Source organism: Vipera berus, assembly GCF_964194415.1.
Source record: "Vipera berus genome assembly, chromosome: 1".
Lineage (NCBI taxonomy): Eukaryota > Metazoa > Chordata > Lepidosauria > Squamata > Viperidae > Vipera > Vipera berus.
This window is the reverse complement of record NC_138202.1, coordinates 179,285,771-179,429,949: the sequence shown is the minus strand read 5'-3', so window position 1 is coordinate 179,429,949 and position 144,179 is coordinate 179,285,771. Positions and strand designations below refer to the sequence as shown.

Genomic DNA, 144,179 nt, shown 5'->3' with positions numbered 1-144,179 from the left:
TTGTGAAGCCACATTTGGAATACTGCATCTAGTTGTGTTCACCATGATACAAATAAAGATGCTGAAGACCTAGAAAGAGTTAAGAAAAGAGCAACAAAATGATTAGGAGTCTGGACGCTGAAAGGCTAAGGGAACTAGGTATGTTTAGCCCAACAAAGAGAAGGCTCAGGGATGACATGATAGCATCTTCCAATACTTGGAGGGCTATCACAGGGAAGAAGGGATTGATTTATTCTGCAAAGCACCCTAAGGCAGGACAAGATGTAAGGGGTAGAAGATCCAACTTAGGACTAATGAGAAATTTCTTGACAGTGAGAACAATTAATCAGTGAGAACAAGTAATCAGGCTTACCTTTGGAAGTTGTTGGTGCTCTGTCACTGAAGGTCTTCAAGAAGAGACTGGATAGCCATTTGCCTGGGATTGGACTAAGGACTCCTGCACTGGGTGAGAAAACCTCCACATTCTCTTCCAGTCCTGTGATTCTATGAATTCAGCATCTTGTTTCCAGGATAGGAAAGAATTGTTCTACTTGTATTTCCTGTAAGCTGTATTACTCCTTTGCAGTAGCTCCTTCAAATTCTTTCCACTCCAAACTGTTGCTGCTTATTGGATTTCTAAGTTCAAGGTGAGAGAGCTTTGTTTTGTCTTAATAGCCTAAACATGAAAGGAGATAGGCAAAGGAAAACACAGACAAAAGAATCAACCTAGCAGCTACAGTAGATGCTAAGCTGTTCTGGTGCTTGATTAAGGTCCCATCCCAGGATCCCTCATGGATCCTTTACCGCTTATGCCACAAGTGTGATATATTTCTTCCCCAATATAGATCAACCCAATGGACCAAATACCTTCCAAAATATTGTTACAAATATATTGTTGTTGTTGTTGTTAGCTGCGAAGTCGTGTCCGACCCATCGCGACCCTACGGACAACATTCCTCCAGGCCTTCCTGTCTTCTACCATCTTCTGGAGTCCATTTAAGCTCACGCCTACTGCTTCAGTGACTCCATCCAGCCACCTCATTCTCTGTCGTCCCCTTCTTCTATTGCCCTCAATCTTTCCCAGCATTAGGCTCTTCTCCAGTGAGTCCTTCCTTCTCATTAGGTGGCCAAAGTATTTGAGTTTTAGCTTCAGGATCTGGCCTTCTAAAGAGCAGTCAGGGTTGATCTCCTCTAGGACTGACCGGTTTGATCGCCTTGCAGTCCAAGGAACTCGCAGGAGTCTTCTCCAGCACCATAGTTCAAAGGCCTCAATTCTTTGGCGCTCAGCCTTTCTTACGGTCCAACTTTCACAGCCATACATTGCAACTGGGAAGACCACAGCCTTGACTATACGCACTTTTGTTGACAGGGTGATGTCTCTGCTTTTTAGTGTGCTGTCTAGATTTGCCATGGCTTTCCTCCCGAGGAGCAAGCGTCTTTTAATTTCTTGGCTACAGTCCCCATCTGCAGTGATCTTGGAGCCCAGGAAAACAAAATCTGTCACTACCTCCATTTCTTCCCCATCTATTTGCCAAGAATTGAGAGGGCCAGATGCCATGATCTTGGTTTTCTTAATGTTAAGTTTCAACCCAAGTTTTGCACTCTCCTTCTTCACCCGCAACAAGAGGCTCTTTAGTTCTTCTTCACTTTCTGCCATTAGAGTGGTATCATCTGCGTATCTTAGGTTGTTGATATTTCTTCCGGCAATCTTAATTCCAACTTTTGATTCATCTAGCCCTGCCTTTCTCATGATGTGCTCTGCATATAAGTTAAATAGGCAGGGCGACAGTATACAGCCTTTCCCAATTTTGAACCAATCAGTGGTTCCGTGTCCAGTTCTCACTGTTGCTTCTTGACCCGCATATAGGTTTCTCAAGAGACAAATAAGATGGTCTGGTACTCCCATCTCTTTAAGAACTTGCCACAGTTTGTTATGATCCACACAATCAAAGGCTTTAGCATAGTCAATGAAGCAGAAGTAGATGTTTTTCTGGAACTCCCTAGCTTTCTCCATGATCCAGCGTATGTTGGCAATTTGATCTCTAGTTCCTCTGCCTCTTCGAAATCCTGCCTGTACTTCTGGTAGTTCTCGATCCACATACTGCTGAAGTCTAGCTTGTAGGATTTTAAGCATGACTTTACTAGCATGAGAAATGAGTGCAATGGTGCGATAGTTTGAACATTCTTTGGCACTGCCTTTCTTTGGAATTGGAATGTAAACTGATCTTTTCCAATCCTGTGGCCACTGTTGAGTTTTCCAAATTTGCTGGCAAATTGAGTGTAGCACTTTTACTGCACTGTCTTTTAAGATTTTGAATAGCTCAGCTGGAATACTGTCACCTCCACTAGCTTTGTTGTTGCTCAGCTTTTCCAAGGCCCACTTCACCTCACATTCTAGGATGTCTGGCTCGAGGTCAGTGACCACCTCATTGTGATTATCTGGGACGTTAAGTTCATTCTTGTATAGTTCTTCTGTGTAATTTTGCCACCTCTTCTTAATCTCTTCTGCCTCTGTTAGGTCCCTGCCATTTTGGTCCTTTATCATGCCCATTTTTGCATTAAACGTTCCCTTCATCTCTCCAATTTTCTTGAAAAGATCTCTGGTCCTCCCTATTCTATTGTTTTCTTCTATTTCTTTGCACTGTTCATTTAAGAAGGCATTCTTATCTCTTCTAGCTATTCTCTGGAATTCTGCATTCAATTGGGCATATCTATGTTTTTCTCCCTTGCCTTTCGCTTCCCTCCTTTCCTCAGCTATTTGCAAAGCTTCCTCAGACAGCCATTTTGCTTTCTTGCATTTCTTTTTCTTTGGGATGGTTTTGGTTGCTACCTGTTGTACAATGGCGCGAACCTCTGTCCATAGTTCTTCAGGCACTCTGTCTATCAGATCTAATTCCTTAAATCTATTTGTCACCTCTACTGTATATTCAACAGGGATATGATTTAATTCATACCTGAGTGGCCTAGTGCTTTTCCCTACTTTCTTCAGTTTAAGCCTAAACTTTGCAAGGAGAAGCTCATGGTCTGAGCCACAGTCAGCTCCTGGTCTTGTTTTTACCGACTGTATAGAGCTTCTCCATCTTTGGCTGCAGAGCATATAGTCAATCTGATTTCTGTGTTGACCGTCTGGTGATGTCCATGTGTAGAGCCGTCTCTTGGGTTGTCGGAAAAGAGTGTTTGCTATGACCATCGTATTCTCTTGACAAAATTCTATCAGCCTGTGCCCTGCTTCATTTTGTACTCCAAGGCCAAACTTGCCTGTTATTCCAGTTATCTTTTGGCTTCCTACTTTAGCATTCCAATCCCCCATGATGATAAGGACATCATTTTTTGGTGTTACTTCTATAAGGTGCTGTAGGGCTTCATAGAACCGGTCAATTTCATCCTCTTCAGCACTGGTGGTTGGGGCATAGACTTGGACTACTGTGATATTGAATGGTTTGCCTTGGATTCGAACTGAGATCATTCTGTCATTTTGAGGATTGTATCCCAGTATTGATTTTCCTACTCTTTTATTGACTATGAAGGCTACTCTATTTCTTCTGAGGGATTCTTGCCCACAGTAGTATACCTGATGGTCATCTGAATTAAATTCACCCATTCCTGTCCATTTTAGCTCGCTGATACCTAAGATGTCGATGTTCAGTCTTGTCATCTCTTGTTTGACCACGTCCAGCTTTCCTTGATTCATGGATCTTACATTCCAGGTTCCTATGGAGAAAAAATCTTTACAGCATCGGACTTTCCTTTCACCACCAGACATATCCACAGCTGAGCGTCCTTTCGGCTTTGGCCCAGTCGCTTCATTCTTTCTGGCGCTACTAGTACTAGCCCTCTGCTCTTCCCCAGTAGCATATTGGACGCCTTCCGACCTGAGGGGCTCATCTTCCAGCGTCATATCGTTTTGCTTTTTGGTACTGTCCATAGGGTTTTCATGGCAAAGATACTGGAGTGGGTTGCCATTTCCTTCTCCAGTGGATCACGTTTTGTCAGAACTCTCAGCTATGACCTGTCCGTCTTGGGTGGCCCTGCACGGCATAGCTCATAGCTTCATTGAATTACGCAAGCCCCTTCGCCACGACAAGGCAGTAATCCATGAAGGGGTACAAATATATACTCATCACTAAAAATGCACATTAACAACTACTAGTAAGAGAAGAATCAAGGTGGGGATGTAATAATTTCATCACCTCTGATTGAAAGCACTCCACTCAGTGATCTTGTGTAGGAAATGGGCAAAACCCCATTCACTCCAGAATGTGTTGCATGTAGGCAAGGCGGGAGGGATGCTAGACTCACCAGTGCCCATTATACAAATATGCCTGGAATTAACACTTTGTGTTTGAAGTAAAATATGCCTGATAACACACTCCTAGGTGCTCCCTTTTGATTTGAAACCAAACATTTGGGTGCATGAGACCTTAATCTCAAGAAGGGAGGGGGGCAAGGAGAGAGATTTGCCTGAACAAAAGGAGTTTCCTCAGTGCCTTCTTTTCTGTTTAAAATGCTTTGTCATGGGATATGTGGGAGAGACTGACAGGAACTGAGAGAGCAAGCATTGACAGATGTAGCTTGAAAAAAGAGAGAAGAATGAAGTTGAGGGAGAGATTTTGGATGAAGACCCCAAAGGCTCCAGAAAGGTGGAGAACAGCCCAGGTCTGCAGAGCAGAGAGTGGGACTGCAGATCAATGGAGAGGTAGATAGTGGAGTTTTCTGGAGTATGGAGATGAAAGAGGGAGTGGTGGATTGAGACTCGGAAGCTTCCAGGGAAAAGGTTAAATTGCCTCTAAGCTAGAGGCTAGAAAGCTGGTTGATTACCTTTAAAATAAAGTAAGTCTTTACTTCTTTAAGTGGTTTTGCCTTATTATCATCGCAACAACACAAAATTTGTCTACTGCATGAGTGGTGGCTGGATTTGAGTCCCAAAGAAGATAGTTCACACAGAAAGTATCCAATCTTTCTAGAACTCTCTCTAATAGATGGAGAATGTATGTTTATCTGATGTCCCTATAGAACTTGCAGTCCAAGAAGACATGTGAGATGTCTCCCCCCCACACACATGATAACAGTAAAAACTTAGTGAAAACTTGGGGAAGCTTTGACATTGGAGGATTTGGAAACATATTCCTATAGTTGGATTAACTTTGTCCTATTCATCAAAGAAGCCAATCCCCATTGAATTTAAGCCAACCATTAAACCAAGATTATGCAGATCCCAGATTGCCTTCTAATATCCCCAGTGGCACCGTGCTAGCCGGACTCCTTGATGTTGCTCATTTCTTTTTTGTTTATTATACCTGCACATTTCACATGGACTCATTTCTGTTAAAATAAAAAAAAACCAAATTGATCATAATACAAAACAGAATAATATAGAAATGATAGTCCTTAAAATTGCCCAAACTTTTCATAAATTATTATTACCAGGAACTAATTGCCAAAACAGCAATGATGGATTGTAAATGAATGCTTTTCTTTTTTTTCTTTTCCCCCCTTTTTTATTGAAAAGTTTTACAGTACATTTTAAGTATACTCCATCCCTCCCACTCCCCCCCACATCCCCCCTCCCCCCTCCCCCCCCGACTTCCCAGAGCTAAAAGCAGGGTATTGCCTCTAACAAGCTTAAACTAAAATATGCTAACCAACTATGAATACACTTTAAATCCTATTGCACTTTAACTCCCCTTATACATAGATAAATAATAGTACATCTTATAATTCTAATATTCATTCATATGCTAGGTGAAATTTTTAGTCCCATATTTATTCTGAATATATTCAATCCATCTTCTCCATTCCGAATATATCTCTGTTGCGATTGTTCTTTCAGGTATGCTGAAATTTTTGCCATTTCTGCCAAGTTTGAAACTTTTAAAGTCCACTCTTCTATAGTAGGCAGTTCCTCCTTCTTCCAATATTGCGAAACCAAAAGTCTTGCTGCCGTAATTAAATTCAACATCAATTTCGTTTCTATAACCGTAGAATCAGTAATAATACCCAATAAAAATAACTGTGGGGTAAACCTTATCTTTTTCTTAAATACCTTCTGCATATTCCACCAAATTTTAATCCAAAAAACTTTAACTTTTTTACAAGTCCACCACATATGATAATAGGTTGCATCCTCACAACCACACCTCCAGCATTTAGGCTGATAATTTGGATACATACATGCTAATTTTTTAGGATCTAAGTGCCACCTATAAAACATTTTATAAAAATTCTCTCTTAAATTTTGAGCCTGAGTAAATTTTACATTTCTGACCCAATTTTTCCCCCAAACATCCATCGTTATTGGGTCTTGAATATTCTGGGCCCATTTTATCATACAATCTTTGACAAGTTCCATTTCTGAATCTATTTCTATCAATGCATTATATATCCTTCTTATATGTGCTTGACTTTGATCTCTAATTTGTTTTACCAAATTTTCATCTATTGTTGTAATACCAATTTTCTGATCTTCTTTCCATCTAGGTTGTATCTGACCATGCTTTTCTGAATAGTTCAGTTTTTAAGGCAATCCTGAAAGTCAGGAGTAATTTTCTTACCCTTCCTTCCTTCCTTCCTTCCTTCCTTCCTTCCTTCCTTCCTTCCTTCCTTCCTTCCTTCCTTCCTTCCTTCCTTCCTTATCTCTTAGTGTCCTGCTTAGGAAGGGAAGGGCAGGTTGAGAGGATTCAACCATTATATGATTGGTTTTATTCAAGTGTTGTGCTATTAATCCAACCTTTGGGCTTTTTCACAAATATGATGAAAATGAATATGGCTTTCCATGATGTCTGAATCCAGTCGTTTATTTTGAGATTTCCTAGTGAGCACTCAAACACTTTTTAAGAGGGCTTTTCCTACAATTATTTACAAACATTTTATTTCCTTTTAAAAAGTATTACTGTCCCCAGTTATGCATTCCTAATTAGCAGCATGCGGGAGGGGGGGGAAAGCAATTTTTATCCCCTGGGAGTATTCAATTATACTATCACCATTCTGAAATTGCTTTCCTGTGTTTATTTAGGGAAAATGTTTGCAATTTCCAAAGCCATGTTTTGGAGATCTCAGATGCAGGATGGAAAGTGATCCCTGGCATTCGAGTGTCCAATGGGGCTATTTTTAAAGGGCAGAACCTACATTATTCCTTCAAATCAATACCTAACAGCTGCTATGGGGATGGCTGTTGCTATGGGTTACGGAAAAGCACATGGCAACAATGGCCTTTAACGTCACATCGTCCCTTGAGATGGCGAATCTCTGGAGAACTTACCTTTTCTCTCTTCCCCTGCCCCAATTATTCACATGGACTATGCCTGCTACCCTTCAGAATCACAAGTAGATGTTGTTGGGTTCTGCCATTACCTGAACAATGCCACTTTGCTCCTTGGCATGAAAAGGAGCACAATGGTCATAAGCACTTCTAACTTAACAGAATATTTTAATGTGGATATTATGAAGGACACCAAGGGACACCCAGTGCCCTGGCCTTGCTTCCTATTTTCAAAAGATAAACTCCAGATTCTTTCAAAATTGTCTGCCATGAATATATCAGATGGACTCTGCCTTTCTTGAGGAGCTTAGAACAACAAATAGATTACCTGATCTGACCTCTACAACAGCCCTGAAAAGTAGATACATCTACAAGAAGATAATTGGTGAAGCAGAAGATGAATATCTGCTCCAGATTCCATTAATACATCTTGATTCCCATAATGAAACTGAATATGTCACAACATGAATTATGTGCGATGTATGGAAGCTGTGAGAGTCATGTCAATTGTCCTCCTGAAATGATAAGTGACGAACAGCTGTTTCTGAGCAGGAGGGGGCAAAGGGAGGGCAAATAATTCCTGAAGCTCCACTGGGAACAAAAATGCCTGAGCTGTGAGTTTTTATTGAAAAAATAAAGACAAAAACAGATGAGAAAGTATATATTGGAAACTGTATATTTAATGTGCCAGCCATCACCATCAAACGTTTAATTTATCCCATAGTAATAGTACATTGGTAGATTCCTTTCACCAAGAGTCCTATGAATTCTCTTCTGCTTCCTCCAAGACTTTATTTATTGATACGATCAATAATTTAGAGAAATCCTATTTTAAAATGCTGACAGCAGAATTTTGCCCAGAGGTTTTCCCATTAGGAATCTCATGTTGTTTTGAAACTCCTCCCCCCAGTGCTCACAGATATGAATGAATATTAAAGTATCTAAATAGAACGTCTTTTAAGGGAATAAATATTTTAGGTGGCAATCATATTGATCTACCTGGAAGTAAACCCCACTAATCTTAATGGAGCTTACTTCTGACTAGACATGTAGGACTGCATTGTTAAAAATACTAGTGCAGTGGTTATTCTTGAGGCAATGAATGACTGCAAGGCAATCTTGAATTTAATGTTAAAATCATTGAACCACCATTCTAGATTGGTGCAGGTGTTTCACTCTTTAAACACATTCTCTTTGAAGCCCATTCACATCCCACATCAGCCAATTTCAGCCAACAATGCCACTGTAGATCAATGATATTTGTTCACCAAGCTACATCCAAAAACAAGCAAGCTGCCTTTCACAATTAAAATTCCTTTCCTCCTGGCGTTTCCCATATATATTCATCCCCTTGCTTTCGGCTATAGAAAACAAATGTGCAAACAATATGGCAGCTGCACATAAAAAAAGGTGCATTTAGAAAAAGTGAGATGCTTTCTGAGATGACTCCTGGCCTTTATTGTGTAATTTATTAAAAACGTGTAGTGTGAAATATATGTGTCTCAGATGTACTTGCTCTTTACGCTTGGTGGAGGATAAAGGCAGGATTCAGTAAGACCCCCTAAGGGAGTAGAATATGGAATAAAATAGCAGCATGTAATAATGAAGCAAATTAATCATTTTATTCTATTTGATTTAGACTTTTTTTTGCTCCCACCCCCCACCCCATCAATAATACAGCATCCTGCCTTCAGACAGGATTTTCTTTGCAAGGGCAGCCATTGCAACAGATTGCAATCTCTCTTGGCAAATCAAAACACAAAGAAATGAATGAATACCAATTGAAAGCTATGGAAACTGTTCCATAAATGAAAGTAATAGGTCAATCAGACATAATCCCAAATCCTTTTTCCTCCTTCTGTACTAACATTGCCAGGCCTTAATGTTTTTGTTTGGGAACCAGCCTCATCAATATCCCAAGTCAAAATAACTACTGACTTCTTGTGCATATGCTGCAGCAACTTCCAAAATTTCACACGTGTCTTTATTGATGTTTCCCAAAAGGTAAGAAGTTCAGTCATTTTTTTTTGCTATTCTAGTATGTCAAAGAAGCAATATATTTAACCAATTATGTATTGGTATTTGATACTAAATAGTAATAAATAATATGCATTCCATGCTAATAATACCAAACAATAATAAATCATATTATGAAGATAATTAAATTGATGACTTTCACATTTGATTCATAAAAGCACCTCTAATGAAGAGCCATCTAAAACTTCCTGGGGGATACAGCTCTTCCAGTGCAAGGTGCCTCAGGGTATGAACCTCTCATCTCTTTTAACATTTACATCAAGCTGCTGAGAGAAGACATTCAGGGGTTTGGAGCATGGTATCATTAGTATGAAGACAACACTCAGCTATGCATCTCTGCTCCAGATCGTCTCTTGGAAGATGAGGTACAATTCTTATCCCACGATTTGGAAGCTGTAAGCGTCTGGTGGGAAAGGAACCAGCTGAAGTTTAACCCTAGAAGATGGAGGCACATCTGGTACTGAAGCCAATTACATTTTGGACAACTGTGTTGTGTTTCCTAGGAAAGAGCCAGTATGCAATTTGAGAGTTAGCCTAGATTCCCAGGTACTGCCAAAATAGCAGGTGAAAGGCATAATTGTGATTATTGGTATAACTGTTTCTGGAACAGAAAGCTCTGGTAAGAGTAATTTATGGCCTCATAATTTCACAATGGAAGTGCTACAATGTACTGTGTAGTAGTACATCTTGATACTGCAGCTAATATAGAATGCTCCTGAGCTCCATTGGCTACCAGTTTATTTACAGACACAGTTCAAGATGCTGATGATCACTTTTAAGTCTTATACAGTTTGGAGTCCAATTACTGCAAGACCACCTACTCCAAATAGAATTTGCCCACCCAAGGCGTACCTATAGAGAGTACTTCCTAGGAACCCTTTATCCTTCATGAGGTATGTTGAGAGAGGATTTAGAGATGAGCATTTTTTTCAGAAGCTCCATTCTTGTAGAGAATTTCCTCATCAGTTGTAAGATCATTTAGGAAGTTGGTTAAAAATGTGTCTGCCCAAAGAGCATTCCAGATGGTAAAATGAGATTGTGCTTGAAATAAATGAAAGAGAGCATGAAAGAGAGCACCATTAATATGGATTATGGCATTGATTTTAGATTCTGTGGATGTTATTTTCCTGATTTTTTTCTAGTAGTACATTTATTGTAGTATGATGTTGCAATATACCACTTAGAATTTCATGGTCGAAGTTTCATGAAAGCACTTGATAAGAATAAATATGTCTTCATATTATAGATGGGTAGATGTGATTGAAACTGAGTTGAAGATGGTTTCCTTAGGACAACACACTCTGGTTTCTATTAGATTTCCCAGCACTAAGTTATTGAGTTGTATCAAACCATACAATAGCATTCAGAAAAGTAAAAATCACTAAAACTCATCAAAATGACTCAAAACATGCTGCTGTTAAGGTGGGGAGAAAAAAAGCATTACAGGATAATTGGGGGTTGTATGGCTGCTCCTTCTTTCATGCCTGACATTAAGAACAACAGGTGAATACCTCCCATGGAGTCCCATTTCATATCACATACACTCATATTTGCCTGTAAAAATTTGTGTAGAGAATCCAAAAATCCAAAAATAGTATTTCCCCCATCCTCATATGTATAGTGGGCCTTACTGCCATGTGTTCTTTTGTATTACCACCTTGATCAACAAACCAAAATCAAACTGTTTTAAAATCCCTTCAATATATTGTGAATGGTTTAAGCATATGTGTAATGTATTGGGTTTTGTCTTACTAAAGAGTATCACGTGGGGTTAATTGCTGGAAGGTTGTTTAAGCAGGGAAGCTGGCTAATGCTCCCAGCTCCTCAGACAACCCGTCTCCAGTGCCGCCCTTGGCTGCTTCTAGGGCGGCAATAGGTTGCTTTAAACCTATTGGCCGTCACCTGTAGGCCAGGGTATAAATAGCTGTATTCGCAGCCCTGTTTCTCAGTTCGGTTCCTGTAAGCCAGAGGTGTCAAACTCAATTTCATTGAGGGCCACATCAGCATTGCGGTTGCCATTGGGGGGCAGGGTGGGTGTGGCCAAGGTGGGCGTGGCCTACTGGGTGGGCGTAGCTGGAGTGCATGTGGCCTACTGGGTGGGCATGGCCAGCTCTACATCATTCGCATCAAGGGTAGCTGTGGGGACCTGGGCAGGAGTGGGACAGATCTGAGGGTCTCTGGCAGAAGGAGAAGGGACCGGGCAAGTGCCAAGGCATGGTCCACTGGAGGAGCCTCACTGTTCCTCTCAGGCCATGTGGGGGGGGGGGCTGGATGGTGGCGCGGAGGTCAAATGCCCTCAAGCACCCACGGCACTAAGCCCAGCCCCACTTCCCCAAGGGGGTGCCCAGCTGCACTTACCTCCTCAAGGCTGCTGCTGCTGTGCTTGCTCTCCTTAGCCAGGTTGCTCATGATGTGTATAAGGGCAAAGTCAAGAGGGAGGCCCACTCCCTGTCCATGTGAGGAGACCTGGCTTTGTATCCAAAGCTTCCTTAGCAATAGGATGGGAGACCCCCAGGATAAGACAGGAGGAGGGGGCAAGGGGATGGTGAAAAGGCAGCAGGGAAGGACTAAGGCAGGACTTCCTTCAGACCCTCCCTCTCCTTCCTTCCTTCCTTCCTTCCTTCCTTCCTTCCTTCCTTCCTTCCTTCCTTCCTTCCTTCCTTCCTTCCTTCAAGTCGTAGGAAAATATTTGAGATGAGGGAGGGAGAAAAACAGGCAAGAAACGCAGCTGGGGAAGTGTCATCCTTCGCGAGGATTGAAGAAATGCACCATCACCTGGAAGTGGCCAGCACATGGCCCTCGCCTACTTCACATATCCGGCTTGGTGGGGGAGGGGATGCCATGAGCAGCATGAGAGTTGATGTTACCTGCACAATGCTGCCCAGCCCCCAGCCTGCCCGGTTTTGGCAGGCAGCGGGGTGCTCTCCTCACAGTGCCAAGAGGCTGAGCTGGGTGGCATGAATGTGTAGAGAAGCGCAACGCTTCCTAGCCCCTAGCCTGCCCAAAGTAGGCAGGGCCATGGGCTGGCCACTTCCAGGCAATGTTGCATTTCTTCATTCCTTACAAAGGGTGACACCTCCCCAGCGCGTGCCCAGGGGGCAGGGCCAATGAGGCAGGGGCTGGTCCCTCACTGTTTCCAGACAGCCTTGTGGAGCTAAGACTGCATTTCAGCATTGATGGCCACCACAAAATTGTACATTGGCTCCCAGCCAGCCTGGGCTGGGGCCAAGGAAGCAGGGGCCGTTCCCTCACTGTTTCCAGGATGGGTTCGCGGGCCACATGAAACCACTTTGCGGGCCGCATCCAACCCCTGGGCCTTGTGTTTTACATGTCTGCTGTAAACAAATAAAGAATGATTCTTGCTGAACTCACTCGCCTTGTCTCGTCAATCAAGCAACAAACCCAGTATATAACACTGGTGACGAAGGTGGGATCCTGCTTCTCCAACAGAGCTGAGAGTCACTAGGGGAGAGGCCAAACGCGCCTGGTGGAAAAAGCAATCCCCCCCCTATGGTCGGCCTAGCACAGCCATGCTAGCGATCACACACCCAGAGGACCACTCCCTGGGCATACGGAGGAGCAGGATAAGAAGACATCGAGCCCCAGCTGCGAAGACCAGCAGAAATGGCAAAGGTCGGAAAGCTGGAAGAATTTGATATAGCTCACCCGGAAAGATGGTCTTCGTATCTATCCAGGGTTGAGAACTATCTCTGCGCAAATCAAGTCGCTGGCTAACGGCTCCCAGCTCCTCAGACAACCTGTCTCCAGCTCCGCCATTGGCTGCTTCTAGGGCGGCAATAGGTTGCTTTAAACCTATTGGCTGCCACCTATAGGCCAGGGTATAAATAGCTACATTCATAGCCCTGTTTCTCAGTTCGGTTCCTGTAAGCAAATAAAGAATGATTCTTGCTGAACTCACTCGCCTTGTCTCGTCAGTCAAGCAACGAACCCAGTATATAACAATATGCTTAACCTATTATCTGAATTAAATGATATTGTTTCAATAATGTCAAAGGATTGGGTTTCACAGCTTCTTTGCATGCTTCTACTCAATAACTCTGCTGTTCAAAAACTACTATGGACCTCTGTGATCCCACATGCCAGCTCACACAATTTATTCCTCACTAGAGTATTGCCCAAATTGCTGAACAAAAGTGGTCTTGCTATCTGCAGTACTGATGCTCTGCAGGCTTTGTGGGGAGGGGGAAAGAGGCTCAGTTCCCCACTGGAAGCAGCCCTGCCTCTTGTGATTCCAGTTTTTTAGCTTCAGAAATCTACCAGGCACTTCAGAAAGAATGCTGGCTTAATTTAGCAATGGTGAAGCTGACAAGTGCCATGCAGTATACTAGCCTGGGTAACTTTAAAGGTCCTTTTCTCTCCCTTTTGAGTGGAGGGAGGGAACGGTTAAGGAATGTTGGCTATTCCAACTGGATGGAAATGGTGATGATACAGACATTCTTAGTAGTATTTGTGAAGAAGGGAAGAATGGCAAAAGCAGCATTATTGTGACGTAACCCCGTCCTTTTTGTATATATGTCATGGCATTATATTCACACATGAAAAGGGTCCAGCTTGTAGTGTGACACTGGATTTTTCATTTGGCAAAATCAGCAAGATCCTGCAGACATTTCCTTACAAGGTACAATATTTCATATAGAAGTTGTATGTTTAATGATATTTATATATTGCCCCAGTTGGAAAGACTCTGAGCACTGTTCCTCTTCTCTGCTTCTCTCTCTTCTGCACTTCAGACACTGCTGGAGCTAACTGTGGGGTAAGAGATATTGGGGAAAGCACCTGGTGACAAAATTGCTGGCATTGTATAACGTGTGGGGTCCTTAGTACTCTCTGAGCTTGTTTTTTTTTAACAGACATTACAGGCTATTTGATTGTTTGTCTGAGTAGGTAGTTTCTATGACCTAATCAAGGAACCACCAAGGACACTCTCACCAACACTGACAGGGCAAGCCCCTTGCATATAAACAGAGAGCAAACCCTGCTCCTTTCTAGCATTGATAATGTTACCAAGTTGGGTAATGAAACGTCTGCAAGAAAACAACCAAGCTCAGAGAGCACCAAGGATCCCATATAGTCCAACCCCGAGATACAAATTATTGTGTGACACCTTCACAACTCTGAATGGGATTTCTAATTTCAGACAAACCATGGTTCAATCAGCAGTAGCTTCATTCTAGTGAAAATATCCATTATGTATTTGCTTTACAAACAATTGGACCATTATTGTATTAATTGGACCATTAATATACTGAAAATATGAAAATAGCCACCAGCCATTTTTCTTTTTTTGCAGAGCAGAGGTGAAACTTCCTTGGGTAAGGTCTTGTTTTAATAATATTCTTAATGCCCTCCTACTGGTTAGCTGCAGAAAGAACACTGATTGGCGCTAAAGGGGTAGATCTCAGCATATTGAAAGAAAGACTACTGAAATAAGTAGCGAGATATTGTTGTTTGATTATTGCAATGTTTAAAGGTTGTCTTTGTTTAGCAACTGCTTCATTTAAGCAACTGTTTGCAATTACGATAGTGATGGAAAAATAACTTTATGACCATATTTATAACTTTTGCAAGTCTGTAAACCAAAGGATCATAAGTACAGTTGCAGTTTCACTTAGCAACCACTTTGCTTAATGACTGAGTTGTAGCTGGTCCCAATTGTGGTTGCTAAAGGACTACTGATTCTAAGGCATCAAGCCAATCATACTAGGTGCTCTACATTTATATACTCTTTAATATTTTTAATGCTTACTAATTCATTTTTTCCCTGAAAGATATTAGCATTCAGTTACAATGAAAAATGTAAAATTTAGGCAATTTGTAAAATATTATGGCAAAGTGTCATATCCATTGCATTTGCCTGTAGGATTTCATTGCAAATCACCATGCAGTTTTCTAAACTGTTCCGTGGCAAATTAAATTGTTTTATGTTTTGAGTAGCATTTAATAATGCACTCTGTGAATGCTCTAAAGTTAATATTTTGTATTCAGAGTGATAAATGGCACCATATTGTATTTCAATTACTATAAGATAAAGGTAAAGGTAAAGGTTCCCCCGCACATGCGTGCTAGTCGTTTCCGACTCTAGGGGCCGGTGCTCATCTCCGTTTCAAAGCCGAAGAGCCAGCGTTTGTCCGAGGACGTCTCCGTGGTCATGTGGCCGGCATGACTAGACGCCAAAGGCGCATGGAACGCTGTTACCTTCCCACCGTAGTGGTCCCTATTTTTCTACTCGCATTTTTACGTGCTTTCGAACTGCTAGGTTGGCAGAAGCTGGGACGAGTAACAGGCGCTCACTCTGTTACGCGGCACTCGGGATTTGACCCGCCAAACTGCCGATCCTTCTGATCAACAAGCTCAGCGTCCTAGCTTGGTAATAAACTGTGGCAATAATATTCACATTAAGCCAATAAAAAGCATCTGCAATCTCTAACATATAAGAGCTGCTATCACAACACAATGTGATGACATACAATGAATCATCAGGATGCTTATAGGAAAAATTCAGCATCAAGTGGAAAATTTTGGTCTTCATTATGGAATCGGTCATTTTTTTCCACTTCACTAATTATATTCATGCACAGCAAAGAGATTATATATTGTAGCCTACTTTAGATATAGATAAAATAATCATTATTTCCTATTCTGAAATCAACCATGTTTTTCCATTTAAAGATCTACTGGCATAGAAATTTGCTAAACTTTTTCATATCCATATCCATATACATACATACATACATACATACATACATATATATATATATATATATATATATATAATGCTTGTTAACTATTTAGATTACCTTGCTAGGCCCCAAACATGGGACAAATCTTTATTTCCTGTTTCAGCCTAACCGAAGGCCATCGACAGGCAGTAGTCACAACAGTGACAGCTCATATTTGTGTAAATTTTTTTAGATTGCTAACAAAGATTGCTAACAAAGTCTCTCTTTAATTCTTTGTTAGCAATCTAAAAAAAATTACACACACACACACACATATATATATATATAAAATTAAAGAAGTTCAGAAAAGGACTATAATAATAAAATATAAAGTAAAAGCAAAAGACGAACATGAAAGAAATCAAAGAGAAAGCTAAAAGTGCAGAAAGAAAAAAGTAGAAGAAAAATAGCAAAAGGAAAAAGATGCAAATGATTAGTTTCAAATCTTCTTTAAAGCAGTTATAAGTAGTATTATAAATTTATCTCTTACTTTGCAACATAAGTCTCTTCTGTCTAACATCTATTCTGTCTAATCATCAAAATCATAAATCATAAGTTCATTTTTTTTCTGTGGCATGCAAAATGTTTATAAGAGGTTATCTAGCTACTGCATTTTTTCGAACCAAAGTAGTCAATTTAACCATTCCATCATCTTCACCAACTATTTCTCCATTGTACCTAGTGGTGAATCTTTCTATCTTTGTGGATGCAATAAACTCACTGCAGTTATCATGCATAAAAACAAAGTTCCATGACTTTATTTTTCAATTGTTTGTCCATCAATTCCAAAAGAAAAACCTTGATTTCAGCTATATATTAATTTTTAAAATTCTTTGAATCAGTGAAGGTATTTGAATCCAGAATTTTCTAACTTTTTACATATCCACCAAACACAATAAAATATCCCTTCTTGTTGTTTACTTTTCCAACCAAAAATCAAAATGCCTTTTTAAGATTCTAAACAATTTCAGTGATGACATACATCTATGGTACTTAATATTATAAAAAGTATCTTTTTAAGATTACAGCATATTGTAATATAAATGGCAAACCTCTCGGCCGTTTAGTTTTCTCACCGTTCCACCTGTATAACCAAAAATTGTAGCCCACTTTATCATACATTTTTTCACGTTCTTCTATTTCAAATTTCCACAAAAGTTTATACATTTTAACAATTACATGTTTATCATTTGTAGATAATTTTATTTCAAACTCAATCTTGCAAATTTCAAAGTCATATTTTGGGGCTATTTTAGATCTTTCTAATATTGTAAATAAGAGAATCACTCGGCACCAGTTAGTCTCTTGATTTTATTTTATATTACCCTTGACAAAATTCTAGTGTTTTGTGATAAGTTAGCTATTTGTCTTCATCTATCATGTTTTTTGTCCATAAAATGCTTCTTGTGCTCTGCTCCAGAAAGGTGTTTTTGGGTACAATCTGTGTTTGTATGTATTCCATATTCTCAATATAGCATGTCTAATTTAATGTCTCCTCTTGTTTATTTTAATTCTTGAAATACTGAGTATAGATATAAGACAAGATGAGGGAGTAAAGATTTAAAAGAGAAATGTTTAACTTAAGGGCTTTTGCAATGACTTGGTGTTAGTTCTGGAAAATCCTTTAAAGAAAATTGAAATATTAATGGGCAAAAGAATTGGTGCATTAGCAGGTTTCAAGATTAATAAATAGAAGATGAAGATATTAACAAAAAAGTGTAATAATAGCAGATCGAACAGAATTGACGAAAACAGGTTTTAAGATTGAGAAGATAAAATACCTGAATATATGGATATGACAAATACGAATTGTATATTATTTAAAAAAACTATATTAAGACATGGAATGAAGTTACAATGATATGTTAAGATGGAAGAAATTACAACTATCATTGCTGGAGAAAATTTCTGCGATAAAAAATGTCTTGTCTAGAATGATATTTTGGTTTCAGACAATACCTGTTTTGACAACTGATGCACCATTTAAATAGTAGCAGAAGGATATATACAAATTTGTGTGGCAGGGGAAATAAACATGAGATAAATATAAAGTATTACTGTACAAGATGTAAATGAAAGAGGAGGACTGGGTTTACTAGACTTGAAATTGTACTTTGCAACTTTGGATGAATGAGTAGGTATTGCTGAAAAATAGAAGGTTTTGGAATTAAAAGGATCTGATCTGAGATTTCAGTGGCATGGACTTTTGTGATATTTAGACTTTAATAACATTTTGCACAAAGTAACATGCAAACAATAGCCTTTTGTAGGATTGTTTATGCACCTCTAGCAAACAACAAAGACCAAAAAAAAAGATTTACTCATGCACACCATCAATTCATGTATGTCATCCCTCAGAGGTAAAATACAAAAATGGTATTTTAAATTATGCTTAGTATTTTTCTATGAGAGCAGTTCATATATTTGGTTGCAGTTACTGAGCAAATCAGATTGTAAGCAGGTACAACCCCCCCAAAAACCATATTATCTCTCCTCTCTAAGATTACATTATTTCTTTCTTTCCTTATTCAACTCCTTTTAATCAGCAAATCCAGAAATCACCAATTCAGTTTTCCTCATTTTCTACAAAAAGTCATTTTCCAGTGTTCTACAAAAATATTTATTGCCACTTGTTTGATTAGAGATAAAGCAATAAATATGCATATTTGGGCATATAATTTAATTGCAGTTACCATATATAATATGTCTTTTCTAATTGGCTGTCCATAAGTTTCAATAAAAATAATTCTGGTTTCATCTGAATATTAATTTTTAAAATTCTTTACATCATCATGTGTGTTTGTATCCTTTTTTTTTTGCTTTTTCACAAAATCATCATGTATGATAAAGTGTCCCTTCAGGTTTTATACATTTCCAGCATTGATTAGAAATATCTTTATACAGCTAAAATTCTCTGGTGTCATATATCAACAATATAACATTTAATAAAAGTTATTTCTTAAAATTATAATGCAAAATGAATTTCAGACCTCTTAGCCACATTCTTTCCCATTAGTTCATTTGTATATTATTACCAAAAATCTTAGCCCATACAGTAGTCCTCGAGTTATGAACGTAATGGAGCCTGCCCATTCCATTCGTAACTCGAGAATTTGTGGGAGTGAATCTTGTATCTCGAACGAGATCACTCCCTGCTCTTACCCAACCATTCGCTAATCAAATGCGTGGGTGAATGTGCAGTTCGTTAAGTGCACATGAGGTATCTCAGGGTGGGGAAGGCCATGGGGGGCCCTAGGGATAGAACAGATCCCCAAGGCCTCCCCGACCCACTAAAATACCTCATGCTTCTCCCTCACTCCCTGCCATGCTGGACTCACCTACCTTGCAAAAATCCTCTCTGCTATTGTTTCTCCTCTCTGCTCCTTTGAGGGAGAGGAGAATCAATGGAAACTCCTGGGAGATGTAATATCATGCGAGTTCAGGCACCCATCCTCTTTTGCAGAAATGGAGCATTTCAAAGTGCTCCATAGGTGCTCAAACACTTTTTAGCCAGATGGAGACTTTGGAGATGCTGCAATGGTTGTAAGTGTGAAAAACGGTCATAAGTCACTTTTTTCAGTGCCGTTGTCAATGTTGTAAGTCAAGGACTACCTGTAAAATGCTTCTTGTGCTAAAGCCAATACAGGTATTTGGGGGTATAGCTTGGGATTATATTTATTCCATTTTAGTGCCCAATTGGGGATTTTGTCTGAATTTTTATTTTATCCATGGATTCTAACTAGATCTAGCCCATTTTTGACTAAATTTTTCTTTTGATGGCTTCTCCCATTTTATCACTTGAGTCCTGTTATGCTGTTTTCAAAGAATGATATTGTTAATGGATGTATAAAGAGAGTCATGAGCCCCTTCTATCGGGTGGAAAAAAATAAAAGTTCAGTTATTTATAACAAGTGTTTAATGCAGAGACCAGGTGCACCCAGATATTCCTTCCCATCATCCTTGGTTTTCTCCAATTCCTTGCCTCTCGGGGCAAACATGTAACATCTGTTGGGAACAGCATTATTCAGCAACATTTTTTTGCAGCTGCCCTCCACAACCGTCACATGTTGTAGACCTGTTTGGTTTATGGTATTTGTTTACAGGTGTTATGTGCTGCACTCCATTAATCATACTTCTCTTCAAATCAGATATCTGCACAGTCCTATCATATAATAGCAATGAACTTCATCTGCATTTTTTTTCTTTTTACAACCCTGTAGTTCCTTAATTCATGGTAGAATCGGAGTGACTGGATGAAGCTGAGCATTTACTGGCCAGATGCCCTTCCTGACGTCTATGTGGAGTTTGCAGCATATATTTTTTCTTTGTGCTCTAGGAAATAAACATCTGCCACTACCTACCATATTTCCCAAAAAGCCAGACCTACCCTGAAAATAAGCCCTAGCTGGATTTGGGGGGGCACTAATATAAGCCCTACTTCCCTTGTTTTGGGGTGAGGTGCATGCCTAAAAATCAAGCTAGGGCCGGGGTGGGGGGTTGGAGCTTACCATTGCAGCCAGGCCTCTCATGGATTGACATTTGCCTCGCCAGCCCACTTCTTTTGCAGCCGAAGGAGCAGCTTCATTCTGCTCCTGAGAATGGAGTTCTGGCCTGCATTTCGTAGTCAGGCCTTTCCAGAAGGCCTCTGACTGTGAAATGCAGGCTGGAGCTCCATTCTCAGGGGCAGAATGAAGTTGCTCCTTTGGCTGCAGAAGAAGTGGGCCAGCTGGGCAGGGCTGTCAGTGCCATTGCTGTGGGGTGAATGCAAAAGACCCCCCCTCCCCCAAAATAAGACCTGGTGCCTCTTTTGGAGGGGAAAAAAAAAGACCGGATCTTATTTTTTGGGAAAAAAGTAGGATTGAGCTCTCAACCTTCCACGTGGGAGATGAGTATCTTCACCACTAGGCCATCACACCACTCAAACGTCATCTACAAAAGCTAGTAGCATATTTTATCATCTATTTTAAGCAAGAGGTATATCTCCTCCAATCCTTTATTTTGGCATGGAACCTGGATTTCTAATTTTGAAAAAATATGTCTACAATTACTTCCCACAGTGGAAATATAAACCAGGAGCTTTCATTTCCAGTATGCAGGGCTTTTTTTGTCATAGAACGCTCAGAACGGAGTTCCGGCACCTTTTTTGGATGGAACCTTGTAGGGTAGGCAAGGTGGGTTCATGACATGTGTGAGTTCCGGCACCTTTTTCTTTTACAAAAAAGCACTGCCAGTATGTATGATTATTTAATTAGTTTGGTTGCTATTATGAATTAGTTTGGTGTTATTTTCCAAAGCACCAGAAGGCAAGACAAAAAACAATGAATGGAAACTAATCAAAGAGAGAAGCAACCAAGAACAAAGGAGAAATTTCCTAACAGTGAGAACAATTAACCAGCTTGCCTTCAGAATTTAGGGGTGCTACATCACTGGAGGCTTTTAAGAATAGTTTGGACAACCCATTGTGGTATAGGGTCTCCTGCTTGAACAGAGGGTTGGACTAGAAGACCTTCAAGGTCCCTTCCAACTCTATTATTCTGTATATTTAAGTTAGCTATGAATATGAAAAAGCAGGAATTAGGAGTATACAAAAAACTTTTCAGACTTGAAACATTTCAAGTTGAGACTATGTCAGTTATTTCAAGCCCAAATGATCCATGCCAGACATGGTGGGACAGTTTTGAGCTTGAATCAAGGTATTGCTAGGCCAACATTTTGCACTCCCCATCAGGAGAACCAGGGCTTTCTAACTGCCTCGCCTCTCAGATTCTGGAAGCTTTAGAATCTTATTGTTTTAACAAACAAAGCTGCAGATTTGGAATTATGATTACGGGGAAGCAGCTGGTCTCTTCTCTGAAAATATCCACTGATTGGAAAGAAGAGATCTGTGTACAGGTTGAATATTTCAGTATGGTATGTCTTCGTATCTACAATTGTTTCTTAAAGATTACATGGCTTTTCCTTTCTACAATATTTCCAGTGCTATCCTATACAGAAATCTGACTGAAATTAATCTTTGTTTCAGATTGCCACCTATATGAGTTTTTAATTTGTTTATTTTGGAAAACTGCCAGACATGAATTTTGCATGTAGATGTAATGTAAAAAATGTAGCTTTCATCCTACAGAATTCTACAGTAGGTGAGGAAGCGAAGAAATGTATAAAACATGGTCTTTCATTCCTCTAATTATTTGCATTTCTCCTAAGGAAAGCTTGTAGAGCAACAGCTGATGGAAAAAGAACTCTGTAAAAATAGTCTTGGTTACCTAGCAAAACGATGAGACAAAATTAGAGCATCTCATGATGAATTGTGCTAGTGTGGTTATTGGCAATGGATACTGAATTTTGTTTCCAGAGTACATTTGATCCAGAATCACAGATCAAAAATTTCATAGAGTACAATAAAGAAACAAATTAAAACTAAATATTAAAAGGTGAAATATGTGGCTAATTGCCTTATAACATGAAAATTAATCTATCAAATTTTATTTACATGCCAAGTTTATTTATAGCCATCATGGATGAGCAATATTTTCTTCTGTAAAACAGAGCAATTTGTTAAATGTAGCTAGTTCCACTTAAAATAATGTTGAATAAAGATGAATTTCTTTAATTTATATCTCATTTCCATAAAAATAGTGTTCATAATGGCTCAAATTAAATACAGATAAAATCACTATTATAACTCCAAATCCACATTGACAATAAGTAATAAAAAAACACCACCAGTAAGCATGCATTAGAGTTTCCATTACATTTAAAACATCAAAGCCTTTCAAATAAAAACACATAATTAGGAAAGAAATAACTGCATGCACCAGAATAATACATGCTTCAGCAACAAGTCATTTTTAAAGTCAAAAGCCTTCCTGAGTAGAAATAATTTGCCTGCTAATGAAAGAACCAGAGAGATGGCAGGAAATCCCAGCATCTCAGATCGGCCACTGAAAAGACTTGTTTTGTGTTTATGTCTCTCCCGAGAATCTGAAATCCCAGGCAACCCCATAAGGCTTCAATAATGCCCTTTGTTGCCTTTTGCTATGGCTAACTGAAGCAGAATAAATAATGCAAAATAGCACACAATTTAATTTATACATGCATAATGTATGCAAATTGTTCAGCCTGTGCAGAGTTTGGATTACTGCTGGTGCACCAAGTTTGATTGTTTGATATTGCAGGACACAGAGTTCACATATTAAAAAGTCCAGAAGGAATCAAAGGAATGAAGGGTAAGGGCGAAAAAACATTTGACCCAAGAGTCAAAATTTCAAGTTGCCATTTTTAAAACCAACCTTCTGTCGAAGGAAACATCTTCATCGTGGTTCAGTCCAAGCTGGGAATAAACATGGTGACTGCTTTAGGAAGAAGGTTGTAGTTTATTGAAGAGGAGAGCCAGACAGGAAGATGGCTCTGGCAGAAAAGAGGAGAAAAGGCTTCCTTCTTCTGCAGCTTTCACAGGCATCTGGGGGAATGGTAGGACTGGGAAGATCTATTCGATTCAGGTTGCATGGTGGCTTTTTGGTGGATGGCTGGATTCAAACCCCAATTCCATGGTTCACATACCCTCTTGAACCTTTTGTTTGGAGTTGTTTCCTGTTCCTGTTTTGAGGCTTTGTACTTCCTGTGTCATGTATTTTGACCTGTGTACCTTTGGCATCTGTGAGTTAATCCTATTACGTTCTGTGTTAGACTTTGGGTGGCATATGTAGATTTTAGGTGTCTTTGTCTTCTTAATCTTCTAGTTTCTACTTTCCCGAATGGCCTACATTTCTATAGAGCTGGTTTCTGCTTGGGGTAGGGAGTCTTGGGGCTATTAAGCTTGGGGCTATTAAGAAAACTGGGCATGCTTTCCTGCCTCTTTAAGAGCCTTTGAGGAAATACATTTTTCTGCCCTTTTAATGTTTCCTTCTCTCAAGGGCTGACTTCCCACAATCCCCCCTTTGTGCCATAATAGTGTGGGTGACACACTTTACTCACACAAGATTAAAATTGATCTGATCAGGGATCCTTGGTAAACAAGCTTTAAACTGTTAAGCAAAGAAGAAGACACTAATAGAGGCAAGTGTCGGGCCTGGCACGCCCGACATTCTGAGGGGCCACGGAGCGACTCGCCAGGCCCCGAAAACTACCGCCGGCACCCGCGGAGCGCCCCGCCAGGCCCCAAAACCAACCGCCGGTGCCCGCGGTTCCCTGGAGGGCCGGGACAATGCTCGGCCGTTGCCACACCCCAGCAACCGCCCGCCCAACTCCCGGGGAAGCCGCGAAGCGTCCTACCAGCCTCCATGAACTCCCGCCAGCCTCTTCTCCCTGACGAGCTGCCGCGCTCCGGAGGTGGTCGCTGGCGTCCTAGTGGGCCAGGGAAAGGAGCGACCGGGACGACAGCGCAGCGGCAGGCCGCCTGTCAGCTGGGGAGGCCGCGGACCCGCCCGCCGGCTCCCGGAAGCAACCAACGAGTCGGGAAGGAGCGCGGCTGCTGTGTACGGCCATGGAGCGGCCAGCTGGCTTTCGGGGACTGGAGGGGAGGGCGTGAATGCCGACGTGGCCTGACAGCCTCCGGGGCCGACCAGAGGGCCGGGGAGCGGCCGTCCGGTGGAGTGGCCGGTGGATACCCAGCGCTCAAGCGGCAGGACAAGAATGGACGCCAGGGTGACTCAGGGGGTGGTGGAGACTGCCGGCAGGTCGGGGAGGGGCTCAAGGCACAATTCACGGCGGACTGGAGAGCTAGGGGGGGAGACAAAAATATGCGGAGCCCTGGGGGAAAGGAGGGTGGTTTGGGCTGGGGGGTGGCTTACCGGCTGCAATGGTGGTGGGGCGGGTGCCAAAGGGTGGGAACCAGGGGAGGCAGTAGTTAAGTAGGGTGTGGGCGTGGTGGAATAATTAAGGGTGTGGTGGAGGGTGTTGGCTTTGCCGACTATTTAACAGCGTTGATTATGCTGTAGAATCAACGCTGACTTCGTCTGTCTTCGAGCAACTGTTTATGAGGTTAATAAACGTGGCTTAGGAGAACCAGCTCCCGTTCCGGATTCATTCTTTTTGGTGGCTCGTCGGACGGGGCCTGAAAGTAAGCAGAAAAAGATCTCTGCAGTGGCTCCCAAAAGGGGAGCTTCCAACCCATAAAGTTCTAAAAGTCAGGGCAAAAATTTTGTTAGGTGGAAAAGAAATGTATAGTTACCAATATTCTGTGCCATTAATTTTCAAATGTTGGATGTCACTTTGATCTTCCAGTCAGGTTTGCACATTCCTCCCAAAATTCTTCACAGCCATAGTTTGCCTCAGTACATAACTACTGGCTACCCATTTTCAAGAGTTGTTTCCTGCTTTAGCTCTTAGTTCAGTGCCTCCAGGTTTGTAATGTCCAATTGAGGTTAGCCAGTATGCAAGCCATACTATTAAATTTTTCTTAAATTGCACATAGTGAGCCCTAGGACTCCCAATCTGAGTACACCAGTGCAAGATATTCAGGGCTTAGGCTTGGAGATCTTTTTCCTGATACTTCCTCAGTCAGGGCATATGAATTGCAAATCATCTGAAGGGGCCTGGTTCCCTCCCCCTTGGAATTTGCTGGAAGTTGTTCCTACAAAGTTTTAATGACACAGGGCAAGAATCAGGCTGGAGCTTTACTGAAGGTAGGTTGAGAAGACCTAATAGTTTAAGGTGTGCAATGGGTGTGTGTGTGTGTGTGTGTGTGTGTGTGTGTGTGTGTGTGTGCAGCTACTAATACACAGGCAATACAAACATTCTGGATAAACTTTCCCTCCCACCAGACAGAAGTACCAAGGTGTTCAGTACTTGCTGTGCCAACTATTCCCAAATGCCATCACTCCATAAATACATTCAACTGGCTTATTGCAATACAAATGGGGCAAGAAAGAAAACTTTACATTCAGTTTCCACCCTCCCCCCATAGTCTTCCTAATTTTCTTCTGAGGCTTCATGTGAGGACCAATGGCTCCAGGTCTCCTTCCTTCTTCTGCAACTTTCACAGGCATCTGGGGGAATGGTAGGACTTGGGAAGATCTGTTCGATTCAGGTTGCATGGTGGCTTTTCAGTGAATGGCTGGATTCAAAACCCAATTCCATGATTCAAATGGATGGAGGCAGTGTCTGGGTCAGTGTGCTCTGCTTCCAAAGGGTGGGTGGAGGTCCTCTCTGTAGGGCTGAAAGACATGAGAGCAAGATCTCCTCCCCCCTTTCTGGGTAGACTCTCCCAGGAGAGGCAGACAACAGAGATAAGAAAAGGAAAAGTACATGAGGGAGGGGGCGGCCATGTATGCAGGCAGAGTTTGAAAAGGCATCAATACTGCAGTGGTTGAGGACTTCCGGGTGGCAGGGCTCCGTCGATGGTGGCCGTTCCGACCGTCAGCCCCGTTGTTCTCTGTTGAACTGCAAAAACAGCGACAATCAGCTGTTTTGTGGTTCAGAAACCCCCCCTCAGGAAAAGAGGGGAGGGGGAGCATTCAGGTAGGGGTAGAGCTCCCCTAGACCCCTAGAATTGTTATTCTGGGGGTTGAAGGGTGAGAGCCCCCCCGTAGCCTGAATTAGCTCTGGACTTGGGGACTCCTCTGTTCCAAGGCTTTGGAACACAGCAGGATGCTGCAACCATCCCTGCAATCAACATTGTATTTTGGATTACTTGGATGCAGGCAGAGCTGTGCAGGAGAATTTTGAAACAGCAAGTATATGATCTTTAACTCCGGTTTATACTAAAAGAAAGGAAGAAAGATGGCGCAGGAGTGAATTGTTAGTGAAAAATAAAAAGACAAGGAATATATTATAAAATATAAAGACTGAGAAGGAAGAAATCGGTTTTTTTAAAGTCATTCTGCGCAAAATATTTGAAATTGGTTTAAAAGTGCACTTAAGGATTTGTGTATTTAATAGGGGAGAAACAAAGTTGCAAGCTGAGTGGGAAAGTGAAAGTGCGCAACGAAGATTAATTGGGTGTCAAAATGGCCTCTAAATCAGCTAAAGCTTCTGCTCCTAGAAGTACTGGTGCATCACCAGTTCAACATTCTTCATTACAGGCACTGATGCCACCCCCTGCGGTACCTGCACCTGCATTAACATTAAAAGATTTACAAGATGCTTTAAAAAATCAATCTCAGCAAATATCTGAACTTATTAACGAGAAGAATAAAGAAATACGGGAGGACATTTTAGTGGCCTTTCAGGGGCTGGCAGTTTGCATTGAGCATTTGGATGAACGTGTGGAAGAGGTGTATCAAAATAATTTGAGATTGGATGCTAAAATGTCAGAAGCTGAGAACAAAATAGATAAGACTGAGGACGAGGTGGTTATGATACAATATAGAAATATGGAGTTTGCTTTGAGGATAAGAGGATCGAAAGGAAAATGTGAAAGTGTTACTGGCAGAAGCTCTGGAACTGATTTTGGGCTGCCAAGCAGAAGAAATTATAAGGGATATAGGTGGTTCCGCACCAGGCGCCTAATGGATCTGGAATGGTTCCAGACGTCGCTTCGGTCTATACTTATCTCCCTCACTCACAGCCCGGCCGATGCCTTGGTGGATGCCTTGGTGATCACCGTGCCCATGTGCAAGGGCCTTGGTGGATGCCTGGGAAAGGGCTGCCACCGAGGCGCTCGACTGTGTTGTACCCTTGCGACCCCTGATCCGGCGCAGATCCCAGTGGACTCCATGGTTTTCCGTGGAGCTCCCGGAGATGAAGCATGGGAGACAGGGTCTAGAGAGCTGTTGGAGATCCAGCCGGTCTGAATCTGACCGATTGCGGTTAAGAACCTCTACGAGGTCTTATCTCGCGGTGATGATGATGGCGAAGTCTAACTACTTCACTGCCCTCATCGCGTCCGCAAATAATCGCCCAGCCACCCTGTTTAGGGTGACTCACTCCCTCCTTAATCAGGAGGTGAGGGAGAAGCCCTTGCAGGGGCCGGCTAAGGAGTTTAGCCATCATCTGATGGACAAAATCGCTCAGATTTGGGCCGGTTTGGATTCTGACTGGGCAGAGACTGACGGGGGGGAATTGAGCGGTCTTGACAATATTATCTGGAGTGAATTCGATACTGTGACCCCGGATGAGGTGGACAGGATCATGAGGAGACTGAGTTCCACCACGTGTTTATTGGACCCGTGCCCCTCCTGGCTTGTGTATGCAGCTCGAGAGGAGACACGAGGCTGGTTCCAGGCAGTAATAACTGCTTCTTTGAGGTAGGGTATCTTCCCTGCCGCCTTGAAGGAGGCGGTGGTGAGGCCCCTACTCAAGAAGCCTGCCCTGGACCCGGCTATTTTGAACAACTATCGTCCAGTCTCCAACCTTCTCTTTCTTACGAAGGTTGTTGAGAGCGTGGTGGCACGTCAGCTTCCTCTGTTCCTGGAGGAAGCTGACTATCTGGACCTGTACCAATTGGGTTTTAGGCCCGGGTACAGCACGGAGATGGCATTGGTCGTGCTGGTGAATGATCTCTGGCGGGCTTGGGACAGGGGTTGTTCCTCTGTCCTAGTCCTATTAGACCTCTCAGCGGCTTTTGATACCATCGACCATGGTATCCTACTGCAGCGTCTCAGGGGGTTGGGAGTGGGTGGCACTGTTTTACAGTGGTTCTCCTCCTACCTCCTGGGCCACTCACAGTCGGTGTTGATGGGAGGGCAGAGGTCCGCCCTGAGGCCTCTCATTTGTGGAGTTCCTCAGGGTCTGTCCTCTCTCCCCTCTTGTTCAACATCTATATGAAGCCGCTGGGTGAGCTCATTCGTGGTTTCGGGGTGGGGTATCATCAGTATGCTGATGATACCCAGCTTTTTTTCCACCCCGAACCAACCCAGTGATGCCCTCGACGTGATGTCCCATTGCCTGGAGGCGGTCCGGGTTTGGATGGGGAGTAACAGGCTTCGACTCAATCCCGCCAAGACTGAGTGGCTGTGCATACCAGCATCTTGGATTAACCAGTCTTTTCCATCGCTAACTACGGGGGGTGAGGTGTTACCCCCTGTTGATAGGGCCCGCAACTTTGGTGTCCTCCTGGACTCACGGCTCAGTTTGGAAGATCATATAGGAGCCGTGGCCAGGGGGGCTTTTACCCAGGTTCGCCTGGTGCGCCAGTTGCGGCCCTATCTGGACCGAGATGCCCTATGCACAGTCACTCATGCGCTCGTGACCTCCCGGATAGACTACTGCAATGCTCTCTACATGGGGCTGCCCTTGAGGACCACACAGAGGCTTCAGCTGGTGCAGAATGCAGCCGCGCGAGTTGTGATGGGAGTCTCCTGATACTCCCATGTAACACCTCTTCTCCACGAGCTGCATTGGCTTCCAGTTGCTCTCCGTGTGAGATTCAAGGTGCTGGTGATGACCTATAAAGCCCTAAATGGCATGGGTCCGGATTATCTCAGGGAGCACCTGCTGCCAGCATCAACTTCCCATCGTCCTGTGCACTCCCACAGGGAGGGCCTCCTCAGGGTCCTGCCAGTCAGGGAATGCCGGCAGGCGATCCCCAGGGGGAGGGCGTTCTCTGTGGGTGCGCCTGCCCTATGGAATCAATTGCCGATGGAACTCTGGATCACCCCCAACCTTTGTTCATTTCGCCGGGACCTAAAAACCTGGCTTGAGTTAGCTAGCCTGGACTGAGGGGTTTTAAGGTTTTTAAATTCTAATTTTAAATTTTGGGGTTATTGATTTAATTTAATTTTAATTTTTATATTGTATTGTTTTAATTTTGCCCTGTAAACCGCCCTGAGTCCTTTGGGAAAAGGGCGGTATATAAACTGAATAAAATAAATAAATAAATAAATATAGATAAAATATTTCATGTTAATTCTTGGATTGCCAGGCAAAGGAATCTACCTAGAGATATGGTTGTTTATTTTACAAAGAGATCGATCAGAAATGTGATTATCCAAGCTTTTTATCACAATAGATTTAAAGTTGCTGATCAAGAAGTTTTAATTTTGAAAGAAATTCCACCGAGAATTTTAAGGAGAAGGAAAGAATTTACTTTTTTGGCAGATGAACTAAAGAAACGTCAGCTTCAGTTCAGATGGGAGATACCAATAGGCTTGGTGGTGAATTATTCAGGCACGAGATACCATCTCAACACAGTTTTGAAAGCACGAGACTTTTATTCTAATATATTGAAAGCAGGTTCTCCGCCATCCCCAGAATTTAAAGGAAGGACGGAAGATGGAGGGCGACAGACACACATGGAGAGTACACAGGGAGATGAAGTCATTTCGCGGATGGTTAAAGAACTTCAGCAAACTTCGGAAACTGTGCAGCCCTAGGCATCGTTAGAAGAGGTTAAGGAACAAAGAATGACACGGGCTGCAACCAGACGAATCAGACAAGAACAAGAACAACAGAAATCTACAATTATATCTCAAGAATCTACTTATAGTGAAGCAGTGGAAGGAGCAAGACCGAAGAGGCAGGTGCTTGTGGTTTTGCAAGACGCGCTCCGAAAGCTTCAGGTCGCAAAAGATGGTGACAAAGTTTCTAACCTGGAATGTTAATGGCTTAAACTCCCCGCAAAAGAGAAGGAAAGTAGTTCAGCATTTGAAACAATTTAATAATGATGTTGTGTGCTTACAGGAAACGCACATTCGTGTAACAGACCAAAAATATTTGATAAATTCCAGACTGGGTGTACAGTTTAGTGTGTCTGCTTTAGATAAGAAAAATGGAGTAGTTATTTATGTAAAGAAGAATTTAACAGCCCATTTAATTGAAGCTGATAAACAAGGAAGATATGTTATAATTGAACTTTTAATAGAAGGCAAGAAAATACTTTTAGTTGGACTATATGCACCTAATCAACAACAAGGAGAATTTTATAAATTTTTACATAATAAAATAACTCAATGGGATTATAAATCGTGTATTTTGATGGGAGATTGGAATGGAGTCTTGGACACACAGAAAGACAAAAAAGGTCTTTTTAAAAGTACTCCGAATCATGCCAGATTGCCTAAATCTTTTTTTGAGATGAAAGATGATTTGGAATTGAGAGATGTTTGGAGAGAACGAAATCTGGAAGAAAAAGATTTTACCTTTTTTTCTGATCGACATCAATCCTTTTCCAGGATTGATTTTGTATTAACTACTAATGATTTTTTTTCTAGGGTTAAGAAGATTAAGATATGTCAAATAACTTTATCAGACCATAGTCCAGTATGGTTGGAATTGAATAAGGAGAGGAAAGATAGAAGATCTTGGAGATTAAATGAAAAATTGTTTAGATATCAAGAGAATGTGGATGAATGTAAAAAACAGTTGACAGAATTTTTTAATATAAATATGCATAAGGGTACTCGTATTGAAATGGTTTGGGATGCAAGTAAAGCTTATATGAGAGGAGTGTTAATTTATTTGAATAATAAGTATAGACGTAGATTGGAATACAAGCGTAAAGAGTTAGAAGAGGAAATCAAGAGGAAAGAGAAGGCTCTAACTTTGAACCCATCTGATAAGAGGGTGAAGGAAGCAATTACTTTGTTAAGAGGTCAGTTTAATATGTTGATGGCAGATCAAGTGGCATCTAACCTGCAGTATGTTAAACACAATACTTTTTGTAATGCTAATAAGCCTGGTAGGTGGCTAGCTTATTTGTTAAGGAAAAAACAAAGGTCACATAACATAGATAAGATAGAATATAAGGGTAAAGAGATGTTTCAGCAAAATTATATTAAAAGGGCTTTTGTTGAATTTTATTCTAAGTTATATGCCGGGGATAGAATTCAAGGTTTAGATATAGATAGATATTTACAAGAAGTTAATATCCCTGTACTCACACAAGAGCAAAGGGAAGGGATGAATCAATTGATAAATGCTGAAGAAATTATTTTGGCAATTAAACAATTAAAAGTGGTAAAGCACCAGGAACAGATGGTTTGACTGCCATTTATTATAAAAAATTACAGTTAGAAATGGTGGAACTTCTGAAAGAGTTATTTAGAACAATTCAATCTGGAGGAGAAGTGCCTCCATCATGGAAAACAGCTTTTATATCATTGATTCCAAAGGAAGATCAAGATCTTACCCAAACCAAAAACTATAGACCAATATCGCTTTTAAATACTGATTATATTTGCAAAAATTTTAGCAAATAGATTAATGAAGGTTATGCAGCAAATGATTCATAGTGATCAAACAGGATTTATAAGTGGTAGACAAATGAAAACTAATGTGAGATATATTGTAGATTTATTGGAATTTTTGGAGAGAAATAACCAGGTCTCTGCAGCACTGATCTTTTTGGATGCTGAAAAGGCTTTTGATCAATTGAATTGGCAATTTTTATTTAAAGTATTAGAGAAGATGGAGTTTGGGGATGAGTTTTTACAATCTATTAGAGCAATATATCAGAAGCAAACAGCTCAAATAATAGTTAATGGTACACGACAGGGGTGCCCATTGTCACCTTTGTTGTTTGTTTTAATACTGGAAATATAATTGATTAAGATACGTGATTCAAATAAAATTAAGGGAATTAATATAAGAGATCAAGATTATAGACTGAGAGCATTTGTGGATGACCTGGTTATTACATTAAGTCAACCGACTCAGTCGATTGTAGACCTGATGGAGATAATATTGTTATATGGAAAAGTTACTGGATTTAAGATAAATACGCAAAAAACTAAAATATTGCCTAAAAATATGACCACAGAGCAAAAGGTAGTCTTAGAAAAATTAACAGGATTTGAAATAGTTAAAAAGATTAAATATCTGAGGGTATATTTCTCAGTTACAAATGCGAAATTATATAAAAATAATTATGAATTGTTATGGTTAAAAATACAAAAAGAGTTAGATAGTTGGAAAAAATTACAATTGTCTTTATTGGGAAGAATCGCAGCAGTGAAAATGAATGTTTTACCAAAATTTTTATTTTTGTTTTAAATGATACCTATACTCAAAAAAGATTCAAATTTGGAAGAATGGCAGAAAGGTATTAATAAATTTGTTTGGGCAGGGAAAAGACCAAGAGTAAAATTTAAGATAATGCAAGACGTACGTGAAAGAGGTGGTCTTAAAATGCCCAATTTTAAATTATATTATGAGGCTGCGGATTCATCATCAATTAGTGATTGGTTTAATCTAACACAAGGGAGATTACTGAATATTGAGGGATCTGATTTATTATTTGGTTGGCACGCATATTTATTGTATGATAAGAAGGTGGGTAATATTTTTAAGACACATATATTAAGGTATGCCCTGTTGTGAGTTTGAAAAAAATATCGACATAAGCTAAATTATAAAATACCAATTTGGGCAATACCTAAACATGCAATAGAAAATATAAATGTGGGATTCAAATATGATGTGACTACATATAAAGATATTCTTAGAATGGAAAGGAATGTATGGCAATTAAAGCCATTCAATATTTTAAAAGAAGAAAGAATAGTGCGGACTTGGTTTCAGTATGGCCAGTTACAAGCTAGATGGAAGGAGGATCAGAAAGTTGGTATTTTGACAAGCGATGAAAATTTGGTTAAACAAATAAGAGATCAAAGTCCAGTGCAGATAAGGAGGATATATAACGCACTGATAGAAATAGATTCAGAAACAGAACTTGTTAAAGATTGCATGATAAAATGGGCCCAGAACTTTCAGGAGCCCATAACGATGGATATCTGGGAAAAGATATGGGTCAGAAATGTGAAATTTACACAGGCACAAAATTTAAGAGAGAATTTTTATAAAATGTTTTATAGATGGCATTTAGATCCTAAAAAATTAACATGTATGTATCCGAATTATCAGCCTAAATATTGGAGGTGTGGTTGTGATGATGCAACCTATTATCATATATGGTGGACTTGTAAAAAAGTTAAAGCTTTTTGGATTAAAATTTGGTGGAATATGCAGAAGATATTTAAGAAAAAAATAAGGTTTTCTCCACAGTTATTTCTGTTGGGTATTATTACAGATTGTACTGTTATAGATATTAAATTGATGTTAAATTTAATTACGGCAGCGAGACTTTTGGTAGCGCAATATTGGAAGAAGGAGGAACTGCCTACTATAGAAGAGTGGACTTTAAAAGTTTTAAACCTGGCGGAAATGGCAAAGATTTCAGCATATTTGAAAGAACGCTTGCAACAGAGATACATTTTTGAATGGAGAAGATGGATCGATTATATTCAGAATAAATATTGGACTAGAAAGTTTCATTTAGTATACGAATAAGTATTAGTATTATATGATGTATTATTAGTTATTATTATTTAGTTATTTAGTTGTTAAGAGGAGTTAAAGTGCGATAGAATCTAAAGTGTCTTTTTTTTAGTTGGTTAGCATATTTTAGCTTAAGTTGGTTAAAGTTTATACCCTGTATTCAGCTCTGGGAAGTCAGGGGGGAAGGGTGGGAAAGTGGGGGGGAGGGGGAGGGAGGGAGTTTATGTTTTTTTAAAAATGTATTTTAAAACTTTTCAATAAAAGAAAATACTGCAGTGGTTAAAGAAACAGAGAAGATGGGGACAACACAGAATGGAACAAAAGAAAGGCTGGATTCTGGTAAGAGAATATAAATGAAAGGTCTCATTTCTGAACTGAACATTTGTAACATATTAAAGACTTAAGGACTTGCAACTTGAAAAATGCTGGGCAGCTTGAGAATGCTGAAAGTTCCAAATAAATTTAAAAACCTAATATTTTAAGGTGTGCAATTTGCCAGGGGCAGGAGAATCTACCTTTAACATTTATTCTAAAATAGACAACTTTATTTTAGAGATTGAAAAATGCTTATATATTCCAGGATTAGCTTCATAGTAGTTTCACAAATTAGTGATAGGATAAGAAAAGTAACTTAAGAAGATTATTTCCCCACACAAGCAAACTTGAGCTTCAGCTAGACACACCTCATGTTTCAGGAAAAGGGTAGACAGATAAAACCCATTTACAATAAATGCAAGAGTGAAACTTTTCCAGCAGATGAATGGGATAAATATAAATGGGATTTTAAAAAAAGATGAACTTAAAACATTCCCTCCTGCTAACTTTGGGCTGTTTTTAAGAGTACAGAGAGAAAAAGGAAAAAGAAAGAAAAAACCAAACAAAAACAATTTTCTTCACTCTATTTGTTGGCCAAACAGAGTGAGGGTATTTCCTTTTGGTGGCTTATTTTAAGCAGAATTTCTAGCAGAATTTTAAAATTCTTTTCTCTTTGGATTAGAGACAGTTAACAGTCACATTTACCTCTCACACAAAGACTTTGACACACATATACACACAAAGACAAGGAAACAAGAAAAGGGAAACAGAAGTCTTAGTTTTACACATCCTAGTCATTCCCACCATAAATCTCAGTTAACTCAAATTAGGGAAGGCACAAATCTTAAACATACCATGTGGTTGCAGAGAGAGAGAGAGAGAGAGAGAGAGAGAGAGAGAGAGAGAGAGAGAGAGAGAGAGAGAGAGAGAGAGAGAGAGAGAGAATCACTATTTCTTATTTTCCCTTTAAGTACCTTTATTAAGCCAAATTGGTTTCCTAGAAAAACCCTAAGCAAAGCCCATTCTTTACAAATTTGTCTTGCTCACTTCCTTTTTCATACCATCCAGGATGGGTACTCGCCCCTTGTCCCACACCTTGAGCAAATCTCCATATGTGACCTAATTCCCACCCTCGAACTACAGCTAACCATGTTCCCCTTCCAATGTGGGGTTCAATTGGCTTAGTCAGGTCCCTAGTGGCACTTCCCAGCCACTCTTGGTGACACTATCTCTGCCGCCCCTCCTGTCAGTTTTGGGGCACTTAAAAAATTGCCTGGGAGGACTTTGGTTCCCTAATGAAGTACAGGACCCTCCTACCTAGGGAACTCCCCGTCACTTTGCAGACCAAAAGGGGTCCAAGGAGGACCTACTGCAACAGGTACACGGCCTCCTTCTATCACCCTGCCTTCAGTTTTCAGACTCAGGAGGAGTCTGGGAGGACCTGTGCTTTGTGCACTAGTATGAGCCCCTCCTACAGGTGGGCTTTGCTTATAAGGCCTTACCAGCTGGTTGCCCAAAATCTAATTCTCTCATTCACTTATTCCATTTGCACATAGCCTCTCCCTTTTCCCTAACAAAAGGTCCTGCACTCTGGCCAAACCCCCATGCTTTCCAGGGTCTTCCACTTGAACAGATCCTTTCTGCGGTTAGGAAAGGCCAGAGGGAGCAAAATCCAACTGTGATTGGGAAAAAGGGTCTTCTCACTCTCACACACAGACATACACACATTTCCTTTGCTCCCCTGGGCTTTAAAGTTAAAATTTAGAGGTACCCACCTTAACCTTCTTTCCAAAGCAGCCTTTGGGCTCAAACTCAAAATTCCCTTTACTACCCTGGCTCCACATGGGCAGGGCCTGGGAAACCCATCCACAGACACAAGGGGGTCTGCTGCCGGCAAGATGGGGCTTACCAGTCTCAGTCCATTGGAGAAGTTAGCTTGGAGTCCCATTCTGGGGTGCCAAATTGTTGAAGGAGAAGTCTTCATCGTGGTTCAGTCCAAGCTGGGAATAAACATGGTGACTGCTTTAGGAAGAAGGTTGTGTTTTATTGAACAGGAGAGCCAGACAGCAAGATGGCTCTGGCAGAAGAGAGGGAAAAGGGCTGAGCACATGTAGGGAGTGGGTTTTTATACCCTCTTGAGCCTTTTATTTGGAGTTGTTTTCTGTTCCTGTTTTGAGGCTTTGTATTTCCTGTGTCATGTATTTTGACCTGTGTCCCTTTGGCATCTGTGAGTTAATCCTATTATGTTCTGTCTTAGACTTTGGGTGGGGTATGTAGATTTTAGGTGTCTGTCTTCTTAATCTTCTAGCTTCAACTTTCCCGAATGGCCTACATTTCTATAGAGCTGGTTTCTGCTTGGGGTAGGGAGTCTTGGGGCTATTAAGCTTGGGGCTATTAAGAAAACTGGGCATGCTTTTCTGCCTCTTTAAGATCCTTTGAGGAAATATATTTTTCTGCCCTTTTTATATTTCCTTCTCTCAAGGGCTGACTTCCCACACTTCTTTATTTGCATACATACTGAGTTGCACACAGCTTTCTCCATGAGAAGTTGAGAGGCAAAGACCCCAGCAATCTGCTGCATTGAAGAAGACTAAGGAAAGGAGATTGTATTAAATGGCAGATGACAGGGCAGTTTCCCACATAAGAAAACACAGCATTGCTTATGCAATGAGAAGCCTGCAAAAGGCGGTCCTTGAAATGTTCAGCAGCAAAACTAGGTTGATTTCTAGGCAGCAGAGAGCCAGACTAAGCCTTTTCTTGCCATTACAGTCTGCCTCTTTGGAAAAGAAAAAAGATCTAGGATGGAAAACGTCCTGCCTTCATTGTTCTCAGAGCATTTTCTTTACTTTAATTTCAGAGCACTTCAACAATTTACCACGAACAGAAGAGGGTGAAAATGCTGAAGGATATGGAGACAGATTGGTAGCAGTCTCTCGTAAACTCCAGTAATAAGGCAATGGTAATGACAATAAAGAAGCAGTCACCAATGCTGGGTGAAATGGTCCTTTAACTTTCATTAAACACAACAGCATAGGGTTAAAAAGAGCGTCTAAAACATGGGGGGAGGAGGGGGGGGAGTTGAAGACAAGGAAGCCAATTTCTTGTCCTGTTCACTTGGAGCAGTGGTTTGGTCATCCCTACCACCTGGGTCCCTTATGCATCATTGGCACACTTGAGAATTAAGAACTAAACAACATCTTCAAACATCACATGCTTTTTAGATTAGAAAGAAATGCTGTCTTTGAGTAACCCCCATAGATGTCCTGCCTTTCTCTAACTGCTGTATTATCCTACCTGGAAGAATAAACAAATTCTGTCACAACTTCCTAAGGTGGCCGCTATCAGCCTTAAGATATCAGTCAACTGGCATTGAATTCATAAAGGATTATACATGAGCTCTGCAACCAAAGCTGTAGAAATGAAACAAAGAGGCAATTAAAGGGAAGATAAGTAAAGGGCACATGGCAGCTAACAACCCCCCACTAGCCTAGCTATCAAAGACAGGGTATTTCAGCAATGTGGGGAACTGCAGGCTTGATGGGAGAGCCTCTACCTCTTTTCTTTCCTAGAACAGCTGTTTATTCCTTGCCCCTTGTTCAGTGCTAGGCAACTGAGAAGGCAGTCACTTTCTCAGCTCTAGGAAGAAGTCAATGTTAAGTTTTGCAGTTTCCAAGAACATTACAGGGGCTCATTCAGGCAGTTGCCAGGAGTCAAGACTAACTCAAAGGTGTGCAGGGATGTGGGGGGGGGGGGGGAGAGAAAGAGAGAGAGAGATTTTCACAATTTTATCACATACAAATGCTGAGATCCCAGAGCAACATGGGAACTGACCTTGCGAGAGCAAAAATCTCAGCAACATGTCCAGATGTCACTGCATTCCTCTCCAATAATTGTTCCTGGACTGTGCTCATAGAGAGATGGAGAAAAGAGATATCAAAATACCCAAGGAATAGAAATAGAATGGGGCACAATTTCTGCAAAGATTGGAAGTCATAATAAGTGGCCCATGCTGGAATAATAGAAAGAAAGCAGTACTTCTGTGATATGTCAGTCCCAGTCATTCATCTTATCTAAGACGTTTGGAGTATTCTCAAGCAGAATAAAGAAGCAAACTGAAACTTTTTAGTTAGCAGACCCTCCCTTACTTATTAGCCCCTTTCAGAATGATGAACTTCTCACCTGATAGATTGGTGTAAAGAGAGAAATGTTTACAGTGGTGAAAACATGCATGAAAAAATACCCTAGAGATAAGCTTTCAATTAAAAACCAGGAAGTTAAAAATAGGGTCTGGCAAGGATTTTCATGCCCTAGAAAAGGAAGCCTTTTTCCCTCCCCCACTTTTACAACTCAGGTAATGAGATGGCGGAGCTTATTGCTGTTTTTCCCCTTTCTGCCTGTTAAGCTTTGTAGTGCATTTGCAGATATTACAAAGAGCTTTAGGAATGTATTTTAAAGTACCCGACACAAAAGTGTGCGGTATTTCACAAAAAATTCTCAATGCTAAGAGAAATAAATACTTCACTTCAATAAGAATGCTATTTAGGGAAGGGAGGGAAGTTTGACAAGGAGGTGAGAAGTCGAAGAGGAAGCAATCAAAATACACAAGGAAATTAGAAAGACTTTAAAAGCCTAAAAAAAGAAGAAGGGTTCCAGGAAAGGAAATTCTGCCTTCATTACATTATAGTGTTTATCGAGATTTTAGTTGTCTATTCAAATACAAGGAGCTGAACTTATTCTTTCTTTGAATAAAGAAACAAATTAAAGGTAATAATTTATAAAGCCTGACTCTCCTGTTATTTTGCAATGAGAAAACAGGAGATAGTCTTAGTTAGGACCTTTCAAAATTATTCTGCTAAATTTAAGCAGTATTGCTTAATCACTTTTGTCATTTGTTTTGTCTTAAGACAAACTGTCAAGTTAATTTAATTTTCTCTTCTTGCAAAATTCACGCCAAATCTAGGCATATGAAATATCTATATCTCCCAACCATCATTATGAAAACGCATATGCTGTTTTACCTTGAATCTCTTTAGGTTTTCTGCCATAGGCGGAAGCTCTGGCATTAAAGGGTCACTCTGTTTGAACTTGAGCTTAGTATGTGGCTTGGCTGTTCTCAAACTTCAAAAGAGATTGCTTTTGAATATGCATGGCCTCCGAAAATACACAGCCCCAGCCTCAGTTGGTTAAATAGCTTTCTTAAACAATTTCAGTACTACCGTATTTTCCGGCGTATAAGACGACTTTTTGACCCATGAAAATCTTCTCAAAAGTTGGGGGGTCGTCTTATATGCCCAGTCGTCTTATACGCCAGAAAATAGTACATAAATCAATCGAGCGCCCCCATTCTTGCAAAGCAACTTCAAGCCTCCTTAGTCCAGTCCCCCCTCCAACGTGACTCCCTTCCCACCCCCAAGAGCCTCTAAGCCCCTTCCCCTCCCCCTTGCAAACGCCAGACCCTGGGAGCGGCAGGAAGGCCCTCCCCCTCGCCCAAGCGGCATCTGAGCATAAGCAGAGCACGCCCTGCTACCCGCTATCTCTCCTGGCAGTCTGGACAGTGGTACTTGGCAGCCTGGTGCCCCTCTCGCCCGCAGACCAAGCAGCAGCCCTCACCAGCCGGCCTCGGCATGGCCGCCCCAAGCCCGGCTCTCCAGCGCGTCTTCCGGGCCCGCCTGGCCAACCGCCTCCTGGGCGGGGCTTGGCTCCAGACGCGGCGGCTGCTCCGTCTGCAAATGTAGTCTCAAAGCCGGATTGCGCTTGGTTGTGCGGGCTGCCGAAAGGTGGGGACTCGGAGTTCCCGCAGTGGTTGCGGCTTCTGGCGTGCCGTTTGCAGAGTCTGGCCTGGAAGAGCGCGTCGTGTGAACGCAGCTCTTGCGTTTATTCCAAAGGGTGGGTGGAAGGAAAAGCCCCTTTGGGCTTCAAAAGGGAGGCTTTGCACCATCTGCATCAGACGGGGCTGAATCGGACTTGTGTCGGACACTTGGCAAGTGGTATGTAAGTATTTTCCGGCGTATAAGACGAAAAATCTTGAAAATCTTCTCAAAAGTCGGGGGTCGTCTTATACACCCAGTCGTCTTATATGCCAGAAAATACGGTATGTTATTTTGATTTATAAAAAAATCTAAATCATCCTTTGTACATATTAACTTTCTCAGTCTAGTTCCAATACTACACAATCCAGTGCTTCCTTGATCCTCTCTTCTTCCGGTGGTATGCATTTTTCCACAATGGGCAAATACAATTCTTGTTACTGTTAATATGTATACAATTAAATATAGACATCTTCATCAATTTTTCTGGTATTATATGTAATATCGATAGTGTCAGTTTATAATATCTTTTCTAGCTAGAATATATCTCAATTGCATTTGCACTTAAAATCCATTTGTTCAATCAATATCCTGTTTTTCCCGCTTTTTAAAAATTTTAATTTCCCATCAATGTTCAAAATATCTCTATCGCTTATAATTCTCTCATAATAAATTATATTTGGGTAACCAAAAGCTTCCCTTATTCAAACCCTTTTAGAATTTTCATTTTTCCCATCTCATAACAAAGTATAATATTCTAGTTACAAATCCTATCCTTCTAATTATAATAATACTTTTATTTCTAACAGTTATCTATTTTCTTAACCATATTCAAACATCTGTTTAATAGTATAATATCCCATCTAATAGGTCAAAACCTCTATTTTCTTCAGTCTTACTCTAGCTTTCTTCCTTTGCCAAATAGCTTTCCAAGTCATCAAGTAATTCTCCCTCTGTTTTTGTATACCGGTATATTGTTTGGAATGAGGAAGAGAAGTTGATCGAAGTATTTTTGGAAGAACACTCAACCCATTTATAAAACAGCCTCCATCCTTCTTCAGTTTTTCTTTTTTGTCAATATTCAGCATTTCTCCTAACAGCTTTATCATCCATTCGATCAGCTCTTCTTCCTTATCCTCAAATGTGTTCTGAGATCTTACTAAGTAAGATACCTTTTCCATTTCCAGTGTTCTCACTGCATCTTCTAATTTTTCATTTGTCTGTAGCTGTCTGTTAATTCCTTCCTTTAGGTCCTCCATCTTTGGATCCATTTCTTCTAATTTTCCTTCTGTTTTCTGGGTTACTAGTTCCTTCTTTGTAGTCATTGTCTTGATTTGTAAGTTTAGGTTAGAAAATTGTTCTTTTATCTCATTTGCATTATTTTTAGTCTTATCATGAAATAAAACAATGGTCTCTTGGATTGATTTCAGCATAGAAAGAATTTCTTTCTGAGATTCATTAACATTTTCTTGTTGGTATATCAAGCTGGGGGCTTCAGAGACAAGTGTTAAAGATGGTTTTTTACCATTTGAGGCTAAGTATGAAACACCCATTTTGTTTTTGTATATAGTCTTTATAGTCCAATAGGGTCCCCAACACAGATAAGTAGCCCAAGAGGGTTTTTCCCCCCTTTTCCCAGCTGCAGTCTGCAAAAGTGAAAGATTCCAGGAACAACAGAGTCTTATCTAAGTCAGGACTTCAAGCCAAGTTTCCTTTAAGCATAATAAATTGTAGTGCCGTGATTTGCCACTAGATGTCATTGACATCATCTTCCAAATCCAAGCCTATTTTACAGATTTTCAAATATATTTTCTAAAAAAAAGTCTCAAAGGTACTTTTAGCCCCCAAATTTCAAAGCTATATATCTGTATTAATTCCAAATTGATCTTGTAGTTTTCTCTATTTTCCCCCAAAGCAATTAATTTTCTTTTCCTGAGGGAGCAGGACAAAAACTTCCCTCTCTCATCGGGGAGGATTCTTTGCTTTGGGCATTCTTTTTTCCAGGAAAGTAGTATTAAGGTCATAAAAAGAGGATAAAGTCTCACCCAGTTCCATCCACATTGCTCAAAAATTGCTACTTAGTGCTTATCTTTGGTTGTCAGCAGGTCCTGATTGGCTACATGAATATAGCCAGTCTTTCCCCCACTGGTTTGAAAGGCTTTCTCAGATCCAGCAGAAGGGCCACTGAACCTCTGTGATTGACAAGGGTCCCCTCTTTCTTTGTTGCCTCTCTGGGGTGACTTTCGACCCTTTTTAGGGTTCCCAGCAGGGCAAAACTGAATGTGGAAGATGGAGCCCCATCTTCCTGCGTCTGCTACGTTGTGATGCCTAACTGGAAGTCCTCCTTTTATGATCTTCTGACAAGCAAAGTCAACGGGGAAGCCAGATTCATTTAACAACCATTTGACTAACTTAACAACTACAGCGATTCATTTAACAATGGTGGCAAGAAAGGTTGTAAAATGGGTCAAAACTCACTTAACAAATGCTTTGCTTAGCAATAGAAATTTTGAGGTCAATTGTGGTCATAAGTCAAGGACTACCTGTATTTCTTGGCTATTTCTGGAGATAAAAACAATAAAACAGAGTTTGATTTAGAAGGTTGGCTAGGCTCGTATCCCAAAGTATGGCTTATTTTAACTGATTTATTAGCTTCCATCTTCAACTTCAAAGTAGCGACTATCAATTAATGAATTTTTTTCCTTAACCTTAATTCTGTGCCCCTTACTTCCTTTAAAAATCTGTGTGATCAGATCCTAACCTATATTCCACTCCTTTTTTAAAAAGATGGCAAAATATCAGACACATCATCAGATTGCACTTTTTATGTTAAGAAAATTGCCACTTCAGATGAAATTGTTGAATTTTCTTTTCATGACCAGATGCTAAATGCAGTTGTAGACTTCAAAATATTCTGAAAACATTTTGGTTAAGTAGTTTTGCTTGCTCCTTGAATTATATGGCACTGTTTATTTACTTTATTACTAGACTATATTTGCTTTGTTAAATACATGCTTTGGATAAAATCATATTTAACAAAAAGTGAATAGTATTGGAGAATTTTTCCAGTTTGACCCCTTTATTTAGCATTCAGAATCATATATTTTACAGTATATACAAGAGACATGTACAGATACAGTAGCTAAAAAAATCTTCCTGTGGTTAAGATACAGGGCTGAGACTAAAATTCAGTGGGTAAGTGGCTTCCAAGTCTGGGAATTGGGCAATTTATCAATTACTTCACTTCATCAGCAGGAACACATTCCTAAATTGGGCAGACCTTGACAGTAATTAACAGTTTTTGCTACAACTCTCATCTGTCCTGGATAGAAATAGCCAGACCCTGATGACCCATGGATTCATAACCAGATTGAACTACAGTAATGCATTGTATGAATGAGAAACCTTTCTTTATGAGTTGCCACAAAGTATGGCAGCTATGTGCCATGGATACTCCTACTCACATGCTCAAAGGGATGTATTAGCTGCTCTCCTTGTTTGGGAGGTGGTGCCTTTAAGTGTCATAGCAACTACATGGTCAGTTAGTTCTCTGCAGTTTTCTGTACAATATTTTCAGAGGGTTTTCATCATTGATTTCTTCCTAGAGCTGAGAGAGTGTGACTAAGTCATCCTGTTGGCTTTTGTGCCTAAAGCGGGACTAGAATTCAGATTTCCTGCTCCTAGTCCAATGCCTTAATCACTAGACCAGACTGGTCCCCATTAGCTTTCTGTTAGCTATCAAATTACATTCATGTTTGTTTACAACACTGAAAAGGGATAGGCAATGTAAGGAAAAGTTGTCTTTACTAAAGATTTTTCCATCTTTACATTCAGTGGAACACACTTTGCTTATGACACCAGTTTGATAATATTCACTTTGCAATAGTGGAAAGAAGAGCATTCTTCATGGTTGTACTCACTGTGTCCCTATTGAAAATAGACTCACAGTGGGGAGTTTTCTGTGAATATCTTGGTTGCCAGTATTGCTAGCTGCCCAATGTAACTTACCAATGTTTTATCATTTTTTTAACTGATTGCTTTTATTCCATTTTGTTATTTTATTGTAAATCACGTTGATGCTTGTAGTTAGAAATTAAAAGTGATACAGAAATATCAAATACAAGTTTTGACAGAAGAGTAATTACCCAGCTCCTTAACAGTGTTAATGCAAGTAGGTGCATCTTAATTATACAGTTCTGGTTGCTTTACCTGGTTGGTAGTTACTTTCATGAATGAAAGCAGATAAATGGGACCAAGGATAATGTTGCAGAATCCAATTTGGATAGGTCACTTAGGGAACCTCTCTCTCTACTGGAATGTGCACTTTGGGCTATTCTATGTATTGTATTTATGTGGTGCCTGGTTGGGTGTGGAGCCCAGTGGATCCTGGTTAGTCCGGAGGATCCTGGAAGATCTATGCTCTCCATCGCACCTGTTGGGATCTGGTTGGTGCTGCTGGATTTTGAGGGGGCTCCGGGGAAATCAGTAGACGTGGGGGAATCAGACTTTATTGATCACACTCTGGAAGGCCCCAATGACTATAGAACTGAGGGCCCATGGAGTTGTGGTCAGGTACATCCTTCTGGAATGGCAGAGCAGTGGGGGACCTCGCCGTTAGCTGACCAGACTATGATAACTATGATGGCTTGCCTTTTACACATCATCCCCAAAGGACTCAGAGGATCCTGGGTATTAGCCACCGTGAGAGGGTGGCTTGAACTTACATCTGCTGCCCCTAGAGGTGAGAGCTCTAGGGGGCATGCCATATCCGGAGTGGTTGTTTCAGACCACCACCTCCCCCCCGGGAATTGGCTCTGCGGCTGTCGTGAGAGGACGGTGGTCGGCCTGCCCGGGGGGTTTACCCAGCTGAGTGGCAGCAGCTGGGCGGAGGTCTGGGACACCTATTTACCCTCTGTTAGATCTTTCTTACTGACTGATCATCAACTATGGACTGCCTTCTACTTGGACTACTCCTTATGCCTTTTCTTAAATATTCTTGCACGGACTTGCTCGCCCTCAGGGGTGCTCCCCCTTCCTGGGTGCGACCCGCCTTTCTAGCCGCTTACGATCCCGAGGAAGGGCCCATCTATTGGGACCCCGAGAGATGGCTGGGCATGGGTAGGGGCCTTCGACGGAAACCCAATAGGAGGCCCCTGGTTAGTTTTCTTTCTAAATTTTTTATGGGGCTAGGGAGGGGGGAGGGTACTCTTTTTGGTTGTTTGGACAAGGGGGGCAGTCCAACAACCTCTGTTCAGGCCAGTGCCAAGGTAGATCGCGGGGGGGAGGAGCGGGGATCGGTTGCCTCCGGGGCTCCAGGGCTGGTCGTGGGAATACCTATTCCCACGACGTTAGGGAATGGCAGCAGGTGCAGGAGCAGAGGGCCGTATCGTCCTCAGGGAAGGCCTCTCCGCTGCTTAAAAGCGGTGGGGCACTCCGACCCTCTGGCTCCGCCCCGGGGCTCTGGGAGTGAGGATGTGCAGCCTCCTGAGCTCCGGCTGGTGTATTTGAATGCCAGGTCTGTCGCTAATAAAGCTCCTCTCGTCCGTGACTTGGTCGAGGGTGAGCAGGCGGACCTGGCTTGCATCACGGAGACTTGGTTGGGCCCAGAGGGAGGGATTCCTCTGGTTGACCTTTGCCCACCAGGTTTCCGGGTGCTACACCGGCCTCGGGCTCAGGGTAGGGGTGGGGGTGTGGCTGTTGTCATGAGGGAGACCTTGTGTCCGCGGGAGGCCACCGTTCCCCAGATAGTCGGGTGTGAGTCTCTCTTTTTGAGATGCGGCCCTGGTACGCAGTTGGGCTTGCTGCTGGTGTACCTTTCGCCTAGTCACATAGCAGCAGCCCTGCCTGAGCTTCTCGATGTCCTCTCTGGGTTGGTGATTGAGTTCCCGAAACTTATAGTTTTGGGGGACTTCAATCTACCATCGCTGGGAGGATCATCTGAGTTGGCTCGGGAGTTCATGGCTTCCATGACGGCCATGGACCTGACGCAAGTAATTTCGGGACCGACTCATGAGGGAGGCCACACCCTTGACTTAGTTTTCTTATCTGGACGGTGGTTAGATGATCTTGGTGGGGGCTCCCCAATTGTTATGCCCCTGTCATGGACCGATCATCATCTCCTGCGGCTGGTCTTCCATTTTGCCACCCCCCGCAGTGTGTGTGTGGAACCAATTAAATGGTACCGCCCCAGACGCTTAATGGATCCCCAGAGGTTCCAGGCAGCGCTGGGGTCCCCACCTGCCTCCCTTGCTCACAGCTCGGCAGACGCCTTAGTGGAAGCCTGGGAAAGGGTAGCCACTGAGGCTCTTGACCGAGTTGTACCCCTGCGGCCCCTGACCCGGTGCAGATCCCATTGAGCTCCATGGTTCTCCGCGGAGCTCCGGGAGATGAAGCGTCGGAGACGGGGCCTAGAGAGTGGTTGGAGATCCAGCCGATCCGAATCCGACCGATTGCGACTAAGAACCTATACTAGGTCTTATCTCGCTGCGATAAGGGAGGTGAGGTCTAACCACTTCGCCACCCTTATCGCGTCCGCAGATAATCGCCCGGCCGCCCTGTTTAGGGTTACTCACTCCCTCCTGAATCAGGAGGTGAGGGAGGAACCCTTGCAGGGTCGTGCCGAGGAGTTTAACCAGCATCTGTCGGACAAAATCGCTAGGATTCGGACCGGTCTGGACTCTGACTGGGCAGAGTCTGTCGAGCAGGACGCGGGCGGTCTTGTCGATATCACCTGGGAGGAGTTTGATTCTGTGACTCCGGAGGAAGTGGACAGGATCATGGGGAGGCTGAGCACCACCACATGTTTATTGGACCCGTGCCCTTCCTGGCTGGTCTATGCAGCCCGGGAGAGGACACGCAGCTGGTTCCAGGCAGTTATATCGGCTTCTCTGAGCGAGGGTAGCTTCCCCGCCGTCTTGAAAGAGGCGGTGGTGAGGCCTCTCCTCAAGAAGCCTGCCTTGGACCCAGCTGTATTGAACAACTTTCGTCCTGTCTCCAACCTTCGCTTTCTTGCGAAGGTTGTTGAGAGTGTGGTGGCACATCAGCTCCCTCTGGTCCTGGATGAAGCGGATTATCTAGACCCGTACCAATCGGGTTTCAGGCCCGGGCACAGCACGGAGACGGCATTGGTCACGCTGGTGAATGATCTCTGGAGGGCTCGGGACAGGGGGCATTCCTCTGTTCTGGTCCTATTAGACCTCTCAGCGGCTTTCGATACTAACGACCATGGTATCTTGCTGCGGCGTCTCAGGGGATTGGGAGTGGGAGGCACGGTCTTACAGTGGTTCTCCTCCTATCTCCAGGGACGTTCGCAGTCGGTGTTGGCAGGAGGGCAGAGGTCGACCGCGAGGTCTCTCATTTGTGGAGTTCCTCAGGGTCTGTCCTCTCTCCCCTCTTGTTCAACATCTATATGAAGCCGCTGGGTGAGCTCATTCGTGGTTTCGGGGTGGGGTATCATCAGTATGCTGATGATACCCAGCTTTTCCTTTTGACCCCAAACCACCCCAGTGATGCCCTCAACGTGATGTCCCGTTGCCTGGAGGCAGTTCGGGTCTGGATGGGGAGGAACAGACTTCAACTCAACCCCGACAAGACTGAGTGGCTTTGCATACCTTCATCCCGGGTTTATTCGGACATTCCACCTCTCGCTATGGGGGGGGAACTATTACCCCCCGTAGATAGGGCTCGCAACTTGGGAGTCCTCCTAGATTCACGGCTCACCCTGGAAGACCACATAGGAGCTGTGACTAGGGGGGCTTTCGCCCAGGTTCGCCTGGTGCGCCAGTTGCGGCCCTATCTAAGCCGGGATGATCTATGCACGGTCACTCACGCGCTCGTGACCTCTCGACTAGACTACTGCAACGCTCTCTACATGGGGCTGCCCTTGAGGACCACCCGGAAGCTCCAACTGGTACAGAATGCAGCCACGAGAGTTGTGTTGGGAGTCTCCCGATACTCCCACGTTACACCTTTGCTCCGTGAGCTGCATTGGTTACCAGTTGCCTTCCGGGTGAGATTCAAGGTACTAGTAATGGTGTTCAAAGCCCTACATGGCAGGGGTCCGGAGTACCTGAGGAAACACCTGCTGCCGGCATTGACTTCCCTCCGCCCTGTGCGTTCCCACAGAGAGGGCCTCCTCAGGGTGCCACCGGTCAGAGAATGTCGACTGGTGGCCCCCAGGGGGAGATCCTTCTCTGTGGGCACCCCGGAGCTATGGAATCAGCTACCGGTTGAGCTCCGGACGGCGCCTGACCTTCGCTCCTTTCGCCGCGAGCTAAAAACATACTTTTTTGAACAAGCGGGCCTGGCCTGATGAGGGGATTGGGGGGGGGTTGTTATTGTTATTTTATTGGGTTTTTAAGATGTATTTTAGTATGTGGGCATTTATTTAATCTTGTTTTAACTTTTGTAATCTGTATTTTTATTCTTGCCCTGTTCACCGCCCTGAGTCCTTCGGGAGAAGGGCGGTATAGAAATATTATTAAATTAAATTAAAATTAAATTAAATTCTTATTGATTGGGATGTTGATGGCTGGCTATTAAGTCATTGGGGGGCCTTTGCCCAGGTTCGCCTGGTGCGCCAGTTGCGGCCCTATCTAGACCGGGATGCCTTGCGCACAGTCACTCATGCGCTCGTGACCTCTCGTCTAGACTACTGTAATGCTCTCTACATGGGGCTGCCCTTGAGGTCCACCCAGAGACTCCAACTGGTGCAGAATGCAGCTGCGCGAGTTGTCTTGGGAGTTCCCCGATACTCCCATGTTACACCTTTGCTCCGCGAGCTGCATTGGCTACCGGTTGCTCTCCGGGTGAGGTTCAAGGTGTTAGTGATGACTTACAAAGCCCTTCATGGCATGGGTCCGGATTACCTACGGCAACACCTGCGGCCGGCGTCAACTTCCCTCCGTCCAGTGCGCTCCCACAGAGAGGGCCTCCTCAGGGTGCCGCCGATCAAAGAATGCCGATTGGTGACACCCAGGGGGAGAGCGTTCTCTGTGGGCGCGCCAGACCTCTGGAACCGCTTACCGGTTGAGCTCCGGATGGCCCCCGATCTTCGCTCCTTCCGGCGCGATCTCAAAACTTTTTTTTCCGAACAAGCTGGCCTGGTCTGATGGGATGGGGTTGGGTTTTTATAAATAGTTTTAATTTTAATATGTATTAATTTTATGGGCATAATGTTTAATGGCTTTTTAATTTTTGTATTTTATTTTTATTGTGTATTGCCCTGTTCACCGCCCTGAGTCCTTCGGGAAAAGGGCGGTATACAAATTAAATTATTAAATTAAATTAAATTAAATTGGCTGTTGTTTCCTTATGCTGGTGGTAAATCAGCACTCCTTTGATTGACAAGAGGGATGTTTCCAAGGCTTCAACGATTTCCCTGGCTATTTTGTACCTGATCAGCCAATGATCTTAATTACTTTACCTACTTGGTAGCTAACTAGTTGGTAGTTACACTTGGTTTTGGAATGGGAGCCTCTACAAATAGTCACTTATGACTTAGTCATCTTTATTGGACTATTGCATTGCCAGTGAAGAATATTTGGCAACCATATTTGTTCCAGAATTCAGTGGCCTGAGAAGTTATGGGTGCTTCCCAATTCATCTGGATAACACCACCATATTGAGAGCTGTGCTGGTTGCCAGTTGCCTGCATCTGACCAGGAGCAATTAAAGGTGTAGGTGGTAAATCTTTAAAGCCTCCCATGGTTCAGAAGCACAATTATCTGCAGGACTTCTCTTGATAATATTTTCCTATTCAATAAGATCCAGTTAGGATGGACTTATTGTCATTTTGCTCAGGGTTTCCCATCTTTAGACATCCTGGAGGCAAGCCTCCTCAGTCACTGTCTCCCTGAATATCCATACTGACCCCCCCCCCCCCCGTTTTTAGCACTAGCTATTTTATAAGGACTTCAGAACTGAAATGGTATGAACTGTTTCCTCTAGAAATGGAAGTTTTCTTTTACTTGATGATGGCTGTTGAATGATTCCTTGTACTATATACTGGTATACATTATTATTTTACTTTAATGTGCATTATGTTTTTAGCTGCATTTGTGATGTTTCAAATGTATGTCAGTCCAGATCAGCTTCAACTGTAGTAGTATATAAGTCCAGTGAAATACCCAACAACTTATCTACAGCAGCTTCTACTGTGTGATCTATCAGCATCACCTCTATGCTGTAGCTAGGAGGAATGAATCCTTGGCTCCCCTCCAGTGGTTATTAAGTTGATCAATTGATCATCATTTTGACAAATATAACCGAAATTTTATTGAGAGCTGCTGTTTGAAACAGATAATGGCAGGAATATGATCTTTTGAAAGTGTGTTCACACTTCACTCTAACGTATGGTTACTGAACCATGGCTTACTGAATTAATCAAATTGCCTGAGTTTGCATAACACACTGAACCATAAAATAACCACACCGGCTGAGCTTGCACAATTCATTGAACCACAAAAACTAGACAGCTTTTTTCAGCTGAATGTGTGTAAACCCAGCCGCATTACAGACAGCTCACCAGGAACTTGGGTTGGTAAGCAAAACTTTAGTTTAGTTTTCACTAAACGTTACATTGCAAAGATCATGTGTATAAAAACACATAATATTGTGAAGTGTGGAGAAGTAATTACATTGTAATTAAATCTCCCTGTATTTTGGGGGCAAAAGCTCATTACTGTCCCCCCCTTCCAGAAAAACTTTTGGAAAGACAATGTCACCAGGCTAACCTTTTATGGAAAAACTGTCAAGATGTTTATGTAAAATGTAATTCACAAAGAGGCCAGTAGGTTGCTTTTTTTTGTTTTTGATAGCAAATGGATTCAGGCGCTATATTGCAACATTTTCAAAACCTTAAATCAGGATTTCATTTATGTTCCCAAGGTTTTGATCTCTTTTCAGCTACTCTCCTATCCATCGCTGCGTTGTCCAGTACTCCAAGCATTAATATAAAACTCTTGCACCTATTCTTACTTGAAATCTTAGCTACTATTATTTTCTTTCTGGGAGCCAAGCTGGCTCTGCAACAGAGCGGAGCCCGCCTACGCTGCTCTGCTACAAGGAAGCGCGTCCGAACTCCGAGCCGCGTTACTTGGTGCTACAAGGTCAATCACCGTTAGCCAGCAGAGGGATGCGGCCCCATCCTGGGCAGCTTTTACTTAGAAGGACGTCCGGATGAGTTCAGTGAATCTCAAATCCTACGTAGCGGGAAGTATCGCGCACTTCCCACTAGATTGCTAGTTTGTAGCCAGCGAAGCCAGCAAGAACGGCGAGCCGCGGGGATGCTTAGCTTCTTTCGCGGACTCGCTGTGTCTCCTTTCCCTCCCTCCCTCCCCCCCCCAACCTCCACCGTTTCTGCGTGGAGCTCTCGCTGCCTTTTTCAGTTATACAGATCTATCTCTAGATTCAAAGGAGGACCCTGCCTTTGACTGGGAAATAAAGAGAGCGACGACCAGCTAAGGAAGAAAGGAGCCCCAGTTCCTCGTCACTCCTGTCCATCCCCGATTCCGCAGCCGTCCTTGCGGGCCAGGCATCCTGCGTTATCCCCGTTCTCCAGCTTGCGGCCGTTTATTCTCCTTGTCATGCAAAAGGCAGGCGGGCGGGCGGGCTGGCTGCACTGCAAAGACATCCCCTGGAAATTTGCATGTACCAGAACTCGGCTACCGCGCCATCTAGCCCTCCCAAGCCTCGGCGCACAGCACTCAGCCCAACCCGCTTATATAGTTCTCTAAAAATAGCTCCCCTTACACTGCCTTATAAGGCGGCAGTCGGATGAAACCCTCCTCCAATCCCTCCGTCTCTTCCGTGCTCTGGCCCCGCCCCTCTCCCTCCAGGAAGGCCTGGATTGGGCCTCAGTGACTTCATGAGCGGCCCTCTCTTCCCTCCCCCTGTTTACCTTACATGGTCACGCGCTGCCTTAATGGACGGTTTCCTCTGAAGAGCCCACGACTGCGCGGAGAAGGGACGGGGAGGGGGGAGAGTGGGGAGCGCGCCCGGGGAGCGCGCACAGGGGAGAAAATGCAAGCCCCCCCCCCAATAAAGAGCAAAGATTGCATTCAGCAGCGAGCAGCAATGCAGAAATAGATGGCAGTCTCGTGTCAGTGAGTTTGCATTCCCCCCCCTTCTCTGGTCCAAGCGCTGGAGTCAGCAACAGAGCCCTTGAAGGCAATTGCTTTTTACTACAAGTGGAGAAGTTCCCCTCTTGGTTGCCTGGCTGACGGCTCGCCTTGTACATGTTTGGGAGCATTTTTCCTTTCTTACCGGGTTGTTGATGGGGCTCTTTTCCTTTTTTTTTTCCTTCTTCTTCCTTCCTCCACTCTTGTTCCTGCCTTGATTTTTCCCCCCCTATCTTTGAAAGTGTGACTTCAAATATTTTCTTGTCTCTCTCAAACAAAAGCAAAACGAGAGAAAAAAGGACATCTGGATTGATTACGCCTAAGAGTCTTCCCCCCCCTCCTTTTTAATGAACAGAACTAAAACCCCATCACGAAATTTCAAACACAAATCTAAAAGGAAAAGGTTGTGGTTTGTTTTTTTGCTCAGCAGCAGCAGCAGCAGCAGCAGCAACAACATGGATGTGTTGGCTAGTTATAGTATATTCCAGGAACTGCAGCTTGTCCACGACACCGGGTACTTCTCAGCTTTGCCATCCTTGGAGGAGAACTGGCAGCAGGTGAACCATTTACCTTACTCCTGTACATCTCTTAAATGCTGGCATTGATGAATCAAAGCCTCTCTTTTGCCTTTATTTCTCATTTTCTCTCGCCTTGGTTTCCCCCTTTTAAAGTAAGCTGCACTGTTACAGTTTCATTAACAAAGCGATGTAGTTGAAAGCTGCTTGCGTTAAATCCGAGATCAAAATAATAGTAATAAAAAAGGGAACATCCTGAGGACTGGTGGAAGTTATTTGGAGGTCTTTTATGTTTTGAGTTCCTTTTAAAAAGGAATAAAGTATTGCCCTCCCCCCCTTCTTCTTTGTGAATAAGGAGGGATCACTTTTAACTGGTGTTGACAACTGATAGAAATGGAATAATGTATTTTCCTCTTTTAAAAGTAATTGGTGCATAAAAATAAGCCAGTTTTTACTAAAAGTAGTCTGCAGGAACATGCTGTATTTCATTTTTATTTATTTTTAAAAACTTGCACGAGCGATACTGCTTTAGAACAATGCCACTCAAGCTTATTTCTGCACATCCAACAGAGAGAGCTTAGATGCTAGAAGAGTTAAGAAATATTACCAAAATCGAAAATTGGGTAACGAGGTTAAAACTGCGCTGGTAGACAATACTGTCAGGAGAGATGGGAATCTAGAGAGAGATCAGAGACTTTCATCAAATCCCTGATTAGCCCAACTTATCCAGATGAGAGGGAATGCTTAGCAGTCTAACTATCAGCTGGCAAGATGAAATGTAGCTGGAGAGGACAGCCCTTCAAAGAGACCCCTTGTTAGGGCAAGATGACACCTAAGGTGGTAGTGTGAGCTTTATGGCTGGGTTTGATTAATGATTTGTTGGTATATTCTGAAAACTCCCGTCCTTAGCAAGTGAGAGGCAGATGAACCCTGGCCTGTGGAGTTAACAAGACAAGGGACGTGCACCATGTGGTAGTCATGTAACTTCCATGCCCATGACTGATACAGGGTGAACAAGCTAATGACTTGCTGTATTTTATTCTCTTGTGGTCCAAATATTATTGATTAGCTCAGTTCTAGAAGGGGGCCTTGGATCTTACTGCTCTGGAATGGCTAAACAACTCTCACTAAAATTTAACGTATAATATTTAGCTCCAGGTTTCTTTTTGAATGTGTGTTTTTTTAAAAGAAAAATACATGGTGGAAGCACTTCAGATCCTCTTGGTTGTGAAAGGCAGAAGCCTGTGTTTGGCTTGCTTGTTACACACATTGGTTAATGAGTCACATATGGTTTTCTTTATGGTTCTACTTTCGGCAGCTGATCCAGTTGGAGTGGCAAATAATTCTTGCCTTAACAATTCCTCCAGTTCCGTCCCAACAGTGGTCTTGCTGGTGCATCAGTTGCATATTAATAACAGTCTAGACCGTTCTAGGCAAGATAATATGTTGGCACACTCAGCAACCTAACACTGATATTGTCTGCTATGTTTTGGGAGATTTTTCTACTATAGAAAAAGGAAACTGCCTGTTTTTTTTCAATATAAAAGCATTCTGCTCTAAAATCAAAGTGGAAAGGATTTTTTAAAATACCAATTTTAGGTTTTGCAGGCATTTTTTGTGTTAAATCTTGGTTGCCATGTGAACAAGTCACATTCAAGAAACTTGATATTTATGTAGCCAATGTGTAGAGCACTCTGTTCACATGTCCCTATTTTTTTAAAAAAATAATCCCTGTAAGATAGCCAGTTTTATCTTCCTATTGTGTGTGCTGGGGGAGGAGCTGAACAGTAACATCATGCCCTTAAAGCCTCCTGGTGAAGTGGCTGAAACTTAAATTGTTTCAATTAATATTCATGTATCTTTGTAGGCCCCCTTGGGTTGTTAAGGCTACTGCTTTAAGGTGGCTTATAAATCTTAAAAGCAAATGAATAAAAATTATCTCCAATATACTGAATGTATACACGTCTCCTCAGAAGAAATTCCAATTGCATCCCATCCCATAGAGCCTCGTTCCAAGTATAAGGGTACACACCTCAGTCAAACTCTGCTTATATGGGACAAGGAAGAGGGTGAATGGAAAGTGCCCTGAAACAATGAGCATGAATTCACTTACACTAAATTAACTTTACAAAGGATATATTTTGCTTTCTCACTCTACTCCAGACATTGTAATTTCTGGAAATACATCTGTAATTATAAAGACAATTGAGTTTCCAATGTTATAATTTCTTTGAGGAAGCACTATCATAGAAACAATATTTGCTTCTAAAAATGAGTTTGCTAGCTTTGGGAAGCAGCAGAATAGCCCCAGGAATCTTAGACCCCCCACTCATTTTTTTTTTAAAAATATGTGTTCTGTTTTATTGAAATGCCATCTAGCAAAACATGTGAGAGATATTGCAAATGAAAGAAGAGCAAGAAAGGCTCAACTTGCTTTCCCTTCCCCTTTGTCCGATCACAGCAACATTTGAGAAACTGGCTCCAGAGGCTGAGTGAGTAGCATTGGCAATGGATTCCAGATACATTTTGTTCAAAGCACAATTCTTTCTCATTTCCACATCCCCCCATTCTGTCTGCTTCTCCTCTGAATTCCTAAACAAGGTAAAGATACAGCTCTGTTGAACAGACCACTTAACATTGATGACTTCAGCAATTTGGAACTTCTTCCTCAGATGCAATCCTTAAGACAGAATAGCATAATATTCTTTATCGCAAGAGCGATCTACCAGGAAACCCATATTTACACAGATGTTATACAATAATTGATATTACTCATATGTCGAGATGCCCTGAGACTCAATATGAAACTACTGATGGTGTACTCTTTGACCAAGTTGGGCATTTTAGTTACGGGATAAAGTTACTTGCTAAAACATCTCCCACTGAATTTAGTGGGATTTCATGGTCCTTCACTTCCATTGGTAATATTATGTGGAAATAGGTCTCATTGCTTTCAGTGGAAGATTTTTTGATGTCCCTGCATGTATTTTGGTGTGAGTGACAGCTGTAGAAAACTAATATAGTAAGATGATATTGCTTTAGTAGCCTTCCTTCCTGCCTTATCTTAGTCTATAGTTTTGTGACTGGTGAATTCAGGACAGGAAAAGTTGCATGTAGTTGGCAAGTGTCATAAACAAAAACCCTACTGTACTGACTGCAGCCCTAACTCATGTCAGTTGCTAAGTAAACACTTGCTGCCATTCATTCTCCTTGTTGTCCTCCTCCTTCCCTGGTGCTATAGGAAGAGGAAGTTGTTAAGTCCTTCTGAGAATTAGCTGCATGGAAAGTTATAAGGAAGTTCCTACACAGCTCAGAGTTTTTGGAGAAAAGACCATGTTGCTCTTAGGTCAAAGAAATATGGCAAGTATCAATGTAGCGTCTGTCTTTTCTGTGTTAATAGATATATGGCTAGAAATGCTTGGTTAGAAACATTGGAGGGTCCTAGAAATGGAGCTATACGGCTAGAAATCCCTTTTGGAGCAAAGCATTCTTAGCATGAAAGTGAGCAAGGTAACTCTTGATATATGTGCCATTTTAGCTGCTTTGGTGATAGCCAAAGTGTGTGTTGTTTCCCCCTTCCCCCAAAGTGTGTGTTGTTTCCCCCTTCCCATTCTTGAAAACTCATGTATGTACACCAATAAAATACAATAAAAAGTCCTTGCCTTAACAACCATTCATTAGTAACTGTTTGAAATGGCACTGAAAAAAGTGACTTAGTACTATTTTTCACACTTAACAACCATTGCAGCATCCCCATGGTCATATGATCAAAATTCAGAAGACTGGCATGTATTTATGATGGTTGCAGTGTCTCCAGGTCATCTGATCACTTTTTGTGACCCTCTGACAAACTAAGTCAATGGGAAAGCCAGATTCACTTAACAATGGTTAAGTGTTACTAACTTAACAACTGCAGTGATTCACTTAACCACTGTGGCAAGAAAGGTTGTAAAATGGGGCAAAACTCAACAGCTGTCTTGCTTGGTAATGGACATTTTGGGATCTACTAGGATTTTAAATGAACCTGTGTGAAAAAATAGGTGGTTTTTTTGCATCTGTTACATTACTTTAGGCTTACCACGCAGCATAGCTATGTCCTTTATGACTGGAAAAAAATCAAGATTCAGGCTTAGAATATACATAAACAAAAGCTGGAAATGACTAGAAATGATGACTGGAATCTGAAGTTATTGCTTGCAATGGCTTGAGAGGTGGAAGAAATAATTTATATCTTGTCCATTTACATGTCTTTAACCATCTGGACTCAGGGGAGATCTTATGAACCCCCTGAGGTAGTTTGGCTTAGAATGCTATTTATTGAATCTATGTATGTTTAGAGTTGGGCATATATAGTTATGCTGTTTGCTATCTAATAAACAAGCATAGCTTTCACATATATTTTCTAGTCAAAATGTCCCCTTCTCATGGACACTGGGCATTGTTCAAACAGAAATTACTTTCCTTTGCACACATTGCTTATACCCTGTGTCTGTGGATCTTGGAAAGGTTCTTGGAGATGGCTTGAGTACCATGGTGTGCTTTGGTATAAGTTTGCTAAGAGCTGTTAGAAGAAAATTTCACAAGACATACAGAAATGTAACTTGTTGAGAGGCAAACAGCAATGCAACAAGAATTCAGCCTGGTCATCCCAGGTAGGGGTGTTCCTTGTCACCACTGATCTTTTTAAACTGGTGATCCCAGGAATTGGTTCTGACTTTCAGGCCTTTTGCTTGTGAAGCGGGTGCTCTGGTACCAAACAGCATTCATAGGTGACTTCCATAACTCACCTGGCTGTGTAAGCATAAAATAAATTAAATGAAACAGGACAATATATCCAGATTTGTTAAGTATACATTTGCTTACTGCAGACACTTTCTTAATAGTTGCTGAATTTAGCATAGGATTTAGGTAACCCTTAAAATATAATTAAGGGCTTTAACATTTTTTGAATAAGTTGTCCTGGGTTAGTGAGTGACATAGATGCAACTTTTCATGGTTTGAGATTTCATTGGGTATTACAGATAACTGTAGTGTTTCTTGTAGCCACTTAATTGTTTATATTGTATGTTTTATCTAGTTTGCCCTGCACGAATATGATAAAGAAGGTGCAAAGCTAGTTATGCATCTCTGTAATATGTTCAAATGGCTAAACCCAGAAAAATTGAATATACTTTCTACCTTACGGGGAGAAGCAGATATATCTGAAAATTCTGGTTGTGTAAATGAAAAATTTGTTGGATTTGGATTTGGCAAATCATCCAGCACACACTGATTTTTCTTTTGATCTTCAGATTATGGAGAACATGTGGAAATGAAGATTCTGGTTAGCATTGAAGTATGAGTACAACTACAATTGCCTTTTTAAAAGAATCATGGGAGTTCCATATTTTTGTCATTTCTGGAAAGAAGAATTTGTTTTCTGTCATATTTGGATTCCTCCCCCCCAGTAAATGCTCCTATTTACTGAAACCATCTTGACAGCAATAATATATAAATTATCCTTCTACTGTGATGTCTCTGTTTATCATACATCACCCTGATTAATCAAATATTGCTTTCTCCTATACTTGACTAAGGTAGGGGAAAATGGAATTCTAGCATGGTAGTTATCCAACCACGTTGATCATTGTTGTTCTGAATTTGGAAGATTTTTCAGACTTTCCCAAATTTATTTATTTCCCAAATAAATAATTTTTTTATATTGTGTTTTTATTGTTTATAAGCCACCTAGAGTCATTCTGAGTGAGTAGGCAGCTATATAAATAAATAAACAAGCAAACAAACAAACAAACAAATAAGTAAATAAATAAATGGGTGGGAAAACTTTTTCAGCTGGACCAGTATTTGTAAATGCAAACTAAATCCAACAGCTTAACTGTTGTGTTACCTTGAATTGGGGTTGGATTGACTATCAGTGGTGGTGGTGATGAAAATAAGACCACATGGGGAGCCTATGTATGGAAAAAAGAGAAGAAAAGAAAGATCTAACCAATGAAAAGTTCTAGTGCACAAAGTGTTTCCATTAGAATGATGATGTAGAGAAAAGAGGGACATTGGTTGTATACTTCAATTGCCAGTCTTTTGTGATCACATTCTTTGTGATAATTACATGCATGGAATCTCTCTATGTAGGCTGGCCCTGGGAAAAGCAGTGCCTACTTTCAACCATGTTCTTTTCATTCCCGTGATACCACAGCCTGCTCAGTACATCTCATATGTGAACTCACTTTTCACAAAATTTGGTTTTGTTCTCACATGTAGTTCACAGGGGAGAAGAAGATCTACATAGAGCCTTCTAGTTGTCTAAAAATCTATATTTAGTTAAGTGCTGTTGAGTTGGGCCCAACCCCAGCCTAAATATGGACAAATGTCTGCTATCTAGTGCTGCCAAACTGACTTTGGAGCAATTAGAAGTGAACACTGGTATAGACAACATGCACTATTATTGGGCAGTGGATTGAGGCTCCCCTCTTCCACTGAACAAAGAAAATGCCCAGATATGTTCAGGCAATCCCAGGTGATTTTTCTCTGACTCAGCATGATGCAAAACATGAATGGTAAGAATAAACCTGGCCATCCAAGATACTGTTTGGTCAGAGTTTCCTTCCCTGGAATATACTCCACTCGCCTTTAAGAGGTTGGTAGAAGATAGAAGGAAGTTTTGTTGTGGAGTCTCATGGAATTGCCCAGTAAGAAAAAGGATTAAGGTCCTGGATAATTCTAGTTGACCTAGTCTGGCCTGTTTTTTCTTAGTAAAGACTATGATATGTTTTACTTTAAATTGCAATTGACCATTCCTTATCTTCTCTCTACTGGGTTTTTAATGTGTATTCTGATTAAATATTGGACTTTTTTTGCCAAGTATATGCAATGATCCTCTCTCCTGAGGCAGATATCTGGACCTGTGTGCTTACCTGTTTTTTCAGAAGGCAAAACAAAAGCTCTGGAAACAAAGGTCTTTCTTCTAGAAGGGCAATTCTTGAGCCTGGATTCTTCTTTATTTATAAATCTCATGGGTGGTGGTAGTGAATCTAAAGAAGTCACATTTCCTTGGAGTTCTACTGATGACTGCTTGGACATACTTGGAATTCTCAATCTAGACTAAAGTCTTGAGATTCTCTAGAAATCTCTCATCTAAATAATCTCCTGTTTAGTTTTTCTAAATGTAAATAAATGTCTGCTCAGATTGTCAGATTAGGATAAATTTGTTCTGCCAGGCTTTGTGATATAGAGTTGATTTTGGAGGCATTCTTTAAGCTTCAGAGATGCTACTGAAAGGATGATGATGCCTATGAAGTATTCTGAAATCTTGGTGCTGCAGAAGTATTACTGTGGTACAAATAATATAGCAGAACAGTGTTAGCCTTTACCCAGACTTACTTTGGCAGATGGGGCTGTTTTGCTGGTCTGTCAGAAATGTTCTACTGCAACTGGAAAGGAATAAATCACACTGTAGGACATTGCTTTCTCTTTGCAATCTCTCATTGTTCTAGAATAATGGGATACTTGGCTCCTCCATAAATGAAACTCATCTCTTACAATGTTGCTATTTCATCTTAGTTCCAGTCAAAGCAAAACACATTTCTAAGTGCTCGTTGTACATCATGCCTTGGTAGTAGATAGCTTCCAAGAAGAATCAACTTCCAGGAAATGCCATTTGTGTAATACAGTGAGAAAGAATGACTAAGTAAGTAAAAAAGCTTTCTTTCACAATAGCACAAATGGTAGAGTAGAAGTAACCCACTAAATCTTTAAATTACAAATGTAATTTAATGTAGTATTTTTTTCTGCACTGCAAACCTATTTGCTAAGTACAGTGCAAGTAGAATTGATTTGCTGAAATTTTGGCTAGTGCTGGGAAATTCAAAGGGGTGTCTCCATGCGAGCGTCCTCAAAGTAAGGGAGAAGGAAGGATCTCTCTGTTTCCGGTCTTTCAGTTTTGTGTGTGTTCAGCCAGAAATACCTTTCATATGACTTGTAAATGAACATTTAAATGATTTATGCACACTTTTTTTCTTCTTTCCCCTGTACTATTTGTATGCATTTTTGAGCCAGAGTCTGGAGACATTTGAAATTTATAGAAACTGTTTTAATGAGCAGAGTGAGGGTTTGGTGGGTTCAGTTAAAATTTTTATCCTTGCCTTGAACCATGAACTGTTCCCTCACTTCCTCAAAAGACAGCTGTCTTTGATTTGAAAAATTAAATCTGCTGATGCTCAGAGCAAACCCCTTTTCAGAAGTGGAGGTTCTACCATAGTTGTTAACCAGCAAATATGTATTATTTTCTCAAATACATATGTCTGAGAAATTAGTAAGTATATATTACTATATTTCCTTTTTAGCTTTGCTGATTTAAAAAAAATTGAAATTTTTTATATAGCCTATTGACCACAGAAATTTTGGTCTCAATTGTAGTTATGAGTCAGGGATATAGCAGGTCCGAAGTTCTATTGTATATTAAAAGAAATATTACCCAGGCCTGGAATTATACTGATGACCAAGCAATGGTTGTGTATGTGTTTAAAGCATTGTTTAAGAAAAGCAGAAAAGTAAAAGAAAATAGAAGAGATTTTCAAACGTGATAAGGTAAAAATTGATACAACTTTACAATAATGGTGGAAAGTAGCCTGTACCACTTTAAGCCTTCTGAACATTATTAAAGTCAGGTTGATAGTCAATAATTAACAATAGCCAATATAATGTAAATCATGTCAGAATGAAGAATAAAATTTAAAAATGTCTAATTTAAGACCCTATCTGATAAATGAAACAAAAGCTTAGTTATGAAAGCATATTGAGAAAAACCCAACATTTGGATGTGGTACAAGAATGTGTATAATATTATAACCCATAAATAGTTTCCGTTGAATTAAATTCTTTATCAACCTTGTTTGTAAAACATGAGAATATTTTTGAGACTGATGCATACGCCTTTGCTATTCTTCCATAGAAGGAATTATATATGATTTCCAGTTAAAAAAAACCCCTAGCATTCAGTCCTCGGTTATTCTGACATTGTGAAAATATAATTCTTTACCTCAGGCTCCAAAAGGACTGTTGAAAATTTGAGAAGTGTAAGGATTACGGCATAGTTGTAGCACCTTCGCTTTTGCTCTCCAGATCATCACTTAAATATAGAACATCTCTTTGTTCCTATTATTCTAAAACAAGGTTATATTCCCTTCCAACCTTTCTCTGCTTGCATTCCTGAAATTGAGGGACAGCTCCTGCCCAGCATTTGTAATCACTGCTAAAAGCTTTTACCTGAAACAAGAGGGAATTTCAGCTGTAGGACAGGCCATCTTCCTGGCTCGCTCCCTTTGTGTCTCACTCTCCCTAATGATTCCATGGTTAATAACAATAGCTTCCTTATGGTTTAAGACCAAATAACAATGTAATTATATATTTCAACAAAAAATCCATTAAGTAAAATAACAGGTAAATGAAAAAAAATAAAGACAAAACAAACAAAATGGAAAACTAGATAAACTAGGAAAGTAGCTTCTGATTAATGTTATCCGTGGCATGGGAAAAATAAGCATTTCAGATGTTTGCTGTATAATCATTGAAAAATCTAAACTGTTAGTCTCCTAACGGCAATTGCACTTGGCTACCTTGGATAGTTGGATGTTTCAGAAAGCCATCAGCCAGAATTGAGTTTACTTCTCATTGAACCAGCCAGAACAATTTTTCACTGGGGGGCTATTAAGTCTGTGTGCCAAGCTGTATATAAAAAAAGAGAGTGCAATAAAATATGGGCAACAGACCCTAGTTCCTCCCTAGTTGGCAAGAACATAGTCAAACTTGAAGATTCCAGCTCCCTTCTGGTAGCACAAGAGTCAGGGAGTTAAATTTTGCCAAAGCTCTTTGATGTGATACACTCAGAATGTTAGTTAGGTAATTTGTTGGAATAAAAGGCTTCTATCCAGGCAGAGTGGGATAGTAGTACTCTGGTCACTATGAAGATGCATCAAAAGCAAGATGTCAATTTCTGATAGGCTCCCTCAGGCTCTAGTGAAATCAGATATTGAAGCAAGAGGCCATGTTGTCTTACGTTCAATGCCTTTTTTTCAAGATGCATAAAAACCATTTGGGAGATTTACAGCAGCCAAAGATTCCTCTGTGAAAATCAGTTTAGTATAGACTTTAGGATGGTCAAACCCATATAAAACCTCTATAGAAGCCAGGCCTGATTCCAAATGTAGCAAAGAGTTGAGTACAATCTGGGGCATAAAGAGACTTGCTAATATTTTTGATTTAACTGCTTCAGAGATCTTTATAGAGATGAGTACAGGAGCCGTATGGCATAAAGCTAATGACTGCCTGAAAAATGCAGGAGTGCCTTAACAGCCCTATGGTGCAGACTTTGTTCTCTCAAAACTATAGAGGATTGAAAGGATATTCATAAATACAAAACCTTGGTTTGTTCAGTGCTGGTGGTTGTTTTCCAACTGTGAATCCAGCTGGCAAATCTTTTAGTGAAGACTTCTACTGCTTTGCTTGCTTTGTGTGAATGCAAGTGCATATAGGAATGAATTCAACTTACCGTAAAAGCCAAATGTAGCATAAAGGGGATGCTATAAAGTTGTTAATGCCACTTGGCCAGCAATAAAATGTAAGATAAATTGTAATGCCATACACATGCAGCTCTGATCAAAAAGCTGCTAGAGCAGATGATATTGGACAGGAGCAGTTGTGTCATAGTGGCAAACAAGACCTTGTGCTTAATCCCTTATCTTCTTTAGTGATGATTCCAGCGCAGGCTGTTGTGACAGGCCTATGTCATAGTAACAACCCCTTTCCTAAGCCTGCTTCCTTTGTATTTATGCTACTGGAAATCATTGGAAGAGATAAATTTTTCTGCTTTTTTGTCTCCTCTTTATTATCAAATAAAGGCAGACCTGCAGCTGTGATTTCTTTTTTGTTTGTTTGTTTGTTTTTGAACTGTCTGTCAAATCCCAACAGAATATTCCTTGACTGTATGGGGCTACGGTACTTATTATCCCACTGAACATGGACATTATCTTTGTTGATTGAAGATTGTAGAAGCTATGGTCTTACACATGTGGAGGGCTTTAGGTTGGGGGCCTCATCTTGATCCATTGAGTAGCCCCATATTATTCAGTGAAGATTTGTGTTAAAAATATTTTACTTCTAAAATGAGAAGAATGAGAGTTCAGATACTTTGCCCTCTTAGAAGTGTTTCCACTTTTCATTCCAGAATCATGGTGATGAAATATGTCTTTATGAACAGAAAGGCAGTCTCATCCTAGGACTTTATCTGCATTTAAAACTGTGTTCAAAGTTTAACCACTGCTTGGATGAAACTGCATGAAAATGAGTTCAGCCATAAAATAGCTAACGCCTTAAGCTGAGACCATGCTAGAAATGATAATGGAAGACTATCTTTTCAGATGCTAGAAAATGAGAACGCTGCCTTCTCATATCTTCTCTTTCAGTGTTCAGGTGCATCAGGAGCCATCGTTTAATTGTTATTCATAGGTTATGTGAAGTTGCTAGTGAAAATTGTTGAATTAGGTGTGATACAGAGAAAGTGGTATCACACCTCTTATTCATAAGCTTGAAGAATCGGAGAATGGCTGATTTAGCCTGGTCATTAACACAAATGAAATGCACCCCCTCCCGTACTCCACCCCCATTGGTTGTCTTTTCTGTTGGTATGCTTTGGGGAGCAAAACCTCCCTAGCACAGTCTTTTGACCCATTTTGAGTAATTTTGTTCCCCCTCACCCAGACTGCATTATTTCCTCATATTGCTTTATTTCTCTTGATATGTATTAAAGATACGATATGATTTTTGGATTAAAATGTCTTATTTAAGCAGCCCCTTTATTTGGTTGGTACACATGAGATCTTTGTAAGATTCTCCAGTTAGCCTGAAAACATACTTGCTCAGATTCAGACTTACTTATGAAATAGGAATGGAAACAAAAGCTTTGCAAAGTAAGAATATATTTTTAAAGCAAGATGGAAGTATTGCCATCTTCCTGATGTATTTAGCAGTTTTCTTTGTTTTATATAAAATGATTTTAAATAGATTATTAATTTAGAAAACCATCTTTAAGTACAGAACAGTGTCATGTACATAGGACTATGCTCATCATGGTTTGTAGTCTTGTAATGATATATACCCCTTCATGGATTACTGCCTTGTCGTGGCGAAGGGGCTTGCGTAGTTCAATGAAGCTATGAGCTATGCCGTGCAGGGCCACCCAAGACGGACAGGTCATAGCCGAGAGTTCTGACAAAACGTGATCCACTGGAGAAGGAAATGGCAACCCACTCCAGTATCTTTGCCATGAAAACCCTATGGACAGTACCAAAAGGCAAAACGATATGACGCTGGAAGATGAGCCCCTCAGGTCGGAAGGCGTCCAATATGCTACTGGGGAAGAGCAGAGGGCTAGTACTAGTAGCGCCAGAAAGAATGAAGCGACTGGGCCAAAGCCGAAAGGACGCTCAGCTGTGGATGTGTCTGGTGGTGAAAGGAAAGTCCGATGCTGTAAAGATTTTTTCTCCATAGGAACCTGGAATGTAAGATCCATGAATCAAGGAAAGCTGGACGTGGTCAAACAAGAGATAACAAGACTGAACATCGACATCTTAGGTATCAGCGAACTAAAATGGACAGGAATGGGTGAATTTAATTCAGATGACCACCAGGTATACTACTGCGGGCAAGAATCCCTCAGAAGAAATGGAGTAGCCTTCATAGTCAATAAAAGAGTAGGAAAAGCAATACTGGGATACAATCCTCAAAATGACAGAATGATCTCAGTTCGAATCCAAGGCAAACCATTCAATATCACAGTAGTCCAAGTCTATGCCCCAACCACCAGTGCTGAAGAGGATGAAACTGACCGGTTCTATGAAGCCCTACAGCACCTTATAGAACTAACACCAAAAAATGATGTCCTTATCATCATGGGGGATTGGAATGCTAAAGTAGGAAGCCAAAAGATAACCGGAATAACAGGCAAGTTTGGCCTTGGAGTACAAAATGAAGCAGGGCACAGGCTGATAGAATTTTGTCAAGAGAATACGATGGTTATAGCAAACACTCTTTTCCAACAACCCAAGAGACGGCTCTACACATGGACATCACCAGACGGTCATCACAGAAATCAGATTGACTATATGCTCTGCAGCCAAAGATGGAGAAGCTCTATACAGTCAATAAAAACAAGACCAGGAGCTGACTGTGGCTCAGACCATGAGCTTCTCCTTGCAAAGTTTAAGCTTAAACTGAAGAAAGTAGGGAAAAGCACTAGGCCACTCAGGTATGAATTAAATCATATCCCTGTTGAATATACAGTAGAGGTGACAAATAGATTTAAGGAATTAGATCTGATAGACAGAGTGCCTGAAGAACTATGGACAGAGGTTCGCGACATTGTACAACAGGTAGCAACCAAAACCATCCCAAAGAAAAAGAAATGCAAGAAAGCAAAATGGCTTTCTGAGGAAGCTTTGCAAATAGCTGAGGAAAGGAGGGAAGCGAAAGGCAAGGGAGAAAAAGAAAGATACACCCAATTGAATGCAGAATTCCAGAGAATAGCTAGAAGAGATAAGAATGCCTTCTTAAACAAACAGTGCAAAGAAATAGAAGAAAACAATAGAATAGGGAGGACCAGAGATCTTTTCAAGAAAATTGGAGAGATGAAGGGAACGTTTAATGCAAAAATGGGCATGATAAAGGACCAAAATGGCAGGGACCTAACAGAGGCAGAAGAGATTAAGAAGAGGTGGCAAAATTACACAGAAGAACTATACAAGAATGAGCTTAATGTCCCTGATAATCACAATGAGGTGGTCACTGACCTCGAGCCAGACATCCTAGAATGTGAAGTGAAGTGGGCCTTAGAAAAGCTGAGCAACAACAAAGCTAGTGGAGGTGACAGTATTCCAGCTGAGCTATTCAAAATCTTAAAAGACAGTGCAGTAAAAGTGCTACACTCAATTTGCCAGCAAATTTGGAAAACTCAACAGTGGCCACAGGATTGGAAAAGATCAGTTTACATTCCAATTCCAAAGAAAGGCAGTGCCAAAGAATGTTCAAACTATCGCACCATTGCACTCATTTCTCATGCTAGTAAAGTCATGCTTAAAATCCTACAAGCTAGACTTCAGCAGTATGTGGATCGAGAACTACCAGAAGTACAGGCAGGATTTCGAAGAGGCAGAGGAACTAGAGATCAAATTGCCAACATACGCTGGATCATGGAGAAAGCTAGGGAGTTCCAGAAAAACATCTACTTCTGCTTCATTGACTATGCTAAAGCCTTTGATTGTGTGGATCATAACAAACTGTGGCAAGTTCTTAAAGAGATGGGAGTACCAGACCATCTTATTTGTCTCTTGAGAAACCTATATGCGGGTCAAGAAGCAACAGTGAGAACTGGACATGGAACCACTGATTGGTTCAAAATTGGGAAAGGAGTCCGGCAAGGCTGTATACTGTCGCCCTGCCTATTTAACTTATATGCAGAGCACATCATGAGAAAGGCAGGGCTAGATGAATCAAAAGTTGGAATTAAGATTGCCGGAAGAAATATCAACAACCTAAGATACGCAGATGATACCACTCTAATGGCAGAAAGTGAAGAAGAACTAAAGAGCCTCTTGTTGCGGGTGAAGAAGGAGAGTGCAAAACTTGGGTTGAAACTTAACATTAAGAAAACCAAGATCATGGCATCTGGCCCTCTCAATTCCTGGCAAATAGATGGGGAAGAAATGGAGGTAGTGACAGATTTTATTTTCCTGGGCTCCAAGATCACTGCAGATGGGGACTGTAGCCAAGAAATTAAAAGACGCTTGCTCCTGGGGAGGAAAGCCATGACAAATCTAGACAGCACACTAAAAAGCAGAGACATCACCCTGTCAACAAAAGTGCGTATAGTCAAGGCTATGGTCTTCCCAGTTGCAATGTATGGCAGTGAAAGTTGGACCATAAGAAAGGCTGAGCGCCAAAGAATTGAGGCCTTTGAACTATGGTGCTGGAGAAGACTCCTGCGAGTCCCTTGGGCTGCAAGGCGATCAAACCGGTCAGTCCTAGAGGAGATCAATCCTGACTGCTCTTTAGAAGGCCAGATCCTGAAGCTAAAACTCAAATACTTTGGCCACCTAATGAGAAGGAAGGACTCACTGGAGAAAAGCCTAATGCTGGGAAAGATCGAGGGCAATAGAAGAAGGGGACGACAGAGAATGAGGTGGCTGGATGGAGTCACTGAAGCAGTAGGCGTGAGCTTAAATGGACTCCAGAAGATGGTAGAGGACAGAAAGGCCTGGAGGAATGTTGTCCATAGGGTCGTGATGGGTCGGACACGACTTCGCAGCTAACAACAACAACAAATGATATATAAAGCAAAGATGTGTTTTAATGTTGAATGCTTTTATATAAATATAAATAAAACTATATATATATATATATATATATATATATATATATATATATATATATATATATATATATATATATATATATATATATATATATATATATATATATATATATATATATATATATATATATATATATATATATATATATATATATATATATATATATATATATATATATATATATATATAATATTTACAAAAAGGACTGCAAGGCCTAAAAGATCTGGTTTTAAGTATCAATCATTCACAGTTCTAATGCACATATTTTATGAGTACAGTTTTGTTTATGATTCTAAATCTCACTCATGTAATCATCAAGAAAGATTTAGTGTTCAGTACAGTGAATACAATGGTAAATATAGTTGTATAGGGCCACTTTATTGTGAATTGTTGTCTCAGTGGGGTTTCCCGAGTTCTATAATCACCATAAAAGTATGATGCATACTATGCAGCAGCACAGCAGATAGGGACAATTCTATACACACACACACACACACACACGTGTGTTTGTGTGGTGCAATCCATAAGCATTAGAATCAATGGCAGATTAGTCACCAATTTCAGTAATATGAACATTGGACCTCTGGAGCATCTGGCAGCCTTAACAAGGCCGTTTTTGTTGCCTTGGCTTGGCTTTCTGATTGTATTTGAAATCTATTTTCCATAGTTGGCTCAGCACTGTGCATGTTTCTCTTGTGCACTTTTTCATCAAGAGCTCTTATGTCAACATTGTTTGTGCTTTATCTATGATTGTATGGGGGCTATTTCTTTGTGGTACCTAACCAGAGCTTATCTTGAAATATTTTAATCAAAGAATTACTTTGAAATAATATTTTGAAATCTGTGTCTTTATTGTCATGCAATGTTATAATTACTCTGGAAAAGAAAAAGTTGCCATGCTAAGGGGGAGAAGGGAAGAAAGATAGCAAAGTAACATTGGATGCATTAAAAAGCACCCTTCAAATAATGCTTTATCTTTGATGTATAGCTGGTAGAAAAATTGTGCTGTCTAATGGAAATCTGGAGGAGTGCCACCAAGGACAAATTTTGCATGTTACTAAGCAGACTGATATGGCAGTGATGATCTGATGTAAATTCCTTTTGAAAAAAAGCTGCATTTAAAAACTAAATAACTGCAAATGCTGGGTGCATACAGTACCCTTAAATTATAATTTGCTTCAAGACGATTATCAAATCTGATCAAATCTATTCAAAAGAAGTGTCTTTTCTAGGGCTGGGAAAAAGTAGCTGAAAATTTGATAATCTTTGTAAAATGTACATGAGATTTAAAAAAAAATCTGGCTTCTTGATTTTAAGGGATCCTTCCCTTCCCTTTGTGATGTGCACAACTCTTTAAATTATATGTTGCATTATAAAGGTGAATGTTGATGAGGAAACTCAGGCTAATAAATCTGTATTGTCTGCATTAGATAAGATTTGAAAAGCTGTTGGCTTAAAGTTAAGGATATGCAATTTTCACACCTATTCTTCCTTTATGGCTTCTTCATTTACTTTGTTCTGAATTTCCCTATATTGGGGTTTCTGCTTATGTTAACAAGCATGCGTACTAATGATCAGATGTGCTATAATTAATAATATGGTAGGAAATGATCTTTGGGAAACAAATTGCTGTGACGGCAATCTGGGAGAACTCTGTTATAGAAATTGATTCCTTCTCTCTTTCTGTATCTACAAAACCAAAAAATGATAGGTAAATGTCTGTTTAATGTTATCCAGATTCATTTCCAATGCTGTTTAATCTGTAAAGAAACATGGTTTCAGATAAATGGAAAGGACTTACTAAGATAGATTGCCACTGTTACAATATTTATACTCAAAAACTTATGGGAACAATGTCCAAGGTTTTATATATGTATTCATGTTTATTTATCATGCAGTGTTGTTTACCTGTTTTAATCACAAACCAAGGGCGTAAGCTGTAGTGAAAAACAGTGATAGGCTTAGAGTTCCCCTTTGAATTTCATGACTGGTGTCCAAACACCTGAAGTCTTTCTCGTCTTCACATAGCAAGCAGCAGCTCCTAAAGACTTTGCTTGATCTGGTCATGGTGGGGAGCTACGGAAAACAACCCCCACAAAACTTGAGGATGTGACCTAGACTGGAAAGTAGAATAATATTCCAGAAGAAGGCAGGGGCAAATCACTTCCAGATTTCTGTCAAGAAAACAATGCAGTCATGCCCATGTGATCTCTAGAACTTACCGTAAGTTTGATTCTATGGGGATGTTTCTCTCTGGCTTTAATCCAGTAACCATTATGAGACATAGCCTCTTATTCACCTAGGTGGGTCTTGGTTAAATTTATGGATTTCTGTTATAGAACTTAACCTGAGGAATATGACTTACATGAATACATGAATTTTGTTGGGCTGTCAGAATTTGGACCAATATTTTAATGTGGTCAGGAAATGAACTGCAATGAGATCTCTGAGCATTGTCACAAGGTAACTACGGTATAAAACGCTTTACGATTTCTCTAGAAATAGCTGTTTTCCTAGCCTCAGCAATTTCTATTGATCTTTCCTGGATGATTGCCAGCCTGTCAAGATCTTTACTCTGCAATGAAGTGCACAATTCTGATTATAGTATTGCAGACAAGGACAAGTAAAAAGCAAGACCATTTTCACAGTGTTATTTTATGACTGTACTCACTAGATTATGTTAGCTAAGACTGTAGGGTATATTATTTTACAGACTGGGCTTGCCAGCTAATGATAATAGAATTCAGGCCTTTTTTCTCTTTTAAAATATTTTTATTATATTTTCATTCACTCATAGAATTATTATTGTTATTATAATGGTAAAAATTAACACAAACTATAATAAAAATATGTAAATAAGTTATTTCCAACCTTCATCGGAACTACTATAAACACATTTATGAGATCTCCACCCCCTGTAAGGTTACAAACAAAAATTTCTTCATCCTATATCCCTTCCCTTATCTATAGACCACTACATAAAGCACCAACCTTTCAGTCCAGACATCAGCAGAAAGTCCATAAAGATTTGCTGGCTTTGTAATTACATACCGTACCTTATTCTAACCTTGATCAAATAAACTAACTTTATATTCCTTTCTTTTACTTCTAACAGTTTTAGTCTTTTGTTCATTCAAATATTGTCACAGTATTTGATTTCTTTCCAATTCTTTATCTTTGGTCTATTCATGAAGAACAGCATCTGAAACACTTGTGAGTGATCTTGTGCCCTCTCCTCACCTTAGTCAGAGAGGTTCCAAGGAACTAGTCTGCTCACCAGTTCCTTGGTTTTTGCCATGGTTGTCCGCTCTGCTTTCTCAGAGCTGCCTTTAATTCATCATACTTTCCATGGAAGTCCAGCATTCATGCCTTTCTGTATCTAAAGTTGTAATATATAAATCAGAAGGATGGCTGGCTGAGATTAGTGGGGCATGCTGCTAGATGAGTAAGTAGGGATTGTGCCTAAATCCTAGAGAAGGAGCAAAAACCTACCCATTTTTGTTTACATTTTATATATCTTTTGTTTGTCTCCTCCCCAAGGAGAGATAGAGTATGCAGAAGAAAATAAAAAGTCAGAGATAAGCATGGTGGGTAGTCTAGAACTCTCTTAACTAATGCTTCAGTGAGTATTTAAATGGTGCTATATAGCGCTCAAAGGTGCAGGGAGATAATTCTTGATGTTGGCATTTATCCTAGATTTCCTTTTTAAAAATTATTTATTGGCTTTAGACATGGTGATCTCCAAATTTCTATTTTTCATAAACAGTATTCACAAAGGGTGTATTCCATTTTAAATGATATTCTCAGTTTCTGTGTAAGCAGAGTAGGAATTGCATCACCGAGTCAAAAATAGAGACTTTACAAGACTTTGTTAGCTAATAAAGGCAATGAAAAGAAGATGGTGATCTTAGTTTTCCATGCTGGAGTGTAAAAGTAAAAACTATCAATGATCTGGCATTGTTTAGGCCAAGACATATTGAGACCTGGTCTCCTTAAATGTAGCTGATATAAATTATTTGTAGACATTGTTTGGTGTTTTAAATTGTCCACGTGAACTACCAGCTGTCACTAGCCCACTCATGTAAATTTAATTGCCAGACAAACAGTATTCCAGAATAGAAAAACCAAGCAAGTGCAGAATGTACAAGAACAGCATAGGACTCATGATAATGGTATCCATTCCCTGTTACACATTGATTCCCATTTAGTATCTAGCTGGAGCAGTTGAGAGCTCAAAGGAATTGTAAATAACTATAAAATCGGCTAGCGGTTAATCATCAGAAAAGGATATCCAAGTGTAATGTGAAATACAATTGTGAATAATTATTTTTATAAATTTAACTGCATCCTTTTCTGTTAAATTTCCAGCTGCTGAGATGCCTAGCCAGCAAGAAGAAGAAAGAGAACCTTTAGCAGTTTTGAAATCTATTTTAAGTAGAAGAAGCTTAATGCTTCAAATTTTAAGGTTGAACTTTGAACTGGGTGGGATGGAGATTGTTTTATGACAAAATAATTATTATAGCAATATAATTAATAGAATTAGCATAATGAACCCTGGAATATGGTGGATACTCAAAGACGCACTTCATTTTAATTTGGAATCATACAGTTGTGACCCTAAGATGGGCAATGTCACTGTCTAGAATATCTGATGATATCAAAGTTTGTCCAAGGTATATCAGAACATCAGAGGAAATGTATCATAATTAAAATTATTGGAAAGTTATAGAAGTTTACCTATACTATTTCTGCTGGAAGCTGAGATTTTTTTCAACCAGCCAAATAGTAAAAATGACCATAATGAATATTATTTAGCTTACCTTAATAGAAATCTTTTATTTGTTGAAAGATACAGGAAAATAAATTTACCTAATTCATCTAATGATTGCTATTAGTTTACGGGAAAACGTATACATTGAAAGTTACTAAAAATAGATTTAGCTACTGTATAAATATTTTAATATAATTTTAATTGAAGTCTTCAAAGGCTTACATAATTATGTAAAATTCAGAGGCTCAAGTCAAAGATATTCATACTGAAATACATCATTAAATTGTGACATAAATGGTAAAAAGACCTAACATTTCCCATTTCACTATGGAAAACTACATAATACATAATTCTGTAATAATACAGAAAGGCAGGCTGGATTTTATTCAAATTTGTTATTTTTCCTTATTTCTTTAATTTACTATCAGGTCTACAAGCTGCATCTAATTATCTGGGCTTATATAATATATACACCCTTCCTTCCACTTATGTCACAGCATTCATTTCATGATCAATGTGGTGTGAATGATGGCCTCCCTGTAGTTTGTCAAAGAATTATTATTGGAAAATTCTACTAGAATTGTTCTTTAAATATAAAGTCATAGTCTATTAATGAAGGCTATTCTAATAAAATTTACAAGATGCTTGTAAAATACCAACCACACTCTGGCATTGCACCAAAAGATGCGTACACTTTCTCTAGTGCTTTCCACAAAAACAGCAGTATCAGCAGTAGGGAATAAGCTTTTAAGATACTATAAGATTCTCTAATAAACCCTACAAATTATCTTTTTTGGGAGGGGAGGAAAAATGTTTATCTTTTACAACATGTGAGACTTGGGAAAATATTAAGCATTGTGTTTGCTTTATTTTAGCATTCTGCTTCTGTATTTTATCTATTATCTATAATCTTCCTTAACAGATCTAATCTTTATGTTCATTGTATAATGTCTCAGATGGATTGCTTAATACAAGAACTTTCTCTAATCAAAATATGCTTGGTATGATAGATACCACAATGACATGTGGACCAACATTCTTCTGTAGGATTGACCCAGCTGAATATATTGACGCTGAAACTCCTCACATTATATAGATTTACAATATATCCAACAGATAGTACTGACAATTTAATTTATACCCTTCCAATGCCCAATGGCCCCTTTCTTTTGGAAAAAGGTAGGTGTAGCTTTCATTGTGCAGTCCTGTTTATTTATTTACAGTAGATTCATATGACCTCCCATGTTGCCACAGTGACTGTGGTCTACTAACAACAAGTTACAACACTTTTCAAAATGAGAAACTAATATACAAACAAACATAATAAACTTAAAGTATGCCTCACTAAATTGTAGGTAAGTAAATACAGGAATTCATTTTAGGTCTATATACTGACTTAGTTGCATGTCACTGAAGTAATCTTTAATATATGCTATTTCTTTCTTTAGTTATCTTATTTGTCAACAGAGTTTCCCCTTTGATTTTAGTGCAAGGTTACATCAAGACTTCCCATTCTTTTTGACCAATGCACACATTTGAAATATTATGAAGACATTTTAGTTGCTGTCACAGAATGGCTGCCATAAAGACCAAGGCTAGTCACAAAATGTCCATTTTTCATAAGTTGTCCTTGCCATCCTGTTTCCCCCCAAAATATACTTTCTTCACCTTCAGTTTTCATTTTTGGAACAAGTGGCTAAGCTACCAAATGAAACATTGGGCTATCCTCTTCAGTTCCATGAGTTCAGACAAATTCCTGAAATAAGGGTAATGCTAAAAGATAGCCCTTTGTTTTGTTAATTTTCCATTTATTTTATTTATTGATTAAAGAATGCTTTAAAAAATGGAGTCTGAGGATCACCAAGGGAGGTGTCTGCAGGAGCTACGTAGGGAAGTTCAGCTGTAAGAAATGGTTGCTATGGAAGCTCCTGTCCTTTCTATTGATTGTTGCTAACATTCCTGGAATCTAATTACCCATAACTAGCAGTACAGCATTTTCTCTATGGAGCACATGTTCTTTGAGGATTTCTGTCTTAGAGGCACCCATATTTGATGGCAGGTATACATAAGAGGAATCTTGCTTTCACCTTGGGTTTATCTTTACCACTACCTAATCTTTAACATGCTTTTCCAATGATAATGAAAACAACTGATGGTGTCTGAAAGGATTCTTAACTGGTGGTTCCAGTCACAAGCTTTGATTTTTAAATAATTATTTGACTGCATGGATTTGGGTGGGTGGGGGGGGCTGAGGTGCAAACTGACATGAATTAATAATTTTTCTGATACTCTTGACCCTTCTTCATAAAATCCCTTGGTTACTGATTATTATTATTATTTGCTTTGAACTAAATATTTCAGAAACACCTGTATAGAAGCATTAAGGAAAAAATATTTAGCAACTGCAACATATTGAGCAATTAATATGTGAAAGCATTATGGCTTTGTGTATTATATACAATTTATATACACTAAGTGCTGCAGTGAGATAACCTATTTGCTTCAGTAATTTGGAACAGGGCTGTCCAAACTGGCAACTTTTAAGACTTGTGAACCTCAACTCCCAGAATTCCTCAGCCAGCCATGCTTGGAGTTGCCAAGTTAGAATATAAACCATAGACAGCAGTTAGTTGAAAGTGAAGTTATGAATTACATCTGAATCCTTCTTTTTTCTACAGAATAAAATAGTATCTAATCAATAGCTTGGAATGCAATTAATTTAGGGTGTAGTTGCTAGATTGCTAGCTGGAACTAAACATTCCCATCACATTCAGTTGGGAGCCAATGGACTGGCTCCAAGTTCAATTCAAGTACTGTTTATGACCTTAAGCACCATTTATAATGTAAGGAATGGGGGATTTACCTGTCTTTCAGCACATCCAATAGCTTAATATCTTCAGCAGATGGCCTCCTGCAGATAAACTCCATCCGATGAGACAAGGCAGGAGAAAAGGAGGGGTTGTTTAATATGGATATGTTCCAGTTGGAGAAAGTTTCCTGAGGAAACTGGAACCCAAACAGTTATCCTGTTGATGCCTGGCAGGCATCTTTTCATGTTGCCCGGACTTTAAAAGGTTAATTTTAGTTACCTTTTTTGTGATTTTTAAAGATCTTGCTGTTGTCTTTGCTTTTTATTGTTTCCTGCATTGTAATGACTTTAATATTTTCCATTTATACAGCTGCTGCTAGAAATTTTTTTTGCTCAAATATCATATGTTACCTGTATTTTTATAATACTAATAGAACGATCGGTTTGCTTATGCCGGTGGGGAGGATCTGGATGGAAGGACAGTAGAATAGAGGCTCCTAAATAAACTGTCTCTATTTCATTGGTGTTTATCTTCTAAAATTTATAATATGATTTGCATTCTTATGAAGCATCTCAAGAAGGTAGTTGGTGGGTGCTTTCTGGTTCAAGAGTGTGAATAAATGTAGCCTTGCAAAGGACAAACTGAGCTTCTTACAAAGACAAGAAAAATTGGGTAAGAGAATGTTCAAGATACTTTATTTTAAAGCTGTTGAGCATAACACTGTTTAGCAGATCTCTTTATCTGCAAGACGGAAGGGAAAAATAGTTATGGACAAATCTTTTAATGTGATACTATTCCTATTGTAGGTTTGTATATTTAAGCCAATGTCGAAGCTAGTTTAGTTATAATTAAAGCCCGCTTCCTACAACAGATTAAGACTGGAGTGCATTGGGACTTCAGATTTGCATGAGACCCCACTATTCCTTGTAATCGCTTCCAGAACCGTCTTATCACTCATATTTCAAAAGTGCAATAACCAATTTTTTCTATAGTGTAAGCTCCAAAGCGAGATTGCTTGGAATTAAAAAAAACCCAAAAACAATCCTCAGCTTTTCCTAAAATCAAAGGAGAAAAAGCTTGGGAAATCTCTGCCTTTACCCATTTGAGTGCCTTGGCTTCATTCCACTGTAGCTGTAGTCTTCATTCCCAAAACAAGGTAAGTACGACTACCAGCCACATGGTGGTTGTGGTAAGCTATAGATAATTGTTACCATGGGTTGGATGAACATGCCCTGGGTCATATTACTGTGCAGGATGATCTGAGAATTTGCAGATAGAGGTTCCATATACTCTACCTGCATAATTAATGTGTTCTGCAGCATTTCTCATAAGAACAAATGTTTGTGCTATTACTGACAAAAGCTATTGCCTTAAAATGGACTATTAGGCTCTGAAATGTAAAGCTGAAAAATAGGGATAGTGGGGTAAATGAGCAAGAGGGCTGTTGAGAATGCTTGTTTATGTATTTTGTCTTTTGCTTGCCTCCATGAACACATATTTGGGTTTCTACAATATGGAAATTTTGTTTAAATAGAGAAGGAAGGTTGCTGAAATATAGTATTGCCTCAAGACCCATTTGGGTGGTTATGTTAAAGCAAAGCCAAATAATTACAGAAAACTGCTTTTATTGGGGAATTGGTTGGTTGGTTGATTTCCCCCTGCCTAGATAACTATATACTACTTTTGGGGGAACGTAGACATCATCAAGAACATTGATGATGATGATGATGATGATGATGATGATGATGATGATGATGATGATGATGATAATAATAATAATAATAATAATAATAATAATAATAAGAAGAAGAAGAAGTTGGAAGAGACCTTTGAGGTCATCTAGTCCAACCCCCTGCTCAGGCAGGAAACCCTATACCATTTCAGGCAAATGGCTGTCCAGTCTCTTCTTAAAAACTTCCAGTGTTGGAGCATTCACCACTTCTGGAGGCAGGTTGTTCCACTGGTTAATTGTTCTAAGTGTCAGGAAGTTTCTCCTTAGTTCTAGGTTGCTTCTCTCCTTGACTAGTTTCCCAAAGCAGAAAGCCTTAGGTTTATTGAAAGAATTTTGATTTCCATTTTGGTTTTAGAAATAGAAATATATTTGGATCAACTTTAGAAAAAAGTTAATTCCAACATGTTACATTTGCAGTTAATTTTTTTTAAAAAAAATCCAAGGATTTAGTGTATTTTCTGGAACATTTTTTGTCCCATGTATACTTTTCTATATTAAAAAAAGAAAATGGTTAATCCTCCATTCCCTGCTCTTATAGAATTTTAGGTATATAACCATACTGTATGAATCCTGCAGAAACAATGTAATTTCCATTACTTTTCAGATGGAATTTTTAAGGGATGCACCAGATGAGGGTTTGGGAACAGTCTTGAGATACATAAAATGCTTGATAAACTGAGAATTCCAGGCAGTTATTAAATCTGTCTGCAGTAGTTAGATATCTGCAATTTATTTATTTTCTCCATCTTAGTATCTTTAAGCATTTGAAACCATGACACCTGTTGGTTACCCCAAAGGTAAAGACGCAATACAAAATTAAGAATATAAATTTGCAGCTCTCCAAGGTGCTTAAGGCCTGCATCCTCATGCTGGATACAAGAGCAAAAGAGTCTTAGCTTTTTTCCATTTTCTGCATCTGTTTCTCAGTCACGCTGGCGAAAGTTAGACAAGTGTTGAGGAAGAAAATGTGGTTACTTAAGAGAAAGGTCAAGTGTAATGTCCAAACCTATTTAGATGCCATGTCTCTCTTCATATTTCACACCCAGAAATTTAAAAAAATATGTTAATGTTTATGTCAGCCTTTTTCACAGTTAACACTCTTTAAAGGCATGTGGTCTGTGACTCTCAAAATTCCCAGCCAGTCACAATGCTGTTACCTCAATATGTCTAGAGGGCACCAGATTGGGGAAAGGTGATCTACAAAGAGCTAAATCAAAGCATACACTTGCATTCTTCTCCTGTTTTTCCTCTATAAGTTCCTCTCTTTTATTATTTGTAGTTTTAATTTTGGGATATTATTAGTAATTTTAATTTTGGGGTGATTACAAGATTACAGTTGGTGGCTTTCTGACAAGCAACTTCAAACTCTGCACATTTGCAGTGGAAGAATGGTATTGGGCAGTTCCTAGGGATATTTAAGATACAAATGTCACGTTCATGATAAAAGCTTCCTAGAAACTTCATCTAAGTGAACTTTGGGTTAGATTTACTAATTGTCTCAACTGAGAAGAAAGTTGTGATAAAATGGAACTTATGAGATGTGAAAAAGCCATGAGGTTGATGATATAAAAACTTTATCCAAGCAAAACAAAACCATTAGGCAATTGTTTTATAAGCCTGTGTATGGCTACCAAATCATATGGAAACATTTGTTTTTCAGGAGCTTTGTATTACAAATTATAGTTAACACTTCAGTAAAATCTTCTGTAATGGGTAAATTGTAAATTTTTAAGATGTGAGAATTTCCTGGAGTCTTACATTGAATGTCTTATTAAGATAATTGAAAAGCTAAATAGAAATAGTGTTGTTAAAACATAAATGAATGCTGTGCTGATAATAGAAGCTATTTCTGTTGAGCTTCTAGCTGTATGAGGATGATGGATTTTCTCTCTGAATAACTTCTCCCAGTTCTTTGTTTGGCAGAATGTAACAAGAAATCTTTGCACAAGGGGACAAAAAAAATGAGTCAATCCTGTGTAAAGAAAAATTGCTCTGTCCTCCACTTAAAATAAATATATTGATAACTATACAAGAATTTCAACTTAGCAAATACATAGGTGAAAAGTATGATTCTTACCTCATTTAAAAGTTAAAATTGCTACTAACTGAATAGAAATCAAGAATCCATTTAACATCTACCTTTAAAATATGTTAATGGAAAGTGGACACTTTATTGATAGCAGAGGTTTTTGGATCACATCTTTTAAGACTGCCTATATGAACCCTCTCCACATTTGATGTTCTCTGTGCATTAATAATAATTGTACTGTCAGGATACGGTTATATTCAGATTTTGCTTCACAATAGGAGTGTTTAAAAATAAAGTGGAATATGAATACTTTTCTCCAGTCAGCTTCAGAGCAATGTGGCCAGATTTCAGCATAACATTTTTTTATGTTAAGTGATAACTATATCAAAATCCTCTGATGATTGCAGAGATTCCAGGGAAGATGGAATCAGCAAACAAATTGATGTGAAAAAATACTCCCTTCAGAAAATTTGATCTGTAGTTTAGCAGCAATTGGAAATGACTGATATTGGCAACTGTGTGTATACAGGTAGTCCTCACCGTATGACCGCATTGGAGCCCAAAATTTCTGTTGCTGAGACATTTGTAAAGTGAATTTTGCCCCATTTTACATTTCTTGCCACAGTTGTTATGCTGAAATCTGGCCATATTGCTCTGAAGCTGACTGGAGAAAAGTATTCATATTCCAGGACTCACTGGAGAAGAGCCTAATGCTGGGAAAGGTTGAAGGCAATAGAAGAAGGGGACGACAGAGAATGAGGTGGCTGGACGGAGTCACTGAAGCAGTAGGAGTGAGCCTAAATGGACTCCAGAAGACAGTAGAGGACAGGAAGGCCTGGAGGAACGTTGTCCATGGGGTCGTGATGGGTCAGACACGACTTTGCAACTAACAACAACAACAACTTATATATTTGAGACTTGTCCATTCTGGCTAATTGTCTATGGAGATTCTCAGTCATTCAGGTCATAGTTATCCCAAAAATACTTTTTCATGAGGCAACTGGACTTTCTTGACTTCAGCTTTTTTCTGAATGAAACTTATTGTCTGGCTGCTTCATTCAAACTCAGGCTTCACTTTGGAACCCAAATTAAAAGCAGAATGGGCTTAATGGATGGGATGTGCTGGAAATGGAGTAGATGATGATGAAATGCTGGACAAACTTACAGGGCTGCAATTTGTGGAATACAGTATTACAGAAGATGCAGCCCCTGTTGGGAAAGATGCCTTCAGAAGTTGTTGGGGTGAAGAACCCTATTCAGAACTTTGGGTATTGACTTCAAGATCATGGTCTCCAAAAATACAGATAATTTGGCTCCGTCTCATTCTAGGGAGGCTTTCACAAAAACTGAAACCTCCTCTGAGTTGATCCAGAAGAAGCATAACAAGACCTCCAGAGTCACCTTATAGGGGAGATGGGATATTTAATAACTAAATAAAAATAAAAAATATGGTATTGAAAGCCACCGAGAGGTCATGTAAAGCAAGAATGGATGCACATCCACCATCCCACACATGCTAGAGGTCTTCCAAAAGCATGACCAATGCCATTTACCTCTTTACACTTGTAGATCTAGCCATTCCCCATGATTCATGGAAGAGATGAGAGATTAATTTGTATTGTTTCTTTTTTAGTACTGATTTCTGTTGCATTGTGTTTTTTTCTGATGGTGATTTTAATGTTCACTATAAATTCAGTGGATAATCCTAATTGATATTATTAGTTTCTGCAAATGTTGTAAAATTTAATTATTTTTTCAAGATCAGTAGTTTGTCATCTGGTTTTCCTCCATCCTGAACTTGAGTTTATCTTAAGTCCTGACTCAGAAAGATTCTTCCCTCAATTGGGCATATTGTCATTCTTTTCCCTTTTCAGGTACAGGTAATCCTCATTTAGTGACCACAATTAGGACTGGCAACTTGATAAGTGAAACCATGGCTGTACTTACCATTTTACTTCAGCTTTCCCTTGCTTTACAGACCAGCAAAGGTCATAAGTGCAAAGATTGGTCACAGTTATTTTTTCCATCACTACTTTAAATGCAAACAGTTGCTGAACGAGGCAGTTACCAAATGATAACTACCTGTACTTTTTACACATTATATGATATATTAGGCTTCAGGCTTTGATCCATCAGGTACCATCTTTTAATGGCTCCAGAATTGGGCAAAATTTGCAAAACAAATTTCACAGAGATAAGGCAGGTCTAGATTGATCTAGGAAATATCAATGTGCAAATGCAGGATGACTTGACAGCTGTGTATACAAATCTGACCCAGAGGTTTTAAGAACTAAATATGAATTAATGGATGTTCCAGCAGCTAAAAAGACTAAAGTATCCAAGGCTACATCAAATAATATAGTGTTGAGAAGCTGTTGTAGTACTCAGTTGTACAACATTTGCTCAGCTGGAGTATTGTGTCTAGTTCTAGCATAATACAACATATTCATCTAGGGGAGAGTTACAAAGATGTGAAAGCCTGATGCTCTAATATAATCAAGAAAGCTTTAGAAGAAATTTCTTGAAAAAGCTTGGAGGGGATATGATTAATAGATGAAATAAGCACTACTTTAAAGTATTTGAAAGGCTTGTTTATGTAGAAAATATTTTTTTATCTAAAAGGAAGAAACATCTCAGGTGAAAGATTCAAGTTACAGTAAAAAAAATTAGAACCAAGAATTTTCTGATGGTACACATTCTTTTAATAGAGGAAAACAATGTCCTTGAAGGCGGTGGATTTTCCCTTATTTCCCTGTTTTTAAGTAGAGGTTGAATAGCTTACCTACCGAATACAGTAAGAGTGGATTTCCTATATCAGCAGAGAGTGGGAATAGATTATCCTTCCAATACTGCATCCCTGATGGAGAAGATGAATTGGATAGATTTCTAATATACTCCAGAATAGCTAAGGGTCTTTTTTTTTTTGGCTAGGAAATTAAGAAGCCCAATTATCGTTCCTCTTTATTGGACCATCTTCTCCATCTCTTCAAATAGTGGCTGGCAGTGAATAACATTTATCAATTTCTCTTTATACTGTAGCAGCTGTGCTGCATTATTTATCTTAAGGGATCTTTTGTTCAGTACTGACTTTTGTATTAATAACAGCGCTTCTTTTCCTTCTCCTTAGGTTTGTATGTGTGTCTGTTTCCTGCTGTGCTGTGTGCCTTTGTTGTGAGAATACAATAGCATTTAGTATGAACTTCTCTCCCCCCACTCTTTAAGAATCAGCTTTGATTTAATAAGGTTGGGTCTAAAGCACTGAACCACCAAACTGAGTTTCTGACTGCATAAAACCAATTCTCCAAAACAGAAGCATATTAATGATGTTTGATGTTGCTATAAACCAAGTAAAGGTAAGACTGAATACAGTAGAGATTATGCGGAAAAAGTAACAGATAACCACCAGTTCACTTTGAATGAACTAATGTAATAATTAACATTTTAATCTCTGAACCGGATACAGAGGCAATTTTCCATCACACTCCATAATTTAGTACAGGAATAATTTAGGCATTGCACCTCGGATATTGCTAAATTGCCACTCCTAATAGCCTCAGTTGGCCTAGTGAAGATGTTAGAAAATGTAGGCCATTAACATCTGAAGGAACCAAAATCGAGCAACTAGATCTATCAGCTGTGGTAAATAGATTGAGTAACATTGCTTATCGACTAGCTGAGATTTTGAATAGGCATATTGGAACTTGCATATAAAAAAGGATTAGATGATATCATAGTTCGTACCACTGATTTAACACAAAGAGGAAGATCCACTGTATATGATTACTCCACTCGGTTTGGGGGCTGCCCTTGAAAACCATTCGGTCACCTGATCCAGAATTCAGGGGCACAAGCAGTTATGGGCATTTCTGCTTTGTGAACTGCCTAGTTACCAGTAGGTTTCCAGGTAGAATTCAAAGTGTTGGTTTAGGGGCCTTGTCCTAGAGTCTTGTTATCTGAAGAATTGCCTATCTTCAGTAGTTCTTCTCTAAGTTCTGAGAAAGTGGTCACGCTCCGAGTCTCATCAATTAAACTGAAGGGACCCAGAAAGTAGGTTTTTCAGTCATGGCACCTGTCCTCTAAAACCATTTGCCTAAGACTTGAATAGCCCCAACTTTCTTAAATAAATCCTGAAAACCTGTTTCTTCCCTTAGTCTTTGAGTGCAGACTCTTTTTATGAGGCTTTCTTATGTCTGCTCACTGGGATGACAATCTTTTTTGGTTGTTTTGTTTCTTTGATTTTCAATTTATATTTTGCCTGGAATTATTGAGAAATTGGGTGGTTTTTAGAAATGCGAATCTCTCTCTCTCTCTCTCTCTCTCACACACACACACACACACTCACACACACACACATCCACTTACCTTCATTTCAGTTTGGTTTTTTTTAGATGTTCTCATTGTAACTATTTAGAGTCAATTTCAGAATGTGCCAGTCAGCTCAGTGATATGGAAGGTAGCTGGATTCAACTAATTAAGAATTGTTTTATCTCCCAATTGACTAGAATGGGTAATCCACAGAAGGTTCAGGGGTCTTCTATAGTCTTCAAAGGTAATTGTTCACAGACTTTGGTTGTGATCAGTTTGAAAAGAATCCTGCTTCATCATCCTAAAGATGGCCAATTTAAGCTATCACAATGCATGTTTCTATTTTTCTGCATTACACATATTTTGTCTGGATTCCTGTCTGACAGGATGGGGAAATATAAAATTCAGAGTGTTGTACAGAAAAATAATAATCACATAATCACATTTGTATTGCATAGCACATTTGGATATTGTGTATTACATTGTATATTTGGGTATTACTTAGATGACTTTTAAGAACTTGGTAGATTTATTCAGCTTCCTACTTAAATATATTCCTGTATGTTAGGGATGTCCAAGAGTGTTTATTACCCAGTAATATATTTCTATTACTAATCTGAAAAATATTGAAATTTGGATTTTGAAATCATAAGATTAAAAAGACATTGGTATTTTGTTCTCTCTCAATTAGCATTCTGGTGTCTCATATAATGTATTTGAACATATGTAACTTTTAATTTATTATTTCATTTTTTAAAAAAAAACCTAGCATTCTTTGTATCCTGCCAGTAGCCCAGAAGCTACTGGGAGCAATTTGTGGTTTGTTCAAACTAAACATCATTACCCCCTGTTGTTCAGACTGAAATCTTGCTAGATTGGGATTGGGCTGAGGGGGGGGGGGAGGGGGGGCAGGGACGTAAGTTTTTTTCTATTGGAAGCTTGCTTGCTTACTTATACTTCTTCATGATTGGGGCCACCTTCCCCCTCCCTTTCCCTTCTAAGAGGAGGTGAGTTTGATGAGGTGCCTTTCTATTTCTGAGGCAGAAGGCAGGCCTTGACCAGCTGGTATCTTGAACTGACACAGGTGCAAAGACTGCAGGGGGTGGGATCCAAGAATAATTGCATGTTTCTCAAAGCATCAGGCCTTGCCCAAAAGGGGTCTTGCAGAAATGGTTCTTTATGGAAAATTAATGACAAGGCTTAAAGCCTGTCAGGATCACTGTGGTCATCAGAGAAGGAGTAATGCCTTACAGGGACAGCTCCCTCCTGCCTTCTCCACAGGATATTAGCTGACCCAACACAGCCTTGTATCATCTGGAGACTTCACAAGACCTGTGCTGGTTTTAATGTCCTTTGAAAATCTTTTTTCCATCTTGCTAGCCAAAGATTCATGGGCTTTGTATTTATAGTGTGAGCCTCATGGTTTCTCTTTTAAGGAGCGTAAATCAAGATGATACAGAGTGATTGGTATTTCTATTGTGACAAGAAGAAATTCCGTGAAAGTATACTTAAGCTTGGAGAAAACAATAACATTATGCTTATTATTTATTCACTGGCAGTTTAGGAGATGACAAATTCTATGATGTAACTGAATTTTCTATTATATATAATTTGGCTTTGATTAAACAAGTGTGAAAGACTAATCTATGTAAATGGATAGTTAAATCTCCTACTTGCCTGGGCTAGATGTTTGCAGTCCTCTAGCCAACAGCTCAGACATCACTGCATTTTATTGTCTCCTGATTCTATCCATCGGAAAGAACCACAAGCAGTCTCTATTTCTCAGTGATATAGTGTAGTTGCGTAGGTGATCTATGGTATGTGTGAGAAAATCCACAATACTGTTCTTTGGTACATTGGGAAGAGAAAAGGAAATGAATGAACTACCTCCCATTGTAAAATTTTAGGCTACCTTGGATTTAAATGGCTGATACAAGATCATGGAATTACTGGCATGTTTTGCATGGATAGACTTACTCATAAAATTAATTCCTTAGAGGTCTAGGAACTTACAGATTTTATCAGTGCTATAGTCATGTTTCAGTTCTGAGTTCTATTTATTGATTCATTTGAAACATTTATAACACTGCTCTCTAGTATGAATACCCAAAGTAGTTAACCAAATAGAGTTCAAGTTGTGCTTGTGTAATATTTGTGAATCACTTGATTTGCAAGTGATTTTTCTTATAGTTGCTAGGCAACTAGCAACCTGTGCTTTCAACTGCCTTCCTTTTCGCAATCTGAGTATTTTTGCACAATAGATTTGTACCTGGTTTTCCAGATTCTACACACCAGAGCTGAATAGCCATTGTATTCTTATTCTATGGAAGAATTCATTTCTGAAATGTTTGCTACAGACACATTCTTCCTCTTTTGTCTTATGGTTACTTTGATTTGCTTTTCTATTATCTCTTACTATAGCAGCTTGTTTTATTCAGATATTCTTTTCTTCTTGGCAGTGCTTGCAACCAGGTCTGACTGTGTAGTGATAGCTTGTTTCTCCCTTTTGTTTCTACAGACATGCCTTGAGCTGGAACGCTACCTTCAGACAGAACCCAGGAAGAACTCAGAAAGCTTCGGGGAGGACCTGGACTGTTTTCTTCATGCCTCTTCTGCTCAAAGCACAGAAGACAGCATTCAGCCATTGGACCCACTGTTATTACCTGTAGATATGAGTACCTGTGACAAAAATGCCAACATGGACATTATTCTCTCAAGGGACAAACTATTGTCTGAGACTTGTCTCAGCCTGCAACCTACCAGCTCCTCTACAGAGGGCTATGCTGCTGTTAACCAGGCCCAACTCAATGCAGTGACCTCACTAACACCTCCTTCCTCTCCTGAACTTGGTCGCCATCTTGGAAAAACCTCACAAACTATCTCTGCAGTTGATGGCACAGTTACACTGAAATTAGTGACCAAGAAATCCACCCTCAGCTCAGTAAAAGTTGGTGTAATAACACCAGCTAACACAACAAAGTGTGCGCTCAGTGACAGTGAACAAGGAGGGTCAGGGGCTGATACATCCCCAGAAAACAAGAAGAGGGTTCATCGTTGTCAGTTTAATGGGTGCCGTAAAGTATATACAAAGAGCTCACACCTAAAAGCGCACCAGAGGACTCACACAGGTACTTGTGTTAGATGCTTGGCTTTCTTTAACCAAACTTACGCCTTTTATTTATTATTTATCATATACTGAAATGAAGCTTTAGAGGATAAGAATTACAGGCTTGGTATAAAAAGTTGGGTTGGAACATTGTGTTCCATGTATTGTCAAGGAGTTTGAGAATTTGCTATCACAGAATGAAAATGCTAATCATATAGCTCTATAATTCCTATATTAGTAACATTTTGTCAGAATTTCTCAGATTACTGAGAATACAAATAATCATACAGCGTATTTTGTTTTATTCTATTATTTTACTTTTGTTTGAACTTCCTTTTTATTTTCATTTTTTTATGGTTATGAGCTGCTTTGAGTAGCCTCATAGTGAGATAGGCGGCAAATAAATGTAATAATAACAGCAACAATAATAGCAATAACAATAATAATAATAATTGACATAGGAAGTTTTCATTAGGGAGGTTGTGTTTGACTATTTGAGGAAGTTAAATTACATTCCTTGAGCATAGAAGGCATCTCTGATATAATTCTCTCCTTTTATACAGATTAATGCTCCTAGAGATCCTATCAATGAGGGATGATGGTGTTTATGTCACAGATGCTTTATAATTCTATAGGTTATTTGGTGGAATGCAATTAAGTTTAGAAATGAAAGCCAAATTTTTATTAGTTTTGTTGTTTGTTACCCAGCCAGCCTGTTCAAAGAATTATAATTCACTGTAGATCAAGCCATATTCATCAAAGGGGTCATAATTTTATCACATAAGCGTTTCAGCTGCCCCTACTTTTGCAAAAAAAATTCCCTCACCTATATTTACTCATACTAAAAGATAAAGTATTACTGTTAATTTTACATTATTACTGATTTTACTGATTATTACTGATCATGACTTAGAACCTGGTTAACTTAGGATCAGCCTATTTTCATTTTTTCTGCCACACGGTCCTCTCAATTGAATTTCATCTTGTGGGACTGAGGAAGCATGCCTTCTCCATTGCAGCTCTTGCCCTCTGGAACAGCTCCCAGATGCTTGTACTCCTGGGGTTCTGGAAGGCCCTTTTAAATCCTGGCTCTGTTCCCAGCTCTAGAATTAATATGTTTATGGGGCGCCTGCCACATTTTATTGTTACTGTTATAGCTGTTTTTATTCTAGGCTGTCAGTTTAATTATAAATCAATCAATCAATCAATCAATCAATCAATCAGTCAATCTCCTTTAGTGAATATGTGTGAAACATATTCAACTTCAATCAGTTTTATTTAGGGACAGCTTTGTAGGATATATCACTGTTCGTGCTATTTTCGTGTATCACAGAGAAAGAATGTTTTGATTAAAGTTATCTCAGCTGAACAGATATTTGAAACTAGGTATTGTAATCAAAATGGAATTTTCTTTCAACTGTATTACCTTTACATTATATATTTATCACATTTGAACCAATTTCTGATGTCCACATTGAACATGTAAGATCCTTAAGAAATCCTTAATAAGCACTAAGCACTAAAATACCATCCTATCTAGAAATATCTAGAAATTCAGAATCTTTCTATATGCCTAACATGGTGATAGTTGTGTATTTTGATAGAACAAAGTTTGATTAACTCTAGTTAATCACAGTCAATTAACTATTCGCTTATTTACAATCTGAATATTCACCTGGTCAAAAAACCTATATTCTGTGCTCTTACTTTGACCTGATATATAGTAGCTGTGGTATGAAAAGTTATAGTCTTGCAATTAGCTCCTATCTGTACTAAAACTCTTGTTATGACCTATAACTTGGTAAAACATCAAATCACAGGGCAACAGTTTTTGAATAGAGGTATCTGAAATGGACTAATTTACAAAATATATTCAAAATCCAGGGCCATGACTCCTGAGGGAATGAAATTTCAGGACGTTGTGGCTATTTCAGTGTTATTCAGTACTGCTGGGCTGTGGCTACAGTTATGTGATCTTCATTTTCAGCATTCTGTGACAGTTTCCCAGACAATCTTGCAATTCCTTCTTCCCTCCCGCACCCAGTAGCAGACACATGCCTTCTGGGAAAGGAAGGGAAGGAGGAACAAGGAAGTAGAAGGAAGAGGGAGGAAGGAGCTCCATGCATATTTTCTGGCAATTGTTATTCTGTTTCCCTGTTTAGGTATGGAATATCTCCAAAACAATAACCTAATGGGGCATGAGCTGTCTAGTCTCTTCTCTTTTTTCGCTTCTTGCTAGGATGATAGGACTTCCTGAATGCTATGCTGTTTTTTGCTTCCATCAAAACTGCTGAGTCAGTTTTCCAATTTTTCTATAAAAGACAGCCTTAGATGATAGTGCCAATTGTCCTACCTTTATAAAGGACAATTCCTAGAGATGAATTTCTACCTTATTAAGGATCTGAAGTGATAAAGCTGTGCCTATAGCCATCATGTTTCTTTACTCAAAAATTATAAACTGGCAGGGTGTACTTAAAAGAATTCACTATTGAAATAGATGGAACTAAAAATGGTTGCAAGTATCATAGCCTATTTAAGAGAAGATTGTATGGGGGCGGGGTTGGAAAACTTTAGGGTTATGAACTTTGGATAACTGTTGACTGGCATTCTTTCTCTCTTTATTTTCTTTACCTCTCCAGTTGCCTCTTCTCTACACAGTTTTGTTTTCTCATCTTTCCTTTTCTACTCTTTCCTAATCCGTTTCTGATTATTCAGTGAGTATACTTCTTTGTGGCCAACCGTTTTTGCGCAAAGGCATATGCACATGAACATACATCACATGAAGACATGTTAGGAGTGGAAAGTTTTTGTGATTCCCCCCCCCCCTTCTACTCTTCCTCTGAGAAGAAGGAAATTAAATTAAATTCAAAATTATCTTTCTTGCAGGTAAGTGTAAGAATGAATGTATTTTGCAATACTTAAACCCAATCTCCAAAGACTCTTGGCAACATACAGTATCAAATAGAAACAAAACAAAATAGTAATAATAAATAACTAAATCAGAACAATATAAAAAACAAAAATATGACTTGTCAGTTTAGACATCAAATTATAGTGTACTTTGCAAAAGTTCTGATTTTGGTTTGGCTAAACTGTTGCAAAGCGATTTATTATTTCAAATATTAAAAGAATTGGAAGGATTACTGAATATAATATAGTATAACACAGGAGTCACCAATTAGGCCTACTAAACCCTAGAATTGTAAACAAAATGTTTAAATTACCCAAATTTCACAACTTTTTAAGGTTTCTCATTTATTCCATAATTATCCTGTGAATATTCTGTTTGTTTATTTAAAATGGTTGCTTATATCAGGAAGATATTAATAGATTAAATAGGTTTTTTTACATTTATTCTTAGTGGATTTCAAGGGAGGGTTTGTCTCCATCCAATACTTTCATGTGATACATTTCTGTAATTGTGGTATCTTTGGCCTGGATTGCTCTATGAATGGATTGAGGTATGAGGAGTTTTAAAATGTTTGGATTTGGTGTCAGTATTGGTTCTCTGATTCAAACCTAGTCCAGATCAATTCTCCAGCATGATAGGTGGAGAATCCATGAATGGGTTAACACTGTCTTCCTGCCCAATTAGACTAAGTCAGTCAAACTTGCCATGCCTCTCCTGGGCCAGGACACTTCCCAGTCATGACTTAGTCTGTGCCCAGAATAGATGTGGTAATTTTGGCTCCCAGACTGTTTCACTGTTGCATGTCTGTGGGGAAGGTTTCTCAATTAGATAGCATTCGTTGTAGTTCTTCTCAGGATCGAAGTTCCTTCTCTTTCTCTCAGAAGCCCCAGGCTGTTCTTTCACGGCACTCTAGTTGCAGCCGCCATTTTGAATTCCAGCTTACCAGCAGCTGGCCAAGAGAAGGCTCTTCATCAGAAAGCCTCCGCTGCCTTTTAAGCGGGCCGATAGCACCAGAGGCACGTGAAGACTGTCAGAACTGCCTCTCTCAGAATTAAGGGGGAAGGACAGGTTGCTTCTTTTTTCACTACCAGCAGTAGCAGCCACCATTTTGGGTGCCACGATCACATTGCTTTTACTCTGAAAAGGTGTGTGTAGCCTTCTTTGCTAGCTTCTGAGAAGGGAGGGGTAGATTTCAGCCCCCCCCCAAAAAAAAAACAGACTTCAAAGGGGCTTACCTTGCCTTCCAGCTCAGGGAAGTTGGTCCCTGAGCCTCTGGTCAGTCGCAGGGGTCCTTTTCAGGCTCCTCCTCTCCCTATCATTGCAGAGGGTTCTGAGTTCAGCTCCCTTCTGACTGTAGCACAATCATTGTTTGCCTTGCCCGAAACCTTTCAAAGTAGATGGTCAAGTACAGGAGGCTTTAACTGTAGCTCTAGGCCTCAACCTAGATGTCTCATTGTCCATTCCAACAGAAGAAGTGTGCTGGCCGTGCCCTTCTTGGCCTCGCCGCCACCAACTAGGACTAGTGAGCTGGCTGTTATCACTGAGGTGATCTTGCCGCCACAGTAGACTTGGCCTGTGCTCCAAAGGTGCTTCAACTAGTCTTAAGGTCATCAGGAGCTTTGCAGGTGTGCCAGTTGTCCATTAAGTTGGTCCTGCAGCCATCATTGCCATAGACTACTTATTGATCCCTGGGAGTAGCACACAGCCTCAGATCAGTACTCTGCTCCTCTGTTTGAGATCCCTCTCAGCATTCCACTGAGATATCTCCCAATTGTGATGGCAGACAACACTACACCTCAGGCTTCACACGGTGACCCTACCAGTCCTGCACAATCAAAGCATAAGTCCTCCAAAATGGAGGCTGCTGGAAAGCTCAAGGCCAAAGCCAAGGCCATCTCTGGTAAAAGGTCCTCCAAGGCGGCAGAGAAAGAGGCCAGCAGGAGGCACCAGGTCTTAGAAAGACAGTTTGCCAAGGCCTAGAAACAGGGCATGATGGGCGCTGAACAGGTCTCTTCTCCTCTGGCAGAGGACTCTGTATTTGGGCCACAGCTTGCTCCTCATCTTCCCAGAGGGTCTGGTCTCAGAGGGGGATGATGATGACCAACCTTATCTTCCCAGGGCTGAGCAAGAGGAGATGGTTTCCTTTACCCAGGGACCAGGTATCTGACTGATACCTCCAGTCCCCAGAGCAACGCAGTCCAGGCCCGAGGCCACCTTTACGCCCACAGCAGCCAGTCTTCGGCCCTCAGAGGCGCAGAGAGTGTGGTCGCCGGAGCAGTTTCAGGCTCTGATTTCCCAGGCAGTCGCCCAGGGATTGGCCTTACAAGGTCAACAAAGGTATGCACCCGAATCAGTGGCCTCAATGACACCACCTTATCTCCCCAGTTGGGAGCACCAGAATATTCTGACCCTGTTTTTCCCACCCGGTCTCCTCGCAGTGGAGTATCTTTTTCTGAGTACGACCCGATAGAAATGCCACTCTTGGAGGATGAGGATCTTACTACGGACCCTCCTCCCTTTGATGGTCTATTCAATCCAGCGCTCTTTAAATTTCTGCTTCATAAGGCCAGCGATACTGCTAAGATTGGTCCTGAACAGGTTCCCCATCCTGGTCCGTCCACCAGCCAACACACAAGGCTGGTATTTTCAGAACATGTGGTCACTGGGCGTCACGTCCCCTGTCCCCCTCTCTTCCTCAACGTGGTACAGAAGCAATGGGGAACACCTGGCACTTTTCCCTCTCCAGGGGGGATGGACAAGAAGCTCTTTAATGTTGACCCAGGCTTGTCGGAAGTGCTAGAGGTTCCTTCTGTGGATGAACCTCTGACTCCACTCTTCTCCTCCTCCATGGTGTCTGGTGATATGGCTGAGACCTTGAAGGCAGAGGACAGGAAATCTGAACTTTACTTCCACAGGACCCACCAGGCCTCAGCATGGGCAGTGAGGGCGGCCACATTCACCTCTTTCTTTGCCAGAACCTCCCTTCTCTGGCTCCGCTAACTTCAGACCAGAGTACCCCTGGATGAAGTCCGAATGCACCAGGACTTAGCCAAGTTAGTGGCTCTTGGGAGTACATGGCGGACGCATCTCTACATGCTGCCAGGTTCTCTTCTAGGGCCATAGCCTCCAATGTTACAGCTCGCAGACTCCTGTGGCTCAAAACTTGTGAGCGGATGTTAAATCCAAGTGGTGCTTGGCGGCTGCCCCTTACCGTGCTGGTCAGCTTTTTGGGGAGGCCTTGACACCTTATTTGGTGGAAAACAAGGACAAGCATAAAGTGATGTCTCATCTTCTTAGACGGGCAGATAGACGGCCTACCCCGTACGTCTACAGACAATTTTTCCAGTCAGGGTCAGGATCGGAGTTTGCTCAGCCCTCCCCCTCCCAGGTCTGACCGTCAATTCGACCGACCGGGGACCAGAGACAGACCCAGGTCGCAATTCCAAGCAAAGCAGCCCTTTTGAGGCACAGGGGGGCCGTCCCTTCAGAAAGTCTAAATGACTTCAGGGCAGTCTCCCCAATTGGTGACAGACTGACGTTTGTTCAAAAATGGGAGACCACCACCACAGATGCTTGAGTCCTCAACACTATCAGGAGCAGTCTGTCCCTAGAATTCATATCCGTCCCCCCAGAGCGCTTCATTCCTTGTCCGCTATCAAAAAATGCGGTCAGGAAGGCTCTCATGTCAGAGGATATTCAGCACCTCTTAGAAATAAGGGCCATAGAACCAGTCCCGGATGGGCAGCTAGGAAGGGGGTTCTATTCCATCCTCTTCGTCGTTCCGAAGACATCTGGAGGATGGAGGGCAATACTCAGTCTATAGGGTCTGAACACTCATCTCGCATACAAGAAGTTCAAGATGCAAACACTACAGTCCATCTTGGCCAGCATCAGGAGGGGAGACTTCCTGACGTCCATCGACCTCATGGATGCATACCTCCACATTCCCATCCTTCCCGCCCACCGGAGGTTCCTCAGGTTTTGCTACAAGACTCACCATTACCAGTACAGAGCCTTACTGTTTGGCCTTTCATCGGCCCCAAGAGTGTTTACCAAGATCTTGGCGGTGCTGACCGCGCATTTGAGGTCCGTCCCCGTACGCATCCGGTGCTATCTGGACGACATTCTCATCCAGTCTCTTATTAGTCCAGGCGGCTCAATTGGACCTGGCTTTGTCTATCAAGACTCTCCAGGACCACGGGTTCTTGGTGAACTTTCAAAAGAGCCAGACAGTTCCCTCAACCCGCCTTCTTCATTTGGGCACGGTCATAGACATCGAACTGTGCAGGTTCTATCTCAGGAACGTCAGACAGCATCAGAGCCCTGGTCCTTCAGGTCCAGAGGGAGCGTGTAGTCACCCTGGCCGTTCTTTCCCAACTGTTAGGGAAGTTGGTTTCCTGCATGGGAATAGTCCCATGGGCCAGACTACATTCCAGGGACCTGCAATGGTTTTTGCTCCCGTTTCAGAGACTTGGCACCAGCTCCTCCAACCAAAGGGTAAGGGTTCCATCTCGGACCCTAAACTCCCTCCAGTGGTGGACCTCGCCAGCGGTAGCCAGGGGCTCTCTGTTCCAGGATCACCCTGACTACGGACGCCAGCCTGTTTGGCTGGGGGGCACATCTAGGGTCTCAGTTGGTTCAGGGCCGGTGGTCCTGGTCCGACCTGAAGCACAACATAAATTGGTTGGAGCTCAGAGCCATACATCTGGCCCTATGCCATTTCCACAACAGGGTGGTGAGACAACATGTCCTGATCCTCATGGACAACATAGCGGCAAAAGCCCATGTGAACCGGCAAGGGGGTACCCGTTCCAGGTCCCTTATGGCCGAGGCCCAACTGTTGGGCTTTTTGGCAGAGACCAACCTCTTATCACTCAGGGCCGAGCACATCTCGGGAGAGGCAGATCAGCAGGCAGACTTTCTCAGCAGGTCGACAGTGGATCACTTCGAATGGCGCCTGCATCCCGGTCTCTTTGAGGAGATATCAAAGTCGGTTGGCCGGTACTGGATCTGTTCGCTTCTCCAGAGAATTCCCAGCTTCCGAGGTTTTTCTCCCGGTTCCCCCCTCCGGGGGTAGAGGGGACAGATGCCCTCCGCAGCCCTTGGCCTGGGGGCTTGCTGTATGCCTTTCTGCCTCTCCCTCTGATCCCGGCAGTCATCTGCAAGTTACTGCAAGAGCGGGCAGAGGTGATACTTGTTGCACCTCACTGGCCAAGACGGCCGTGGTTTGCCAACCTCATGAGTCTGTCAATCTCTCTCCCGTGGAGGATTCCTCCAGATCGTGTTTCACTCAGCCAGGGAGCTCTGCATCATCCAGAACCCCAGTGGGTCCAGTTGACCGCCTGGCACTTGAACAGCGGCTCCTGACACATGAGTCTTATTTATCGGAGGTAATTATGATGATTCAGGCCTCCAGATGGCCTACAACAAACAGGATCTATGACTCCACTTGGAAGAGTTTCTGTAGTTGGTGTGCAAAGAACCAGTTAGATCTTTCGGCTATTACTATCCCGAGGATCTTGGACTATTTATTGGAGGGGCTCAACAAGGGCTTGGCGCCCAATACCATCCACCGACAAGTAGCAGCTCTCTCCACCGTATTTACATCGGGCAATTCAGAGGCATTGGCTCAACATCCTATGGTACACTGATTTCTCAAAGGAGCGACCAACAACAAACCTCCAGTGGTTCACCGATATCCCTCTTGAGATTTGTCACAGGTCTTGCAGGCCCTTACCTCTCCTCCATTTGAACCCATCAGGACCTGTACTCTGCAGTCCTTGACAATTAAAGTGGCCTTCTTGATAGCCGTCACATCGGCTAGACACATTTCTGAATTGGCAGCTCTTTCTGTCAGACAGGACTTATGCATTTTTCATGCTGACAGGGTGGTCCTTCGATTGGATCCCTCCTTTATTTCTAAGGTCAATACCTTGTTTCATAGAGTGCAGGAAGTCATTTTGCCAAATTTTTGTCCTCATCCATCTCATGTCTTGGAACGGCAATGGCACACTCTGGACCTCCGCAGGGCTTTACGCCACTATATCAAGTGGACAGTGTCTTTTCACAAGTCAGAAGCCCTCTTTGTTTCCTTTCAACCCTCTACTATGGGGTGGAAGGTTTCTGCCTCCACTATAGGCAGGTGGATCAGGGCTTGTATTGCAGGGGTGTAGCAATCTCATTCCTGTCAGTTCCCAGGTGTATCACTGCTCACTTCACTCATAGTGCTGCAACTTCTGCGGCTTGGGCGACACAGGCATCCATTGAGGACACTTGTAGGGTGGTGACGTGGTCTTCCCCTTTCGTGAGGCATTATAAAATGGATAGGTTTGCCTCCGCAGATGTCTCATTTGGCTGGAGAGTGCTGCAACAGGTAGTGCCACAGGGTGGGACACAGGCCCAGACTGATTCCCTCCCGTAGGGACAGGGCAGGTTTGGTATGTCCCATTCATGGATTCTCCATCTATCATGCTGGAGAAGGGCCATTGTCTTACCTAAACACCTTTTCTCAGCATGATGATGGAGAATCCACATCCACCCCTTAGTGTCCGTCAAGTCCTGTGTCAGGGGTATGGGAGCCAACATGTTGGACTGTCGTCATTTGCTTCGCCTTCGTCGTGACTGGGATGTGTCCTGGCCCAGGAGAGGCATGGCAAGTTTGACTGACTTAGTCTAATTGGGCAGGAAGACAGAGTTAACCCATCTAGACTACCAATGATCAATTGACAGTAGAATGCTGGGCATAATTATTTTTGCAAGGAATTTATGACCAACATCTGGAACCAGAAATGGTTTAAAAGGAGACACATTGAGTCTTTTGCCACAAAATTATACTACTCATTAGGATATACTTGGTATCTCCAAATGAGCTATTATTTCCTCCTGCAGTTCACTTTTGGAGTCTAGATACTGAGTTGGGTGAATTCAGATTATGACCCCAAACAACTGCTCTTATGTTTACCTAGCTTGCTTTTTCCAGTTCATACTGCCTTATCTCTCTAAACAATAATGTTGCTTTATTTATGCAAGCAGACATTTCAACTGGCTCCAAAACCCCAAAAGGAAAAATATTAAAGGGGGTGGGATTTGGAAGTTTTGATGTGTATTGTAAGAGTCCCAAGGCCAAGATTATAGGCATAAAGCAGTCATTTTGTTGGATCCTTTGTCTTTGAACACAGGCTTAGTTTCTTGGAACTGCCCCTTATTCAGTTGTGAACAAGCTTCACAGTGTCAATGGCTGCCAGCCATTTGGCTCTCTTGATTGCTGAGCTGAAGGTCTGAAAAGTTTCTGAGATTTTTGTTTTTCCCATTAGCTGCTTGCAACAAATGAAGAGCTAGATACAGTAATTCAAATGTGAGAAGACAAGGTAGCAAACCTCGATTAGATTTGAGAAAAGCAAGGGTTGACCACTAGTAAGATCGGGACTAATCCTGTTTTGCTGACACTTGTTTTTCCATGCAGGACAGTCTGTGGAAAAAGTGCTTGCATTATCTCAAGGAAAAAGCCACAGAATTTCATAGGCAAAATTGAAAGAGGACACAATTAATCTCTGGAATGACATGCAATAAATGGATGGACAGCATACTGGGGAGACAGAGATGTGTGTGTTAAAGAATACTTGTTTTGCATGTTGAAAGTGGCAGGTTTAACCCAGAACACATCTCCATTTATGGTTGAGGAAAACTCCTCTTTGGAACTCATTTAGTGCACTTCTTTGTAAATGTATTCCACAAGCAATAGCTTCCTATGATTAATGTGATTTTTGTCATATATATAAAACTGAAATTTGTCTGGTAGAGTGAACCCCTTGGTACAGAAAGGAAATTAACTCAGAAAAAGCAAGAAGCTATTTGGTTTTCTTCCCCATAAGCTAAAAGATTTTTAAAAAACTGGTGCTTTTTTATGTAGCATCAAAGTCGTCCTGTTAAAAAGAAATGTGACAAAAGATAGATTCAGATTTTGGCCTAAAGTAAAATGGAGAAGTCATTCGGTACGTGGTAAGATATGTGTGAAAGAGAACTAGGTGCAAGAAAAGGTGAGGTGTGCAATTGGGAGAAAGATTACCTATTTCATAAGTTATGTGAAGAATCTGTTATAAAACATATATTTAATGATGTGAGGAAATAAACTCAGCCTTAACACATTTGCATGGCAAATATTTCTGAAGGAATGACACTTCCACTTCTGGAAAGGGAAACGGGATTTTTTTTTCCAGACCTATCTCAGCAAATGCCAGTGAGTTAAGTGACAGAAGGAGAATTAATTTAGATTGAACAACGGGAGGAGGAAGTGTATAAATTTGTCATTATCCAAGATTGGAAGCAGATGCTTTAAAGGAAAAAAATTATATTAGAAATTAAATTTGACTTTTTTGTGGAAGTATTAGTCTGGCTCCAATCTTAATGTAATCATTAAGCAAAAACTTGTAGGGAGCAAATTTTTTATTGCAGAATTTGATAGAAAGGAAATCCAGATTAGGGCAAAGGCTTCTGTTATTCAGAATCAGCAACTTGTAGTAGGAAATTGAAGAGACTGATATAATAACTATGAGAAATTTCCTGTTAGAACAATTAATCAGTGGAACGGGTTGCTTCCAGACAATGTGGGCACTCCAACACTAGAGGTTTCTAAGAAGAGGACAACCATTTGTCTGAAATGAAATAGGATTTCCTGCTTTGGGAGGGGGGAGTTATTCTGCTATTCTGTTAATAGTAGTGGGCTCTCCCTTTGACCATCTGGAAAAAGTGCTCGTCTTCAGAGGGAAGATGGAGGACAGTGAAGAAAGCAGTGAGGACTCTCATGCAACTATGGAAAATCCTACAGAAGTGTTTGGGTGATACCAGTAAAAATGTGGAAATTCACAAAATCTCTAACAGGATAATGGTCTAAAGCTCTTCAGTTGAAGATGAGAATTGAAGGAAATTGCGTTAAGTGATAATATGTGGAGTTATTCAACAGTTTTAACTTGGCTTTTTACTATCTAAATTAAAAGCATGTTTCTTAAGCACATTTTCTAATGTTAAAAGAGTAGTTCTTTTTCAGTTTTATTCACGCAAAGTAAAATGCCATTTTGCCTCATGAAAGAAGAAGGTATATTTCTTCTCAATTCTACTTTCTAAGAGCAGTAATGAGGTGAGAAAAATCTAATTGACTACAGTAGTATCAAAGTAAGGGCTCCAATATATTAGATCTAGTGCTGAATTATTCCCTGAAACCCATATTGTCCTTTAAAGCTGTAAACACAGTTTTGAATGCTAAACAAATCAAGAATTGATACAAGGTCTTTATACTTTAAAATGTAGCTAAGTGATGATGAGGTACGATTGTCTTGATTGTATCTTTAAAAATATAGAGTTTTATACTAGCACATAATGTATGTTTCAATGCCAAGACCATGTTATCTGTCTCCCTAATATGTGGGAATGTTGTGCATTGGTTTCAGCCATATGAATGCTACTGTACCACTGCTGAAGTAAACAGCATTAGACAAGGTGAAACATAATCTCATCAAGAATGTTAGGCAAATAAATAAGGATTTTGGACCTGATATAATGCATTCATGTGACTGAAATCAGTCCATGGCAAGTGGCAGTCTGTGTCAAGATCAAGAGGCTCAAGGGTGAACCATCTAATGCAGGCATGTCAAACTCACGATGTCACATGACATTGCGCAACGTATCACGACTTTTTCCCCATTGCCGGCAATGGGGTGGGCGTATTTTCAGGACGACGTGTCCGGCCTGTGGGCTGGCAGTGTGACATGCCTGATCTAATGCATGCATGTCCAGCATTTGGCTTGCCTGGACTGCACTGAGTGAAGAGGAATTCTCTTGGCCCACCTACGAAATGTATAATACAATGTATACAAATCATGTAATAATGTTAAAAGATTACAATTTTGTGGCACCACATGGACATGCCCGATCTAATACATGGATAAGATGCATACAAATGTCACATTCTATACTGTAGGACATACTGTAGAGCCAGTTCTCCATATTGCTGATGCTTTCAGTTTAGCAGTAGTTAGGGTATTTCTGTTTTTTTGTTATCCAGAGAAACAGTAATAGGATTTTATTTTTGATTAATAGCATCTTTTTTTAGATGCAAATGTACAAAATATTAATGTTTTCTTTTTTGCTTAGCAGAATTAGAAAATTAACCCTTTCTACATACACAAATGAAATGCAATGATGCTACTGTAAATCTAAGAAAATCTTACTGAACTCAAATTGTGATATTCTCATACTCCTCAGAGGGTTTTGCAGTTTGTTACCATGTCATACATATGGAGTTCTTAATGCTAAGTGAAATGGAAGCTAAATACTCCAAGGATTTTTAAAAGTTTCCTGATCTTTCCTGGGACAAAAAATAAGAGTCATTGAGTCAAAAGGGGGACAAGTAATGGTTTCAATGCTGGTGGGGGAGGAATGTGAGGAGAGAGTGTGGCAGGCAGACTTGTGCATCCTGTTGCTAGGAAACATCAGCATTAAATACAGTGTGCTAATTGGCTAGCTTGTCAGTGCCTGGGTACCAGCCTGGGCCTGCTACACAGCTGTTTCTGCCGCCTGGTTGCTAAGCAACTACATCCTCTACCCCCTCTTTCCCTCCCTCCCTTTGCTTCTGGCACCTAATTGTCTACTTTTGCTGCTGGTGTTGCTGCTGGGTACCAGTCTGGGCCTGCCGCTCTGCTGTTCTCCCTAGGGGTCAGAGATGGAAGTGGGGGTGGTAGAGGATATGTCAGCAATTAATGGAGCAGGAGTGCACATTGTACAGAAGGCTGGCACCTGTGTCCCCTAAGCAATTCCCCCCCCTCAAAAATCCTTCTGTTCTAAGCATACATCAGGTGCCTCCAGCTTCAGTTTTTGCTAAGCCCATAAGGATACATTTTAAAATTATATTGGAATTGAGAAACCTTTGTTCCTTTAAATGAGGACTTGCAGAGACAATTGAAGGATAATATTCTTTTCTCAGGACACTTTCTGTCACTTGTCTTCATGTTTTTATTCATTGATTTCTGCCTGCCTGCTTGGCAGGGATGGGGGAGAAAATAATGTTTTAAAACACAGCTCTGTGAAAAACCATTGAAAGTACAACTAATTGGACTATTAAGATAGGCTAAAAAAAAAGAAAAACAAGGTGCTAATGCAGATGAAAAGCAAACCAAGGTCATCTTGACAATGCTTTTCCTCAGGATGTATATTCCTACACAGATCCTGTATCCTCAATGTTCAAAATAGTGAAGAGTATCATAACCGTTGTGAGATGTGACCATTGGATTAATGGCAATTCAAGCCATGAGAATTTCCCATTGCAATCGGACATTCTAACAGAACTGTTGAAATGCTATTCTGATTAAGTAGCAAAGGAGATTGTTGTTACTGTAACTCATCAGATATTTTTTTAAAAAAAGTAATTTGTCAGTCAGCCCAAATAGAAAAATAGAAAGAGGTATATCTTTTGATGTGAATATCTAAATGTGCATTCAAACTCCAGTGACACTGCATTTGAGGTAGCATAATGTGATAGAAAAAAATCGGTCTGACTTTTAATTGCTTGTTTACAACATGCAAATTAGAGCTTGAGGCTGGGTGAAAATTGACATATGTATTGAAGTTAGTCATCTCCTTGTGTAGATTCTGCTTGTCTATTCCTCAAAAGCTTTCAAAGGACAAAAGAAACTGCTTTAAATTTATTTTATCATTTGAGTGTCAGATTCTGAATTATTTTCTTACTTAGGTGCCTATGACAATGCATTTTTTTCCTTGGAACAAAAATATAAAAGACAATAGAAAACAAAGTAAATGAATTCTTTTTTGTATCAATAAAGAACAATTCATTTTTAAAATAATAAACTAAGCAATAATGCTAAAATTCTCTTGCAGTTAGAAAATAAGAGTTGTGCAATAAATCATTACTTTGCATCTGTTATTTTATTAAGACATCCCAGGATTTTTTATTGAAATGAACTGAAGGTACATCTAGAAAGGAAAGGTTCTTAAAATAAAACTGAAATAGATTTCTTAAATTAATTTCTGTATAATTGATTCAATAATCATATTTTCCCATGCTGAGGCTCTGTTTCTGATTTTTAAGTGTGGGACATATTCATCAGTTGTGCCTTTCCTCTCTCTCCCCCTACATCCAGTCAGAAAGCAACGGATTCAGGTATCTTTTATCTAAGAAAGCACATTATACATTTAGAAGAGAAAAGATTTCTTTGAGGAGAGGATTGCATTATAAGTCATTATGTCAATAAAACATGTATTTATTTCCATTTCCAGGGCCTGCCATTAGAGTTGATGTTTGAAAATAAAACTGTGAATTCAGAGGTTTCTGGCTATCTAATATATTTCTATCAATATACCTTAGATGGTGGGAAAAGCATAAAAGTTAACAATATATATCATTATATATTAGGGTATGCCAAGTTGGGGAAAAAAACTTCAAAAAAATTCAAGCAAGTTACGTAAATAACTTATAATTTGTTATATTTTGGAAGGAAGTTTTGCTTTTTAACTGCAGTGATAACATGTTTTTGCTAAGCAGTGATAACCTCGATTTGAACATATGAATCTGCTGTACTTATATTCAACCCAGCAGTTAATTAGAATTCTACCAAAATGCGACCAAATTTGTGCAAAAGATTACTGAGCTAGGAAGCTTGTAGCTTTGTTTATGTGACTGTTTCTTTGCAGGAATCAGTAGGTGTGCAAACAGAGAATGAGTTGGACTTACATAGAGGTAGTCCATGACTTACATCTATTTGTTTAGTGTCCATTTGAAGTTACAACAGAGAAAAAGGTGACTTATAACCATTTTTCACAGTTTTTTTATTGAAAAGTTTTAGAATACATTTTAAAAACATAAACTCCATCCCTCCCCCTCCCTCCCAACTTACCCTCCCTCCCCCTCCCCCCCAACTTCCCAGAGCTGAATACAGGGTATTAACCTTTACAAACTAAAGCTAGAATATGCTAACTAACTAAAAAAAACACATTAAATTCTATCGCACTTTAACTCCCCTTAAACATAACTAAATAACTAACTAATAATGAATACCTAATGATACATCATATAAAACTAATACTTATTCATATGCTAAATGAAACTTTTTAGTCCCATATTTATTCTGAATATACTCGATCCATCTTCTCCATTCCACAATATATCTCTGTTGCGATTGTTCTTTCAAATATGCTGAAATCTTTGCCATTTCCGCCAGGTTTGAAACTTTCAAAGTCCACTCTTCTATAGTAGGCAGTTCCTCCTTCTTCCAATATTGCGCTACTAAAAGTCTTGCTGCCGTAATTAAATTCAACATCAATTTAGTATCTATAACAGTACAATCTGTAATAATACCCAACAGAAATAACTGTGGAGAAAACCTTATCCTTTTCTTAAATATCTTCTGCATGTTCCACCAAATTTTAATCCAAAAATCTTTGACTTTTTTACAAGTCCACCATATATAATAATATGTTTCATCATCACAACCACACCTCCAACATTTAGGCTGACAGTTCGGATACATACATGCCATCTATAAAACATTTTATAAAAATTCTCTCTTAAATTTTGAGCCTGTGTAAATTTTACATTTCTAACCCATATCTTTTCCCAAGTATTCATTGTTATGACATACTGAAATTTCTGGGCCCATTTTATCATACAATCTTTAACAAGTTCCGTTTCTGAGTCTATTTCTATCAATGCATTATATATCCTTCTTATATGTGTTTGACCTTGATCTCTAATTTGTTTAACCAAATTTTCATCAGCTTCCTTCCATCTAGCTTGTAACTGCCCATACTGGAACCAAGTTTGTACTATTTTCCCTTCTTTTAAAATATTATATGGCTTCAATTGCCACACATTCCTTTCCATCCTAAGAATTTCTTTATATGTAGTCACATCATGTTTAAATCCCACATTTATATTTTCTATTGCATGTTTAGGTATTGCCCAAATTGGTATTTTATAATTTAACTTATGTCAATATTTTTTCCAAACTCGCAACAGAGCATACCTTAATATATGTGTCTTAAAAACATTATCCACCTTCTTGTCATACAATAAATATGCATGCCAACCAAATAACAAATCACAACCCTCAATATTCAATAATCTCCCTTGTGTTGAATTAAACCAATCACTAATTGATGATAAAGCAGCAGCCTCATAATATAATTTAAAATTGGGCATTTTAAGACCACCTCTTTCACGTACATCTTGCATTATCTTAAATTTTACTCTTAGTCTTTTCCCTGCCCAAACAAATTTATTAATACCTTTCTGCCATTCCTCCAAGTTTGAATCCTTTTTAAGTATAGGTATCATTTGAAACAAAAATAAAAACTTTGGCAAAACATTCATTTTCACTGCTGCAATTCTTCCCAATAAAGATAATTTTTTCCAACTATCTAACTCTTTTTGTATTTTTAACCATAACAGTTCATAATTATTTTTATATAATTTCACATTTGAAGCTGAAAGATATGCCCCCAAATATTTAGTCTTTTTAACTATTTCAAATCCAGTTAGTTCTTCTAAAACAACCTTTTGTTCTTTAGTCATATTTTTAGACAATATTTTAGTTTTTTGCATATTTATCTTAAATCCAGAAACTTTTCCATATAACAATATTTTCTCCATCAAATCTACAACTGAGTAGGTCGGTTGACTTAAAGTAATAACCAAGTCATCCGCAAACGCTCTCAATCTATAATCTTGACCTCTTATTTTAATTCCCTTAATTTTATTTGAGTGTCTTATCTTAATCAATAATATTTCCAATGTTAAAACAAGCAACAAAGGTGACAGCGGACACCCCTGTCTTGTCCCCTTTTCAATGTTACATGCTTCTGTCAAACTACCATTAATTATTATTTGAGCTGTTTCCTTCTGACCATTTTTCACACTTATGACTCTTGCAGCATCCCTGTGGTCATGTGATCAAAATTTGGTTGCTTGATATCTGGCATGTATTTATAATGATCGCAGTATCCTGGGGTCAAGTGATCACCTTTTGTGACCTTCTGACAACTGTCAACCGAAATGTTGGGCTCAGTTGTGATTGTAAATCAAGGACTATCCACATTGTGTAGGATGGAATTAATGGTGGATGTCCCTTACAAAAATTGTTGAGGTGTCAGTGTCACAAGTTCTCTTCCAATTGAAAGCATTTATAAATTATAAAGTTATGGGAGCACCTGCTGCCGGTGTCAACTTCCCTTCGTCCTGTGCGCTCCCACAGAGAGGGCCTCCTCAGGGTGCCGCCGGTCAGAGAGTGCCGGCTGGCGGCCCCCAGTGGGAGAGCATTGTCTGTGGGTGCGCCAGCCCTTTGGAATCAATTACCGGTTGAGCTCCGGATGGCTCCTGACCTTCGCTCTTTCCGCCGTGATCTGAAAACTTACCTATTTGAACAAGCCGGCCTGGTCTAATGGGTTTGGGGTATTTTAATTAGTAATTTTTAATTATTTATTGTAATGGGCTAGTTCTATTTAATCTTATTTTTAACTTTTGTATATTGTATTTTTATTGTATTTTTATTGCCCTGTACACCGTCCTGAGTCCTTCGGGAGAAGGGTGGTATAGAAATTAAATTAATAATAATAATAATAATAATAATAATAATAATAATAATAATAATAATAATAATAATAATAATAATAATAATAATAATACCGGTAATAGTTATGCAAATTGATTTTGAAGGTGGCTTGTCTTTTTCAAGCTTACTAATTTTGTTGTATGAGATATTAACCTGCTACAGCCTTAGAAAAAATAGATGTGCAAAGAAATAAGATAAATAAAGAGAAAATGTTCCATTCCATTTCCACAAGAGATCCTGTGACATTCAAACTCAGTTTTGCCTGAAAGCAACCACCGCTTTCAGAATGTACAGCTTTCAATAGTAGAAGGCTTTTCTTTTCTTTTTTTCTTTTCTTTTTTATTGGTTTCCTTGTTTGTGTTTTATCATTACTGTTAGCTTCCCAGAGAAAGGTGCTACAAGATCGGTGACACTATAAATATATGTGCCCACCTAGCTTTTAAAAAATAAATCCCATGACGATATAAAAGTAATGCCCCGTATAGGGTATCAATCCTTTTTAATATTCCCCATATTTGAGCTTACATCTGGATTCTTTAATCCTCTTTCTACTTCCTTGGAATGATTTGCACCTACTTGTATAGTAGTTCTTCCAAACTGATGCCCTCTAGGTACATCAAATTACAATTTCATAAAACCCAGTTGGCATAGCCATGAGGCTACAGAGTTGGTAGGAATGCAATCATTTAAGCACATCAAAGATAGATAATACATTATTTATTAGATTTCTTTTATACTGCCTTTATTTCATAAGTAACTCAAGGCAGTGAACATAATATTTTCTCCTATTTCCTCACAACAGTGACAACAACCCTGTGAGATGAGTTGGCCCAAAGTCACCTAGCTGGCTTTCATGCCTAAGGTGGGACTGGAACTCACTAGTACTTTAACCGCTACACCAAATGGGCTCTCATTAGTGCTCTAAATATTCATCTCTCCCTTTCTTTTGAGATATTCTTTCTCTTCATTTTGTTTTGGTGTAATGACAGCTCTGATAGGGGTAAATTAGGCTTTGCTGAAATCTGTAGGTCAAGGACTCCTTTAAATGCCTTTTAAAGGACACATTTTCCTTTGTCTTTACATTTTTGTCTCTATACAATATCCTTTAAGTAAGCCTGCAGAGCCCGGAACACAGAGACATTTTCTGACATTTGGCAGCAAGCGGCTCATGTTAACAAAGAAAAAGACTGAATAGGAAACTAGTCTCTTTGCTTGGCAAAGACATTTTGCCCCTGGAGCTCAGATATCATAGATGTTAAAGGTTTACCAGAAACTGAGAAAAGAAAGTATGGTTGGTTACCATGCAAGCATATCAAATCACGGATTATAAAATTTTTTGGTTAGCAAAATTGAAATCCTTCTAATTAATGCATTCAAGTTATTGGGTTTATTGGCTAAATTTTAACTTGAATTGGGCATCAAGGGAATGTATTACTACCATGACAACCAGAATGCAAAATTTCCCCATCCCTTATCTACCGTGTTAAAAACTCAGGTTGCTGTAGGGAACAAAGAATTTTCCCCTCACAGAAGATCCATAGCTGCAGGGCTGTGAGGTGGGGAGGGCATTTCTCACCATAATCAATGGCTGCTGGGAACTGTAGTTGAGCAGCAGCTGGAGGGACATGGTTTCTTCACTTTTGGACTAGAATTAGGAAGAACATTCTCATAAAAAAATCAATTTATAGTTAACTTACTTGTATCTCAGGAAACAGGTTTGGCCTAGTTACATTCAAATCAAGTGGGAGTATGTGTGAAGATGCAATTCAAAGAGACAAAATAGTGCAGGAGGAATGCTGACCTCTTTCCAACCTACTGCCAACAAACCCTTATCCAATAATGGTTCTGCTTAGATAATAACTACGTGCTGTGTTTAACTAGCACTGAGAACTAAGTCTTCTGTCTTTTTAATGTTGCTTTTTAATGTCTATCAGTATGAGTACATTTACATATTTAATCATTTATCTAAATGGCAAGCTCAGTCCTATCCTAGCACCCATCCTTCCAAGGGCAGTCTTGTAGCTGAATTTTATATAACAGTTGCTTTCTACATTCGTTTCCTACTGAAAAAGACATACATTATAAATAACTTTATACACTAGAGCTACCTTTTTACATAATTATCCAAGGAAGTACAGAGCGAAGGACAGAGAGACAGACAGATGCACACACACAGATACAGAGATAATGAAGCATGTTTTGCTTATGTTTTCTTTGAGAGTGTTTTTGGCATTAAGGATCCTTTGTGTATCAGTCAAAACTGTAGCAACAAGCAGCATTCTTTAAATGAACATTCTTTATCCTTTGTCATGAGGAAGGACATGTAGTGAAATCTTATCTTTACTGTCAAGTTTTTCTTTAAAAGGCTTTCTATAATATGTCTTTGTGTAACAGTCCTTCACCAGGACTGTTCATTGGTAATTCTGGATCCTGCTGAACCTTTTCATCACTCATTTCTAAAGCTAATGGACTGCATTATTTTCAACATTCAAGAAACAGGCAAATTTGCCAGAGCTTTCCTCTCAGTCTTCCATTTTGTTGAACCTGGCAGACCACCTGATATTGCATCTTCCATCTTGTGTGTCTGAAAGCCTTCTGCTTCAATTTCAAGCTCTGCTACGCCCAATGATCAGTTTCTGGGGGGAGGGGGGAGAAAAACTAAAACAATGTTGACTTCTACCCAACCTCCCTTGAGTGTTGCTTTCCTTTATATCAAAGATTCATCTGTTCTACCAATCTCGATACTATTGCTTCTGCTTCTCTTGCTAACTTCTTAACTCTCCTTAAGTTTTGAGGTCTGTTTCCAGAGAGAGACTCAGGGGTCTCTCTCTGTCTCAAAAGCAAATATGATGGGACCAATCTCCATCCTAAAATAATCCCACTTGCACCTTGGCTCTTCCATTCTTTGATGAGCATGTGGAGATTGTGATCATAGCACCACTCTTCAGTACTTTAAAACAACTATCTGCTTTTACAGGATCTTATGTGCTCCACATTTTAGCGATCAAATCTGATATTCTGTCCAGGTGTATTCTGATATATTTCCACTGCAGTGGCAACTATTTATAGCCCAGCTCTGAACCAGTACAGACTTCAGATCTGGGCATGGTTCCCACGTAGCATTTAGATCACTTTTTGGGATGGAGATTCCTATAACTCTGATTCTTCATCAGAATAATCAACACTCGTTTGCTGATCTGAGCTGAGAGATTTTCAGACAAAAATTAAACCTATACCAAGCCAGTCTTACCTACAGCACATTCCCTCATAGAAGTAAACCAGCCTGTATTTTACTGTATTATCCTGTCTTTATGCCTATGTCTGTTCAGAAATTTGCACTCTTGAATGAAAACATTTTTATACAACATTGCAGCATCTTGATAATTTATATAGAGTCCAAGACAAAGGTGGTTTCAACGTCCACAATCTAATTTTGCCAGCATGAAAGTATCTTAGTCTGTGAAACACATCAGTATTCTGCCTCCCTGTATAGAGCAGTTTGTAAATGCAACACAATGGGGCAGAAGCTTAATTCTTCTGGAGACTCAGACTAGCCACTTACCAGCCCTGTCTGACTAATATTAGCAATTTCTTATGGGTGAAAGCTTTGCCCCATTTCAGCAATCTGACAGATGACAAGTAAGAGGTCATCAGTGTGTTTTGTAATGAGGCTATTCATATTGCTAAGCAGCAAATTAATACAGTCAGGCATGCGGGTGTCAGTGCTTCTAAATTCATGGCAGAATCTGTCAGTCAATAAACATTTTGCAAAAGTGAACAATATCTGCCATTTAAAAAAAGGGTTATTTCCAATTGCAGGTACTATTCTGGAACAGATACTTGTATTATGGTTCTATGCCATGTTGACTTTTGGGATTGGTGTATGTCTTGCAAGTATTTCTCATATTGATCCACCTGATAGGTTGGAACAATATTTTGTCAGGTATTTTTTTAAGCCACATTTCTTAGGCAGAACCAGAGTGGGTACCTCACTACACTTCATTTTTTGTTTTGCCATTGCCAGATTTGTCTTTTTTTGTCTTTTTCCATTTGCCCACCAGATCTGATCTTTCTCCTATTTTTCCTCACCACCACTTATTAACATTGCTGATAATAAGTTTCAGCAATATGAGATGTCCATTGTATTTCTCCCACCTTATTTTTAAGTAGGTTTTGAAAGGAAATTTTTAATTCCTTTCTTTCCAGGTAATTAGCTACTTCAACATGGAGCTTGTCACTAGCTGTTAGTATCTAAGCCCTTCAGTCCCATAGTTCTTTCTCCTCTCTACTGACTTGAAAAACAGCATTTCCTGTTGCCAATGTCAGCACATAAGTCCATGGAATATGTATCTTTCATTTGGATGTTTTTATTCAGATATTTGATGTTTCACAAGGATAGGGTGGTTTTATAAATGAGTATTTCCTTCCACTCCATGGTTGCACCAGAGTTTCTTTCTGCAGCAAGAGTTTATGTTACCTGTAGTTTTTCCAGACCTGACTTCGCCAGTGATATGCTCTCTCATTATGATTGATATTCCTTGATATTCATTTGCAAAGGAGCCGTTGGGTCTCTCCCAGTAGTTCCCACCACTAAGCAACATTGCCCTTTAATTGCCCCTATGCATGAATAAGAAACACCACAGTGCAGAAGAGCCACCCTTCCCCCCAACTGTGGCTTTTTGAGTAGTCATTTCTGACTACCCAATTTAGGAATCTTCCCTGTTTGGATTGGACATACTTCAGCACCAGGACAGAAATTGAAGTCATTTCAGTTGCTAAATTGGAATGCTGCATAGCAGGTGAGACTCCTTTCCAGAATCTTTGTTGTGGAACATTTAAAATAGATGACTGTGTAAGTGCAGAAGCCCTATGTGGAATTCACAATGGCATGTAAAAAATTCTTTTCTGCAGGAAGAAATTACAACAATTCTCACATTTGGGGAGCTAAAGCAAGGAGGTGCTGCCTTTTCGTTGCGGTGCCGACACATTATGGAAGAATATCCCTATGGATCAGGCAGTCTCCTTCTGTGCACATCTTTTTTTTGTAAATTTTTTATTGATTTTCTAATATTACATATACATATTTGAAAAGCAATGTGGCAGCTGAGTACAATAATTCTATTACATATAGATATCATTAGTACAAATGTCCAACTATTACAATAACCAATCCCTCTTTTTCCCCCTTAGTATATACTGTCTCATGTTTAAACTAATACAATTTTTATTCTATCGATTGAATAAAAAGTAACTTTCTAACATTTATCAATAGGTTTTAGTTTATGTATATCTTAATTGTTTTAACATTCAATCTTTTAGACACTCAATGACCTAATAATTTTTTTTCAGTTTTAATTTTTCATTAATCTTTAAAATTAACATTTAATATTTATCATTTTCAAGTTTTAAATGATCCCAATTCCTTTATCACAATTACTCCCAAAGTCTGGTGTTCAGGGTACCCATATTATCTATATAAGTTCTCACCATCTACATCTACAAATTAATAATACTATATAATATTCTTATTTTCTAATAATTCTCAAGTATCCTAAAATCTTAAATTTAATAACCAAAATTTCTTTTATTGCCTTGTTTAATGCTTCCGCTCTTTTCCTCTTTATATCTACCATCTCATATTCAAAACTAATATTTTTTTCCTTACTGCTATATAAACGTATATTTATTACTTCCATCAATAAAGTTTTAACTTATATACCGTATATCACCTTTACATGATCTTTATGCAAAAATCAATATTCCAATTTAACTGTTAATATTTATACTTCTGAGATTTACATGATCAAAATTTTCTTTCTCAACTCATAACAACATCTTATATTCAAAATACACATCTATTTAAGTATATTCTATCTTAGGACGTAAAAACATATTCGTTACTTTCATCAATACTGTTTTATCTATCTTAATCATCTTTACAAGACCTTTATGCACAAATCAATATTCAGATTTAACGGTTAGTATTTATACTTCTAAGTTTTACTTGACCAAAGTTTTCTTTATCTCAACTTATAACTATATCTGTATATTCAAAATATGCATCTTATCTGTTCAAGTATATCCTATTTTAAGTTTTCATAATACACATCTTGTCTATTTAAATAAATCTCATATATAAATCAAAACCCCATTCTTTTTCAGTCTTATTCTAGCTTTCTTTCTTTACCAAACCATCAAAATTTTCTTTATCTCAACTCATAACATCTTATATTCAAAGTACACATCTTAACTATTTAAGTATATTCTATTTGAAGACATAAAGACATATTTGTTACTTTCATCAATGAAGGTTTAGCTTATAAGTATCTTAATCACCTTTACAAAACCTTTAAACACACATCAATATTCAATTTTAATTGTTGGATATTTTTACTTCTAAGTTTTACTTGACCAAAGTTTTCTTTATCTCAACTCACAACTATATCTTGTGTTCAAAGTACACATCTCATCTTTTTGAGCAACCCCATTCTTTTTCAGTCTTATTTTAGCTTTCTTTCTTTGCCAAGCCATCTTCCATGTCCTTGCTTTTGAGTCATCAAGTAGCTCTCCTTGGATTATTATATCTATTATTTGGGGTTGAAAAAAAACATCCAGTTGCCATTTTTTTGAGAGGACTAGCAGATCTGGCAGGCCATCTCCTTGTTTTCTCAACTTGACGTAGTTGTCCTGAACTATTTATCTTTTCTTCCATCTGTTTTTCGTTTTGATCCTCAGACTCCTTCTGATTTATATAGGAAGTATTTTTCTCTTTCCCTATTGTCAGTTTCTTTCCTCTATTTTCCATTATCTGTCTTTGTTGAGCAGTCGCATCTTCTGTCATAGTATTTAATTGTTCCATTTTTTCTGTAGTATCTGTAGATGATTCTTTAATTATAATCATAATTGAGTTTGCATGTCCAGGCTGTCTTCTTGTTTTTTTTCTATAATTTCTTATTTCGTCACCAGCTGTGAAAAGGGTTTGAAGAATCGCTTTCAGCATACAAAGGGTTTGTTCCTGCTCTTCTTCCATAGGGAAGGTCCATTCCTTATCTTCTTCCATAATAGTATATTTAAACCAAAAAGCTTTACAATCAGGAAGTCCACTAAGTAAGGAACACAGCTGGATTTCTCAAGTTAATGTCCAAGGTTGAATATATCTTATCTATTTTCTGGACTGTCAGCCAAGTCTCTTTTAGAGTAAAAGATTGCAATATCAGGTTTAGCCACAAAATGTCTCCTCAAAGTTATTTTGATCTTTTCAGTTTTTTCTTCTATTGTAAAAGAAAAAACCCAGATCTTCAGTAAAGGTAAAGAATAAAAATTGGAGAAAAATAAGGAATAGAAGATAAAGAGTCTTTTAATCCACAAATTTTAGAAAATACAATTCTGATTAGTTATTTTTCAACGTTTTAAACTCCCCTGGGTAGTCGGTCTCCACTGTTTCTGGAGGGAGGGCTAAGATCTCCCTTCACCACAGGGGGGAAAATACTTTAGCAGCTTATGCAGGTACAGAGAGTAATTAGGATTTAAGAGAGGTAGATCTCACCCAGTCTTTTCCACGCTGCTTTGAAGTTGCCAGATGGTAAGTGGGGCTTCGGCTGTCTGCAGCCTAGTGACAAGCCATATTTCTATGGCCGGTCTTTCGTCTGCCGGTTTGGAGGGATTCGCCAGCTCTAGCAGGAGAGCTACCACTCTCCCCCGATCCAACGAGGGCCCCTCCTTGCTGGTCACCTCTGGGGTGACTTTTGACCCTTTTCAGGGTCCCCCAGCGATGTGAAACTGGACGGGGAAGACAGAACTCGTCTTCCAGGTGTCCATGGTGGCCGCGCGGCAAACCGGAAGTTCCTCCTTCTGTGTGCATCTTTTGCAAGCTCTTTGAGACTGGAGAGCCTTCCCTTGATCTGAATTGTGGTTGCCTTCTTTTTATTCCGTCTTCTTTGGATTGTTGGAATCTCTATGTTTTTATTTTTCTAGGGAGTCCTTTATATTGCATTTTTGTGCTGTATTTGAGCTGCCAAGAAGGTTGATTTTGATTATGGTGGCAAAGAAACAAATATATCACATAGTTGCATTAAATTAGATCTTCATTGGCTGATCAAATGCACAGTGAATGTGGGAAAAATATGAAGGAGGGGGATTAAATAAAATTATCTCTGCAATTACTTTTTGTTTCCTAAACACAGAATTATAGATTTTTGTGAATTATGCCATTTAATGAAGGAGGATATCCTGGGATAATGGAGGAATGGAACAGTGTAATAAAGGTGCAGATAAACAATAAGTAGGTAAGAGCACTTGGGAATGAGCAAAATGTCTTATGACCGATCCATGCCATTTTTATCCACTGGACAGTGCCATTCAAATTTAAGCATTAGTCCAAAATGTATGGATCACAAAAATGGCTTAGCAGCCCCACCACTATGACATACCCAGACATTTTCTAATAGAAGAAATAGCAATATAAAGAGATATCAAAAGCAAAATAAAGTTTGCAAAGAATGGTGTACTTCAAGGATTTTTTTTTATCTAGGATGTCCCTAGATAAAACACATCCAGCTCACCAAGTAAATCATGGAGGAAAGCCTTTCAGAACTCTTAACAATTTTTGCAGTAGCGGCAGCATTTCATACTCATTTGATTATTTGATTACAGATTATTTTTTATGTTAACCCATTTTATTGAGCATGTTTCACTTTGAGATCAGTTGATCTACAGCAGCTTAGAAATAGTTTATCAATAAACATAAATTCCTTTGTGCCCTCCTTTAAATTTTTATCCTCTTGAAGTCATGTAGTTAAAATGCATTGTGTAGCCTTGATGATTATGTAGTACTCCACTCACTGAATGAAGAAACATGTAACTGAGCAGGAAGATATTTTCAGACCTTCAGTCAGTTTGCTTTAATTGTGAGGAAGAGCCAGGTCGTATTTGGTTAGCTACTGGAATAGTTTTCTCTCCAGTGGCTGATTCCTATATCTCAGGCAGGGAAGGCACCCAGAGGAGGACCTCTGATATTGATCTTATGGAATGGTTGGTAATAACTAAGGAAAAAAAATATTTGTTAGAACTTTATGGGTTAATGCCAGTAACATGAATTGGAGCTGGAAAAGAACCTTATAAAACTTGCAAAATATACTCTTGTTATCCAAGTATATTCAACGCTCTGACTGCATCGTTTTTGGACCAAATAATTTAGGCTGTTTTCAAGGGTAGCTGTATATATAGCATGTAGCATTAACCTAATGAAACGTTTATCAGGATATGGATTACTGCAACGAGACCTTTCACTGAGCACTGCAGCCTAAACTGTGTATTATTCTACAAAGGACGTGTGTGTATAATGATAAAATAAAATTAGAAGCTATAAACTTGATCCTCCCAAAATGAGAATACAGTAATAGCACTTCTGTCTTGCCTTGATTGAGCTTCAGTTTCTTGGCTTTTATCCAAACGCTCAGTGTAGTCAAGTGCTGGTTGACCACTTCCATCTCCTTACCTGGAATTCCTGAGAAAAGAGTAAGAACATCTGCATGCAGATGACACATTACTCCACATCTCCAAATGATGTTTCCTATGTTCCTTTGTTCCCTGTGGGCATTCTTTAACATGAGAATCTTGGAGAAATCTCCCCTATTGTGAATGTCAATAGGTTGAGTAGAAATCTTCCAGCACGACTATTGGAGCTAGATATGTTAACCATTACAAAGCAGTTCATCCTGACCTATGTAAAGAATTTTCTCAGAAGGATATCTGAAAGCTCCAGAGAACTCTTAAGAGAATGGACAGGGTGCATCTCATTTATCTCTTTCCTAAGAAAGATAATCAGAACAGAACAGTATAACAGATTTGGAAGTGACTTGGAAGTCTTCTAGTCCAACCCCCTGCTTAAGCAGGAGACACTATACATTGCAGACAAATGGCTGTCAAATCTCTTCTTAAAAACCTCCAGTGATAGAGCACCCCCAACTTCTGAAGACAAGACATTCCACTAGTTAATTGTTCTAACTGGCAGGAAATTTCTCCTTATTTCTCCTTGATTAGTTTCCATCCATTGCTTCTTGTCCTGCCTTCAAGTGCTTTGGAGAATAGGTTGACCCCTTCTTCTTTGTGGCAGCTCCATAGATATTGGATCACTACTATTATGCCACGTCTAGTCCTTCTTTTCATTAAACTAGATATACCCAATTCCGGCAACCGTTCTTTATATGTTTAGCCTCCAGTCCCCTAATCATCTTTGTTGCTCTTCTCTGCACTTGTTTGAGAGTCTTGATATTGTGGTGACCAAAACTGGATGCAGTGTTCCAAGTGTGGTCTTACCAAGGCCTTATAAAACAGTAGTAGCACTTCATGTGATCTGGATTCTATCTGTTAATGTAGCCTAGGACTGTGTTGGCTTTTATGGCAGCTGCAGCATATTGCTGGCTCATATTTAATTGGTTGTCCATTAGCACTCCTAATTCTCTTACATAGTTACTGCTAATGTGCCAGATACCTGCACATTTGGTTTTTCTTACCTAAAACCTTGCTTTTCTCACTACTGAATTTTATTTTGTTAGTTAGGGCCCAGTCTTCAAGTCTGTCAAGATCCTTCTAGATCTTGAGCCTATCTTCTGGCTATCCCTTGTCAGTTTGGTGTTGTCTGCAAATTTGATGAGTTCCCCTTCTATTCCTTCATCTAAATTGTTTGTGAAGATATTGAAGAGGACTGGGCCTAAGATATAAACTTGAGGTACCCCACTGCTTATTTCCCTCTATATAGATGTAGTTCCATTGAGGACTACAAGTTTACAATTTGTTAACCAGTTACGAATCCATATGGTGGTGATGCTGTATCCTACATTTTACTAGCTTAAGTAGTAGGTTGTGATCTGCTTTATCAAATGCCCTACTGAAGTGCAAGTAAATTATATCCACAGCATTTCACTGGTCCACTAATTTAGTCACTTTTTTGAAGATTGCAATAAGATTTGACTGGCATGATCTATTTTTGTCAAACCGACATTGGCTTCTGGTTATAACTTTGCTTGCCTCTAGGTGTTCACAGATTTGTTGCTTGATTATCTTTTACAGGATCTTCTCAGGTATTGATGTCAGGCTGATAGGTCTGTAATTTTCTGGATCCATTTTTTCCCTTTTCCAATCCTCTTGTAGTTCCCTAAGGCCCTCTAGGATCTTTGAAAAATGTGGTTCAGTGGTTCTGAGATCACATCTGTCAGTCCCTTCAGAACCCTGGGATGTAATCCATCTGGATCTGGTGATTTGAACTCATCTAGAGTGGATAAGTGTTTTCTTACCATTTTCTTGCCTACTTTGACTTGCATTCCTAATCTATCTTTTACGGTATTGTTTTTGATATGTAGGACTGTTTTTTTCTGGGCCAATGGGATAGTTTCAGGACCAAAACCAGATCTAAAAATTATAAAAGTGGATCTAAAACTGCTTAAAATGGATCTTAATTTTTTAATTGATTAAAGAATATCAGAAAAAAATACCTATAAAAGAGTGAGAATCAATGTACAAAGTCAGTGACAGTACCTTCTGTTCATTACTTGCTTATGCTTAAAAAGCCAGTAAAAGGATCAGAGTTTCAAATAAAGTAAAAAGTGCCTTTGGGGCATTGCACAGCCTTAATTTGTATTATAACCATTATTTATTCCCATGGATTAATATTGTTTGTCTATAGTGAATCATTTGTTCAGAGTTACAGAAACTGCAAAGAAAAAAATGCTTAAAAGGTTTCTGAGTAATGATGCTGATCTGTCCAAATCAGAGGTTAATAAATTCCATGAAAATCATATGTACATGCATATGTTTACTGCCTTTGCAATTTGAGTCCACTGGAGTTGGGTGGTCAATAAATGTAATCAAATAATGAAAATAATAATGATATGATAACAACAATAGGTCCTTGGTTAGGACTTGAACTATTAAGTTTTTATTAGTTCCAGACTGTGAATTGAATTAAATATTAAATATTAAATAATAACAAAATACATAAAGTGAGTCCAGAAAATCTTGAGATCAAAGCTAAGTGGAGGAAATATCATAAAGGCAATTAACACCTGGGCAGGGCCTGTAATACCATACTCAGCTGGAATAATTGATTGGACACAGCTAGAACTTGATAACTTGGATCGAAAGACAAGAAAACTAATGACAATGCACCATGCTCTGCACTCAAAAAGTGATATTGATCTGTTGTACTTGCCTAGATCTCAGGGTGGCAGAGGACTCATATAAGTGAAACAAACTGTGGAAGAGGAAAAATATGGCTTAAATGACTACATAAAAAAAGCAAAAGAGCCTTTGCTGAAGGAGGTGAATTAGTGAAACCTCTTGAAAACAATGAGATTGAAAGGAAACAATTGAGCATTGAGCTTCTAATTGGAAAAAGAAGCCTGTGCACAGTCAATACCTGAAAGCCATTGAAAGAAAGGTAGATACAAAGCTAACATGGGGCTGGTTGAGGTCAGGGATGCTGAAGAAAGAAACTGAAGGCTTCATTTTGGCTGCCTAAGAACAAGCCCTGCAGCCCAATTCCATGAAAGCAAAAATTCAATATGTCAATAACAACACCAAATGTCCCTTGTGCAACAAGAAAGATGAGACATTGGATCACCTTATCAGTGGCTGCAGCAAAATCTCACAGAGTGGTTATCTACAAACGTTACAATCAAGTTGCCAAAATCATACATTGGAAGCTTTGCCAGAAGTTTGGGTTTGAATGCCGCAAAAATTACTGGGTACACCAAATTGACAAAAGTTCTTGAAAATGAACAAGTCAAGATCTTGTGGGACTTTCGGATCCAAACAGACAACTTATAGAGGCCTTAGGAATGGACAATAAAGAATGGCAAAACACTGGACAGCCATTTGTCTGAAATGGTATAGGGTTTCCTGCCGGAGCAGGGAGTTGGACTAGTCGACCTCCAAGGTCCGTTCCATCATCATCATCAGACTTACTTAGGATTTTGCTGCTATGTTGAAGTGCTACCAATTCTCCGGTCTCAAAAATTATCACTTACAAAATGTGTGCAAGGACTTATGCAGTAGATATGTAAAAACAAATATAAGATAGCCATGGCAATGAGAATTCAGTGCTCTGAATACCTGGTTTAGAATGTAGCATTGCAAGTTCAATTTACCTTTGCACAGGAAGTGGTTATAATAAGTTGCAGGTTCAGGACAGAATGATATCAGATGTCCTTGTTCAGATAGCAATCATTACATCGGGGCAACCACTTTCAATGGCTTATGGAATGTTGGTATGAATGGGAAGTGTGTCTTTTATGCAAATTTTGCTTTCAGCATTAACAAGACTTTTGTAATCTCCGCAGGTGAGAAGCCTTACAAGTGTTCATGGGAAGGGTGTGAGTGGCGTTTTGCACGAAGTGATGAACTCACACGGCATTACAGGAAGCACACGGGAGCAAAACCCTTTAAGTGCAGCCATTGTGACAGGTAACAGTTACTATTTTCTTTCACATTATATCCCACTTCTTAATTCAAGAAGTGCTCTCAAAGCAATTAAGATATTATGATGATGATTGGTCCCACAGTCAGCCAGACGATTAGGCTGGATTTGGCATTTTTGTCCACCTATCGAGTCCTGGGAACTGCGAAAGGCAGATGTTGTTTGGTAGTGTTAAAGATATTATGGCAGGATATAAGCTGATCCAAGTAAAGCTGCCTTTTGCAATTGACTGATGGTAAATTGGTCAATCCTGATGGTCCTCCAGGTGTTTTAGCATTGCACCTACAATATCTGTTACCGTTAGTACTATCTTTGCTTTCTTTTGCCACAGTTTTTCTATTTTTGTTTGCAGGTCTTTGATTTTATTTTCTCCAGTTATTTCTCTTTTATTGTGCTGCCTCTGTTTTTTTGATGTTATCATTATTTAAATACAGCACCTGTCTTATTTTTGTGAAAATGTATTGGCTTTTTCTTTCAAATGTATACTTTTGTATACATTTGTACTTTTATGACTTCTCTGCACAGATTCTAAAGAAAAGATAATATATTCTGCAACTCCTGGATTCACAGCTACTGCTCAAAAGCAGGTGGCAGCTATGCCCAGGAGGCCTTTGCATCGGTTCATCTGGGGCACCAGTTGCACCCTTTCTTCAATTGGGAGGTCCTTCAGTCTGTAACTCATACTCTGATCACCTCACAACTGGTTATTGCAATGCACCATACATGGAGCAGCCTGGAAGCTATAGCTGATTTAAAATTCAGTAGCGTAAACAGTAATAGGAATCTGTCAAGATGCCCATGAATCCCCAATACTCTGCTGTATTGGTTGTCATTCAGCCTCTAGGTCTAATTCAGGGTGCTGCCCTCTGGAACCAGCTGCCGGTGGAGCTGAGGACTTCCCCTGACCTCCGATCATTCCGCCGGGGCCTGAAGACCTGGCTCTTTGAGCTCTCGAGCCCAGGCTGAGGAGAAAATTATTTTAATTGGGGTTTTAATAGTACAGGGTTAATTTAATATTTTTTAACTTGGCTTTTAACTTTTGTATGTTTGATTTTAATTCCCTGTAAACCGCCCTGAGTCCTCAGGGAAAGGGCGGTATATAAATGTAATAAAATAAATAAATAAATAAAATTACCTACAAAGCTGTGTATGGCATAGGGCCTGGAATCTCAGGACCAGCTTATCTCCTATCCTTTCTGCCTATGAGGTACATTCTCGCAGAGTGGGTGAGTCTAGGTCTCCACTATTAAATGTTGTCATCTTGTGGAACTAAGGAAGCATGCCCTCTCTGTTATTGCCTCCACCCTCTGGAACAGCATTCCCCCAGAGATACAGACTAGACTATCTCTCCTGGGGTTCTGGAAAGCACATAAAACGTGGCTCGGTCCCAGACTTGGGATGGGTGCATTATTGTTTGTTGGGCTGGGCAGGGGGACTGTTTTGTTTTTTATTTTTGTTATTTTTGGATCATTTTACTCTAGGCTGTTCGTGTGGTTTTAGGTTTTATCTGTTTTATGGATTTGGGGTGTGTGTATGTTGTATACCATCCAGAATCCCTTAGAGTTTGACAGCTTTAATTAATAGCTAGTTTTCTTGGTGAAATCTCTTCTTTTTATAGGCATTATAGCAGTGGTTTTCATCCTTTTCTTCACTACAGACTCCCTTTAAATACCTTTTGTGATCACCGGCCATGACCACAAACCCCAAAGACCTAACTCAAGATTTAAATCATAACATTTCTTCAAGTCTTCAGGGACCCCAATGACTATCTCATGACCGCCCAGGAGTCCGTGGACTATAGGTTGAGAACTACTTCACTATGGGATTAACAACAGGATTAAAACAAAATATGAGTACCCCCTTCATTCCTCTGGCTGTCCCATTCATACCCTACAACATATAGGGAAGGCATTAACATTTACCAGAATGCATATGGTGAGAAAAATTAAACACTTGCCATGAGATACCAGTCTGCCAAAGTATTGCAGTACTTCTCTGAAGCAGTAGAGTATGTACAGAAGAGCCAAATGTAGAGAATATGTTACTCTATTTATCCGTATAAATCCTTTGTTATAAAAATTAGTTCAAGCATAGCTTGATAGATATGTTTGTTATAACCTGTAAGATGAGACAGAAAGGAGGATAGGAAAAAATTTGAAATAGGAAGAATTTAAAATATATTTGTTGTTAGCTGCGAAGTCGTGTCCAACCCATCGTGACCCTATGGACAATGTTCCTCCAGGCCTTCCTGTCTTCTACCATCTTCTGGAGTCCATTTAAGCTCACGCCTACTGCTTCAGTGACTCCATCCAGCCACCTCATTCTCTGTCGTCCCCTTCTTCTCTTGCCCTCAATCTTTCCCAGCATTAGGCTCTTCTCCAGTGACTCCTTCCTTCTCCTTAGGTGGCTAAAGTATTTGAGTTTTAGCTTCAGGATCTGGCCTTCTAAAGAGCAGTCAGGGTTGATCTCCTCTAGGACTGACCGGTTTGATCGCCTTGCAGTCCAAGGGACTCGCAGGAGTCTTCTCCAGCACCATAGCTCAAAGGCCTCAATTCTTTGGCGCTCAGCCTTTTTTATGGTCCAGCTTTCACTGCCATACATTGCAACTGGGAAGACCATAGCCTTGACTTTACGCACTTTTGTTGACAGGGTGATGTCTCTGCTTTTTAGTGTGCTGTCTAGATTTGTCATGGCTCTCCTCCCGAGGAGCAAGCGTCTTTTAATTTCTTGGCTACAGTCTCCATCTGCAGTGATTTTGGAGCCCAGGAATATATAAAATATATAGAATGTACAATTCTGGCAGCAGAATGTGAACTGTATATAGTTGTCTTTTGGCATTTATCTCAAAATTATATAATGTCAAATTTTCCGAACAAGCAACTTTATTTATTTATTTATATTTATTTATTTATTTATTCATTTATCCCATTTCTAAACCTCCCATTTCTCTCAGATAGCAATAGTACTTAGACTTATATACCGCTTCCCAATGCTTTACAGCCCTCTCCAAGAGGCTTACAGAGTCAGCATATTGCCCCCAACTGGCTCCTCAATTTCCCGACCTCAGAAGGAAGGAAGGTTGTCAACTTTGAGCTGGTGAAACTCGAACTGCCAAACTGCTGGCAGCCGGCAGTCAGCAGAATTAGCCTGCAGTACTGCATTCTAACCACTGCACCACCACAGCTCATATACAAATATACAACAGATTTAATAAAATAGGGAATATGTATAAAATGTATATTTATGGAAAAGATCTATTAAATGAAGAACAGCTTCTTGTATGGTATATATTAGGAAAAAGGTATTGAAAAATGCAGATATTGGGAAAGATATTCAGAGAAATCCTTATAGTATTTATAGAAACATTGAAAATGTTGCAAATGGATGTACAAACTGGATGGAATGAATGTTTTTATTCCTGTGTGTCTCTATGAATGCTGCCTAATGTCAGCCATTTTATACTCATCTAATAAGGTTCTTATGAAACATTTATAACATGCTTTCTAAATATATCCATTAGTCCCAAAGACTGCTTACTTTTTTGCTCAGGATTGCAAAAGTGAAAAACTGGGGGAAAATGTATTAACAAATTTGTTGGCCTCTAATCAAAGATGAAGCCAAATTGCAAACCAGTTTTAAAGTAAATAATCAGCCTCCAAATTAGATACATAAAATGGCAAACGTTTTGGTTTTATTTTTATCAAAGGCACTGAAAGAAATAAAAAGCCATATTTAAAATTGTTGCATCCTGAAATGTTAAGAATTCAAATTATAGCTCATCCTTATTATACACTTCTGCCTTGCAGTTGCATATTATCAAACCATGCATAGTAAAAAAGATTAAAATTCTACACCTATGGAAAAGTCCATCTGTCATTGTAGTCAAAAACCACAGATCCAATGAGAACCTTCTCTGCAAATACTGAAATCTTGTTTCAGTATAGCAAGTGTGGATATGCAAAGCTTCAAAGGACTAACAACTGCTAACTATATAGCTACAACCACAAAAATAAAATTATGAATAAGTTAACATGGATGCAGATTTTGATCAAAGCAGTAATAGGAAATGCTGCAATAAATAAAAGGAAAAGTATAAAATATTCCTGATTTAACAATTAACTCCAGTATGAAGTATGAAGCAAAACTAGAAAGAAAAAATAATAAAATACAAAAGCAAAGCCCAAAACTGTTTTCAATACCTGAAAATAATTATGAATGTTTCTTCATGAAAGGAAAAAATTAGCTAATATTGAAGTAATTGTTACACACACACACACACACACACATTTTCTCTTGGTCTGTTTATGAGAGCAGTGAAGCAGAGATAGAGGGTGACTGAGTCAGTCACTTCTTCACAGCTCAACCTATTTTGTAGGGTTATTTCATATAGGAAAAAAGAGGTAAGAAAGCTATATAATAGCTGAATAAAAGGCAGGATGTATATATCTCATATTAATATACAAGTGTATAATTATTTAGCTGTATGAACTCACATATCTAGATAAGAGGTTATACAAGCAACTGTTAAAGTCCTTGATATTTTTGAAATCTGATTTAGAAATCTATAACTGAAAACTTACTTCATTGTTTACTTTAGTTATCTTGGCATATTGCTGATAAAATAAATCCTTTAATAGATTTTGGGGTAATAAAACATAATAGGTCTGTCTTTGCTAAACAAGCTGTAGACTACCTAATTGGAAATATGGACTATGCCAGTCTTAAGACTAAAGTCCTATTGAGGGACTAATCAAATAATATAGCTACATCTGGCTTTGACATGCTTTAAAATCCTATTTATAAAAGTAGCTTTCTGGGCAGGTTTTAGAAAATTACCCATCCTTTTTCATGCAGCCTCAAGTCCATTGCTATAATAAGAAAATGTTTATAATACAATCAAAGCTCTATTTCCCTCCTAAGCACATGAGATTGCCAAAACCCATGCACGAAGAAGATGCATTTGAAAGAACCAGTCTCCTGTTTCTTAACAGGGAAAAAATCTGATCTTTTTCACATCTCTGTTCTGAGGTTTTTTGCATTACCAATTAATTAAGCACTGCCTTCCTTTGCTTTTTATCTCTGGATCCTTGACTATACTTAGTTTTCCCATAACCCCAGAATTTGGCTTAATTTGGTTAACTAAAGAAATATTTTCTTTCTCTGCTTTAGAAGCAATGGAAGAATACTCAGACAATTGCCATTTCATTGATGTTGGTGGAAATAATATTAATTTGAAACAGCCAGGAAATTGTATTCTTGGAGTGGAGCTTTCTTGTTAATCTTTATTCTTAAGAGGAATCCAGAATTCGATTCATTCCAACCTTTTCGTTGCTACAATCAATCCATGCCATATTACTTTATCACAGTGTTACAGCAATTGATCTGTTGATAATACTGATATCTGTATTCCACAGTAACTAGTATGGAAGAACCCCACTAATTCTGCATGCCCAGGAAGATTCCATCTATATGATTAAACAAGAATATTTTCTGCAATGTGAATATTTATATTTATATTTGAAACTGTGGCAGCGTGATATGGATGTATGTCACATTTGCCATTCAAAATACCTCACATTTCCTCTTAGGATAGTTGTCCTTTTATATTGTAGTGTCAGAGATACATAGATTGATATGAGGATAAGAGAAAGATTATTCTGATTGGTCCTTTCCTTCCCCACTGACATACATTCCATTTTTAATGGACTACTAGGCTATTTTCCAAAATATATGGTAAGAGAGTTACTTTGTGTTCTTATCTTTTCACTTGCTTTAGAATGAGCTAGGCAATTAATCTCAAGATTTCTTCATCCCATCTTTTGCTCCCTTTTTCATTTCACTTTCTAGATCAGAATCTTCCTGCATTATTTTTTTAGTGGAGCATAAAGGTAAAGGTTCCCCCGCACATGTGTGCTAATCATTTCCAACTCTAGGGGCTGGTGCTTATCTCTGTTTCAAAGCCGAAGAGCCAGCGCTTGTCCGAGGACGTCTCCCTGGTCATGTGGTCGGCATGACTAGATGCCAAAGGCGCACATAACGCTGTTACCTTCCCGCCGTAGTGGTCCCTATTTTTCTACTTGCATTTTTTACGTGCTTTCGAACTGCTAGGTTGGCAGAAGCTGGGACGAGTAACAGGCGCTTACTCTGTTACACGGCACTCGGGATTTGACCCGCCAAACTGCCAACCATTTGATCAACAAGCTCAGCATCCTAACCCACTGAGCCACCGCGTCCCTTGTTAGTGGAGCATAGTGATGTTAATTAAATTCCACATGTTTTCAGGGGAATCCTAGCTCCAAATATGACACACATTCTTTTCTTCTTGAATGCTGCCTCTTAATGGGGGTTTGCAACCCATGATGCTACTTGTACTTGTACTTGTTTTCAACTATGATGATTTTTCATAGCACAGTAGTTTCCAATTGCCTTCTAAACCACTGTTACTTTGCTGTGGTGGTATATTTCATCCCTGCCGTTGTATAAACTACAACAGCTGTGGCAGACTGCATATATTAACTTGTAGTTGTTACTGATAGAACATTTGCTCTTTATCAGAGTATGCTTATTTATTTGTCGCATTACTTGCTAGATCACTATTGTTAGATACATGCAACATATTTGTCAAATAAAAAGCGTATCTAAAATGTTACTACTACAACTGGCAGTGCTGCTAACTGTCACAACTATTTTTGCAGCTCACCAGATCTGTTATGCCATCCAAACCTCAGTGAAGGCACCTGGTAGCTTCAAGCTTAGGACATTTTCTTGAATCCAATCCATATTTCAGAATTGCATGGATAAAAACAAGAGGAAAGTCATGTTACTAGTCTAAAAAGAAAATATAATGAGATTAAAATAGAATTACAATAGTACAATTTTATCAGCAAAAGACAGTCCAAAGGCTCTGTATTGTTGCACTGAGCTAGCATTCAGTATAAACTAGCTCTTAAGCTTGATGGTTTTCCTCTTAACAATAAGGCTACACATTCAGATAATGGGCAGTTGATAGATCTACTAGTTGACTGCTGGATAATTTTCTACTGTTTTGCAGGGATATATTAATTTATATGTTTGATTTCTAATAAAGTCTTCATTAAACTTTTGATTTCTTCTAGTACACTTTATTCTGGGGATTCTGAAACATCTTGATGACAATTTGTGATCATGGTTGCATGCACACACAGAGAGAGAGAGAGAGAGAGTAGCATAGTCAAGCAGACTGCTTCTTTTTTTCATGTTAGAGATCTTGGATACAAAACTTAATCTTTGGGAGAGGGGAGTTTGTGCATGAAGATTGTCATATATTTCTTAGTAAGCTAGAAAATAGTGGGATAGACAACATCACCAGCAGATGGATTTGTAACTGGCTTACAGACCATACTCAACGAGTCATTCTTAATGGCAGTATATCCACATGGAGAAAAGTAAGCAGTGGGGTACCACAAGGTTCCGTCTTAGGCCCAGTACTCTTCAGTGTCTTCATCAATGACTTAGATGAGGGAATTGAAGGGGAACGCATCAAATTTTCAGATGACACTAAGCTGGCAGAAACAGTCAACACCCCAGAAGACAAGCTCAGGATCCAAAAAGATCTTGACAGACTTGAACAATGGGCCTTATCCAACAACATGAAATTTAATGTGGAGAAAAGCAAGGTTTTACATCTAGGCAGGAAAAACCAAAGGTACAAGTACAGATTAGGCAAAACCTAGCTCAAAAAAACAGTAACTGTGAGAAGGAACTTGGAGTCCTGGTGGATGATCACTTAAACATGAGTCAGCCGCCGCCAAAAGAAGCTAATACAATCCTTGGTTGTATAAACAGAGGTATAGAATCAAAATCATGTGAAGTATTAGTATCACTTTATAAAACTTTAGTAACACCACACCTGGAATATTGCATCCAATTTTGGTCATCGCATTACAAAAAAGATGTTGACACTTTAGAAAAAGTGCAAAGAGCAACTGAGATGATTAAGGGTGTGGAGACAAAAACGTATAAAGAACAGTTGCAGGAATTGGTATGGCCAGTCTAAAGAAAAGGAGGACTAGGGGTGACATGATAGCATATTCCAGTATTTGAGAGGGTCAGCTTATTTTCCAAACCACCAGAAAGAAGGCAAGACAAGAAACAATGGATGGAAACTAATCAAGGAGAGAAGCAACCTGGAATTAAGGAGAAACTTCCTAACAGTGAGGACAATTAACCAGTGGAACAGTTTGCCTTCAAAAATCATGGTTGCTCCATTGTTGGAGTTTTTAAAGAAGAGACTAGACAATCACTTGTCTGAAATTGTATAGATTCTCCTGCTTGAGCAGGGGGCTGGACTAGAAGACCTCCATGGTTCCTTCTAGATTCTATTCTATTCTATGCCATGCCATGCCATGCCATGCCATGCCATGCCATTCTTCTACAATTGGCCGAAATTCTGTAAGGCAGAGTAGAAAACATTGTAAGGTCCAAATGAAGAATGGAAGTTTCCGGGTAGACCAACATGGTTTGGAAATCAAGACAGCCATATAAAAAGTTGATCTGCTATAGAAATTATTCCAGTTTCTTGCTGTTCCCAGAGACTTTTGTTCTCTGGTAAGGCTCCTAACCTTTAAGTAGGGTTAAGTGGCACTAATCAATCCTGATTGTTGAAATTGGAGTAATAGTAGACCATGTGTGTCAGGATGACTCTCAATGCAACTTGGTATTTTTCTGTGTCTCTGCCATTTAACTTTTCTGTATAACAGCAGTGATGCTAACTCAGCTTGGACATTCAGAATTTCTAATGGGAGTTACAATCCACTTGTTCAGAACTGTGAGGTGTGCTTCTTCCATGATGCTAGGACTTAGTACGTTGCCCTGTTTTTTTCCTTCTTCTTCCAGTAAAATTCAAGTGTGAGGAGCAAGATATGTGTCCTTATAGAAGTAGCAGTTACATCTCTTCAGTAAAAATTACAAGTAGTCTTCGATTTACACTATTCACCATTTTTTATCATTTTTCACACTTATGACCGTTGCAGCATTCCCTTTTGTGACCTTCTGACAAGCAAAGTCAATGAGGAAGCCAGATTCATTTATCAACTGTGTTACTAACTGAACAACTGCAGTGTTTCACTTAACAACTGTGGCAAGAAAGTTCATAAAATGGAACAAAATTTACTTAGCAAAGGAAAGATTTGGCTAAATTGTGGTTGTAAGTTGAGGACTACCTGTATCTTATATCTAGCATATAGAAAGTCTGTTTAATGTAGTTGTTAAAAGTTTCGGATTGGGAGTGGGGTGAGTCAGATTCTAGTCCTCTCTCAGTCACAAAAGATTATGGGATGTAATGTTTGTTTGTTAAATTTATTTGCAGCCTATCTTTCTGTTGGGCTACTCTAGGCAGTTTGCAACAATAAAAAGGGAGAAATGAAAAGAATGTAAACTGAACAGAAGTAAAATAATAGAACAATAAAATAACCAGTGAAAAAGAGCACAAGAATGCATCAATCTGATAACAAAAAATGGATGGATGGAGAGCAGAGAGCAAGGGGAAGGGGGTTGGAGTCTGCCATCAATCCTGTAGCCGCTTCCAGTATGGAACTCCCCCATCTGGTCCTCAGAACAACGTGCAGAACTGGCTGACTTGGATGACTTTCGACCACTCATTCTCTCCTACCTCACAAGGTTGTTGTGAGGTGGGGAAATAGGAAGAGAGAGCACTTTATATCCTTTTGCTCCTGAATGAAATATAGTATTTTAGCAAGTGGAAATCACAAGCAGGTTTTATTTTTTACTTTAGAAACTGTAAATACACATTATTATTGAAACTTAAAGGTGTTTTTTTAAAAAAATAAGTTTAACTGCAGTGAATACTCAGCTGCTCATGCTAACTCTTCATTTCAGCATGCTTTGACTTTTTTTTTTGCATAAGCATTTCTAAATCACCTGGGTCATGACTAAGTATCATGACAAGTCATAGTTAATTCCTTTCTTTTGGATTCACTGGTAGTGAAGGTAGAATTTTTTTTGTTTGTGTAGTCGGTTTGGTGTGACTGTTACAGCCTTCTATCCTTTCTAAAATCAGTCACTGTCTTTATGAGGACCAACCAATAATGGGCAAGCTTTTTCCTCTTAACTATTGAAGCACTATCCGTCCATCCTTCAGCTGGCAAAAAAGTATGCCTGCATAAAAGTATGACCACATTGCCAAACTTCATCCTGCCATAATAACAAGACTAATGACTGGCACTGCCATAATCTACATAGGGCAAGCCAAATTAAGGAAATGGATTGGTAGATTCCCCTGGCTTCACTTCCACCAAACGTTCATGGGAAAACAACCACCTTTCATTCTCCTCAAAATGGAGTGGTTTGGGGTGAAGGTAGGCAGCTCTGAGATAAATTTTAGGTAGATGTAAATCTGTTAAACTTGACCAAAGAAATCTTGTCCTGTTGGGTTTGTTCTATGTTGTGCCATGCATTTATTTTGGGGAAACAAAACAACCACTCCATAAACGCATAGCACAACATAGGAGAACAAACCCATCAGGACAAGATTCAGCAGTCCATCTGCATTTAAAAGACAAAGGCCACTCTTTCAAAGAAAGCAAAGGCCACATTTTCGACAGAGAGAACCGTTGGTTTGAAAGAGGGGTCAAAGAGGCTATCTATGTCAAAATTGAACAGCCCTCTCTCAACAGAAGGGACGTGGTGGCTCAGTGGGTTAGGACACTGAGCTTGTCGATCAGAAGGTCGGCAGTTTGGCGGGTTGAATCCCGAGTGCCGCGTAACAGAGTGAGCGCCTGTTACTCGTCCCAGCTTCTGCCAACCTAGCAGTTCGAAAGCATGTAAAAATGCAAGTAGAAAAATAGGGACTACTACAGTGGGAAGGTAACAGCGTTCTGTGCGCCTTTGGTGTCTAGTCATGCCGGCCACATGACCACGGAGACATCCTCAGACAAGCGCTGGCTTTTCGGCTTTGAAACGGAGATGAGCACCGGCCCCTAGAGTTGGAAACGACTAGCACACATGTGCGGGGGAACCTTTACCTTTACCTTTTACTCTCAACAGAGGGGGAGATATATGACATCATTTATTTCCAGTCTACAACACAGTCTTTTCAACAGTTCCAAGAAGGCTTGGTACCCATTTGCACTATTCAGCTGACCCTGACAACACAGATAAACCTCCAGGTGGCCTCAATGATTCTCTAAAAGAATGCAAAAGAGCAGCTGTCTGCAAGGAGTATAAATCCTTCCAATCACCACCATCCAGTCAGAGCTGAAGAAGTTTCTTGGATGAGAAGCAAAACGTCTTCAAAGAAAAACAAGAAAGTCCAGTTGCTTCATGTAAAAACATCTTTGGGACAGTGTGTTGCCATGCAAATAATAACAACAGCCATCACTGTGGCACTGGGAGCTGCGAAAGCCAAAATGGAATAGACAAAATCATATTCCCATTAAATCAAAGCTTTGCCTGATTAGTATGATAGTTGTAGAGCTCGTGCAAAAGTTATCAGAGATAATAAAAAGGGTAAAAAATATGATCACACAAATTTCTCTTGACAGCAGAAGCAATGAAAACCAGCAATGCACCCAATGGAGACAAAAGTAGTACACACCTGACAGTACCTAGCACTCACTTCTGTCTTCTGTGCAATAAAGGATTGGTGCTCTTTCAGAAGAGTATGAAATATGTGTTTTAAAATAAGTTTGTTGCTCTTTTCAGAAGAAGCAGGAAACAGGTTTGTATAAGGAGTCCACCTATGATCTGACAAGCCCTATTGGAAGCTCAAGCCAGGTATTAATAAAGTGGAAGTCAGATGTCCTGTCTGTCCTGAGGTTAAACTATCCTGACAGTGGAAAGCAATGCCAAGAAACCAGAACGGAGGGCTGTGATCACCAACATTTAAACTGGCTAAAAAGGGGCAGGGTTGATCCCAGCTCCCAACCTTGTCAGCAGTCAAATGGTCAGTGAAGTGTGCCAGATTGTACTTCTTGCAAAAATCTATTGAGAGGACAGAAGAGAGAAAATATTCCTTTAAAGCTGGAACAACTGAGGATGAGTTTAAGTTGCCTCAGATATAGGCTAAGACTTAAACAACGTCAGGAAGACATGGAAGAAAAAAAAGCAGATATTGAGGCAAAGTTTGTGCTGTGATTAGAGGCAAATGAGGAAGAGGACTTAAATTATCACAGTGCTTTTGTTTGGGGTTACCATAGCCGGGCTGCCAAAAACCAGATGACTGCTAAATGACAAAAAGAATTATAGCTTTTCATGTCTCTCTTTTCTATTTAGTGACCATATGAATTTCTGCAGCCCAAATATGGTCATCCTTGGTGACATGAAGCTCTTAAAAGTGATATCAGCTTGAACTATGAATATATGCATATTTCTGAATCCTTTGCTCTTAGGTAGAAGATTGTTTAAAGTATTTTAGTGGACTCAAATTTTATTGCAGTAGGAGCTGCCTGTAAATAGGTAGCACACAATGGTCCTTTAAAATACTACATATTGTTTGAGAATGGCTTCTCCATAAATGGGACCAAGTTTGTGTCTTTTTTTTCTCAATGATTATTGTGCTTCCTTCTGGCTGGACCATGATTAGTTGGGCATTTCCCCCCAGTCATCCTTTTCAGTTATAAGCCACTGACTATATATATGATCTATATACATATACATTTCAAAATTATGAGATTATCTCACCCATTTTTCTTCTGAAGGATTCTTCCATTACCATGAGAGCTGAAAAAGTAGATTCTGAAACAGATGTAATAGAATTAAAATTGCCAGCTAAACCTGTATTCATTTATTACTCATACCATTTTTAGTACATATCAGGTGCTTTACAATTTCTGCAATTTTATTATGCAGGAATAAGCAGAGAGTTTTCCAGCTGATTACAAACTTGGACATTGTGAGAAGTGAAATCCAAACTATATAATTGTCTTTGATACTGATTTTATTTTTGTGTTTACTTTGCAGGTGTTTTTCAAGGTCTGATCATCTTGCCCTCCATATGAAGAGGCACATCTAAATAATAGGGAAAATACAGTGTGACCCGGATGCAGTTAGACCATAGCGTCATGGGGAGAAGGGTGGAACCCAATTGCCTGTCTCTTGCTACCTTCCAAAAGAAGAGAATTTGATCACATGTAAACCTCTATTCACACAACATGCAGTAAATGCTGTCATGCACTCAGCAGTACGTTCATCTGTTTCCAATGCATTGCCCATCTGAAAGGCAGAAGACATGTGATTAGGAAAAGGGATGCAGGGGAAGTCTTTAAGACACAGTTGCTTACAGCACTTCAGAACTTGAAAATCTTTGTTCCTGTTTATTGCCAATGGAAATCAAAGCAGATGGAAGAGGATTCCTTGCAGGTGAACAGCATAGAAGCAGCATATAGTAACTTGCTTCTTGGTGCAACTTGACTGGGGAGGGGGGAAACCTATTTTGGACTTGCATATTTGTAGCACTAACTTTTCTTTGGAGATAATTTTGGAAGGAAAACTAATGCCCTAGAAAAACCAAATTCCAGTTTGGTAGCCAAAACATTACTGTCTTGGTTCCTTTCTGCTGATTTTGTTTTAAGGCACCCTTAATGATTTATCAAGATTCCTCAAGAACTTCTTGATCTGCTCTCTTTTGTTTTTTCGTAGAACTGAGCTGTCAAGATCTGTTTAAGTCAATACCAATGGCCTTAATTGGCAGTACACTCTGCAGCGATCCTAGGATACACCTACCAGTTTTCTTGCTTCAGCTGTTATGGACTTTGTCAAGGAGATATATATATATATAGAGAGAGAGGGGGGGGGAGAGAGAGAGATACTGTTTTGTTCCTTTAATTTTGGTATTTGGTTATTGCACATCACGTGCACAGAGGAACTGTGAAAACTGCTGATATGATTGCATAACGGTTGACAAGCGAAATCCCTGAGCAAGATCACAGTATATCTTTGGAGGCATCACCATATTGCCATAGTTCGAACTTCCTATTTAATTACTTAATGAAAACTTGAAAGAAAGCTTATTTGAAGCTTTGAACCTTTTCTCCAAGTTTCTGAGAACTCATTTACACACCTGGATATCTGTCTTGGATTCTCTCACTCAGGCCTGACTTCAGGTTTTCCTTCTGCACCCTGGGGAGCATGCTTGTGGGAACCCACAAAAAATGGTTAGCAATTCTGGTTGTTTGTTGTTGCTAGCCTTTTACTTGGTGAAATATGTGGTAACATATGTGTGTCTGGCACTCGCAAAAGAAATATTTTGGGTTAAGCAGATCAATAGAATACTTGCAATCATGTAAGTTAGGAGTGAGAACCTCTTGCTTTTAATATTAGTCTCCTACATGTTTTCTTCTAAAAGAGAAAATGCCTACCTAGATTCTCCTTTCCCATTTTATTAAGGTGATGAAATTCCCACTTGTCCAACACAATGCAGTTAAATGAAAGGATTGGCTTTTTGGTAAGCACGGACTTCTTTCCGAACAACTAATTTAAACAAAAACAAAAAAAAGTAGATGCATGGGTCCACTTCAAGCAATGGTTGTACTATTTAATGAACAATGAAGGCATCAGGCTCATGCTTGGATCTTGTAGATAGTTTGATGGTTGTGGTCAAATTAGATTATTTTTTTCTGTACTTATCTACACACACACACACACACACACACACACACCTTCCTTCCTCTATATATGCATAACGTTTATTTTTAGCTAGTTGGAGCTGGCACTATTCCAAAGACTGCCTTTTCAAACTATCTCTCATGCAGGTAAAGAGATAGTGATTCAGAATGGCTGTGTATAGTTAATTTGGGACCATCCCTGCAAGATGTGCTGAGAAACGGAATGGCCTGTAACTCTCTTGGTTGCTACTCTTCCACTCACTAAACTAGCTCACTGCCCTACTTTGGACTGTTTTTGACTTGTTGACTGTTCACTAATTTCCTAATTCACGTTTAGGATGCAGAAACATTAAAATAACTTTTTATATCTTCAAATATATAATGGAAGTACAGACACTGATACATAATATTTAGCTCTTGGGGTTTTCTTTCCATCTGTAATTTCATTCAGCTACTGAGGTTCCAAACAGTCCTCTCCTCGGGCTCAGATAATCCCTGCACATACTGTGACTATCAACAACCATTTATATACAAAGTCTAGCCCTTAATGATGGGATGAGATACGGACCAAAACCTGAATAATCTTTACAGAGGCAATTAATATTAGGATTTAAGAATAAGGGCAAGATCTAAGTTTTATTCCAAAGATTTGTGGTGAAGAAATCTTGGAGCATTGTTTGCTGACAATCTTGTAGTTCTCTTTAACTGTGTTTGCATCTTTTCTGTTCTATGGAGGTGTTCACTGGGAAATTGAGAACTCTGTAACTTGGTATTGGAATATTGTTGTGTGACAGTTTTAGAATATCAGAGAAGAGAGAAGACTGAACATCTAGACAACGTATTAGCTGAAAAATCTCTACTGTCAAGATTTTTTTGTTTTCTTGTAGAGTCTTGCATAATGTGCATGCATGTATCTGTGCGTATGGGTGTATGTATATAGATAAGTGTGTATGTATATATATGTGTGTGTGTGTGTGTATGTGCACGCACACACACAAATATATATATATGTATCTGTCATGACATAGTCCTTAAGTAATACCCATAGCCTAAAATATTCAGTTCTGTTGTATCTAGAATTTCATTTGAGACTATAAGAGTTACGGACAAATTTAAAATAAGCTTGCTTTCTTAAATAATCTGAAGCAGATGTGAATGGGAAGCCAGAGAAACCAAAAGGAATTGTGTTCATCTAACTCTTACTGATATTAGAAGTCTCAGAAAATTTTCTGTTAACAGGACTTGAAATAATCTGGGGAACAAAAAGCTTGTTTCTTTTCTCCCTGTTCAAAGTAGATTTGAAGTATAGGATTTAGTTGGGAGTAAGAAGGGCCTCTTCCTGAGTAAATGTGAAAGGGATCTGCTCTCAGCCTGTGAGAAGATAAAACAGGAAGAGATGTAGGTCCATAGTGAATGCATAAGGTTGCTATGTTTCCACTGTAGATTATATGGTTATTAGCTGGCCAGCACCACCAAATAAACAAATAATCAGAAGCCTATAACTTGGTACAGCAAATCAATCACAGCTTAGCCATCTGCCTCTGCCCCTAGTTTGCAATGTTTGTCTGTAAGGCTGTTGGCACTTGTCAGTGGGAGCCTCTTTACTTCCCAGTGAACCACCCCATCCTCTGTTGGTGATAGGATCTGTCTGCAATCCTAATCATACTGACAGTCTCACAAGCGTGGGAGGCAGGAAGGAGGAGGAAGAATTCAGGACAATGAGCCATGGGAAATGCAAACACAAATGGTAATTTGTTCTTGAGATTTTCTTTTCGCCACTTACCAAAAGAAAATCATGTCTGATGGGTGTGCCATACCAAAAATGATTTTTAGTGGGTTCTGTATTTCTGTTACAAATTCAACATAAATTGAGGGAGAATGTGTGTAAATATTTCAAGGACTTAATTACATCATTTAGCAGACCTTAGTTTGGCTTTTACCATCCTATACAAGGATTTTCTAACATAGCAATGATGGCAGGGTTTTACCACCCAGTCTTTATTAATGGTCTCAAGGAGAGGAAATGGCAAGGCAAGACAGAGTAGCTAATTTCCTAGTCTACTATAAGGAAGCTTGGATAGAAAATACAGGCAAAAGCAATCAGGCATTTGATTCAGGCAGCCCTGCCTTTGAGCAGTATTCTTGTTGCTTCAGCAGCAGCCGTGTATGCTGCATCCTGTTTTCAGTATGCCAGTTTACAATATGCTCTGGAAAATTTAGATTTGGTTAATTGTGTGGCATACTCTACATGCTAACTTGTACTACACATTTCTGGTAGACCCCATGATAATTGGATTCAAAAGAAAACTCTTGTTTTCTTTTAAACATTTAACAGAGGGCCATCTCTGTGGGTTTGTTTGTGTGTGTGTATATATGTGTGTGAGTATATGTATGTATATGTGTTAAGGATTTTGCCTTTCCTTGCCAAAATAAGATAGGGGCTATCTTCAGAAAAATAGCAAGAATTGACACACACACCCGACCCCTTTCAGCAACAAGGATCTCTCTCTTTCTCAGTAGGGATATAGTAAAGGCTTCATTTTTCTTAAAAACCCTCGAACAATAGGGGAAAAGTATCAAGAATGTATTAACCTGCTGTAATTTCAAAAGCACACTAAAATATTCTTAGATTTGAAAGTTAATGTTGGCATACTCATATTTTTAAATTGAACTATGTTTATATATTTTTTTTTAATTTGTTGATTGGGCATACCGCCAAATTGCAAGCGTATACTCCCAGGTTCTCTGTATCTACACATATGCTAAAACATCTGAATATATCTAAAATATAAGCCCATGTAAATGAAGTAAAATCCAACTCTGCCTGATGTAGTAATCAACAATCCCTATTTCTGTTTCATTTGAGTGAGGGCCCTTACTATTGACAGTGAATTTTAAAAGAATGTTGGCTTATTTGGAATAATTTTGCTTGTGTGTATCTTTATTGTATACCATGAGAAAACAGAATGAATGTTTACAAAAGTACCCTGAGTTTTATGTCACATGGAGGGAAGTGACATTAAATTGACCTATCTATCTGCTGAGGCTTCAGTGTGCAAAAATCACCTATCAATATAGCATACAATTTCTTGGACATCTTTTTTTAAATTCCTGTGTGACAGATTATTAGCTGGATAAATAGATCAGCATGGTTGATAGGTCCATTTGGGAAGCCATTCCTAAAGTAATATTTTTACACGTCTGTCACTTAATATTTTCATTTATTGTATTACTATTCCTGTGGCTAATAAATGGTTCCCTGGAAGGCCATATGGTCAGACCAGAATATATATCTGGTCCAGTATATCCAGTATATTGTTATTCGTTGTTATTTGTATTTTATGCATTTCTGAACGTTGTATCTGCTAATCCCTGAACACCAAAATTGTAACACTGTTTTTAAGCACTCATTTGTTATTGATCCTTCACTACCTGATAGACATTATATTATTTTTTAATTTTTTTAGTTCCACAGATATAGTGAAATTTGTGTGAAGTTGCTCAGTTCTAAGAAAAAACTAAACAGCACTTCAGTTATGCTAGCATGTATCATCAGCAAATGAACACTGTAAGTATATACATGGTAAAGGTCTCTTCAACAAATTGAGAGTACTATAGTGGTACCATTTTGAGAACAGTATTTTATCCCAAAATGAGCACTGTATAAAGAGAATGTTTGAGGGATTTTTTTTAAAAAAACACACTATAGAATACCACAAATATTGGCTGAGCGGAGAGGCTGAGCACACAAGGTAGTAGTAGTTTTCAGCCCATCTCCTTCCTTGCCTTGTGTTGCTTTCTCTGCCCCTTCTCTTAGAGTAGTGCTTCCAGTAGGGATACAGTAGGGCTCTGCTCATGTCTGGTTCCTTCAGGAGTCATCTGCACTTGAAGGAATTCTGCATCAGAGCTGGGATTATGCCTTTTACATGGCTGCCAATTCCATGGATGCCACACACTTGGAGGGCAATAGGACAAGGCTAGAAGCCTGGATGCACAAATGTATGAAAAGGTTATAACAAGTAAATAACTTTTCTGGGGATAGAATGGACAAGTTAATACTTCATTCCTGGTGAAGAGAAATACAGCCCCAAATCCAGAATCATGTCTCTTCCTCACATGACCCTTACCAGATGCATAAGCTCGTCTGCTGATTATTGTGCACAAACTTACAAAGTGAACAATATTTAGATATTTTGAGCAGCTGGTCAAGCAATTGCCCTTTTTTTCCACCCTCCTATGTGAGAAAAATTGCAAATCAACAATCAGAAGTCAATCAGAATCTGAATTGGGAAGGAAAAATAGAAATCTCACCCCAATTCAAGGTTAGCCAAAGCTGAGCTTTATTGCCAATCTTCATAATCAAGTCATTTGCTGCTTCTAAAGCAAGGTTATTCTTGTGAAGTATATATTTTTGACAGGGAGGAAACATGCAGAGATGATGCATTGAATTGGGAGGCAAAACATAAGGTTTGAGAATATGTTGTTAAGAGGTCCCGCCTTCTAGGCAAAATGGGCTGCATACAGGTTAAAAAAATAAAATCTCTCCTGTATCCTGTTGTCTGCAGTAACACTTTCCAGAAGTAGTTCTCAGTCCCAACTACTTCCTAAATTTCACTGGGGAAGGGATGGAATTAGCAAGCAGCACTGCAACTAAACCCGTGTCCCTCCTATTCCACAGTTCTGCCAAATAAACAAAAAAAATTGGATTCTAAGAAAGTTCAGAAAAATATCCAAAGGAATAATCAAGTAGGCAAGCTTGTCTTGCCCCTTATTAGCTACAATCCTGGTAAGATTGCCTCGTGATCAAGATTAGCTTCTAGTGGCATCAGTCCAAAGATCCACAGTTCCCATTTCCAGTCAATTTTCCAGCTGTAGTTCATACTATAAGGAGGTACTGGGTTTCATGGATTAGTGGTTCTTCATCCTTCACATGTAATGTGCTCAATCTGCTGAGGCACACATTCATCATACAGTTAGATCCTCCAAGCAGTTGATTCCACAGTGATTCTGGTCTTGACTTAAAGACTGATGATATATATGAGCAACGTTAATTACCTCCAGAATTGGAACCCTTGACAAGAGGTTTCAGGAGCATGGTAGGAGAAATTACTCCCTTGAAACAACCCCCTTTAAATCTTTCTAAAGTTATATCAAGGGAAAAGCATGTCAGAATTTAGACAATGGGTACAATGAATATTGCTTAGGGAAGTAAAGGATTGGTGTATTTGTAACAGATTCACCAGATCCTTTTTTGGATTCTAATTATATCTATATATATATATATATAATCCAGTCATTCTTTTAAAACAATACCTGCGTAACCACCAACAACTCTTGAAGGACTTTCTTTTTGCACTACAGCTTTTCTTTCATCAGACGTTTCTGCCAAGTGCATTTGGAGGAACCTTCAGCCTCGTTCTCTCAGGTATTTCTAGTACGGTGTTTCTTAACCTTGCTAACTTTCAGATATGTGGACTTCAACTCCCAGAAATCCCCCTCGCTGGCTAAGGAATTCTGAGAGTTAAAGTCCACACATCTTAAAGTTGCCAAAGTTGAAAAACATGGCTCTAGTATATCACAGAAGTACCCAAAATGGTAGCCCTCCATTCTCCCTTTTTTTGGTTGGTGTTTATTTTTTTTATGCTTTTTATATATATAAATATATATATAAATATAAATATATGAATATATTACTTTGTCCATTTTTTTGGCTGTACAAAAGTCTTAAGATTTAAAAATATTATTTGTATTATATGATGGTGGTATGTTAATGTTACAAGATTATTAATGAAAAAGAAGATTTATTTTTGTTACTGGTCTGTTTCATAATTCTTTTTTAAATTGGTATATTGTAAGATATCTATGCAAAAAAAGTTATGTGACGCATTTTTATTTAAGAATGTAATATGTGTAATAAAAAGTAGAATGTGTTTGGCCTGAAAATGGTTCAAGGCATCCTGGGTATTTTTTGTTGAAGCATAGAGAAAACTGCCTAATATAAAGATAGAAACAGGGCTGTATCTCGCAGTAACTCATAACAATGAGGAAGCAAAATTTTCTGGATTATATCCAATAGTTACTTCCACAAGTAAAAAGTGCTTCTGTTTGCACCAGAGGATCCTCAGACATGCTCCTCCATTCAAGCACATACTGTGGTGAAAACCCCCTTCTGCTCAAAGCACTCCCCTCTTACAGGAGGACCCCCCTTTTTCATAATCTGTATTATAGGATTTAGAATGCTGTAGCATTTGGTTTTCTACTAGAGCAAAGTTCCTATTCTTCTTTATACTGATGGATTTATAATATAGAAGGAAAGGGAATAGACCTATAAATAAATAAAGTTCCAAACAAGAAATAGATTTATTTATCCAAACCTTCTGAAAAGGTTTAATGGTTTACAGTAAACCATATTTAGCTTGTCTCAGAATTCCCTTGAGGAACATACCAAATTTACTTTCAGGTACTGATTTGGTTGAAAGCATTGATGAATGTACAACACATTTTCTCACATTTCTTTGTAATTTTATTGATAAATAATGTAAAAAAAAATCTCATTCTTGAATAGAAGATTCATGGAGTTTAATTTGGACAGCACCTAGAACTATACAAATGCATATATTGTACAAATACAGTACATGAAAGGAATTGTTTCAGAATTTTACTTAATTCTTTCTATAATCAGGCACGCTTCTTGGCAGGCTAAGACAGCTTGACAAAGTTTTGACAAAGAGAGTTCCCCAAAGCAAGAAATATGGCCTTGGACAGTAGATAAGGTGAAGTGAAGTAGTTGATCAGCTTTCCCGATCTGTCTTTGCTATCTATCCGGCCCTTCCTTTCTTGACAGACCTGTCCTGTGCTACCTGTGGGTTTCTTCTGTTCAGCTTTAAAGAAAAAGTTTCTGTGGCATGTATTTATTGACACAGATATTTGCTATTTTCAAAGGTTCATCCCACTCTTGGTTTCAGTTGTAGGTCTGTTCTGGAGAGTAGGTTCCTGTATCTGTGGGAGAGATGAATTGTGCCACATACTCCCTGAAAATCCACCACACTGCATGCTTTATAAGGCCACTCACTTACTGTTTTAGAGCCAACTTTAGGTATGTGTTTTTCAAGCAATGTACTTAATGTATCTTGATTTCGAATTGTGTTGGAGAAGAAACATGAGAGTCCCCTGGACTGCAAAGAGATAAATCAGTCAATCCTAAAGGGGAATCAACCCTGACTGTTCTTTGGAATGAAAAGATAGTGAAGCTGAAGCTCAAATAGTTTGGATACCAAATGAGAGGAGAAGACAACTCATTGGAAAAGACTCTGATGTTGTGAAAGTTTGAAGGCAAAAGGAGAAAGGGATGGCAGAGATGACATGGTTGGATAATGTCATTGACACAGTGGATATGAATTAAATCCAGTATAGCTGGACTCCTATAGCTGCTAGATTTCTTCTCTTAATGGAATCTCATTCTAACTATGTTGGGGAGGGGGGGAGAGGAAGAGGCATGATTCAGGGAGCAGTATAGCTGTGCATATAAAGAAATAGCTTACTCTGGTGGAAGAATAGTAGTTAATACAAAGAAAACAACTCTGACACTTCATTCTGTAGTGTAGCTCAACAGAAACACTTGTTCTCTTCCAGGTTATTGTTGCTTGAGAAGCTTGTGTGTCATGTTAAATTAAGCCTCTTCATTGGATAAAGCTTGATTACAGCGCTTGGGCAGAATATTCACTTTATATAATTTAGATTTTGGCATTTACATTATTCTTGCCTCTTCTTCTGTGGTCCTTGGTAATTTTCAAATCACAAAGACAAGTGCCAACTTTCTGTACAGAATATTTTCAAGAAACAGGACAGGGTAGGAAAATTAAAGAGAAACCTGGAGTGGGGGTCAAAACAGCAGCCGTAACTGTGCAATCAATATTCTAACCCCGTGGTGGCGAACCTATGGCATGTGTGCCACAGGCGGCATGCAGAGCCGTCCCTGTGGGCACACGCGCCATTGCCACAGACAGGGATGCAGGGCCGGGATCCTCCCCTCCCCCTCTCCATGCATGCAGAGTCCGGGAACAGCTGCGAGAGCTGAGCGGGGTGAGGGAAACCTATAAAAGGAGCAGGTTTTAGCAGGAGAGTGAGTGGCCTTTGGAAGCAACCAGTGGTGGGTTTCAAATCATTTAACAACCGGTTCTCTGTCTCGCCTTCCCTCCATCTTGGTCGGGCTGGGCTGCTTGGGGGGTCAGCTGTGGTGGGTGCAGGAGGGTGGGGGTCTTCAGGTCCAGGCTGAGGAAAGGTGAGGGGGTCTGGCTAAAGGGGGCGGGAGGGCCAGGATGCCTCCGTGGAGGAAAGCTCCCCCTGCCAGCCAAAGCCTCTCATCCACACTGTGGTCATGCAGGATTGCATAGAAGGGGCACCTGGCAGGGGTCTGGGAGTTGGCCGGCAGGGGGGAATCAGAGCCGCCATCTCCCTTCCGCAGTGCAGCCCCATTGGTGTGAGCGGAGATGGCCCTGGGATGGCTGGAAAGGAGCCCTCACCTGGTGTGGGCCCTGTCTACATGGTGGCTCTGACGGGGGTGGCGGCTGCTGCTCCTCCTGCTCTGAGCCCCTTGACCGGCCAACCACATAGGGAAGCAGGAGGCAGCAGCAGTGATCCCTGCATCGCCAAGCCCGGCCGGACACCATCGGCCCCCATGAGCTCACTGGCCTCTGTGTGCAGGGGCCAATGGTGTCAGGCAGCAGATCTGGAAGCGAAGTTGTGCCTCCCATCCTTGTGCTGGTGGGGGAGGCGGCAGTGGGGGAAGGTGGGATCTGGCATGTGCCCACCCTTTACCGCTGCTGCCCCACATCGTCCCGTGTGCGCCTCCAGGATGTGCGTGCAGGACGTGGCAGTGGGGAGGGGTGTGTGTGTGCTACAGCTCACCTTCCACTGCCGCTGCCTCCACCAGCGTGAGGATGGGTAGCACAGCTTCGCTTCCAGCTCTGCTGCTGGCTGGGCTCACGATGCAGGGATCACCTCTACCACCTCCTGCTTCCCTATGTGGTTGGCTAGTCAAGGGGCTCAGAGCAGCAGGAGGAGCAGCAGCCGCCCCGTCAGAGCCACCGTATAGGGGTCCTTTCCATCTGTCCTGGAGCCGTCTCCGCCCATGCCAATGTGGCTACACTCCGCTCATGCCGATGGGGCTGCCATGATGCAGGACAGCCAGCAGGCTGTGTCTGCTGATGGACACTGTTGGCCCCCATGCACTTGCTTCTGGGGTGGGGGGGGTGATGGTGTCAGGCAGCAGCTGCTTTGGCCCCTGCCTCGCCTTGCCTTCCACCACAGCAATTGGCACACCCACCCTGCCTCACCTCGCCTCACCCCACAGGACGAGCCTCTGGCCCACCACCCCACCCACTGGATCTCCCCCAACCCTGCTTGGCCCCCACAATGTCCCTCCCCACGAGCATCATCGAGGTGGCCACACCCACTGCAGCCACACCCACCCGGCACCCAGCGATAAATAAATGGGTTTTAGGTTGCAGTTTGGGCACTCGGTCTCTAAACGTTTCACCATCACTGTCCTAACCCCTTGTTGCTTACTTGTGATTTGCATAGTTACAGTTGCCGTCTTGGATCTTTTTGATCCCCTTCTCCTCACAGATAGTGGCCGAAGAGCTACAGAACCATGAACGTTGGCCACTCTTTCAACACAGACCTTTTCAAGAAATGGCTACAAGAAATAATAGAGTTTTATTTTATTGATATGAGGTTATAAATAAATTCTTGATAGTCTGGCAGTGTTTCTCTTTCCCCTTGTCTTACATTGAAGAGGGTCAGGCTCACCTGTCTTGAGTTTCTTTCTCACTCCTTCCTGTGTTCTGAACTAAGTTCATATTTTCCTAATGGCTGTCCCATATCTTCCTCAATGATTTCTCCATACCTCTACGCCTTATGATGTTTAGACAATTTCCATAAACAGTTGTGATTATGTCATTTTTAGACCTTTTAAAAATTGTAAAGCAATCAGGATAGCTTGAACTAAAAAAAATAGAAGTAGTTAAACATGGGTATGGAGCAAGTCTCACTTCTCACGTAGTAGATGGTTGAAGTGTACAAAATCCCTCACATGGAATTTTTTTTTTAAAAAAAGAGAACTTTGTGTTTCTACTACCTTACTACACATCATCACAATGATGCTCACCTTGTCTCATCTTGAAACATCTATTTTACTTTATTTCTCTTGATTAAAGCAACTGGAATTTTCAGTGTGGAAATCAGATGTTTCTGCCGTGAGAACTGTTACTAAAATAATCTCACTTGTCATTTTCTCACCAACACTAAGTGTTCCCTCTCCAGGGTGGAGATGTTTACAACTTATTCACTAAGTGTAGTGTGGTTTCTTTTTCTTCTTTCCACAGTAGATGCTTAATTTCCTGCAATTCTTGGAGAGCACCAGCAGGAAGAGATGTCAGGAAGCTCACCACCAAGTCAGGCAGTGATTAAAAGTAGACTCAT

The 144,179-nt window shown here is 39.8% G+C and overlaps 1 protein-coding gene across 1 annotated transcript; it reads left to right on the top strand.

Moving 5' to 3' along the window:
* Positions 1-52,323: 52,323 nt before the first annotated feature.
* Positions 52,324-139,716, top strand: KLF7 (KLF transcription factor 7). Its single transcript, XM_081329911.1, has 6 exons — positions 52,324-52,393; positions 52,836-52,965; positions 86,511-87,120; positions 118,961-119,084; positions 132,055-133,247; positions 137,165-139,716. The coding sequence occupies exons 1-5, from the start codon at positions 52,377-52,379 to the stop codon at positions 132,104-132,106; spliced, it is 933 nt and encodes a 310-aa protein (XP_081186037.1). The 5' UTR covers positions 52,324-52,376; the 3' UTR covers positions 132,107-133,247; positions 137,165-139,716.
* Positions 139,717-144,179: the final 4,463 nt, after the last annotated feature.

What these genes read in the sequence shown, in the direction of transcription:
- KLF7 (XM_081329911.1), top strand. An exon ending in GCACCAGAGGACTCACACAG is followed by an intron (nt 87,121 to 118,960) that starts GTACTTGTGTTA and finishes TAATCTCCGCAG; the next exon opens with GTGAGAAGCCTTACAAGTGT. An exon ending in AAGTGCAGCCATTGTGACAG is followed by an intron (nt 119,085 to 132,054) that starts GTAACAGTTACT and finishes TTTACTTTGCAG; the next exon opens with GTGTTTTTCAAGGTCTGATC.